Here is a 132873-nt window from a genome sequence, read left to right as displayed (position 1 = left end):
TCATCCAGACTCTATTAAACTTCAAAGCTGCAGAACTCTCCCCTCTTACTGTATTTCCTCTCCAGATACTCTTTGTCTAAACACATAGGTCTCCTCCGGTCTGCGTCTCCTCTCTGTGTTTTCTTAGAGGGGCCCAGAGCTAAGGGTCAGTGTTTGGGCTGTCAGAGGCCTCTCCTTTAGGGGGGAACGTCTAGATTTCAGTTCACCACAGATGCATGAATCATTCCTTTAGCAGAAGAAACTGTACAGAGCAGAATGTTTCATTTCCTTTCTTCCCAAACTTTTTCACTATCTTGAGACTGAAATATAATAGGGAAAATGCATTTATTCTCTTTTAGTTAAATTTCATTTTTATTTTTAATCCAATGATCCAATAGCATAGATCTTGCAGTAAGTGAGTCATATGATGATTCAGTAGCCATACTGATTCGGTGAATGCTATTCAGTGAATTGTTTGTTAGATTGATTCAAACCATTAACTAAGTTCAGAAAGCCGAATGGCAGATTCTGCCAGTTTATTCAGTGAAGGCTTCGTCATAAGGATTCGTCAGACTTATTCAGAGTTTGTGAGGATAATTCAATAACTCATAAGAGTCATTTGTTTGAGTCATTTAGGGACCCACCTATATATAAAATTTGATGAAATGCAGAGACGTGATGGAAGATTCAAGTGAGATATTTCAGATTCATGGATTCAGGAAAGGATTCAGCAAATTAATTACAATTTGTTTGTGAATTGGGTGCCACATATTTGTTCCCACATGGCCCACAGCTTAAAACCTGCTGCACTAAACTGTTAATAACGGATTTTTTTTATTATAGAATTCTGTTGTCTGATATAAATGCATTATAAGATAAGAATATCTCATAAGGCAAAATAAGACTGCTCTTCCTGTGAGGTTTGCACGGCTTCAGGGGCATTCCTTAGATAAAGTCAAAGCATCGACAGACAGCTTTTACAGGACACCTCACACTTTCCAGACAGGGAACACCTGTAGTGCTCAGGTCATTTGCAGTCTAAACAGTTAAAGCGTTCACGATACTAAAAGCCAACTGTCTGTTTGTGAACCAGACTGTGGATATCTGGGACAAGATTCATCTATGATATCACAAGATTTATCAACAGCCCGACGGTTAAGTCCGGACAATGTGGTGATAAATATTTTGTTTAAAAAAAAGAGTAAGATCAACATGCCTAAGAGGAGATGGAACAGACAAGCTAGTTTCCTTAAAAAGTCTGGAGGACTCCTCGCAGGATCGACCCACAAAGCCTCCCTCTGCATGAGATCACACTGCTCATAACATCACAAAATACACTGTGTCCATAATTTATGCCTGAAGAATCCTGCGCAGCAGCCAAACATGACTCGACCATGATTTAGGAGAGCAAAGTTTATATTTTGGCAATAATGTCCTTGGAGAATTGCCTTATCTCAGCTATTTGACTGCTACATTTTTTCACCCCTATCAACCTCTGCTGTTCTGTATTTTGAAGATGTTACTGTTTGAAGTGACTTCAGTAGACTATTTATCAACATATTCAAAACAACTGGGTCGAGCCGATTTGGGATGAATTTGAAATCTCTGTTTCATCTTAAAAACAGTTGCACAATGATTGGTGTGTTTCTCAAGACAGCATTGTAGTCTTCGTCTAGGTCTTTTCCCCTACATTTTTATTTCTCTGTACTGTGATGAAACTTTTATTTTGCCTGCACATGTCCCAAAAGAGTTCATAACTTTTTTATTTACGAGGTTCTAGCAGTTTTATTTGTCTGCTACCATAGACACTTAAATTGGTGGTTCTTTAAAAGAAATCCCAAAATAAAAGCTTCAATGGTCATTTTGTACCAGAAAAAAACATTAACCATACGTGTGTTGAAATGAACTTTTTTTATATAGAAATAAACATAGTATTTATTTTTAAAATGTTTATCTACATAATCAAAACCCACTGAGTAGACATATGTTACTAAAGGTTTAGCCCTCCATAGTATCTTCAAATTTCCAAATGTTGTGTGTGTACAGCACATTGCTGTTATTTGGGCCAATTTGACCCCAAAAGAACATTGGAAGAAAATAAAAACACAACACCTAATACTATATACAGTGGGGCAAAAAAAATATTTAGTCAACCACCAATTGTGCACGTTCTCCCACTTAAAAAGATGAGAGAGGCCTGTCATTTTCATCATAGGTGCACTTCAACTGTGAGAGACAGGATATGAAAAAAAAAAAAAAAATCCTAGGCTGGGAAGACCGAATCTGCAATGGGTAAGCACCTTGGTGTGAAGAAATCAACTGTGGGAACAATTATTAGAAAATGGAAGCCATATCAGACAACTGATAATCTCCCTCCCTCCCATGCAAGATCTCACCCTGTGGGGTCAAAATTATCACAAGAATGGTGAGCAAAAATCCCAGAACCACACAGGGGGACTTAGTGAATGACCTGCAGAGACCTGCAGAGACCAAAGTAACAAAGACTACCATCAGTAACACACTACGCCGCCAGGGACTCAAATCCTGCAGTGCTAGACATGATATCCAAAAAGTCAGCGAGTTCCTTTAAATAATATCCTGGCTCTTCCAGACTTTAAAGTGGCAGGGAATAGTGGACATGATTTTGAAGCCCAAAAAGTGCAAGTCCCTTTAACTCACACTGCTTGCAATCATATCATTCTCTATAGGGCCCAACTGATTGGTTACTGCTATATCGGTAACCAATGATCTTGCATGTTCAATCTTTGGTTAGCATTTGCCTTAGCAGTACAGCAAACTTTCATAAACCCTCAACCTTCCCCAGCTCCACCTGTATGAATCTGCTATATAATTCATGAATGCTATATTGTACAGCACCAGCATGTCTTACTTGCTCAAAGCAGCGTGTTGTGTATGTATTAAAGGTCCCGTTCTTCGCGTGTTTTCGAAGCTTCGATTATGTTTACAGTGTGCAATATAACATGAGTTCATGTTTCGCATGTAAAAAAACAGCGCTGTTTCCTCTGTCATAAAAACGGCCTGATGATTTCCTTGTTCTGTGAAGTCCCGCCTTCAGAAACACGTAACGAGTTCTGATTGGGCCAGCGCTTCCCGTGTTGTGATTGGACAGCAGCTTAGCGCACTTTGCCCGGAAAGGTCCCGCCTCTTACCATAAAGGTGAGATGTAAGCGCTGAATGCGCGCTCTTCTCCACGTGAGAGAGCAACAAGACCACGCCCCCTATTTTGCGTGTTCTTGTGGGCGGAGGGCTAGTCAACAAACGGTTCTAGTGATGTCATTCAAGCAAGGAAGTGCAGGGCTGTAGTCCAAACCGGCCGTTCGCTGTAGGCTTTGAAAGGGAACTTCTGTTAAATAACATATCTCGCTTGGCATTGAACTTTGAGCTTTATAATTTTACAGGTATTATTTATGCTCTAACAGCAACATTTCACACTAACTAAAGTTTGAAAGATGGAATCGTGAAGAACAGGACCTTTAACAGTAGCAAGCCTATTTGCTCTGCAGCAGCAATAACAGCAGCAGCGTAGCAGATCTATTCCGCCAAGACAGTATATCAACATTTTCATTCACATTAATATGTCAAACACTCAGAGATGTCATGACAGTAATATATATATCTATAGGCTATATATATTTCCTCTCTCTCTCTCTCTCTCTCTCTCTCTCTCTCTCTCTCTCTCTCTCTCTCTCTCTCTCTCTCTCGCTCACACACACGCACACACACACACACACACACACACACACGCACACATGCACGTCTGGTGTCTCTTCGCTGTGTTTGTGGGGATTCTCCATAAACGTAATGTTTTTTACACAGTAAAAACTATATATTCTATACCTTTACACTAGCCATACCCCTAAAACCCAACACACAAAACTTTCTATATATATATATATATATATATATATATATATATATATATATATATATATATATATATATATATATATATATATATATATATATATATAATATATATATTTTTTTTTTTTTAAATATAAAAACTGCTCATTGGGACTTCAATTTAGGTCCCCCACGGTGACACGAGTCCCCATAAGTCAGTGTGCATTCAGGTCGAAAGCCAATTAGATACCCAAATCTTAAGTGTGGTTTTACTAATATTTGTATTTAACGTGTCTTGGGACCCCAAGCAGAACTTGAGGGTTAAAAAATGAAAAACTCAAGTTGTCTGGGAGAGATTGGGCCAGATGTGTTTACATCTCCCCATTCTGCATTTATCTCCAGCAGGCATCTTGATTGCAGTTTGGCAGCAGATCAACAGCTGTATGTTGACTTCGCTTTAAGACAGCACATAGGGCTGCGATTATCCCCGCCTACTCTGAACATATGCTGATTATTAACCCTGACACTCTAACTACAAGAAGTCCAAGAGCCATTGCATCCAAACACACACCGTACAGGTCTTTATTCTGCACATCGTTATCACCTGGGCTTCAGTTTATTCTTTATTGCTAGGTAATAAAAAATAAGTGTGGAAACAGAGGGTTGCAGACTACAATCACCCACAGTAAAATAGTATGGAGAGAAATGGAAAATCGGTGTGATTTTCCAAAGGGGCATTTGCCAGGACTGTTGCAACCTAACATGGAAATGCCGTACTTTTTCCATGTATTAAATAAAATGCATCTTCTCTTGCCACAAATAGCCAGGGGTCTTATGTCTCCAAAGGATTCAACAGCACCTGATCATCACCCATGATCCTGCAGCGCCCAAACCGCACCACTGGAAGAATTTTCCGAGGAATACATGGCAAATTGATGGTTGCAGCAATGACTTCACATGCCGCAGATGACTATTTCTTCAAACTCAGCAGGGAGCTCTTATTTATAACCAGAGTGTCAGTAGATATAATCATTTACAGACCGACGTGATAGAGCGCCAGCCAGATGTGTGTGCACAGGCATGCGACATCCAGTTCTGTAATTATGAAAAGACGAAGTCTCACTCATGGTATTGTAAAGACAGGCTTGGAGTGCAGCACCAGCCATTCCATTATGCAGTTTAAATGTGGATATTCTTTCATCTTTCATTTCGGTCTGAGGTTCCTAATGCTTTCCTAGGATGAGCCCAAACATGTTTGTTTGTTTTGTCATCTAAAGACCCTCTTCTTGCTTCCCACACTTTGGGAATTTCCACAAAGAAGACTGTGTGGAAAGATAGTTTCCACTAAGCAGGAGGGGAGTTAAATAATCACGCTAGCCGCTCGAATGCTTTCTCCTCAAACAAGCTTTGTAACGTAACACAGGTTTTGCTGGAATAGTCCCATCTGGAAGCCACTCGTTTGGGTCAAGAGACAAATGAGAGCTGGGGGAGGGACCTGTCACGTAGGTGAAATTTTGAGGTGTCCAAACAGACTAATGAATTCACTGCTTTGTTGGTTTGATGGCTGAGTTTGTATAATTGAAATGTTTCATTAAATGTTATTGTTCATTTACAGCTGTTATGCTGTTAAATGTATATAAAATACAAAAATGTCTTGATGATTTGTATGAGTAAAAATAACATACATAAAGGACATGCTGCTGCAAGAATATATTAAAACTCTCTTAGCAGGTGGTGCTGGGGAGGAGGAAGGGTAGCAGAAGTTTTCATCATCACACAGCAGGGTGATTGCAGGCAGTTACGAAATATATGGTTATGTGGACTAGGAAGTACATCTGTGTGCAATGGTGTTAGAGTTTCATGACTCAACTGTGTATTTATGTATAAAAATGGTTCAAAATGTTGGGTCAGTTAGAATTTTTTTATTAGAAATATTTTATTGTTATGCTTACCAAGGCTGCATTTATTTGATCAAAAATATTGTATAAACTGTAATATTGTGAAATATTATTACAATTTAAAATAACTGATTTCTATTTAAATGCATTTTAGTGTCATTTATTCCTGTAATAGCAACGCTGAATTTTTTAGCATCATCCAGTCTTCAGTGTTCAGTGTTCAGTCTTCATCTATCTATCTATCTATCTATCTATCTATCTATCTATCTATCTATCTATCTATCTATCTATCTATCTATCTATCTATCTATCTATCTATCTATCTATCTATCTATCTATCTATCTATCTATCTATCTATCTATCTATCTATCTATCTATCTATCTATCTATCTATCTATCTATCTATCTATCTATCATCTTGATTTATTTATTTTGTCCCAGTGCAAACTGTGAGACTTCAGCTGCAGCTACAGTATTACTTATCTTCAAGGTTCATGAGCTTTGAAAGCCAGGAAAAATACTTAGGATAGAGTTTCATCTCTGTTTTGAAGGTCTAACACAGTTGTCACGGTTTGCTGAAACAGGGAATGTGATGTGCATGTGCAGTGCAGATGTTGGGTTATTGGTGGAGATGAAAGTGATGTGGCATTGGATTGGCATTCTGTGCCCACTCAGACCTCCCTGGGCTGTTTACTCACACACCCACGCAACGGATCCAATCCTCATTACAGTATGACACAATGAGTCTGCAGACATTGCTTATGGTCTGGATTGAGTCCTGTTCTCCATTTGTGCTTTTACTCCAGGGGGTGAAGTGCTCTCACAGAAGCACACATGTAAGGGGATACTCCTCCATCCAGGATCCACAGACCAAAGCTGTGCAGACAGATATTTCCACCATGTGGAAGTGACTCAAACCAAGCCAAAATGACAGTATGTATATAAATCCCTCTTTGTGCTGCTCTGAAATAATGATCAAGCTCCAGAATTTAAATCTCATCCATATTGCATGCAGCTTGTGAAATGGGCCGTCATAGACATTCTTTTTCAGTTTTTCTGCCAAGTTCTGTAAACGGACTTCGTGACTCATGTTAATTCAGTGATTTCACATAATCCCATGAAAAGTTATTCAAAGACCATGATTTATCATCAGGGGACATCTTTTCCTTTTTATCTAAAACAGATTTGCTGATGTTTGAATAGGAGTTGAAAGCTGAAGAGGTGTTCCTTGTGTAGCTCTATCTCCCTCAATGTACTTTCATTGTAAATCTTACCAGCACCAGGGAGAGTATTTGAATGACTAATTGAGAATTAATCAATAAAGTTTAAAGCACAATTCAGTGTGACAGTTGTAGTCATTTGAAAACAGGGCTCAAGCAAGGCCAAACATTTTTGATCCTGTACAATTCAGAAGAAATTCTTACTGTTGAGCATTACTAAATAATTATATTAAAGCCTATGACACAATTTGCTCTCAGTGTGGCACTTGCTAACCTTAAACCTTCCCGAAGCAGTGCAAAATCTCCTTTGTGGCGTAAATCCTCTGTGAGGAATTCTGCAATTGAAATTTTTCAGACACGAGTACACGTTAAACCCAAATACCACACAAACATTCTTGCCAAGCATCACGTAGGAAACCTTTCTTAAGACAAACATTTCTTTGTTGCTGCTTTGAAAGAAGAGGAAATAGGTGGCAGAATGCTTTATTTTTATATTGTTTGCTAAGTTGTATCATTGCAACACCTCATTGTGAATGTTTAGAGGACTTCGGTTTGAATGAATGCACCTGCAGACCTTTCATTCTTCACAGGCTCATTAGACAGAGCATATCCGTTAAGACACAGCGTGGGTGAAAACATACAAGATGTCTGTGAAAACATACAATATATGAACTATGCCTACACAGACCTTTATACATTTATGTGTCTGTGAGCTCTAAATCTTTGAATGGGGATGAATGCACACAGATGATTCTAAGGTGGCATAGATGACGATTACAATGGAACAAAAACAGTGGCTAGACTCGTCTGTGCATGCCCTAGTCATCGTATTTCTGTCATTGCTCTATGTATTGAGACAACAAACCTCACACTCACGATCAAACACGCCAAACGCCTGGCAAGTGAAACCATTGGTAGGGACAATGTTGGGGAATGACATCAAAATTACAGTTTTTTCAGTTATAAGCATAACTCAAAGTAGCTTGAAAAGTAGCACAATATCTTGAAATCAGAAATAACTCAAAATAAAAACTCTCAATCAGAGTACCATTTGTCTGGTACATATCAATTATGTTTACTCCATTAAACTTTAATTGAAAAACTAAATACAACTAATAAAACTAAAAACACCCTAATCTAAATAACTACAGTGGAAACATGAGCATATAAATTAAGCTAAATATAATTTTTCACAAAAAAGGTGCCACACAGGGCTTTTGTTTAGGGACTCAAATGAATCTGGGAATCGTTTTTAAACGATTCGATTCTGTAAAATGAACTGTACTTCCCACCGATGATGAAACAATAATCTGTTTATGAACTGAACTAACCTGGCTGTAAGTTTCAGTCAAATGTACTTTTGTACAGCAAAATTCTACATGCAAAACGCAGCCATCTCAATAGGAATCTATTGAGAATTGACAGTAAGTTTCAAAAGTGGGTTGTGCGCATGAGGCGAATCATTTCCCATGCACTGATTTCAAATCAGATTCAATTTTGTTGAACTCTGAACACACAAATTCACCATGTTACAGTATAAAGGTGTTTAGTTTGGAAATGTGACTGTGACTGCTGAAAAATGTGTTCAAAAATTTGAACAAGAGTTTGTAATGTTTTCCCCCCGTATGTTAGCGGCACCAATATACCTATTCAAAGGCCTGTTCAAGTGTATGCAGTGCTGTGTGTGTGTGTGTGGGTAAGAGTCTGATAACTAACTTAGTGAATGTGAATGTCTAGTTAATGATTTACATATAAACTATAACCTTACCACAGGACACCAAATGACACTTTGTACAACAAAACTTGGAAAAATTGTATGGTGCCTTCTTAAAATATATAAAATATATATATTTAACGCTCTGGTGTTAGAAACTGCTACAAATATGTTAGGATCATTCTAATACATTTAAATTGCATCCAAAGTTGGTGCGAACATACGAAACAAAGCAAAGTAACAGCTGGTCAAACGGCAGTGACTATCCATTCTCTCTGTCTCTTTAAGCTGTAAATGCTTCAGTTTAGCCCTTTTACAAAAGGACATGTTTACCTGAACTTCACTCCAATGTATCACCTGTATTGACCAGTGTCCTGACCCAGCTGACAGTGTTTACTCAATACCACAGGCTGCCTATTTGCTTTCTCCTCCAGTGAAGCTCTCCAGCAGCACATGTGGCCAGTGGTGATCTGCTCCCTGAGGAGGTCACACAGTTGGGCCACCCAGGCAGAAACACATCACCTGGAAATAAGAGCCACAGCTGGAGGATCTTCTCGTCAAGAGGTAATTCACTGTGTAATGCCACTTCATAGCACCGTAAACATTTCCAGGTCTGGTGTATGGAAAGCATTACTCTAGTTTTGCTTCGCTTCAGATCATCAGCTGCGTGACATACAAATTCGCTACACTTCAATCTGGTGACGTACGCAGGACCTGCAGGGACATTTAGTCCTCTTAAACCCCTCCCCTGAAAGTTCACGTTCATTGACTCAACTTTTAAATGCGATTTCCACATCTCTAAATCCAAGTAATATTTCAAGATGAACATTTACTGGACTTAAGCAACTTGATTACTTAATTATCCATACTTTTTTTACAATCATGTAAAAATGTAAAGACCGGTTTGATAAAACAGGCTTTTGAGGAACATTTATGTGTACATCTCCCAATGTTGTATTGCATTGCATTACTGTATTTGACTTCCACACCTCCCAAACTAAAACGACAACGTTTAAGTATATATATTTAGACATATTATTAGAACATATAGAGTGAGAACTGATATTTAGGTAGTCATACCATCAGAATATAATCTTACATTTTAAAACATCTGCTCTAATTTCCATATTTTTGCTTGGTTTGGGCCTCTAATAAAAATTTTATTGAATAAAAAGTGTTTTTTCCTCCCTAAGTAGATGCTCCATATTCTTACAATGGGCCATAAAAGCTTGAATATATAAATATAAAACACATATATGCCAACTTTTTTTGAGATTTTGTATAAACTTAAACTTTTTTATTACTGACAATGATTTTATATGTCAAACATCACAGTATTTAATACGCAGAAGGAGCTGGAACCCCATTGTATTTGTACTGATCTTCTTCTTCCTTATTGTGTTCTTTACAATACTTTTCTTTTATGGGTGTAAAATTAAATTATTAAATATATAAATATAAATATAAATTAAATATATATATCCACCAACAGCCAATCAAATTCCAGCAGCTAACAAATCTAAATGGCCTACTGTGTAAAAAATGTACATATTTGTGAAAGAATCAGCCTCAAGGTGGTGCTATAATAAGCACCGTCACATTTTAGCTATTAACTCTGCAATTGTGTGACAGAATCGCAATTCTTTTCCTGAATTCTTGCTTGACGCTGATTGATTTTTGAACTGTTTAGCATGGTGCAATTTCATGTTTCCGGTATGACTCATTATGACTGTGTCTAACTTTGTAAATATGGATGCCTGGGAGGCTAACAGCTAATTATAAAGTGACCTTCATATAACAACCATGCAAAATTAGCCTTTTTGAAATCCCTCAGACAGGCTAGCCTATCCAAAGTTTAATAAATCTAAATAATCTACCATTAATATTGACTCATGGTCTAACACTCTTGTAATTATATTATTCAATAACAGATTAAGAAACATGTGAAACCTTTGAGTGTGATTCTAATTTTTGTTGTTTATAAGCCTTATAGCCTGGCTAGCCTATATCACAGGCTAAAATATATCATGTAGAGGCTAAATGAAGTCTACATAAATATACAAGTATTTTCTGCTTTTTAAATGAATATGATACATAAATAACACGTGTTACATAGTTTGGTGCTAGAAAATACTACATCTGAGAAGTTGGGTATTAATCAGACGGTTATTTGAGAGGGCGCTACGCCTTTAAGAGTTTTCGAGCGCTGCCTGCGAAACTTTGGGAGCCCGTTGGACTGCTGCACTTTGGATAATGAAGGAAGTGACGAATCCGCAAGACTAGGAGAGAGAGAGAGAGAGAGAGAGAGAGAGAGAGAGAGAGAGGAGAAACTCCAGAGGAGAAAAACAGAAACTAAGAAAGTCAACGTGAAGCGCAGTGTTCTGAATGAACGCAAGAGCACGAGTCGGCAAGAGCTCACGAATCAAAGTTCCCTCAATGAGAGGCGCGAGACGAGTGCAAACACCAGATTGATCCGTGTGTGACGCGGCTCTCTTAAATGTTTATTTACCAAACGTGAAAAGTCTCTAGACCCGTTTTAAAGGACTTTATGAATTCATTTGTATATCCAGCCTCCAAAAAATATGGATGAAGTTGTGAAAGTGGAGCGGCTGTGATGTTTTGAGGAGATAGCGTTCTCTATGTGAAGAGTCTTGGAATGAGTCGAACCGCATCTGCGACTGTTATTCCAGTGGATTTTCCTTCTGAGCTCGGAGTTTGAGTTTTAGGATTATCTGGAATGTTTGCGAGGTGGACTTCACCGGGTTCAGTTCAGTTTACTGTGTTAGTTTGTCTGCTCACGTTGTCAGTAACTCTCGGGTCTGCTTCTGAGCTGAAGGTGAGGGTTCGTTTGGCCGATGGACAGATCACAGATGAACTTCTGGAAGCGGACAGTGAGAAAGACTCCATCACTGTGGAGTTTAAACAAGGAGATGGGACTCTTATAACTTTTGTGGCCGATTTCAAACAGGTAAGTTGAAAACTGTGGCCAGGATAAATGTGTGTGTTTAAAACGATTGTCACACAATGTCACAGAAGTGTGCTGGAATGCAGTATATTGCTTGACTTTTTTTCATGATTTTCCCCTCAATTTACACTGGCTGAATTATTTTTTGCATATGTAGGAATGCCTATTCCTACATATAACTTTTACATTTGAGGACTTTAACAGGCCTAAGTCTTATATTACATATTAAGAAAAACTGAAGGAAATTCTGAACATGCTATCAAAAAGCAGAAGTTGTTAAATGTGGTTTTGGCGTTGCATAAAACGTGTTTTTAGTTACATATTTGATTGATTGATATTTAATTGACTTGCACTGTAATCCAAAGCAATTTGCAGTGCATTTAACCTATCTGCTTTGGATGATTTTACGTACATTTCTACCATTACTAGAAACATTTTATTAAACAGTTACATTTATTTAGTTGGCTGGCACTTTAATACAAAGCTAATTAGAGTGCCTCCAAAGTATCTCCTCAAAATCCATGAGATTTGGTTCATGTTTAGCTTTTCTTACATTTATTAATTTACCAGATCATATAGGGATAAAGCTTAAAATACTGGTAATTAGACTTGTTATTTGAGAAATGGTTACTTTTCCTTCCTCGTGCCATTCAAATCTGTGTCTCTGTGTTAAATCATCCACATTAGTGATGAACTTCTGACCTGAGGTCAGATTCTTTCACTAGTGATCATACCATCAGGATTAGCAGTGGCACTGTCACTGCCCTCATCCGCCTCAGTTCAGTCATGTCAGCAGCCCTCTGCCCCTCACGTCCCCTGATCCTGCACAGACGTGGTCAGCGTGGGGGGTTGGATCAAATTTGGGAAGGCTTGAACTTTTCCTTTCCTCCTTTTATCAGTTCCACTGGCGGGCTTGCCTCCATTCTTCTCACATGTGGTTCTCATCTCGTGTTTCCCCTGTATCTCAGGGATTTATGGAAAGTTGAATGAACGATGACTTCCAGCTGCCTTACTGGATTTACTGCACTGAAAGGGCTTTAACAGGGATGGAGGAAGACAAATATTCATTCATTAAGAATATCACTGAATAAAGTAGGGTTATTCTGGCTCCTGCTTAATCAGGTGCTAAGTGAACCCTCTGGATTTGATTTCCAAAGCTGTAGTGTTTTTTCTTTTATTATCTTTTTGGTACATAGGCATTTAATGACAGCACATTTCTTTCATTTATCAGAGTGAATGCTGCTTTGGTTTAGTTTTCTGTTGTTGTGGAATTTACATGGATGAAATTCCAACCGTGGCATATTTTAGATCAGAATCAGCAAATGAGTGTTTTATTATTGTTGGTTGATTTATTTATTTATTTCTTACTTGGTTATACACTATAATAATAATAAAAATGTTCCATTTGTCAACAGTAGTTTGCTTCATGTTAAAAATTAAATGCGTCTAAGGCCTTTCCTTTTCTTAATGTTAATTTCAACAATTACTAATGCATAATTAATATTAAGTTATATCTAATATTATTTGATATTTACTAATATTATCTAATATAAGATGTTATATGTGAAATTCAGAAACTCTTGTTATTAGCGTTAAGTGAACTGCAGGCGGAAATGTATTGTCCAGGAAATGTATTGTCCAGAAAATATAATAATATTTTCTTATTATCCGATAAGAAAACATGGAAACACATACAGAATAAACTTCGATGCAAATAAAAAAAGATGTAACTTTGTGATGGGATGATATTCAGACCCTTTTTTTTTTCCACAATTCTCACTTTTTATTAAGAACGGCAAGTTTATATCCTGCAAGTGTGATTATAATATGCAATTTTAACTTAAAAAAAGTTTTTAATTGTAAGTTTATATCACACAATTCTGAGGAAAAAAGTTAGAATTGTGAGATAAAAAGATAAAAAGGATTTTTTTCTTTTTATTCAGTGGCGGAAGCAAGTTATATAACAACGTGTTGTTTTGTTACTGTTCAATTCCAGTTTCAATTTCAATGGAAATCAGATGAGATGGGAATATCACGCATATCTAGAAGAAAAAAATGTCAGTGGTTGTGGTCATTTTTTTTAAGCATACATTTTCATAATATAAAAAACATATCTGAGTAACAGACTGGCCTTTTGTCTCATTTGTGTTGAAAAAGTGTGGGCTGTATGAGGTTCTTTAACCATTTGGCCTACTTCAACTATTTCATGCTGCAGGAATTAGAGTAAAACACATCACAATCCAGCGGCAATTGTTTGGTGGAAGATATGCTGTGTGTGATCACATAAATCTTTCATCACTAACTCAAGCTTTTCTCTTAAACTGTTCCGTTGTCTTTCTAGTTGTATTATGTTTCTCAGCGCTCTGCCTCTGCCCATCGGCAGCATAAGCAGTGATGAAGATGAATTCATCTCTGCTCGCATCTGCTGCCAACCGAGGAGCAGAGCGGTCTGCTTTTATGCTCATCTCTCCATTGGGATATCTGTGACCTGCTTGGATGCAAGCCAACCCTCCTCTTTACTTTGAAATGTTATCAGCCCATAACGTTTGAGCTGGAAACTTTATTGCATTACGTTAAACTTTAGGGCAGTCATTTATTGTTGCTTGTGGCTAGGACGTGTTGCGTTGACTCATCTTAAGTTCAGTGGAATTTTAAAGTTGTTTCGCTTTTGAATTTGTCGTTTTGTCACTTGTGGAACTTGTCTCTCTTTTATGTCCCAGCTTTTCAATCATTGTGTTGTGTGTTTGGATGCCATCCAGGTGTCTAAACCTGCCCACTTAAATCTGGCAAGTCCAACCTGTTTCAAAATGTCCCACTAATTCTGACACACGTGACATGGATGTGACCTTAACCACACACCGCATAGGTTTGAACAACAGCTCTTATTAGGACAATATATGTTTAAAAGATTAATGTCAATATGAATGACAGACCACACCCGTTGTGTAGACTTTGCTGTTTTACTGCTGTTTTACATGATAATAAAATAACTAATACATTGCATGACTGGTGCAGTATAAATATTGCATTACAATGTGCTGGATTTAGAGGTGAAATGCAGGAACAGCTAGCCTAGAAATCTAGACGCACCCTAGCGGCAGCAAATTTAATCTGCCCGCGAGTGTCGTCTAGCAACTCTCAATACCCTTCTGAGCTGTATTCGCCTAACTCTTGCCGGGCCAATCACATCGTGTATAGAGTCAGTGGGCGGGGCCATAATGACGACGTGCTTCTAGTAAACACAGAAACTGGCGAACGGCGGTCTTTCGAATCAGCTCTGACCGCGGAAGTTAAGCTTTTCTCTGAGAAAAGAACAAAGAACGGCTCTGAAGTCATTCTTAAACGGGGAAGATGTGTTCTGAGTTTTGCCGACCAGATACAGCGAATGTTTAATCTATCTAGGAGCTCTGTTTCACCTTCGTTGCTCTGGTTGGTGGTAGCGCTATCCTATCGCGTGAGGAGGGAGTTTGAAAGACAACCGTTTATCCCGCTCCTTGGATTGAGCCCTGTCTATGGTGATTTCCCAGACCAAACATCTTGATGTGGGTCTGGCTGGTCAGGCTAAGGAACAGCACATTTCACCTTTAAAATCCCTTGTAAAGTGGGTTTTTCACCACACAAAAGAGGCTGAGTACAATACAGTGAGCTGTGTGTGGTGTCTCTGATAACTAGATACAGGCAGGTCCCATTTTCATGTTCAAGTGTGTCGGCAACAGGCAGGACTTCTCTGGCAGCCCCTCGGCTACAAGTTGATGTCTTTATTCAAGCTAGAATAAGGCAGATGTTGACCCTTGGAATGGTGCTGAGAAAGAATGGGCCTCGTTTACCCATAGATGCTGTTATGCAAACTGCTGAACTGTTCAAGTCACTTGATCCAGAACACATTCGAGCAGTGTCAGTGTTAAAATATTTTGAGCCCTGACAAACTGAATATGCTGATTTTTAAACCTAAATGTTCTTGTACCTTCAAGTCTTCTTTTAGCACAGCAGTCTTTACTGTTGCAATTTTGTAAAACTCTTGATTGCAGAGCACAGATTGCATTAAAAAATCCCTGTGTGAACTCAAATGGACTGTCTTCGTGTTTCATAAATTGTCACAAGCATATTGCATATCATCAGTTTGATTGCTGAAGATTGTTTTCTTTGTGCCTTAGCAGCATATAGTGTACGTAATCAACGTGGTAATTTCTTCCTCAGTCACTGGTTTGAATGATACACAGGTTTACAAGTTTTTAAATGGTGGCACGTTTTTCACTGAGGAAAAAGCGAGAACTTGGTCTGGCTCGCAGTCATCGCTCTAATTCATCCCAAAGGTGTTCTATCAGGTTAAAGTCAGGACTCTGTTCAGGCCAGTCAAGTTCCTCTACACCAAACTTGCTCATCCATGTCTTTATGGACCTTGCTTTGTGCACTGGTGCGCAGTGATGTTGGAACAGGAAGGGGCCATCCCCATACTGTTCCATCAAAGTTGAGAGCATGAATTTGTCCAAAATGTCTTGGTACGCTAAAGCATTAAGAGTAACTTTTACTGGAACTAAGGGGCCATGCCCAACCCCTGAAAACCAACCCTACAACACAATCCCCTCTCCACAAAACTTTACACTTGGCACAATGTAGTTAGGCAAGTACCGTTCTCCTGGCAATCGGCAAACCCAGACTTTTTTTATTTTCATGTGGCCTACCACTTCGTGGCTGAGTTGCTGTTGTTCCCGATTGCTTTCACTTTGCTATAATATCACTAACAGTTGACAGCTGAGTATTTAATAACAAGAACATTTCATGAATAGACTTATTGCACAGATGGCTGGGAACCTATCACGGTACCACACTTGAATTCGCTGAGCTTCTGAGAGCGACCCATTCTTTCACAAATGTTTGTATAGGCAGTCTGCATGCCTAGGTGCCTGATTATATCCCTGTGGCCATGGAAGTGATTCTAACAACTGAATTCAATAATTTAGAGAGGTGTCCCAATGCTTACAGAACCACTTATATGTGCTATTTGCACATGCTATTGAAGCATCAATCATTCTATAATCATGTAATGTTGTTGAAGTTCCTAGTAGTTACTGGGCATCTGTTACCAAACCATTTTGTATTTGCACTAGGCGCTCGATGAGTTATCTTAGACCTGAAGGGGGATGAAGAACATTTACTACTCCTAATTAATTTACTATAATACTGGAAATAGTTTAGTATAGTTTAGCACATGCCTTTTATCATTCAGGATTAGCTGTTTCCTTAAAGCCCCTTCAAAGTGACATGTCTTAACAGACACAAGAGAATAAATAACCTATGATCTGTTTGATTCATTGCTTTATGAATCAAGCCTTGGGTTACATACATTTTGCTAAGTCCAACTTCCCGGTATAAGAAACCATATAACCTAGGGTTGCATTATTGTTTTCTTGATGAGGCATATCTCCATGGAAATGAGATGTACTTCCCCTTATAGATTACAGGAGCAGTATGAATCCTCCCTGCTGTGTTTGGGTCTTGTCTTTTCTTCTCCCACGCTCTGACGTCTCCCTTTAGGTCTTGTGCAATATCTTTCGCTTGGTATGGGGTGTTGAAATATTGGCGTAACTGTTGTAAAGAGGCATCAGCATTAAGATCCTGATTGATTATTGAACGCATATAGTTTTGTACCAAATCCGGATGTTTTGTTAGTTTTAAGATGATTGTGGAAGAAGTTAACAGCCCAGTGAGCCCATAGGAGTTAACACCATGATCTTGACTGGAGCAGATGAGCATATATCAGTGAGTGTGAAGCACAATCAGACAGCTGAAACAGGGTAAAGACGTCCCTGCTGTCCCGTAGGAGCTCAAGTTAGCCACATGCCAAATAGGAGTCAAAGGTCACACAGAGACAACCCTGTGGAAGCGATGGTCTTCCATTACCGTAATAGCTAAGTGCCTCTATTTCTGCCATGCTGTTTGGTTTTTGGTGTCATATTCAAAGTAAATCTAGTTAAAGAGGTTACCCAAGCAATTGCTTGGTTCCTTCTTCGTTGGCTTTTATGTACTGCAGTGCATGTTGTGTTTTTGTTCTTAAATGTGTAAGACCTTAAATTCCTCTTGAATTTAACCACCACAACTCAGGCATTTCTCCCACGCTCTGTCTTTTGTCCGAGGTTGCTGTTCATCAGAGCGAAAGGTTAAATGCTGGCATGCACCTGTGCCTTTTCACCAGCCTTCTTAGAAAACCAATTAAACATCTCTGCCGTGACATAAGGTGCCTTAATCCAGTTAAACTGAAATTCTAGTCAATAGCATTTCTCCTTGAAGAGGAATCACATTTTCCATTTTCCATTCTGCATATCTGTTTCTTCTGGGTCATATCTGCGTGCCTTGTTACTTGTTTGCATTAATCTTGAATCTTTCCCCCAGCTACCTTTAACTGCTCGGGGTGTTTGGTTATATGTAATGCTTCGTAACCGTTGAATCTTGCCAATCTGGAATTTTTTTCACGAAGGAAATTTCAAAGCATGCATACCTGCATTCTGACTCAGCCTTGATTACTTCAGTCTAGTCTACTCACTTGACTTAAGGGAAATGTCACCAAAAATTACAATTGCCACCATTTGTCTCATCCCTTGTGTTGTTCCAAACCTTTATGACTTACTTTCTTTTGTGGAACAACAAAGAAGATATTTTGAAGAATCTTTCAACTTGTTTTGTCTGTACAATGAAAGATAATGGGGTCCAAAACAACTTCTCTTTTGTGTTCTACATAAAAAGTCAAGTAAGGCAAAGCAGACGCACATCTTTTTGAGGTGAATTAAAAGAGAACAACTGCACACTCTCTTAAGCGTAGCATGGCATTTATTTACCAACATTTCGGCTAGTAGCCTTTGTCAAGGTTTCATACATTAAAAGTCAAACAGGTTTGGAATGACATAAGCAAATGACTACGGTCAGGAAGGCCGGAAACATAATTTACACACATCAATGCTTGGCATTCATGCGGTTTGTACGTACTTGTGTGCTAGTAAAAAGTTATCAAGGGAGCTATAAAGTTACCATAAAATGCCTTTTCCATTAATACAGATGTGTTGTGACTCAGGTAGCAGCTATAAACATGTCAACAGTTGAATGTGTGCTATTGTATTCACTAAACTATTGCTCCTCTAAAATAAACAACAGACTGTTGAAAAGAAGAGTGTTTATCACTCACTATTATAGAACATTATGTTTTGCGTCAGGATAGCTTTTTAAATATATGATGTGTGAAATCTTGCATTCACGAACACTTGTATGTTTTGGGGGTTATGGGAATGGTTGTGGAATTTGGAGGAGGATCTCTGTATCTTTCATCTAATCCATAGATCTGTCTGTAGTTTATCCTCATTTTTTTTAATACAAGTCAAAATCTGCTGAGGGTAATTGTAAACAAATCATGTAAAAATGCATCTTATTTTATTTTTTATAAAACTTTGGTAATAGCCTTAATCTTTTAAACTGAGAAGATATTTATCAAAATACATGTTATAACAATCACTTGTCAAGTTGATATATTACATTAATGTAGAGAGTCAAATTGGATGACTACATGGACTCATCTCAAGATCACTTATTTAGCAATTAATCTATTGCTGCAATTATTAAAAAAAGATCTGTAAAGAATAGAAAATTATTGGAAATATTCAAATCAGGAATGTCAAAATCAGTATGCGTAGTTTGTACACTGTAAAAAAGGCAAATTTTGAACTTTTGCAGTACAATCGACTTGGATGTTTAAGTTATTTCAACTTAAATTATGTTAAACTGACTTTAAAAAATGAGTTACATCTTGTATAACTAATAAAAAACAAGTTTAACATTTCTTAACTTATTTTGATGAGTTAAAACAATGTAAAAACAAACCTTCACGATGTTCACTAATCCGGCAAAGTTTTTATTTTATTTTTAATTTGATTGCGTGTATTCTGTTTTGCATGCAGTGTGAATGTTTCAGTCAGTTCCCTAATCATTCCTATTGAATTTCCAATGAAGAATAAAAACAAATTAATATTTGCGTGCGTTATCTTATCTGACAGACAGCACTTTGGAGCCGCTCAGGCTGCCATTTTTTCCCCTCTTCTCAGATAGTAATGACACATTCAAAACCATACGGTAGTGTGGGTTTTCCAGAAAATGCGTGTACTTGCTGGACATCTGCTTCTCGTAAGTAGTACAGTGTATTGTGCAGGTTATTTTCTGACAGACATCGATGTGGTGATATTCAAATGATGTGGATTTGAAAATCGATGGAACTTTTTTTAGCTGGCAAGTATTCAGTGAAGTGATACTCATGAGGTTAGTATGTCAAATGTTTTTTGGTTTTTTTAAGTTTCAATATTCCAACCAACAACCCATTTTTGACAGACCGCAAAGTTTTTGACATGTGATAACATGCCTGAGGGGTGAACGGAGACTTTTTCTAAATGCTTTTTGGCATAGTTCATTATAATTATTTCACGGACTTAAGTTTATTTTCATGGTTTAAATGACACGTTACGTAGAGACTTGATAAGAAATTTACATTTAGCTTTCGTAAGTTTGTTGACTTTAAAATCAAGTTCATTTTTACCAGGAAAGGAGTAGTTTTGATGCACAATTGTTTTAGTCTCTTATAACAAAAATCTTTATTTGAAACCCATTACAATACAGATCATGTTGTAAATTAAATAAAATAGTCAAACATCACTTTTATATTGTTGTTCCATTATTTAGCAGATTTCGACTTGAGTAATGCATATGTTAATAATGCTCTGTGAAACCTTGAAGTAGATGCCCTATTGTTTTACATTCCCTTGTGTGATTCGTGTTTGTGTTTTGTGCAGTAAAAGTTTTTTTAATGACAACATGTGCATTATATTGTAAACAGATCATAAGCAATTCCACTTAAAGCCTCTTGGGTAGACATTATTCATGCCAGTTGTTACAATAGAAAGCACTTGAAAACATCTTTATTGTGGCAAAACAAAAAGCTTTTCATTGACATGGTTTTTAAAATCATTCATCAATGTCACTGCATATTAGTGTGGCGGAATTAACAAACATTCATTAGATTTTTTTCTGTCAAAGCTGCTCATCTCTGGAGAGGATTTTAGGAGGTGTTTTATGTATGAGAGACGCAAACAAACAAAGTTAGAAAGCTAGTTTTATATAAGCTACCACAAATTCAGATCCAAGCAGTGATCGCTTAAGCTTCTGACGATTCTTTTAGTGTCCACTTGGCTTTAATTATATTAAAGGAACAGTTCACCCAGTTGCATAAATTCATTATGTACTCCAATACTTTTTGACTTCATTCTGTGGAACACAAAGGAAGTTCAGCCAATCTTTCATCTTTGACTTTCTTAACATTGCATGTCTGACGTAAATTTTATGGCATAAACAACATTTGGAGATGACTTTAAAAAGCAGTGCCAAACTTTGTGGTGATGCCACTGTCAGACGTCAACAGCATAGTCCAAACAAACACGCCGTGATCCTGCAGCAGGAAGCGGGACCAGGAGCAGAAGCTAATATTTGCTTTGACTTCAGAGATGTATTTCTTCAGGCCTGTCAAAATAAACTCTTCTGCACCACGGTTTATGTTTAGTCTCTAATCTGGTCATTTGGCGGACCTGCGCAAGGTTGGAGGGTAACGAATGAAGAAGTGAGCTGAGGATCTACCAGACTGAAGTGTTTACTCACTAACCCAGCTTAGACATGTTCCTGCATGGAGGAGGTCATACAGAGAATTGTAACATGACCCTGAAGGAAAGCAAAAGAGATACTCGCCTCAGATAAGAAAAGAGGAAATTGCAGAGCAAGGAAGATAAAGGATAGTTGTAAAGAGATCAATGATTGAGCTACTGATATCGGGTCAGCTTGCATTAGCAGATGTGAGTGGTTTACCTGTGCCGTTTCAGTTCGCAGGATTTCTCCCTGTTGGCATCAAGGTGTTTGCAAAAGCAGTGACGCTAACACTTCCCTGTAATTAAACTGAGTGCCTAGAGCAGTCCCCCCTCCCTCACCCCGTTGCTTAAACCAAACCACCTTTCTGCTGGCTGGGAGGTCCTTCTAGTGCCCGATCTTAAAATAACAACTGCCTGCTCACTCACCCCCAATTGTTTTTGCTGATTGTTCTGTCACCCATGCGGTAATTCCACCAGGTCTGCCTCCTCCCTCAGTTTAATTGAGTTCCTGCTGCTTCATCCTCTGAAGGGCCTCCATGCTGAACAGTTCTTTGCAATATAGTTTTAAGTTACATTTATTGGATGTCTTTTATTACTTACGGATTCATAGTTATAGGATCTGTGTAGTTATTACTTTTTCATTTTGTGTAGTGTCTATGTAAATGTAATGTTTGTACTTGAACCACTTACTTTTCATAAAGTCTTAATCCATTTTTGTCAAAGGGCAAAATAAATGAGGCGAAGCATTAGGAAAAAATAGTTAAAACGGTAATATTGTGTAAAACTTACATGGTCCCAGGTGCACCATGTAGTATTTTTGCAGTAAAATATCCAACAACCGTCATATCTGCGTTACCCACGGTTTACTCGGTTTGCTGAAGCGCTTTACTCTTATGCCTGGTTCAGACTACAAGATATTTTTGTCTGTTACGATAGTTACTGTGTCAGATTACGCGATTTTTACTCCTAAAATCATGTTGTGTCCTGGACTAGAAACATGTCAGACTACACGTTGCTACTCAACCAATCATCGCTTGTTGTCACGACGTGCGTGATGTCATTGACTTTAAGAAACAAGAGCGATAACAAACGATGTCTGAAGCAGTGTGTTTTGGCTGTTTTATGTTTAGAAAAGCGCAAAAATAGAAAGAAAACCCAACAAAAAACATGTTCCTGGCTTGCTGGAAGAGGACATTATGGGCTGTCAATCCTCCAAAGAGAACTTGAGGTAAAAATTGTTCTTTTTATATTAAATATTTAGTTATTAGCCAGAAGTAAAAGCTTGCCACCACAACGTATTTGTAAAACATCTTTTAAGCTTACATTCCAGTAACGTTACTCACCGGGTTCCTGAAGGGCTTCCGCTATCGTTCGCCAGCATTTTTCTTATTTGGTTGTGGTAGTCCGTCAATGACACATCATACAGGCAGGAATACTATTGCCACAACTCCATGAACCTTTCCTCCATTTTAAAATTTCACCTAAAGTTAGCCGCTCCGTCATCTCTCATGAGTTTCGCCGTGTTTGAAATCTGTGTACAAAAACTGTCTGTGCTCCGGTTGGTCAGTGTCACACGTGACAGAACCCGTCGTGAAGGACTGCAAAAAAAATTAAACATGCTAGTCTTTCTGTCATGACGTCGTGAACTATCGCAGACGCGGATTCGGTTGTCGTATACTATGACACACTATACGAGATGAAACGATCGATTCTTGCGTCCCGACGTCCATTATCGTTTACGAATCCCTACGACACCTTACATCACACAGATCGTGCCAAATTCGGGCTAATATCGTGTAGTCTGAACCAGGCATTAGCAGTGTGAACAAGTATCACAGCAGCCGCTGAGCGAACGCACAGAGTAACGGCATAACATCATTTTAAACACACTTAAATGTATCTAATATGATAAACAGAGCTGCATTACCTCATACTCATGACCGGAAAAGCAGAAATGGCACCGTCAACTGTGTCTCGTCATAATAAAAGTCCCGCTGTTTGTTTGTGTAACAATCGCTCCAGCGACCTTGCTCAGCTCCCTCAACACTCGGCCCTGCTCTGCTTCATACTACAGTAACGTTAATAACCGCATCCATGAACATGTTTTCTGCCTGAGTCATATTCCGATTCTTTTACACCGGCTGTGAGCACACGTCCCAAGATGCTGAGCTCAAACTTGCTGTCATCAAACTACACTTATGTTTTTAATAGGCATCCTCTAGCAGACGGAAAGTTGCATAGTGCACCTTTAATTTGTCAATTTGTAAAGTGATTTATTTATACTTTTTTATATTCTATTGGTAATTTGTCTTTATTATATTTTTATATTTTAATTATTTATAATTTTATCCTCCACTACAAAAACATGTAAATGTTCTCAAAAGTTTACGTATGTTTATGCAAGAAAAAACAAATATATTTCATTTGGATTGGAAGGAAATCGCGAAGGATAAGTCTACATTTGAAAACAGCATTTTCTTTTTTAAAACATTCTCAGTTTTCCAAAATTTTACTCAGAACCATTGGTAAAAACGCTAAATTCACTTTACTGCGCATGAGTAGTCAAGTTAGTAAATGCATAGAATCAAGTTCTCACACGATTCTCCTGGCAGGATGATTTATAGCTAAATGTCTATAATTATCGAACCATTGATACTGATGCTCTCAGCCAGGTCACATTCAAATCCCCATTATATTTGGTCTAAAACGCTACTGCCCTGTGTTACCACAGAACAGCAATTGGACAAAAGGACTGTGATATGAAGTGTGTAGAAAGTAACATCTTTAGCAGCTGTATGGAAGTGAATAGCACATAACAGGCTCAATACTGGTAATAAACAAATATCTAATCTATTGGTACAATATGCATCACATGATTAAATGTCATAGTTTTCAAACGCTTCTGTTTTCACAGTTTACACACTCCAATGAGAACTACATTTTTCAAATCTATGGGAAAGCCATCTCGGTGTGGACAGAAGGCCAAAATGGGGAGAAAGATTATGCTTGCCTTTTTCAAAAGAAAAAGTATTAGGTGGTCAAGGCCAAGGGTTGTCTGCGGAGCTGAATTTACCTCCTCAGGGAAAATACAAATAAGAGAGCATTGCCATTCAAATAGAATATTAGAGGAGGTGAATGATTCTTGGAATGTAAATGAATCTGTCTCAGGCTCAGTGAGACCACAGCTCCATGAGTTTGGGGGTCGACCAACTCTGCAAACCAGATGGAAGGTTCTAGAAAGAATGAGACGAGTGCTCCAGAGCAAACAAAGACAGCCTTGGCTTGTTTATTTTGATTGTCTGAGAAAACCTCCTACTTTGCGAATGAAACCCTGAAAGCTTGCTCCCTTCTGTCGACTTGGTGCTCGAGACCTTACTGTGAAAAACAAGAGGAGGGAGTGAGGAGAATGTGTGTCGTCTGCTGGCAGAGTCATGAGGATGCCAGAGCAAGGAGAAGCTGATGAATGGGTACACAGGTCTGTGGCCTTGCGCTTCTCTCTGGGGTTTCCCATAATGCCTTTACATGGAAGTCTTTATGGGCACGGTGGTGCTGCCAGATATTTGGTCTGGTTGCTAACAGCAACTCAGTGATGTGCTGAAATATACCGTGTCTCTCTGTTGTTCTGGGCTGACACACTATAAAATGTTGTAATAAGGATCTGACTGTAAGCTTGAAGGTCAACGGCTGACTTTCAAATGCTAAAAAGCTCAGATTTAGGGGCCAAAATGACTAAATGGATGGGTATTTGATAGGGCTGCACAATAATGGTTAAAGTTGGCATGTAATGGTAGTTGCAATAATTTTCTTCCCTATTGTAATGGATATCCGAGGGAAACAGCTTTTTGGACAAGAAAAAATATAAGGCAGCACTTGATTTTGTGACGGGGAGTTGAATGGATGGTTGTGGTTTGCTATTGCTGTGATCTCATGTGAGTGACAGGTTGTCCCGCCCTCACGCCAGTTAATGCGTCATCAGAGAAGAGACGTCACATATAAGAGGAGAGAGACATTTTATTTTAAATAATTATGTGCACAGACAAATAGTTTATAATAAACAGTGCAGTTTATTATATTGTCATTAATCACAATTGTTTTCATTAGAGAAATGTATTTTTATTAGTTCTTATTTTTTATAAGTACACTGTAAAAAGAATACTGTGAAAAATACAGCAACTTGCTGGCAGCAATTAGCTAGTAAGTTGCTGTATTTCATTTCACAGTATTCCTACTGTAAATATAATCGTAGTAACTTTTAAATTACTGTAAAAAAAATAAAAATACATAATAATCACAGTACTGTATTTTATAACTATAATGTAATCGGGATTACTGCATTAATTTTGTGTACTGTAAAATAAAGACAGTCACAAATGGCATTTATTTTATCACTTTTAATTTCAAAAATTCATAAAATAAAAATAGTATAGCATAATTTTTTCAATGTTACAATTTTTCTGTACATTTTTAATTTTATCACTTTTCTGAACATTAAAAAAAAAACCTTTTCTGAACAAACAAAATCAATATTTATTAAAATGTTTGGATAAAATTACAAATGTATAAAAAATGTAATGATTTAAAAACAGCAAGATTTCAAACCTATATATTTTCTGAACATATAATTTTTTTTTCAATAAGTTAACATTTCTCTGTGAACAATTTATTTCATTTCAGCACTTTTCTGAGCAAACAAAACAATCAATATGTATTCAAATGTTTGGGTAAAATTACAGTACATCTCTAATAATTAGAACTGTTGCACTTTCCTATAAGCTCAAAGAAAACGGTAAACCATATGCAAAGTTATTTTTGCATATCTCGCTACATAATCAAATTCCTAATTTTAATTACAGTAATTCCAAATTATGTCAGTGTTTTTAATATTAAAACAATAAAAAATTGTATTGTAGAACAGAGTGTTCTACATTGTAAGTGCATTTATTCAACAACCACAATCACTAACAATACAGTCGAGATTTATGTTTGGATCTATCACAAATAATGCAGACAATTATATGCTTAAATAATAATTGAGAGATGCAGAAATTTTGATCACAATTGATTATACAATTAATCGTGCAGCCCTAGTATTTGATGCCATACAAGTTTTCAACTCAAAGACTTCAGTATTTGTATTTATTATAATATAACATATGTCTTAATGAGTGGCACAATTTAATGATGACTGCATGTTTTTCCTTCTCAGAATGTGAAGATCTTCCGGGCGCTGATCCTGGGAGAACTGGAGAGAGGGCAGAGCCAGTACCAGGCTCTCTGCTTCATCACACGGCTCAACCACAATGAGATCATCCCCAGCGAGTCCATGGCCAGACTGCGACAGGTCAGTCTGTTGCTCTTAGGCTAACTCTGATGACGGGGCAGGGAGAAGTCATTGGGGTGGAAATGTTGGGAGTTAGGCAATAGATCCGGGGTGTTAGAGTTGAGCTCATGAACTGTTTTGCGTAGGAGTGTGATGTTTTAAATTTGAGATCTCAGAGGAAAAGGCTGTAAAAGGCCTTTGATGAGTAGTTCCTGGGAGGGCATCCAAGGTCCTAAATGTTTGAAATGTGTGATAAAAGAACATCAAGCTTTAAAGAATAACAGTAGTAGTAATACAAATCTTTTTTAAATTTTGCAGAAAAATCCCCAGGCCATTCGCATAGCAGAAGAGAAGAGGAGCACGGAGATGCTGAGCATGAACGTAGGGGTCAATTTGACACGGACGTGGCAACTCAGCGCCCACCTCCAGAACATGTGCAGTGTGGCCCGGGAGGCCGTGTACACGCGTGAGGCTGATGTCAGACACTGGCTGGACAGAGGCAAGCATGCTTACTGGGACCTTTAATTGCACCCTACCAAACCCAGCACTCTTAAATATAACACTGACATTGTGTCTTTACATATTAACCCCCTAAAGCCTGATGTATTAAATAATATACATCATACAACATGTATATGTATATAGATAGATATATACATTTTGTCTAAATGTATATATTTTAACTAACAATAAAAAATACATTTGTTACAGTTTGCAGTTATTATACATTTATTAATCTTAACCCGTTTAATCCCAATTTTTTTTCTTGCAATTTTAGTACATGCAATTTACTCCTTAGACCTCCCTAACACACAAATTGTATGCCTTCTTTAATTTTATGGTGGTTAAGTTAGTGAAATATTAGGTTTTATATTTTTTCACAATAGTGACTGGTGGGAAACAGCATAGTCAGAATTCATACAGATTCTTCAATTAGACCTATTTACACATTTAGAACTTAAAATAACAGTAGCATATCCAAAATATAAGAATTAGATCTCAAAACTCTATTTATATTGCTCATGATAAACAATGTTTAATGTTAATGTTAGTTAATAAAAACACAACTTTCATTGTTAGTTCATGTTAGCTTGAGTCAATTAAAGCTTAGTTTTAACAAAGGTACAACTTTACACACACACACACACACACACACACACACACACACACACACACACACACACTATTTAAAAAAAAATGTAGTTTGACCTAGAACATATGCATTACTTTTTTAACTGGAACACATCACTGCAACACCTCACTGACCTACATAGCTTGAACTCTAATGACCGTTAACTCTAATAAAGGATTTTCTCAATTTTTCTTCAGGTGCCGAGGGCTCTATGTTCGAGCCTCAAGCAGGGGAGGTGCCAGGTCTGCAGAGCTGCGGGACAGTGAAGGACCTGTGGCAGCCTTGCTCCTGTAGCTACAACCTCAGACTGGAATGGTACCCCTGCCTGCTGAAGTACTGTCGCAACAGGGACGTCTCCAGCAGGGGCAACCCGTATAAATGTGGCATCAAAAGCTGCAGCAAAGGCTACCAATTTACTTACTATGTTCCACACAAACAGCTGTGCCTGTGGGAGGAAGAGACCTAGAAACACACATGCTTTTACTAAAACATATTTAATGTGACCTTGACCACAGGTTTCGTTCACCTCTGAGCCTTCAGACTCGTGCCTACTGCACAAAGCAGTTTGACAAAGAAGTTATGCTGGAGGTTTTTTTCTGGAGCAGTTGGCCACATCTTTGAGCTGTCGACTGTGCGTTGAAGCTGGTCAGTAGTTTTAAAGCTCTTACCAGCACTGTGGAATGAGTATTTTCTGAGTCTTGACATGCAGACCCAAGTAAGCAACCTGTGAATTAGTCAGTGCATAATGAGATGTAATTCTAAAATTAACTGGATCTCATCAGGTTGCCACTTTAATTTTTTTCAAATTTTTCTCAAGCTGGTATTATTTATTTTGCAGTGGGAAATGATTGAAGACACTTAAGCACAGCGCACATGTTCAAAGAAAATGCCTTTTTTCTTTAAGTTGTTTTAAGTTCTGTACGTTCTGCAAGTTCTTGACTTTGATTTATAAAGCACTGTATTAAGTTTATGGTGGATGTAGACATGCCTTAATGTTGTTACAGACACAAACCGCTATTGAGTCATTCACCAATTGATTCAAACAGATTCAATCGTGAATTCTCACCTCAAGTCTTATTACTGGGATTCAACTTGGGATTCTTTGGGAGTGTTTTCATCTTCATAAGGATGGACTTGTCTTCATCGCATTGCACAACAGTATCATTTAAGGTCCAGTCGGATCAATATTAACTTATAGTTTGAAGTATGGACTTAAGTTGGGAGCAGTCAATGCTGCAAAAGTAACCTGGGAAACCAAAGTAAGTGTATGTTTGATAAAACAGAGAGAAAGACGAGAAGATCCTGCTTAGATAGTTGCTGCTGTGCATCCAACACTGCCATCTTCTGGTTATGCAACATTACTGTCACTCAGGCGCCTTCCTATCAGTATGACCTCAGTACATCAGTAGAGCTGTGAAACCATCACAAATATGGATTTGTACTCTTTTGTGTGGTATTAATTGTCCTAGAAGATTTCTACGCTTCAGAAATGACTAAAGCATTCAACAGGACCAAATCCACAGACTAGGCTCTAATCATGAAGAAATTAAACGGTTATTGTTTCACATTTCAACATTCATCGACTCGCCTCTCTTACTATGCGGATGTTCACATATAACATACACATTTGACTCCTTTGTAGTTTATGGTACTAAAATGTGTATACTGATTTATTTAATTGTTTTTTTTTTTAAAGAGTTTAAGTGTTGTTAAAAGTGTTTGTTTGAGATTACACCTCCCCAACCGACAGCTATTGTCTGGGATACAAGTGCCTTGGTGATTTCAGTGTTTACTGATTCTTTTTGAGGATAAAGCTGTTATGAATAAAGTATCAAAACTATTTTCCTATGAAAATGAACATGGACATAATATGAAGTAATTTTAAATAAAAGCTCCTTCAGAAAAGTGTCCCTTTTTTATTGTTAGAAAAACAAAATTGTTTTTAAATGCATGATTCGCAGAGCTGCCTGCAACGTCCTCTCATTTCTGAAGTCATGTGTTGCTTGAGACTGGAGTTATGACTGCTAATTATATTAACATAATATTTAACAATATTGCTGTTTATACTATTTTTTTTAAATGCAGCTTTGGTTAGCATAAGAAAAAACGTACCAATTTAAAAATATATTAAGCATTTTTTAGGCCCAATGGAGATAGTGTTATTGAATAGTGTTATTCATTTGTTCCCTGACACAATGAAAGGAGACACCATACAGATTAAAGTGATTGTGTTCAACCTTTCTTATAAACGAGAGAACAAAATAAACTTGTAACCAATGTTTTTCTGATGCCACAGACATTTGTTGCTACTCACTTTGGTCAACTAGCCTATTTTACTACAAAAAATAAATAGCAACTGATATATATGTTTTAGATCATTTGTCAGTTTTGTTTTACTTTATTTCTTGATTTAGAACTAGAATTATTATGCACTCACTGATCTGTAGCCTATATTATCTGTAAATAATCTCTATATATGATACTATATTGTACTATATATTAACTATATAAATTACCAATATACAATGTAATGTATTATAAGTAATTAAGATATTTTGTATTCCCTTCGAAAGTGATAACTGAGGCCCTCTAGTGTTTAAAGAGATAGTTCACCCAAACATGAATGTCATTATTTTATTCACCCTTAAGTTGTTCCAAACCTGTATTAGTTTCTTTCTTCTGTTGAACAAATAAGAAGATATTTTGAATAACATTGTTTTTAATGTTATCAGTTGACAGCATCCAGTGACTTAGTATAACGTTAGGAAAGAAATACTATGGAAATTAAAGGGTGCCGTGAACTGCCTGGTTAATTTACAATTGTTGACGACATTTTCATTTTTGGGTAAACTATCCCTTAATTACCGCAAAATACTTCTACTACAGCCATTATTATATATAGTTATTATAATATCTGGAAATTTGGTCTTAGCGGCAGCCGCTTCATAAAAATGATAGCACGCAGAAACACGGTTTGAATCAAATCCAATGCTGTTTTTCAACGGCTCTGATATTTGCGACGGCGTAAGTTATTGTTTCGAGGTTTTGTGCGGACCTGACAACGGCAGTTTCATCCAGTTTTCCCCCTACATTTGTCATAAAAACTATTATTTCGTAGTCACCCGGTTTCAAATGTCGACTGTCTTGTGTGTCTACAAACAAGGAGGAGGTTGTTTCCGTCGTCAACAACTCTGGTTGTGAGGGACGCTCATGCTTCGCTTTCGCGTTCCATACCAACAGAGGTCGCCCTGCTGTAAGGATGCGCCTTTTTCTTTGTTGTCGTCCTCGCTGTTGTCCAGTCGCTGAGTGACTGGGTGGCTGAAATGTGCCTTTTGTTTATGTGGTGATTTGCGTACCATCTCCAAGACGATGCCGGAGCTGAACACAGAGATCCCTCAAGGCCTCGTGTCGGGTCCGCCGCTGCTCTTCTGTACGTGATGCTGATGAGGGAGGCACGGAAGAAGACAGCATCCACGCTGAGCTCTCAATTACTGTCCGGCCTGTCAATGAACATGCATTGAGGTGACTATTTTAGGAGGTATATATATTTTTCCTTTTTTTAAGAACAAATGTAATTCCGTGGCTACACGTTTAACCCGCTCGTCTTAATTTAATTAACATCAAGTTAATGTCCCCAACCCACAGCTCAGAAGATTAGCTTAAGACTGGATCCAGAAGATCTCACTGTGATTATTCTATTTTACTTTTATAAATTATTACCTTTATTAGTAACACTTTATTTTACATTGTCATTGTTACATATGTTACATGTTACTATAATATGCATATAAATTATGCATAATTTCATGCAACTAACCCTAACCCTAATCCTAACCTTAGTAAGTATATATAGTTACTTAAATAATACAGTGTAACAAAGAAGAAGGAATTTAACTATTCTGTTAACAAAAAGAAAAAGTAAAAGTATGTTGCTAAATTGTCATTTTATATTCCAACACAAAACAGGGGGAGGCCAGGGAGTGTTGTAACATGGGGCCAGTTGTAACACTCTCAGTTTAACAAGATAGAAAAGAGCTGTGGTGATGCCATCAATATCACTCCCGCCACCATTTGCGCTCAAAGGAGAAGTGAGCTTTAACTGGGAGCCTTATTGTAGACTTTATGACAAAAAAAGTAACAGATTTTGTTTGGAAAGTACTTTTTTTTAAATCAAGATTATTTTTTTATTTTTTTTGTCCAGCAAACATTGTTTTGTAGATACACTTAACCTGCATAACCAAGTAGGTTCTTGTTTTAGTTTAATTTGATGTTTTGCATTCATGCTAACTTCAATCCCAATTGCTAAAACAGCTGTTGTGGCAAATGTTATTGCTGTTTGGGGTGGGGATAGTTGTAACAGTTCATTAAAAATGTTACTACCAACCCTTTATGATTCCAAATCCATCAGGTATCAATCCATCTGGAGTCCAAGTATCAATCTGTTAAGGCAAAGTTGTGTGAGTTTGTTGTTGTGCATCAACAGATTAATGTGGTTATTGTGTTTTCATTGTAGTTTATGTGCATGTCTTCCTACCAGATAAAAACATTATCTACCTCAATTGTGTACATTTTTAGAAATGATGCGCATCTTGGCGTTTCCATCCAGAATGTAAAAATAAGTGGATGGCAACACTGAATGTGACAGGAATACAGTACACACACAATATTGATTTTGTGCTAAATTTAAAGTCCTAAATTAAACACAATATAATGTTTTGGTCACACTTTAGATCAGGGTCTAGTTCTCACTATTAACTCCTAATCGCTGCTTATTAATTTAGTTAGTTAGCTGAACAATTAGTTAGTTATAGTAAGGTAGTTGTTAAGTGAAGTATTGGGTAGGATTAAATGATGCAGAATAAGGCATTAATATGTGTTTTATTTATAAATAAACAGCCAATATCACAGTAATGTATGCTAATAAGCTAATAACTTGTTAATAGTGACTCTTGGACCCTAAACTAAAGTGTTTTATTCACTTTATTGTGTTTTCACCATGTTTTTTTTTATTCAAACTTTTTTCTTCATTAAAGCTCTTGCATAAATTAGATAGTGTGGATCCTATTTCAGCAAATCTCCTCTCAGTGTTACATCTATCCCCAGCTAGTGTTACAAATGGAGTAGGTTGTAACAATGGAACTCTTTGTATTTGACATTAACTCACATAATCTGTGATTGTGCAGTTCACATCCAAGTGAGTAGACAAATCTGGCTATACCATGTATCAAAGTTTGAGAGATAGCACAAACAACAACCACAAGTTACTGGTGCTCAAACAAAAAGTGTTACTACCATCCCTGGACTCCCCCCTATAAAACATCAGAAATACTTTTTATTTGACTTTTTTATTTAGAAGCGTTATAAATGCTATATAATATTTATTCCGAATTATCATATAAAAAAAGAAACACAAAATCGGTAACATATTTCATTCGTTCTTTTATTTAGTTTGATCTATTTTTATGTTTTTAAATCACTAAAAGTAACCAGCTCATGTGATTAAATAAAAATGAGAATCTTTTATTTTGCCTGGAGCAAGGAGCATTTTTAAAATTCTTAATGTCTTAAATTGGAGCAGAAAATTATAAATTCAGTATCATGGCATTAAAATTAGAGCCCTATGATTACCACCATGCATAAAACATAGACGGAATCTTAGAATCCATTCATAAAAATTCAGAATAAATTACAAAATAATTAAACAAATAAAACAGAACCCTACATTGGGCATATTTAATGTAGAGCATTATTAAATTGCACTGCATAAAACTTCCTTAGGACTTTTGTTTTCCAGTACAAACATCTAAACATCCTTAAATCAAGATACATACTTCAGATGCTAAATGAAAAAAACATTAAGTCTTGTTTTCAGATAAAATGTTAAAAAGTGTGTTTATGCTTGAACCAAATATCTGTCAATAGGTATGAGAATGACTCACATTTGAATTAAGTTGATTTTTATGAACCCATTGGCAGATATGTGTTCTTGTTTTAATCATAAAAACACTTAGCTATTTTTTTTTTGTAAAATTAAAAAAATTATGGAGAGTGTTGCTAATACAAGTTATTGTGTGATCCCTAGATATTTACATTTAGAGAACATATTGACGTGTTATGTTCCCTTCAATTTATTCCTTAAATTTTCTTTAAATGGTCTTAAAAAGGTCTTACATTTATCGTCATAAACCTTCAGAAACCCTGAATTTTTTTTGTTCACAACAATGATGATAACTAATGATAACGATAAAGATATAGTTCTAAAAATCATTCTAAATATAAAAGAATCCATACCACAACTATCGATTATGGCACAGAGAAACTATATCATTGGAATCACTTTCAGAATATTTTTTTTCCCAGCTGAATAAAATATTGACTGACAATCAGAATCCATCCTGCATTAAAGCTACACTTTGTGATACTTCCCCCCATCTAGAAGTATATGACAATCCAGGGAATAATAGTTTCTGTTCCTCTCAATTCCGATTTCGTTTTAACTCCTACGGTGGCCGATTTAGTCCAAGATTAATATGGCTTCCAGTTCAACCTCGTCAATGAGTGCCATCGAGTGTTAAAACCCGAAAGGCGAAGCTTGAATTTACGAGCATATCCCTCTTTGGCTAATGTACCCCTCACCCGTATGTATTTTCAATGGCATATTATAAACTTATGAGAATACTTTATTACTTGAAAGAAGTAAATATACATTAATGAGCACATATATTTTTGAAAGAAGTAAGTGTTTTTAGCTAAGAATAAACTAAAAAAGTTACACAGTGTAGCTTTAAAGAGCTCAAGACTTTAAAGCGGCAGACGACAAAACTGCTTGAAACAGAATTTTATCGTGCATTGATGTGGATTCTAATATAGTTATCTTTGTACTTATCTTTATAGTTATCGTTTCTTGGTGTGAACGGGGCTTAAGAACCCTTTCTCATTTCTCAAACCTTTACAGACATATCAATATCCTGATAAAATAATCCAATATTGACAGTTCAACTGCATCACATCCGAGATTTGGGCAACATTAGGATAAAGAGCTGTGGATAAGGTTGCCACAGTTACTTTTGGTCTAGTTTTGACACACCCAGATACAAGCCAGACATAAGTATTTCTCAACTGTTAAGTGAAATCCACTGAGGCCCCTTCAGACATACTCGAGTGGTTTTAGCGCTTATTCCACATCACAATCAAAGGGAAAGTGTCATTCTTTTATACAGTCACTTAAGCGTCGTGGTGCTTCAAGTAAGTACTTTCTTGAATGCATGCATCAGCCTTACATGATAAAGTGTTTTCTGAATGTGACAGCTCATTGTATTTGATTAGGTTCACAGAATAAAGATGTCACCGTTGGTGCTGGCAGTCGGAGTATGCTTAGCTGGGTGGATTGCTCTTTATGCTTTGCTGTGCTACACAAATGGCACTTGTGGCTATGAATGGAACTGTCGGCTAGTTACACTATTCCATGGCATCCTTGCAGTCTGTATAACTGCTTACATTGGATACATAGATGGACCGTGGCCTTTCACCAACCCAGGCAAGATGTACCAAATTTTATTGTATTATATATATATATATATATATATATATATATATATATATATATATATATATATATATATATATATATATATATATATATATATATATATATATATATATATATATATATAGGGGTGTGTGACTGTTTAATGCGGGTCAGATGTGGCATAAATCCATTTAATAATAATTTTGAATATTAAAATATATGGTTAAAATGGTAACACTTTAGTATGGGGAATGGTCTTTACTATGCAGAAAAAGGCATTAATACGGTATGTGCTTCATAAATTATAATAAACAGCCAATATTCTATAGTAATATGCATGCTAATAAGCAACTATTTAATAGCAAGAATTGAACCCTAAAATAAAGTGGTAACATTTTATTTTTAGGTTCAGTTATTCACTATTAACTAGTTGCTTATTATTAGCATGCACATTACTAGGATATTGGCTGTTTATTAGTACTTTTATAGCACATATTAATGCCTTATTCTGCATGTACCTAAACTTAAATGCTACCTTACTAACTATTAATAAGCAGTAAATTAGGAGTGTATTGAGGCAAAAGGCATAGTTATAGTGAATGTGTTCCCCATTCTAAAGTGTTACCAATAAAGTATTACCAAAAAAATATTTATACTTTAAGTATGAAACTAAACTAAAACCATCAACATGCTGGCAAGTCACTCGCTGCATCTGAAATTGCATACTAAGTAGATACTGAATTTGATTAATTTATTAAGGCCATTTAAATCAGCATTAAATGGAAGTTGCAGTGATGTTCTCTTCCCTATTGTGATGTATATCCAAGTGAAACAGCTTTTCTAACAAGAAAAAATAATGTAAGGCAGCACTTAATTTTGTCCATGGAGAATTAATTGGATGGTTGTGGTTTGATATTGCTGTGATCTCATGTACACCAGTAAAAACGCCATCAGAGAAGAGATTAGATGTAACAGGACGAGGGAGTTATTTTGACTAAAGATTACTTCATTTAAAAAGAACAATGTCAGTTGTGCACTTTATAATCTTAGTGGAAGTCATTCTGGTACTTTGCCTCTACTGTTTTTATCAATATTATGAATTTGGACATAATACTTTTTTCGCACGTGGTTTTTTTAGACTAGGGAGGTATATTCGTCATAAAAGGGATAATTCACCCAAAAATTCAGTTTCTCCCATGATTTGCTCACCCTTAAGCTAACCTACACTCTAAAAAAATCTGAGTAAAAAACAACCCTATTTTGGGTCAAATATGGACTAACCCAGCAGTTGGGTTGTTTTAACCCAGTGATTGGGTTGTCTTGAGCAAAAATTTAACCCAACCGCAGGATTAAAACAACCCAATTGCTGGGTTAGTCCATATTTGACCCAACATTGGGTTAAAACAACCCATAATCTTTTAGAGTGTAGGTGTATATGACTTTCTTCTTTCAGATGAACACGCATGGAGTTATATTAAAAAATATCCTGGCTAGCTCTTCAAAGCTTTATAATGGCAGTGAACAGTAAATTAGATTTTGAAGGTCAAAAATGTGCATCCATCCATTTTAAAAGTACTCCACACGGCTCTGGGGGGTTAACAAGTGCCTTCTGAAGTGAAGTGTTTTTGTAAGACCTAAGAGTGACCTATGACGCAATGCATGACGCATTGACGAACGTGGTAGCACAGCGGATAAAGCAAAACAAAACATCAGTAACAAGTTAGAAGTCTAAAAGGAGATTTTTTTAAGAGAAATGTCGGAGGAAGTGGAGGAGAAGAGGAGCTTGAGTTTGTTGCCCAGCCCTATTTGTTTCAACCGGGAGAGGCATCAAAGCTTACGCTACTCCTACAGCCATACATCGCATCACGAGTTACTCATTTGACAACTTGCATATGGTCGTCTGCCAGAAGGTAGATATTTTAGGCTATTCAAATTTGAATATGGATATTTTTCTTACAAAAACGCATCGCTTCGCTTCAGAAGGCTTTTATTAATAACACCCTAGGCCATGTGGAGCACTTTGGATGTGCTTTTTTGACCTTCTAAATCTCTTTTACCATTCACTGCCATTATAAAGCTTGGAAGAGCCAGGGCATTTTTTATTAAAACTCTGACTGTGTTTGTCTGAAAAAAGAAAGTCATATACACCAAGGATGGCTTGAGGGTGAGTAAATTATGGAATTTTTTGGGTGAACTATCCCTTTAATGTGTGAGCCATTGAATCATTCATTCAACCAATTTGTTCAATTGATTCGGCTGATTCATTACAAAACAAAGCAAGTGACTGTTGGATGAATGGATCATTGAATCATATACTCAACCGATTTGTTCAAAAACACAGATTCAGTAACAAAACTGCTTGGAGATACGCAAGGCTTGTTTGAAACTTTTCGTTGGTGAATTAGAACAAAAACAGCCAATCAATATCCTGTATAAAAATGTAACTTAATAGCTTAATATTAATATCTAGTTAGTATTAGTTTATTGAATAGTTAATAAAATCAATATCACATGCAATTGTGCTGATATCTGGCCTGTTTTTGTTTCATTGAAGTTTGTGACATACTTAATGTTAGCTCACATTGTTAAAACAATAATTACAATATTATCAATACATATTGCACACCCCTAATATATAATGTTTTTATTAACAGTGACAAATTGTCTTTTTTCATGAAAAATTCTCATATTATACTATATATCATCTGCAGGTACAAAGAACACCCCTCTTCAGATCACAGCCATGGTGGTCAGTCTGGGCTACTTTATCTTTGACATGGCCTGGTGTGTGTACTTCCGCACCGAGGGCTTGGTGATGCTTGCTCACCACACCATGAGCATCCTGGGTATTTTGCTCACTCTGTGGCTGGGGGAGTCGGGCATCGAGTCTTGTGCAGTGCTGTTTGGCAGCGAGATCACAAACCCTCTCCTCCAGACGCGCTGGTTCTTGAAACACTCTGGCCGCTACAACAGCTTCCTGGGAGACGTGGTGGACGTTCTGTTCGTTCTGCTATTTGTATTCATGCGCATTTTCGTCGGCGGCAACATGCTGTACTGTGAGCTGATTTCTCCTAAACCCATGTTCATCATTAAATGTGGTGGTGTGGCCATGTATGCGCTGTCCTGGGTGTTCATGGCTGACATCGGCCGTTTCGCATACCGCAAATCCCAGGTCAAATACCAGCGCTGGATGAATCGTCACAAGATGGCTGAGGTCAACGGGCAGGACGTGAAGAGAGACTGAAAGATCTTTTAGAGGCAGCCAGCAGATTGACCTTTAGTTTCTAACACTGCAGAGAAGAATGAGAATCAGCGTTACAGCTAATAGCTCTGCCGCTAATAGATGTTTACATATTTTTAAAAAGGATATCAGCCATTTTTGGCTGGTAATGTACACATGGGAAAACATCCATGCTGTATCAGAGCCCTTAAAACGTCTTGATGGTTTTTTTTAAATCATTTGCTTATATGATTAACTCAATTCTTACAATCAAATCTAATGTGATATATTTGTACTCATAGGAATGATGTGTTTAAACTGTTAAGTACTGGAATATTTGATATTTTTGTAATTAGGAACACTACTTGTGATACATTCTTTCCCATTAAACTTTTAGTATGTTCAATATTCTGAAATGATCATGAAACTTTACTAAATGTTTCTGGAAGATTACTGAATGCTTTGTGTGTGATTAATGACTTGAATGAAAAAGTAAATCTAGTCTTGTCATTGAAATGTAACCATTTTCAAATTGTGGAGTTGAGTGACGACATATGGTGAATCGATCAAACCAGTTGATAAAATCAATAAACATCATCACCATTGCTATAAATCAGTTTTAGTTATTAATGTACTAAGGTTTTTGTCTCATTACGTATGTCAGATTGAACATAACTAAACTATTTAATCATGTGTCTAATAGTAATACATTTTGGTAATACAATACAATTCAGTAATACAATTCAGACTGTTGGATAGTTTTAGCACTGTAATAGACCTTAGTGGCAAAAAAAATCTGTTATTCTGACTGACAAGAGGTTTCTTTTTGTGCATATCTACTAAATGATTGAAAAATACATTAAGAAGTCATACAGAAATTCAAGTAAAGTCAGAGGTGTATTCAAGTTTATTTACTTGACTTGAATACACCTCTTCTAATTAATGTGTTTAATTCTAAAATGAATGAAAAGGGAGTAATTAAAATGCTAAAAAAAAACATGATAAAAAGCATGATTATTAATTTTAAAAAACAGTGAATCTGTTTTTTAAAAATTATATATATATATATATATATATATATATATATATATATATATATATATATATATATATATATATATATATATATATATATATATAAACCTTTTTATTAAAGTGGTTTTATTTAGGCAGACATCTTAGTAATTTTAAGAAATCGGCTTGAGATTCATTACTTTATTATTATTACTAGTGTATTTAACGGTGTCTTCTTCAACTTCTTATATCTCACGAGTAATTACTAAACAAATAACATCGATAGTTGCAGTTTTGTGAACGTCCACCATGTGGCAAAGTAACATAATGTTTGAGCAATTTCGCACTCTTGGGTTTGCTTGAAGTTAATTTAATTTAACCAGTGACTGGCTCACATTTTCCAACGGAATAATAAACTCATTTAGCCAGCTGCAAGTCTGAAAATTCCAGACTTTCACTAAAAACCGATAATATCACGGAAAATGGACGAAAAGTGCACTGAACGAATCACACGAATGTTCAAAATACGTACGTTTTAGCGACTTTATAAACAACATACTAAAACGTGTACACTCAAAATGTATTTATTTGTCACAGACGTTTTTTTAAACATGTCCTAATAATTTATTTTGAGTTTAAGTAAATTTCCGCGAAAAAAACAAGCAACTTTAAATCACCACCATCACGCCATAACCCAAATCACCGACTGTTTCTTAACTTCTAGTTAGACTGCTACTTATACATTTTTGTGCGTTCGAATCAGCTCAGCAGAGTGAGCGCGCGCGAGCTCAGTTGAATCGGAAATGCTGTCCATGCAGGCGGCTCACTAGTTTTTGAGACGCAGCCCCGCGGGAGACACGGCAGCAGTCCGGCGCATCTCAATTTCCCCCATATTCATGGACTGGAACCTACACACAACCTCTAAACTGATTTTAGCCTGGACCGTCGCTTTCATACGAGTTCGGTGTCATTTTTAAAAGCATTCGGGTATACCCATGCGAACTTTCTCGGGTGGTTTTGTTTATTTTGATGCTGAAGAGGTTTCGTCGCCTCTCCATAGAAACTCCGCGGGGTGACACGTGTATGAGCGCGTGCATTTTCCCCCTGTCTGGGTGACTGTGGGATTGGCGTGGATGCACCCGGCTGTTTATTATTGTTGTTGGGGAAAATAGCGCGTCTCAGTTTTGGAGTGTACGCTATTAGGCTGCTGTTAGCTTTAGCATAGCAAAGGCCTTGTCTGCAGTCTCGTTTGCGGTATCAAACTGCTGCTGCTGTGTTGGCTGTGGACAGACACACACATTCGGCATTAGGAAACTCAAAAGTGTTTAAATTGCCAAAGGAGTACAACTTCGAGGAGTAGGAAGTGTTTCGACTTCACCTGGGAGTTGCTGTTGAATACGAAGGTACATTTACAGCTGCACAATAACGAAAAATCACCAATTTTAGTTGTTTTGGTTAAAGTAACTTATTGACCTGATCTGTTCAAGCCTTCTTCCTTGCTATAGCCTACTTTTGAACTTAACAAAAAATAAATTTTGTGTACAGAACATATTTTGTTCATGTTATATCATGTTCATTGCATGTTTTTTAAAATTCATTTTATAAATAGTAGTGTTGTTCATTTGTAAACAGCACCACTTCTGGATGAACCAAATGTTATTTGGGTTACTTCAGGATACTTGGCTTAAAAAAAACATTGATGATGGAAAATATCATGCATAAGTGAATAATGTCTTGTTTTTTTGTTGTTGTTGTTTTTACTTTTAAAGTTTTTAAAACACAAAATGTTTTTATGTTATCTTATATAATCAGCACATGCACTTTGTGTGTGTTTTTGAATAAATGATTGCCTGGAATCACTTGCATAAAAATGGTTTTATAATACATTTTCTGTTTTTTTTCTGATTAAGGAACCTCCTGGTCAACACAAAAGAATACGGATGCAACAGCCTCATGCAACATCAGAAACCGATGCTTCTCCTGATGCATCTGAAAATGACTATACGATATAGGACTAATAAGAGCTAAAAACAAAAGCCCAATGAGTGACACACGGTCCACAGTCACTGACAGGTATGTAGGAGTTACGTTCGTGTTAAGTGTACAAACTTGCTTTTGGTCTGATCCTGCAATATACTCAAGGGGACAATAATGATAATCTAAATAATGAACTGTTGGTCAGCATTGAGCTTTTATTTGTGTGTAATGTTGGTTTACGGCCATCAAGTCCGTTTCTTGGCCAGTTTTGTGCTTTGCTTCCAATTTTAAGAAGTTAGTTTGGCAAGTCAATGGATATATGAGAATTTGGAAGCTTTCAAACATGTTGTTTAGGTTTGCTGGTGTGTTGTATGAATGTATTCATGGAAATGTTGCATCGGCGTGCTGCAGCTATCGATTCTTTTTGTAATCGATTAATCTAGCACTTAATCGGTCGGATAATTAATCGGATAGTAATTACTTTTTTCTTTATTAAAGAGAATGAAAATCTATTTCAAATTACTTTAAAAAGGTAAACAGTTCAATCTAAAACTAAACCTGCAACCAATGAACCAAAATAATAGTAATATAAATAACAATAATGCCTAAAACTTTTGTATTTATGTTGTGCAACTTAACTTTCATGCTTCAGCTCAGGCATGACATAAGCCTTTACTGTCTTCTGAAAACTTTGTGGCTTTTGTAAGAAGCACAAAATATTGGACAGACTAACTTGAAATAAGAACAAGAGATGCGCGGATCAGCTCTAACATCACCGAATCAGCTGAACAAACCATCCACCCGCACCCTATCGTCACAATTTCAATCCTCAGTGTTAAGCGCGATGATATCGTCACATATTAGCTACACTGAAGTAGTTTGCTTTAAAAAAAATTTTTTTGGGCGAAATTACATTTCTTAACCTAAACAACCTATACATCACATGGAGGAGTAACCGCTGGAGCATGACCAAACGCGAGAGATGAGTTTGTATTTAATTCAGATAAAGTAGGCTACATCACACACAGGCTACAAATCTACATTTTGAGCTAATCATTCATCATTGTAACACATCTTGTTTTAAGTAAGGAGCTTATAAATATGATTAAAGTGTGATATTTAAATTACACAAATCAATGAAAGCATGCAGCTCTGAAAGCACGAGCGCTGCTCATCACAAACACACACACACATTACAGCTTCTGATATTTGTTGCGCCTAGCATTGAGAACATTTTAATGGTGTATTTCAAAGATATTATTAAGTATATAAAGTCTCATTAAAGATTTCACACACATCACAATGACAGTGATCCATATGCAAAGCTGCAAACTCCATCGCGTTCATGTGTTTGGAGTTCAGCTGATGCGTGAACTGCCGCAAATGAAACTTAAATGTTCAGCGTCGCATCCTGAAGCTCAACACACAGTTGTCTTCATTTAAAAATAGCGAGACTACATGATATTACCAGTACTGATGCCGCTCTCTCTCGCATTGCGGTCTTTGACCTCGACATGAGCTGAAACTGAAAGTTAAAGAACGACACGCATTCATTGCGTTTTACCGTGAAATGAGAGTTCTGCGTCTTTATTCAACACTGTTTTCTCTCATCCACCCGCAATTTTTGGGATGTTTACCCACCTGAACCGTGGATATAACTGCAATCCGCGCATACTTAGTCCTTACACAAAAAAATGTCTTACTGCAAGATCCCTGTGTAGTTAAATGGACTAAACGAAGCGTCGAGGTAGATGATTTTGCCTCGAGGATTTTTTAAATTCGATTATCTCGAGTTACTCGATGAATCGTTTCAGCCCTAGCTTTTACATTCAAAAACATCATAACTAATAAGTAATAGGCTATTTTCTACACTGGTTTTGAGGCTCTCTCTAAAATGCTCGGTTTTGATTGGCATGCTGCACTGGAGCCATGGAAGTAAATGCCCACGGCTAGGATTGGATGAGATTTGCATATTTAATGAGCAACCGGAATGATTCTATTGATCACAGGGCTCGTAAACATCTTTATCAAACAAACACAATGATTTATCTCTTATCCACCCATGATTGATTGGAATATTATTTCTGTATTACATGGCCAGCACGATCATTCACACACACACACACACACACACACACACACACACACACACACACACACACACACACACACACGTGCACGCGCACCCAGATCAAGAAAGGAATATTATTTCACTATTTGAGATTCAAATCTAACTATTTGAGATTTACGTTTTGGTAGCCCGTCGTAAAAAGACGTTTTACTCAAATAATATTTTTTGCACCATTCCTATCGGATCCAATATAGAAGGCACAACATTGTGTCTGCAAATCCAAAAATGTAATGCAAAAATAAATGAAGTATCACACATTCCTAATATTAGGATCCGAAGAAATCATATGCAGCGACTGTGTTCTTCCACAATATCTTGCAATCTTCTTATTGCTGCTGGCTAGCGTGATCTGATGAGTTGGTGGCCGGGACTACTGAATTACACATGCTTATTATTCTGTAGAGGCGGTGTTTCGGTGCGCGATGACGTAAGGATGATGCAAACGATCATTTTCTGGGACTGGTGTCTATAAAAGCTTTTCTTTGTCTAACAGTCTAACGGAAGTTTTCAGCTTTGAAACGTACAGGATATTCTTAAATTACCATGACCTTTTATATATATATCAAAAGCTCCCATTGATTCATTAATTTATGTAATCTCATCCTGTCTGCAAATCTCTTGTTTATAAACGGATCTGTGACCAGAAATGAAGGAACAGATGCACAATGTCTTCCCCACATGAGCTGGATATTCATTAAAAATAAAGTTCATCCATGTATTCATAATATTGAAATCTGAATGCAGCTTATGCTGTATGTTTATTGCTTAGAAGTTTGATCCGGTTCATCTCTATGTAGGCCTCTGTCATGTCAGTGGCACGAGTCGGTGGGCATGGCTACAGAATCAGGCGTTGTTCATCTTATGTAGAGGCGTTGTTTCACCATAACTGACATCACAGCCTGGCATATTCTGAGATTTATCGTTTTCTGGGCCTGGTGTCAATAAAAGCTTTCCTTTGACTAACAAGGAAGTTTTCAGCTCAGAAACTTACAGGATATTCTTATATTTCCACTCCACAACCTTTTGTATATCAAAAGCTCAAAGGAAATTTGATTTCTCAATTCATGACCCCTTTAATATATATATATATATATATATATATATATATATATATATATATATATATATATATATATATAAATATTTGTTTTGTTTCAGCCTTATTTCAATTACAATTTTTAATTTTTAATTTATTACAATTTTATTTGTAACAGACCTGAACTGCTTTTTTGTGGATGTTATTGTTCTCTACTTTTTAGAGTACTACCTTTTTTGTTGTTGATATACTGTCATTGTTGGTTTGTATGCTTGTTGAGCTATGCTGCCATCTTGAATTCTCCATCAACCAATAACATGCTTATGTTTGGTATCATGTCATGTTGTTGCTCACAGCTTATTTTGCAATTCTTATCTCAAATGTAATCCAAACGGCCTCTGATCTCATTATAGAGGCCAAATGGCCACTCAACAATAAGCCTAAAACATTTTCAGTTAGTGGCAGGGTTGATCATATAGACAAGAGGTTTAGGAGAAAAACACATCATAACATTGTATTTCCTTCGATCATTTCATTATTGCAAATCTCACAACTGTTTCACAGCATTATTCGTTACTTGATTGCTTTTTAGACCATAACACAAATCAAGCTAGAAGTCTTTTCTAACTCCATCATACTGTTATTTGCTATTGATTATATTCAGACTTTTTCATAACAAGTGATTAGTGGAAACAAAGCCATGGGAAAGTTCAATAAATGTATCAACAACCTCTATTTGTTCAGTACCCGCATACTATTCGCTCACCATAGCTGAAAATTGTCAGAGTGTTTTTTATGGCCATTGAAGCAGCTCTCACTGGTCTTTGCCACTGACGTCACTGTGGAACAGCCGACTGGTTGTCTGTCTGGTCATTTCCATGATGACAGATGTGCTTTCAGTGTTGCAGGGATTCAAACACAAGCAATAAGTTAACTCTGAGGGAGAGTTAGGGAGAGTTGAGGCTCTCTTGTATGGTTTGTTGATATACCTTTCCATCTAGTACCAATATCAGGATTGAAGATGAATGTTTTTCCTCTCAACTGTTGTCTCTGCAAGTGATTCATTGTACATGGCAAATGTATGCGCCTAATAGTGCATTATGGTGGCAGAAAACTGGTGGTAACAAGTGGAGGGAAATGGGCAAGATCCATGAATAAAAGGAAAAATATAATCTTGTGCCTCTCAGAATGTTAAAAAACATGATCTTCAATATGGGATACGATATATTGGCCACCATATTGGTATCGGCTGATTTATGTTAATTTTTTATGTTATCATTATCGGCCCAACAAGAATATTTGTCTGATATATTAAAGCCAATAACAGATTTTTTCCTTTAGATGTGCACTATTTGCCATGAAGGTTTTGAATCGCTAGAAATATGATTGGAATTTCAAAATGAAAAAATGAACATGGTTTAGTGTAACATGCAATGTCAGATAGGCTACGTAACATTTTACTGTGAGCATTATCATTGTGTGCTTGGGACATGGCTTTGAAGGCCATCCTTAAAAATATTCTTGTTTGCCGTAACCCGACCGACCCTGTCAATTTAGGGCCGACTCAAGTCCGACCGACTTGCCGGTTGTAAATTTGCTTTAAGACCGACCAATTTCTTTTTTTACACTTCAAACAACTAATACAAAAGTAATAAAATAATATGAATTATATTTTAGTAAGTATTATAAATATATAAATTGCCTAGGCCTACATACAAACGAAGGCTACCTTCTTTCTTTTATAGAAAAACCTGTGACGTCATCTTTGTTTACACTATGGTTAACGGATGTCACACTATGGCCTGTGCGTTCGTTTCGGCTCATACTCTCATTCACTGTAACGTTAGACTATTAAAGCCCTGTCTGAGATTTCGCTGGAAGACTTGGAGTTCTTTTCTTTCTTTTTTGAGAAAAGAACAAAGAACGGCACTGGCGTCATTCTTAAGAAGGGAAGATGTGTTCTGAGTTTTGCCGACCAGATACGGCGAAAGTTTAATCTATCAGCTAGCTCCGCTTCACATTGCTCTGGTTGGTTGTAGCGCTATCCAATTGCGTTCAGAGGGAATTTGAAAGACAACCGTTTATCCCGCCCCTCGAATTGAGCCGTCAATGGTGAGTTCCCAGACCAAACATCTTGATGTGGGTCTGGCTTGTCAGGCTACAGAATTGTGGGACATCACCTTAATTCTGTTGGGAAAATAACATTATATTTAGTTTATATCTTGCTATTCTGATTTCTCTTATCAAAATTACCTTTTACCTACAAAAAATATACTTTTGTTTCATAGCTTCCATAGACTGCTACTGTAGAACTGTCACTTTCTGCCACCAGGTAGGCCCTGCCCAAAAAAAAAAATGTCATCACTGTTTGCAAACAACTAAATGGTCTATGCATCTTTTGTTACCTTCATCCTTGTGCTGTTCTGTTTTTATCCTGATGTTATGCCAGTTTAAAGTCATTTGTTGTTCTTTTGTATCTTGGCATCATTCACTTTCACCCATACACTGCACAATGCCATGCAAGCCATAACAGGATATCCTGTCAGCAGATTGGTTAACAGCTTTGTCAAGTCTCTAAAGAGATTGTTTTACCTAGACATTGTCTCGTATTGCATTTAGAATTGAAGCAACAGTTTATTGTAAATCAGCTTGTCATAGTAAAGCATTACACCTCATTGAAAGCTTTTGTTTAATATAAAATAAAATCAACCAATTAAAATTATTATCATTCATTAATTTGGAATAGCAATCTTGACAACATTTCATAATAGGTAAAAATTGGATATTTCTTATCATGATTTTCTGTAGATGGCAGTGCTTATTTTAAAATCAAGTAAATTACATTTTTGGAGACAAATAAACCCCTCAGTAAATTGTGTGTAAATAGCCAAAGGTATTGGGTCACCCCTCCAAATCATTGAGTTCAGCTGTTTTAATCACTTCCATAACCACAGGTGTATAAAATCAGGCACCTAGACATGCAGACTGCTTCTACAAACATTTGTGAAAGAATGGGTCGCTCTCAGGAGCGCAGTGAATTCAAGCGTGGTACCGTGATAGGTTTTCACCTGTGCAATAAGTCACTTACACTTTCTGCAGTCAAGCTACAGATCTCCAAACTTCATGTGGCCTTCAGATTAGCTTAAGAACAGTGCATAGAGAGCTTCATGGAATGGGTTTTAATGGCCGAGCAGCTGCATACAAACCTTACATTAAGTGCAATGCAAAGCGTCGGATGCAGTGGTATAAAGCACGCCACCACTGGACTCGAGCAGTGCAGACGTGTTCTCTGAAGTGGCGAATCATGCTTTTCTGTCTTGCAATCTGATGGATAAGTCTGGGTTTGGCATTTGCCAAGAGAACGGTACTTGCCTGACTGCATTGTGCCAAGTGTGAAGTTTGAAGCAAGAATCATTTTGGACAATACATTTTGGACAATTTCATGCTCCCAGCTTTGTGTGAACAGTTTAGGGGTGGCCCATTCCTGTTCCAACGTGACACCACATCAGTGCATAAAGCAAGGTCCATAAAGACATGAATGAGCGAGTTTGGTGTGGAGTAACATGACTGGCCTACACAGAGTCCTGACTTCAGAATTAGAGTGGAAACTGTGAGCCAAGCCTTCTCTTCCAACATCAGTGCCTGACCTCGAAAATCTGCGTCAAGAAGAATGGTAAAAAAAATCCCATAAACACTCCTAAACCTTGTGAAAATTCTTCCTAGAATAGTTGAAGCTGTTATAGCTGCAAAGGGTGGGCCAACTCCATATTAAAGGAGTGGTTGATACACTTTTTTTCAAAGGCTTGATTCTGTTTATGGGGTGCACTGTAACATGGGTTCATGCTTTGTTTTTATAAAAAAAATGATTATTTTTCACATTTTACCTTTATTCTACACCACTGTGTCCCATCTCTGGTCCATTGAATTCCTGGTTCTATGAAGCCCCCGCTTCAGAAATACGCAATGGGCTCAGATTGGTTAGCGATTCATGATTCTAATATTACGATACGATTTTCTCGCGTTTATTTATTTATTTATTTATTTTTTAACAAAATTAGATTTAATACAATTATAAAATGAAATTGTCCTTTTATTTTTAGACAAAATTCTGCATATTTGTTTGTAAAATTTAAATATATTTTCTGTGTCAAATAATAACTCCATTACATTTTTAAAGAATCCTCAAAAAGTCCCTTCAAGGAGAGTCCCTTCTGATGGTGTGTTCTGGTTATTTCAGCTTCTTCACCCTCATCCTGCACTGTGGAACAGCAGAAATAAAAGACTAGGTTAAGTTGGGGTTTCATATTGTTATAAAGGCAAGATTTTAATTATAATTTGTATCATCATTACACTTGCAAGAGTTAAAAAACCAACACATTTAGATAAATATATGCCATAATCAACAAATTATTGACAAAAAAATTCTATGTACACATTTAGAGAAAGAGATGGTAAAATAAACACAACGTCTGGTTCTGCAACAGGACAGATTTCTCTTTTCAATCTGGAATACATCCGTGAGCTGATTTTTTTCTTCATGAGGAAGAGCCTTGAATCTTTGGCTGTGAAAACACTGATGCACCATTGTAATCTCCATTGTAATCGCCCTCATCACCGCGAATGGGGCTGCAGGTCTGCCGGTCAGTGATTTGGCCTGTTATCTTTTACATGCAGACAGTGATTGGTTGTCAGAAAATCCAAATTCCTTACCTCCGATTTGTCAACATAAACAAGAACAACGCACTTTCCATTGACATGCTTCTGTTTGACGGCTCATGCACACGACTGCGTCCGTGCCTAACTTCCATATGAATGAACTGAAAACATTTGTTTATTTCACTCTCTTTCGAGCCAGTGTGCACGCACCGTCTGTAACGCTAGCTTCAACTTGTTTGTTGCTTGTAAAGCCAGGTGACAGTATATGATTTCACTGTCCCTGCTGTTTAAAACGTGAATCGCGATTCGTTTAACATCACAACCTACTTGAATCGTCACACATTTGTATCGATTTTCAACCGGCTGCGAATGAATCATTACATCCCTACTTAAACGCCAACAAACACCAACATTTGAAGTTCGCTAGTGAGATTAAAACAAAGTTTGTTGGATATTTTTGAATTGGCAATAAGTTAACTGACTAGCAGGGCCAAACAGCGTTTGCCTTTGTTAAAATTCTTGCTACAGCATGAAAATAACAATAGAAACTATTCAGGTTGTGGCAACAAGCTTTTTTTGCAAATCTGGCATTGAACTTGCACTGATTGAGGAAGGTGTCCTCTGTAAAATGTGCTGCACAGAGAGCTATATTTGGATTATAATGTTCAGGAACTGATAAAAATATAAAAATATATTTAAACTATTGTTCCCAAAGTCCAGCATAGGCCGAACAAAGAGGACCTGCAATTGAGTGAAAATGACCGTTTCGACAGCATTGTAACAATACTACATAACTCTTGCTCTTTTCAACCTGGCCTTTGTTGTGTGTTCCCGGAGGTGGGGTTTATGTAAATTTTAGTGTTAGTGATGTCACTAACCCATGAGAAGCTTGTTGTAGTCCCTACCAACTGAGTCATTAAAGTAATTTCTTTAAAAGTAAATATATTTGCAGATGTTGTTTATGCTCAAACAGCAACATTACACACTAACTAAAGTTTAAAACGTGAAATCAATCAACCACTCCTTTAAATCCTATGGATTAAGAATGAGATGTCATTAAAGTTCATGTGCATGTAAAGGCAATACAGTGTGCATCATATATAATACAAGTTTTACAGTCCCCAGTCATTAGTCAGTACAAATGATTATATGGAATTAAACACTGCAGACACTTGTGTGACAGAATAAATTTGATGTTCCTCTTTCACACACACACACACATGCACAGAGGGATTATCATTGAAATGTGTTTCCTGTTCATCAGTGATAAGCAGAGAGCAGCTTTATTTCATGTTGCTTAAAATAGCTGCTGCCGAGCTGTGATGCATTGCTTCACTAAAGATATTTTGACACTCTAATATTTGAAACTACTATCATTAATACATTCTGAAATTAAATGTATGAAATTATATGGTAATGTAAACTTATTGTCAGTTACCATTGATACAGTAACATTTGCCATGACGAGCAGCTTTCTTTGTACCTAAAGCACGTTTTCCTCTTAAATTACTGTTACGGTAATGTGAAAAGAATCTCATTCCCATTACTGAAATACAGTAGTGTTTCCTGCACCGCTGCTCAGGATTGATGCTGCACTACTGGTTAATAAGCATTATGAACAAATAAAGCTGTGAATTAATTAATTATTTGCATTGAGAGAAAGAAAGACTTGGGCAATGTAAAATTATCTTTGGGCAATAAACAATCAGACCAGTTTTCAGTTGTATTGTGCTTGCAGCAGTAATCATACAACAGAACATGCTGTTCAGTTCCCTAAATGAACCGCTTGATTGAGACGGTTCTTTTTAATGAACAAGGGGAACCAATCAGACTAATTGAACACAGGTCTCATCAGTCTGAATCATCAACTAAATTTGTCACTAGGGTTGTCACCGTACCACAATTTCAGTATCATCACTAAAATTTCACAGTTCTCTGTACCAATTTTGGTACCATATCAAAACTGTTGGAATTATTGTACTATTTTATTTAACTTTTGAATTTTTCTACAAAAAATTGTTTATTATTTATGGTAATTATAAGTAAATAATACATTTAAACAGCATGTAAACCTTTAAATGTAAACATTGTTTAATTACATTACTAAAACTAAGGACACACAGGAGCATTTGAAAGCAATTTTTGGCCACTACCACCCTTCGCTATTGGTCACACAACATGCTTCCTCGCTTCGTTCTCTCCACCCATGGTTTGTATATTTTATAAAAATTGCAAATTGGTTTGTTGAAAATACACATAAAATAGAAACAGCGAAAAGCCTCAGAAAGCTAGACAGTGCACAAGTATTGTGCTTGAACGGACAAATTACCACACAAATGGTCAACATGCCCGTCTTGGCAAGTATCCTAGCAAACATAGTAGGTTATGTCTTAAGTGAACGTAAACAGTCGAGAAAGACAACTTATGTGTATCTGTTTACTGGCTCCATGCATTCTTAAAGCGACAGCAGCCTAATATTCCTGCTGACTGTGTTTTTAAAGTTAAAATCAAACAACAGACAAGGAAATCACTCACTGCTCTTGATGGAAAAACTTTTGTAACTTTTACTAGCTTATGTATTATAATACTTTTGTGCTATATGTTCTTGTTCTGCCCTATCTATAATATGTTGCTGCCCCATTTAAAAAGCTGCACTATACATTTAAAATGAATGTAATTTCTTATTATATAATTTAGAATAGTATGTAATTTCCGCAAATACCCTATTTCTATAAATATATTTACTTGTTTTTCATTAAAGCAATTTACAATGTGTAACATTTTACAAGATTTAGAGCAGCACTTATTCACTTTTATTATTTTCCTTATTTTTTTCCCCACTAAATGTTTTTTTGTCTGATTTTATACAATTATTGTGCACTCGTGATTTTAGAGCAAATTTTCTGCTGAATTATCTAATCTGAAAAAATGGTATCGGTGCATCCCTAGTTAAAACAAGACTATTAAGGGTGACATAATAATGTATATTCACTGTACACTTATTACACCACATCTAAATCATGTGGCATATTGAATTGAGATAAATTTTTTAAATTTTACCCATTTATAAATCCATTTTGTAGTGCATACAAAACAATTGTCCAGACAAGATGGGCAATAATAGTATAGCAGTATTAATAGTAAAGTCCTTTCATTTTCAATACAATCAAAAACAGACGCAAAACGGCAAGTTTCATTTGAATAAAAGAGAGAGGGCTTCCGTTCTGATACATGGAAGTGCGTTATAATGCGTTGCTATTAACGGCGGTCATATAAGGAAGGAAATGCCACAAAAGAATCTTGCTTTAAAAAAGTGCACAGAGCTGCTTGTTTTGTTTGCTTATTGATTTTCAAATATAAAACTTGTGGAAATGTTTTCAGTGTATGCACCAGTTGTTTTTTGAACACTTATCTCATTTAACATTTATGCATTTGGCAGACGCTTTTATCCAAAGCGACTTACAATGCATTCAAGGTACACATTTTACATTTTGGTCAATTCTTGCTTTCCCTGGGAATCAAACCCATGACCTTGGCGTTGCTAGTGCCATGCTCTACTGTTAACTTAACTATGATAATATTGATAATCAGGATCATTTTGGTCACTTTAATTAGTGACCAAATAACCGTCCCATTCCTAAATTAGCAATATCATTTTATTTTTGTTTACTTTATACAGTTTCTGTACCGGAAAATTACTGTTACATACCTGAAAAACCTAAAAGCAATTTCAATTATTAAAATCTGCGGTTAAAGCCGAACCGTGAGTACTTCGAACCATTACGCCCCTTGTGTGTGTGTAATCAAAGTATTTTAAATTGACAGGTTTTACAGAGCTCCCTGAAATCTCAGATTTTCAGTCCATTGTGTCCAAGCGCAGAACCGGTTGGCCCACTTTAGGTTTAGATCATAGTGTCAACACGAGGGTTATGTTCTCCTGACACACGCCCAGTTCTTTCTGCTTTCTGCAATACATTCACATTCAGCTTTTCTGAAGCAATTTGCTGATGTTTTGAGCATGATATTGTTGTGTGCTCATCCTTGTGGCCTGAGTGGCTGACAGATGCTCTCACTGGAGTGTAAATGAAGAGTGGAGTGGGCCGGCCTCACACCCTGCTGCCACTTTGGCATGCATACAACAGACACTCCTCCTCCTCGCCGGTGCTCTTTCTGCACCAGATCTGTCTCAGTAAAGATCAGCAGCCCCTGCTGAGTCACAACAATGTCTGACACCCCCCCCCCCCCTCCTTCTGTTCTCCCCTGCCCCCCTCTAGCTCCAGACAAATGGGCCTTTCACTACATCACCGGGCCACACCTATGCTCACCTTTACCTTGGGTGAAGCAGCTGAAAGTCTCAGAAACACACCTAGTTACTCCGTTGTCAGACGTAAATATGAGCATGTAAGCTTAGCAGCAGGTGAGTCATCTGTCTTGTCAAAGCACTCATTGTAATTTTGGCTTTGCTGCCTCGTGTCTTACACCCTTCTAAGCTGAAATAGGGAAATTGTTTTTTTTTTAGTCTTGATGGATTGCATGGTAATCCTGAAGTTTGCATATCGACAAAGATGTTTGAATGCTATACCAGTTTTTCCCAATGGAAACCCATAAAAAATGCACAAAATCATAGTTGGGAGGAAAGCTAGTCTGTGCAGGGCAGATATTCTGGTTTCTCTGGCAGAAAATCTCATTTGACAGTCATGAAGCCCAGACCGCACTGTGAAATCAACTGAAAGTCTATGAATAGAAGTAACTCAGAACACAGTCTCACAGCATGAGGATAGCCATGAATGCACATTTTGTGTTACAAAATGAGTCCCCTTGAAAGTAACATAGATTGCGTCAACTGACAAGTAATGCATTTCGCTTGACCATTAAACCAATTATTAATAAGTATGGGCAAATTATTCCCAAAGTTCAGGTATGGTGTTTTTTATTTGTTTTCAACACCCAATTACAGCCAACACCCTTAAATTTAAGTCGGGTTTTTTTTTTTTTTAGCTTAAAACCACGTAAGGTTGTTGTTGTCTTCAGTTAATGATCATATGCCAGCTGTATGATGACAGGAATAGACTGATAATAGGTGTTATTTCGAATTAGCTGTTAGCATATAGATTAGCATAACTGCTTTGACAGTGATATAATTTGCTGCAAATACTTTGCAACCCACAAGGCTCAATCAACATGAAAGAAACCAAATATTTGGTCACTTTAGGCAGACTTTTATAGGGTTTGCACAATTATTGAGCAGACATATAAATGAAAAAGTGTGATAAGTGGTGCTGTTTTGGCAGCTTTTGCTAACTTTTTTTGTAGTATACGCAATACTTTGGATAGTCCAAATGAATTGTGATTAGTTTTTTAAAATACGTATAGTTTTATCTAAAAATAATCTTTTAATTCTTCATCATTACCCAATTATCTTTTAAGTTAATACGTATTAATACGTATTAAGTTAATACGTATTTAATACGTATTTGCTGTGTATCTTTCTACAGAGCTACTCCTTGCCATTACCACTTTGTCTTGCACACTTTGGGTTTGTAAGCAAGATTGCCAGCAACAAATGTTTCTCTTGAGATTTAACAATCTTCTATAGAATGTAATAATGCAATTTTAAAAACAGTACATATTTTCCAGATGAATTGAGATTTTTTTATGGATTTACTACAATATAACGTTTTTTGTGTGTGCAAACATGTCTTTATAATAAAGTTCTTTTCACACAGTTTATATAGTACAGTGTATAGTTAAATATAGTATATTGTTGCCATTGCCACAGTATTTTAGGAAGGGCTCATTTACACAGGAAGTGGCTGTCTGTCTTATTTCAAACAAACAACCAAAGGTTTTTTTTGTAATGTTTTGTAATACGTAACTAAAATGAATGCTACCACAATAATAGTCCACTGTGCAAAAATGGTCTTCACACAGTCTTCCATTGTTGACATACAGATACTTTAAACAGTGCTTATTTCACAAGCAAACATGCTGCCTTGGTTATGGCTTCAGAATATGTCAATTTATTTGAAAGATTTAGTGTTATTAACTGTAAACTTTGTCAAATCAATTCTGATAACTGGCAAACAAACTTAGTTTCCTGACAGATTGATTCCAACTTATTAATTAAACTATACATCCTGAAAGATCTGAACTGGCCAGCTTTACAGATGAATGCGTTTTTACAGTACAACATGCTTTAGATGTTCCAGGAACGGGAGACTGACACTATATTTGGGTTTTTGTAACCTTAACGGATGTCAATACGGAGTTTTAAAATTTGTCTTTCCGAGCAGTGCAGCAAATGGCAGCAGAGTTTGGAGAGCTCTTTTCACAGGGTTTGTTTGAACATAGATTCCCCTATACGACAGTGAGTGGGAAATGTGGAGCTGCGGCCAAAAGCCCTCTGGCTGCTGAGAAGGGGAGGGACATTGACCGGGGGTTGCAGTGTTGGGATGTTCATGTTAATGCTTACGAACACACGCCAAAACCAGAATGTAGTAAAAGTGCAAGTCTATACCAATGGTATGATGCAAGAGGAGATATGTGGATGTTCACATGACATTGCATCCTGCTAGTGTTATTTTCAACATAATGACCCTCTAGTATTCTCTATTCCCTGTGCCATATTGTTAAGTCTGATATATTCCTTTTCCCTTTGCAGTCTTCTTGGCTTATGCAATCCCTGGCCTTCTGTGCCAAGTGGAGACCAGACTGTGCTGTATTTTCTGCGGTGCATTAAGCTGTGACTGAAAAGTGTGGGGAGAGAGAGGCGAGTGCCTCTCTGCAGAAGGCGATTGGATATGATTTATTCGCCTGTCCTTTTCTCCCTCACGCTGTGTGGATGCTTAAATCTTATGTAGTTTCTGGGGCAGCGTGGAAAAGCGGGCACACTGGGCCGAGATTAATCCTGTGTGCTGCGTGCTTCACTGCTGTGAGATGGTATGACAGTTGGCTGCAGGATTAACATGGCTCTGGTACGCTAAAATATGAATTTTCTATATGGAAATAAATCGGACATTCAAGAGTATTAAAGGAAAATACAGGCTAAATGCAAATGAAATGGTTTGTCCACCCAAAAATTTAATTTACTCACCCTCATTTTGTTCCAAACCTAATTACATTTTCTGTTGAATAAAATGAAGATATTTAGAAAATGCATTTCATTTTTACTTTTTATTGAGTGATACAGGTTGCCTTAACAAGGACAGTTTGGTTTTGAACTGATTTATTTTGAGTAAAAAAAAAAAAATGATTTGGTGGTAGTTTTCATAATCTTGCCTGGAGCAAAGACCATTTTTAAAATGAATTTGTTTAAAATATATATATATATTTCTTTCTGGAAAGGTCTGTTTTTAGTTCAGTACTACTTCTTGAGCTTAACTCATTAAATCACTATTGCCCACTAACTGTTTACAGCTAAAATTAAGTTTGAACTATAATCTGTTTGAACTATAAAGTCAGTGGCTTGAGAAAATTAATGCTACATAATGGTGTCTGCAATGTCTTGTTTGGGGCACTTAGCATAAACGTTGCCAAATCGTAAGTAGCAGAGCATGAAGCTTCTTTATCGGTTTCTTCTAATTAGCAGGCTGTCTATCTTTAGGTTTTGACAGAGTAGGACCTGTGTCGATTGTGATCTTTTGTTTTGGGAGGTATGGATAGTTACAAGTTCTGACTGTCTTTCGGCGTCAGCTTGTCCTCTTGACCTTGGTGGCTACAAAGTGTGTTGTGAACTTGGCTAACTCTCTGCTTTCCCACCTCCTCCTGCAATATCAAAGAATTTAAACGGACAATCTAGCGTGAAGAAATGCACATCCTCCAGCCCTGTCAGGACGGGTGATTGAGTTTATTGGAGCAGAAAAGGAAAATCTCCCCAGGCCGCTGCCGCTCCCCCTCACCCCCCCACCCCCCATTCCTCATTGTGATGTCACCTGGGGGAGGGGCCGGTCATTTCAGAGGCCCAACTCAACCCGTGTCATCTGACATTACCCTAAATGACACTTCCACATCCACTTACCTTTTCATTTATTTTCTCTTGTGCCCTCGCTTCCCATTATTACTCTGACTGTAACTGTGTGTGCACTGTGCTCTTGTTTGATCATGTCATTACTCAGTCATCACTGTTTAATGGGTTTTAACAGCTGATGTTTGGAGCAAATGCAGGCTCCTGTTAGAGCCAGTTGGTGTGCTTGGGGCCATAAAGTCTCTGCCTCTTCTATGCATCCACAAAGCATTTGTCCTCTTCTTATTTGCTTAGACACTTTCTGGATTGGCTTATTCATTTTGGTTCATAATGGCCATAGATGCAGCCATTATTTATTAAATGACTTTATTGTTGAAGAGACATCTGCAATGTTTATTTTTCTGTTTGCTTCCACTTTATTTATTTCCACTGACTCGAGCAGCCAAAATATGACAGATCTGCAAATGAGACCTCATCCTCCTGCAGTGGGTGGTTTTATCCCTTATAGTCTAAAGGCAAGTTCCCTATTTGGTTTTGTAAGGAGAAGTGAAAGGCTATAGTGTACATTTACTAGGGTACTATGTGTGCCCATGTGATTTTGTGTAGACTTTCTTATAACAAAGCATGCAAATCAGGAAACTTCCCCTTTTTTTCTATTTTTCTTTTTTTTCTTCTTTTTTTTAAATAAATGTATTTCTCCAAACAGCACTTGTGGCATGACGTTAATTTAACACTAGAATGGTAGTCTGATAAGAATTTTTTTGTTGTTGTTAGAAAAACTAAATCTGCTGGATTGCTCAGCCTAGTGGTTTTTACCCATAACAGAAAATAGTTACAAGGTATCCCACATGTCCTAGAAATCTAGGAAAAATAATTACCAATTTTCTTGTCCACACATGGAAAATGAGAGAAAATTAAAAATGTCCTGGAAAAATTGTTCTTTTAAAAAAATGTTATCGTTCGATGAAGAACAAACAGTTTGCAAATGCTTCTACATACAACTTAATAATAATAATAATAATAATAATAATAATAATAATAATAATAATAATAATTAATTAATTACATTTATATAGCGCTTTTCTAGGCACTCAAAGCACTTTACACATAGAAGGGGGAATCTTCTCAACCACCACTAATGTGCAGCATCCACCTGGATGATGCGATGGCAGCCATATTGTGCCACCACACACCAGCTGATTGGTGGAGAGGAGACAGAGTGATGAAGCCAATCTCCCAATCAGGAGAGGGGGATGATAAAGAGACTATGATGGACAGGGGCCAATGGGCAAACTTGGCCAGGATGCTAGGGTTACACCCCTACTCTTTATCGAAGGACATCCTGGGATTTTTAATGTCCACAGAGAGTCAGGACCTCGGTTTATCGGTCTCATCTGAAGGACGGTGCTCTTTGACAGTATTGTGTCCCCATCACTATACTGGGGCATTAGGACCCACACAGACCACAGGGTGAGCGCCCCCTGCTGGCCTCACTAACACCTCTACCAGCAGCTCCTAGTTTTCCCAGTTTGTCTCCAGTAGTGACCAGGCTCAGCCCTGCTTAGCTTCAGTGGGAAACCAGTCTTGGGCTACAGGGTGATATGGCTGCTGGCAACTTCTTGCATCTCCATGACCAATTGTTTTTGATAGTAATTCCTCTAGATCTGAGCGATATTGGAAGTCATAATGAGATGCTGATGTGATGCGCCTTGAATCACACATTCAGGGATTTAATTGCACTCATTACTAGTGCAGCACTGACTAGTGTAATGAACAGGAGGCGCAGGCAAGTGTGATTCTGATGATATATATCTATTCATAAAGATCGTCATTTGCTTCATTCGTAAAGAAGCATTTTGAACAAATCATTTGAAAGATTGCTGCTACTGACGGTGTTAGTTTAATTTGAAAAGTATCTTTCATTTTTTTACCATTTCAATATTTTTTTTAACTTTTTTTCTTAAACATTAAATTTCTCTTTTACATTTGTTATAAAAAGTTATCATTATATAATATGACATCCTTTAATTTGTGTGTATATTTTGTGACCCAGGTAACTTATAGTTAAAAAGTAAGGATAAATGATATGATTAAAATTGCATAAATGAGCAATTAATACACTCTACAATGTTAACATAAGATGCTTATATTAATGTATAAAATGTGTACTTAAGTTGCAAATCAAGAAGAAAAAAAAATCTTCTTTGATAAATAAAATCATTACATGTATTTAATTTTTTATCATACCCAAACTAGGGCTGTCAACGAATATTCTAAATTTGAATATATATATTTGAATCGTTTAAAAAAAATGAATTTCGAAGGTGAAAATTAATTTTCGAAAAAGAAAAAAAAAATGTGAAAAAAAAACTTTGCGAGGGGGCACGCTCATGGGGTTCAGGGAACAGAGTCGCACTGTCAATGCTGAAAGTTGACGCGTCTTGCATGAAAGATGGCAGAAAGTGCAGAGCCCAACTCGTCCGCAGCAGAGAAAGCGATTTTAACCCTCCAAAATCTTAAAAGCCATGTCTGGAAGTACTTTGGATTTTGATCGGTAGGAGGTAAAATTGTTGAGCCGTGAGAAAAAGTTGTATGCAAGCTATGTAAGATACAGTTAGCATACCATGCCTCATTTTATTTAACGTTAAACAGAAACGTTACTAAAGTTTAGGCTACTGTACTAACTGAATAGATATTGCATGAATAAAGGATAAATGCACTTCTTCCACTGGTTTGATTATTTACTATTTCATATCAAGGAAAAGTTCCATGTTTACCACAGCACAGCTCGCTCGGAGCGTTCAATATGCTGTAAAACCTAAATTAATATTAATAATATTTGTTTTAATGACTGAATGAAGCCTGCTATATTCGGGACAAGAATCTCAGCCTTTTGTGTAAGTAATACGTTTTCAAATATGTTTAAACTTAAATAGACAACCTATACAATGTAGTTATGTCTCTTTGTATTAATTTGTCCTTTTATTGACGTAATGCGTAACCAGATGTTTGAATAGTTCAAATATTCATGTATTTGTTTTTTTTTGTTTTTTAGGGAATATTCAAACGTCATTTTTGAGCAATTTTGACAGGCCTAACCCAAACATTACTTTTTTACAAAGCTATATTGTGAGGCCTAGTCTTGTCAGGTCACTCGTCTGACACACCGACTTCTGCTGAAGCAAATACACAACCATTTTGGAGGAGTGCGGTCATATTCATGGTGGTGATGTCATGAGTTGGAGCACAGAGGTCCTCTGGACGGACCGCACTGGATACACACAGCATGTGCTTTTTCTTCTGCTCAGTCACTGTTCCTTCCTTCTCTCGCTCTGGCAGCCCAGTCTTTTCCTCCAGTGCTCTAGCCAGCGCTGATTTCATCCTCCAGCTCTCTTCACCTTCCTGCCAGCCTACCCACTACGACCTGAGCATGACACCATCACATGCATGCACATTATGCATGCACTCAAGAAATCTGGGAGCTAAAAAGTGCGGAAAAGAAGGGACGACATGGCAAAAGAGCCATGTTGTTTTCCACCCCACTACTCCTTCAAGTGGTTTCTGACAAACACGCCTTTTCAGAGTCGAGTAATTGGGGTGTCCCTCATCCAGGCCTTTCTGGCTTCTTTTAGATCGTTTTTCCATTATTACACAAAAACTCATTTGAGTAGAGAACCCCCTCCACCCCTCCAAACCCCTCTTCCCCTGCCATTCATGCACTTCCTTTACCCTTCCAACTCGCCTCCATTGCCACCTCCTCCTCCAGGAGTGAAGATGCCCTCCCTTGCATTAGACAGTGCTGTGACTCCTACATTTAGCCTACTTTGCCTGACTACAGAGGCTAGACAAGCTGAAAAATATCTGCGTTAAAATTTTTATGCATAAGCATTACTGCAACAGATGCGGTCGTAAGCACAAATAGCAGTGTTCTTATGTGTACCATCAGCATGCTTGATGCATTATGGAGAGAATAACATGTAAAATGTACGACTATTGGCTGCTTTGGTTGTTTGGATTTACTTTTCCATTCCTCCTCTTTAGTGGGAGGTTTTTAGCTGAGCGGACCATGGAACATTTTATAGGCACTTTCATAAATGGCCCATTCAGTTCCCTCAAACTGCTCTCAAAAGGATCCTGTGTCGCTGCACTGAGCTCTGATACAAGCAATAACAGTGTGCTACATCACAGCCTCTGCTCGAAGACTTAAGAACTATACGATTGTTTTGACAATTTTCATTTGGAAAATTCACTTGGAAATTAAAATTCTGTCACTTACTCACATTCATGTTGCTCTAAAGGGTTTTCCAGGGTCAAAAATGGTATTTGTACTGCGTGTTGATGACCTCCAAAGTACCCTACCCATGTGAACTGCGAGCCCAGTAGTGACAATAAATCCGAAGAAACATACATTTTTAATATGTTCTTATTCTATTTATCCATGCAATAAATAAAAAACACTGTCAGGACAGATCATAAAACAAAGTGCTTAGAACTATTTTATATTTAAAATCTCTAAGGGTTAGTTGCACCAGCAAGGGTTGAATTAAAGGTGCCACGTGTAAAAACTGAGGTAAAAATATCCAAAAAATGACCTACACATCAAAAGAATGAGAAGAAATAACGGCGATGATGTCATTAAAAAAATGTCAAGTTAAAGTGCTGCAGAGATATCAACCTTAATTAGCAGTAGCATTACTAGCCCCGGCCCGACAGGTGACGTAATACCAGTCTCGGCCATGGGAGGCGGTATGCGGGCAACATGCAATACACGAATAACTCGAACGGCTTGTCGGCGTACTTGAACCTGATGTCAATCGTGTGGAAAGTACAGCCCACTACTTAATTTCAGTTCAGGGAAGAGAGCGGAAGTGTGGCTGAAGCCCTTGTCAAGAGACATACCACCACCACCCCGCTACAGGGAAACAACAGCGATCGGAATCAAAATATGATATCTAATTGTTTCGAATATGATAAACAGAGCTCCATTACCTCATAATCATAACCGGAAGAGCGGATCAGTGCAGGCGCCCGGCGAATGTGTCCCATACCGTCATAATAAAAGTCCCAGTATTTGCGAGGGGGTATTTGTTTAACAATCGGTCCAGCAGTTGTGCTCCGGTCCATAACACTCGGTCATGCTCTGCTTTACACTATAGTAACGTTAATAACCGCATGCATGAACGTGATTTCTGCCCGAGTCCTATTTTCCACCGGCTGTGATGTGAAGACCACATGTCCCAAGATACTTCGCGCAAAAACTATTCTTGTTTTGATTAGGCGCCCTCCAGTGGACGGAAAGTTGCATAGTGCACCTTTAAGATAGCCTGACAAGCCAGACCCACATCAAGATGTTTGGTCTGGAAACTCACCATAGCCAGGGCTCAATCCGAGGGGCGGGATAAACGGTTGTCTTTCAAACTCCCTCTGCACGCGATAGGATAGCACTACACCAACCAGAGCAACGAAGGTGAAACAGAGCTCCTTGATAGATTAAACATTCGCCGTATCCGGTCGGCAAAACTCAGAACACATCTTCCCTTCTTAAGAATGACTTCAGTGCCGTTCTTTGTTCTTTTCTCAGAGAAAAGCTCAACTCCAAGTCTTCCAGAGTCACGGTCAAAGCTGATTCGAAAGACCGCCGTTCGCCAGTTTCTGTGTTTACTAGAAGCACGCAAACGCAACTCGGCCGTCGTCATTATGGCCCCGCCCACCGACTCTATACACGATGTGATTGGCCCGGCAAGAGTTAGGGGAATACAGCTCAGAAGGGTATTGAGAGTTGCTAGACGACACTCGTGGGCAGATTAAATTTCCTGCCCCAAGGGTGCGTCTAGATTTCTAGGCTACCTTTAAGATCAGTTTAGAGGTAATGTAGGATTTGTTAATCTAGGCTTTATTTTAAATCAAGTTGTGTTGCACCAAATATTTTTAAACCCAGATTAACAAATCTGGAATTAGAATTTAATCTGCGATTAAAACTTCCATATACGATTCATTTTCGCCACCATGATGGATTCGCCAGTTACCGCAACAATACTAATATTTAATTTCCTTCTTTATTGACCACCAGAAACTCTGACAAGTCGATCTTGTCGATAAAGGAAATTTAACTTTTAAAATATCAACTCTCTTTATAAAGCGCTACATAGATGAAAGACTGTTACTGATCCAATAGGCAATGAAAACATTGCGGCAGCTCGTGTATATATATATATATATATATATATATATATATATATATATATAATATATAAAGGCTATCAGTTAATGAAGTATTTTTTTTTTGCGTAATTTATGACAAACAACTGACATGATTGGTGGCATGATTATCTCTGCTCTAGACAGCGGGGCCCGTTTGATCGAGTGGAGCGGGCATGAGAACCGCGAGGTGCTGACGCAATCACTGGCGCTCACCTCATCATTCCTGCTGCCGACCAGTAAATGCTAACTATAGCCTATACTCCTCTTCTTTTCTTTGTCCGACACCAAGGTGCACCAAGATGAGTGACGAATCTGCATCCCGGACCGTCTCGATAGCCGGCGTAAACTCACAGGCTGCCACAACCCTTGCACTCTGCTGGCTCAATTTGCTTTATTTATTTATTTTTTATTAGTAATAAACACCTCTCTGAGACCTAACGAAACGCCAACTGTTTCTATCTCTTTTCAATCATCTGCATAGTTTAATTGTAGGTGCACTTTATTTTATTTAAACCTCCTCACATGTAAATTTAAAATTAATCCATAATTGAGATTTAAATCTGAGTTTAAAGTTATGGAGCCACAGGATTAAAGTTAATATATCTTAAAAATAAATTAAATCCAAGATCAAAATTATGGTTAAAATGTAAACCTGCTTACATTTAAACAAGTTTTAAAGTTTGGTGCAACAGAATTATAAGATAAATCAAAAATTTTGATTAAATCTAGATTTAAGATTAATCCTTGTTGGTGTAACCCACACTAAATGTATATGTGAAACGTCACTGAAAAAGCAAATGTAAAACTTATTGTAGGGGTGGGCGATATCTCGATATTTAAAATATATCGAGATATTTTTTCAGCTCGATATGGATTTGGACATATCGTATATATCGATATATTGTTTATATTTAATTCTGATTCCGCTTCCACTTCGCTTGTTTGCCTTCTCTGTGTTGTGCTCGCGGAGCCTCGCGCGCCTCCCGCCTCTTGCTTTGTTCCCCCTCCCCTCGCGTGTTGTCTCATTGAACACGGCTGCTTCCACAACCAGGTGAGGATTAGTTATCATGTTGACAAGCGCGCACGTTGTTCAGGACTCACTTTAGAGACCATGTTTTTCTTCTAACACAACTGCTTGCTAAAATTCATAAAGAAATATTAATGTTCATCATAGTTCAAATCGCACGTTTCACCCACAGTCAGGTGATTGACACTATGGTGAGACGCGGTCGCAATCATGCCAGTTTATGATCTGTGTCTAACTGATCGCATAGTTTTCGGTTAAAATGTCAATATGATCGCATATCATTTGAAAACATTTAAAAAGTATTGCAATATCATTACTATTATTATTTTGTCAGCTTTATCACGGGATTATGATGAATAGGTCTATTCACGTTTTAACCAAGAGGGAAAAACGCGACATCCCGGGTGTCCTGAGACACGCGGTGCTCTTCTGTAAGTTGTACTGTATCATATTATCATATAGCCTACCTTCTGACATTCATATTTCGTTCTGTAACTGGAAAAGAAGTGAAATTCAGCTCATGTGTAGCCTACATGATCCGCATGATGAGTTTGAATTTTGTCAAACTCAAGACAAACATCACTGTTTGAATTTTGATACAAATTTAACAGGAAATGATGTTATGACAAAATCAGTTTATTTATATCTCAGTCATCCCCCCATCCTTCTGCAAAATGCTTACTGTTTACTTTAACTGTAAAAAAGGGAGTCTTTGATTCATCTTTTGAAAGCATGAAATAAATGAAAAGAAGGCAATATTATTTATTTTCTTTTACAGTTAAATTATTATTATTTATGTAATCAGGGAGTTTTTTTTTTTTAAATGTCGCAAAAGCACTTGACTACCTCTTTGCACTTCAATTTAAAAAAAAGAAGTTTTGTGGTATTTGGCATATTTGTTTTTGCTGTAGTTTTTAGGGGGTTATTTTTCCTGTGAAGATATCGAGATATATATCGTATATCGAGATATAGCAAAATATATCGAGATATATTTTTTGCTCCATATCGCCCAGCCCTAACTTATTGCATAGAAAAAGTGGCAGGTCCATTATTTTGCATTTACACTCTAATGCTTAATGCACAGATAATTTGACATGCAGATTGTTTTGTTCCGTTTGTTATGATTATCACTGTCAATTGCGCATTTAAATACAGTTGTCTATCCAGTCACTTTGCAATGTGTAATTAGCTGCATGAAATATATATATATATATTATATACAGAAAGCAAGCAAAGATCGCTGCAATAATTATTACCAAAACTGTCAATTACTTCAGTGTAGCGCAAGGTACACAAAGTTGCACTCTTGCGAACACTTGATTATAGGTGTGTCTTTGTGCTGGGCGGTATATCGGTTCATTGAATACCGGTGTTTATTTTTCTTGTGATATAAATTTGTATTATATTGCAATACCCTGGTGTATGTAGCATGACACTTTTTGAGAGGAGTCCCTTTTCCCTGTTGCACTGTAGTGAGGGTACAGCTAAGATCGCATTACAGCGGAGAATTCATACAACATGTGCTGCGGAAGAGAGAGTTAAACAACACTCACCACATGGATCATATAAAATCAAATACAGACTGGAGTCGAGTGAGCAGGTTTTTTTATGAACATATTTTTTAAAGGTGTCTTGAACTGGCTTTTTAATTTTTTCTTTTATACTGTTCTCTGAGATCAACTAATGATGTTTATGTGTTTTTTACGATCAAAAACATCATAACTAATAAGTAATAGGCTATTTTCTGCACTGGTTTTGAGGCTCTCTCCGAAACGCTGGGTTTTGATGGGCGTGCCGCACTGGAGACATGGAAGTAAATGCCTACGGCTAGGATTGGATAAGATTTGCATATTTAATGAGCTGAAGCTCCCCTGTCAGTTCACATGAGGGAGAGAAGAGATTGAGGGAGAAGTCAACCGGAATGATTTTCTTGATCACAGGGCTCGTAAACAACTTTATCAAACAAACACAATTATTTATTTCTCATCGACCCAAGATAGATTGGACTATTATTTTTGTATTACACATATCGTGCAGGATCTGTCGACACACATGTGCGCGCGCGCTGCCCTTCCAATGTCAAGTCAAGAGAGACAACAGCACAGATCAAGAACGGAATATAATGTTATTCATCGTAATGCCGGGCTTTGCTAGCCCTGACCCATACGTGTCTGAGTCCAGCGTGCTAAAGGTATGCTCTGTTAGACACATACACATAAGCAAAACGATCTATAACAATGCAATACTTACATATAAAAACACGTTTTACTCACATAAGTGTGTTGCACCATTCCTGTCGGATCCAAATCCAGCATAGACCGGAGATTTGTTTACAAACGATTCCGCAGTGAACTGAAGTGAACATGTCTTCCCCATGTGAGCTGGAACTTCATTAAAAATAAAGTTCAACCACGCATTCTTATATTAGGATCCGAAGGAAGCTTATGCAGCAACTGTTCTTCCACAACCAGGAATAGCGCAATATCTTGCTATCTTCCTCGGCATGTTTATTGTTGTTGGCCAGCACGAGCCGAACAGCTCCATGAGTCGGTGGGCAAGGCTACTGGATTAGACGCGCTGTAGAGGTGTGTGTTTCGTCACACACTGACGTCAGTATGAAGCACAGGACCGTTTGCTGGGCCTGGTGTCTATAAAAGATTTTCTTTGACTAACAAGGAAGTTTTCAGCTCTTAAACATAGAGGATATTCTTATATTGCCATGACATTTTATATATTAAAAGCTCAAGGGAAAGTTGCGGAATGTGTTGCGTTCTTTCATGGTCCGCTTGGAAACAAATGGCATTTCGTTAAACTCCCTTGTTTAAGATGAACTCCATCGTGTTTACAGCTAAGAAAATGTGCGCTTGTCAGGATCGACTAAATACTGGATTTTCAAAAGTATGTGAATTTTGCTCTATTGTTGCAGTAAACTTACACAACTTTTTTTGAATGAATAATTTATAGATACATGACGAGGAACAAAACAAACTGTGATTGGTTGTGTTACATGTCAGTCAAATGTTGTTTTGGGCAGTCCTTGACCAATGAAAGCTGCAATAAAGTCTTCTTCCGTCAGTCTGAAGGTCTGGCTACGCGAGACTAGTCCCTATGGGCAGTGGGAACAGGATTGCTTATGTTGGCCTGTGCCGGCATTGAAGTTTAATTTTCTTAATTGAGTTTGAATTGAAAAAGTCAGTGATTGACGGCTGTTCTCTCATTAGACTTATCTAGTTTACCAGCAGTGACAAATTGCCTTGCGTAATCTACCGTCCTGGGTATTTAAAAGGTGGGCTAATCCCAGCGAGTCCTTTCCATTACTTGGCTGTGGTGTTAATTTCACAGTTAGCTGACCTCTGAAGCAATCTTAGAAAAGTTTATGCATTCATACTATTATTGCTAGTGTTAAGATCAACATTGCAAATGTCTTACACTTCACTTTAAGGGTATAGATTGGACTCTTTGATACTGTCCTGTAATTAATCGGCTGTTTGGCTGACCCGTGGAATGAGTTCAAAATCGATGAGCTGACAGACAAATGTGATTTTTGGCTGACCCTCCATCGTTTAAAATGCTGAAACGATTGTTTTGTGTGGCTGTTTCTCATTGAGCACATTATTTTCAGTCAGTTTGGTGGTCTGCAGGGTCCACAGGTCAAAAGTGTGATCCCAGGTGAAGGAAATGGCAGCGGCCTGTTAGTACAGTGGCTCTCAGTTAGACGCAGTCAGACAGGCCTACAAAGGGCTTCTTCAGCACTGTGTCCCATCACTGGCTGGTCTAGAGAACAGAGGTTTCTCACACAGCCTGTGAGCGGGAAGCAGAGCACTGTTAAACGCACTCAACCCCACCTCTGAGGACCTTACTGCCGAGGCTACTTTTAGACCTGTATTCATACTGCTGTACGCAGGCTTTTCCACATACTCTTCTGATAAAGAACCAACAGGACTTATGTGGAGCCTCTTAATTGATGTGTGTAATGAATTAGCTACATTAGCGCGGTGGGGCACATCTGTTTTCCTAGCTCTAAGTTAACAAACCAAAAGCATACAGCAGGATGAAACTACTCAAAACTACACAATACACTGTGCCACCAGTCAGTGCACTTGAAGCCTTGTCTTTATTAATGGTTGACGATGTAAGTTCTCTGTTGTTGCTGATATCTGGAGAGCAGGGTGGCCAATATAACAAGTGGTGCTCACTGCAGAGCCAAATGACTTCGTCTATGTCCTCTCTCTGGACCTGATGGGTGGAGTTATGTTTAGCGATAGGGTAATGGGTAGGGTTAGGGTGTGGTTGGACCGTATAGCTCCACCAATTATGTCCAGGGATGATGGCATATGAGACATGCATAATCCCTAAAATTAAATAAGCACTTGTTTTACAACTGGTGTATTGTTATATTTGTTTTGCAGTGTGTTAATATGCCCCTATTATGCTATTCCTAATTGTGTTTTGGAGGTCTCTTACAACAGGTTTAGATGCATCAAAGGTTAAAGAGCATAATGGGGGCACTTTAATGCATTTCATTGACCTTTAATTGTTTCATTGCTTTCACATTGCTTTCTCCTTTTTGTGTTTGCAGAACCAGTAGCATTCTCAACAGAGACCACCCTCCCGACAAGAGGCCCAAAAGCGATAAGCTGCCCGGTACCCCTACACACGAGTTTGACCCTACAGGCAAGTGATGATGGGCACTTTCTTTAGTACTTGTCTTTCACTCTCACACTTTCGTTATCTACTCTTATAGAATAGTAGTGTTTAGCTGTACTTAAGAGTGTCCTGACTGCTGTGCATGTGGTGTGGACCGACACACACTGCTCCTCTCAGACTCTAAAATGGAAACAGTTTCCTTCACACACAGCACAGATGGAAGGCTGTGCCTGTCCATTAACTGCAGTGGAACGGCTTTAAACAGCGGCATGATTCATACTTGCTGACCATAAACGATGCACATGTTCCTGGCCCCGGTTTTGGCAGTTGAAAGACATTGTCAGTGTGTTTTTCTTTCAAGTTTTGCCTCTGTTTTTCCTCTCAGCTGCTGGTGAGAGTAGAAAAGGAAAAGCAGTCCTGTGAATGGCCGTTAATGTGAAGTTTATGGTGAAGAACAATGTGATAATTGTATCGATTAAAATACGATTCACATCGTTTGGCATGAGAGATGTTTTTTGTTCGATTGGAAGTCGGTTGTGTGTCTTAATGAGATAATGGCCTCAGTAGTCTTTTCAAAGATTTCTGAGCTGTCCTGAAGCAGTTTTCACATGTGCGTAGTAGGGATGTCACAAGTACCGGTACTTCAGTACCAAGTCGGTACTGAAATTTGTATAAAATGTGACTATACCAGCGTTTCTGTAGTACAGATTATATTCGGTACACACTAATAGGCAAACATAGAAAAACATGGATAAACATGGAAGCTTTCATTAGCTTTAATGAATATTAAACTGCGAAATCCTCCATGTTCTGCACCTCTGTGTTAATGAATAGTGCAGACGCTCGGTTTTATTTGTGGATCGCGCACACCGCTCGTCGTCTTTTTAGCCTCTGCCGTGTCACTATATGAGTTGTGAACGAAAACACAAAAACTTCACACGTCACTTCATGAGCATTTACCGTTTCATTTGAGAAAACATATATTGAACACAGCCACTCAAATATCTTCATGGCAACCCATCAAAATAAAAGTTTGGATTAACTTAAAAAAACTGATCACTGGTCACTGTTGTACAGTAGATTTAGCTAAGTCTCAATCTACTACTACTAAAAAAAATGAAATAGTTAAATAAAATATAAAATTATTTTTAGTACAGAAATTGGTACCAAGAACTAGAAAAGATTTATGGTATTGATACCGACTACTGGAATTTTGGTATTGTGACATTCCTAGTGCGTAGTTTTATTGATTGTGTGTTGACCTGAGGTAAATGTCTCACTTTCACATATGAGTTAAAGGGAAGTGTGGTGAATAGAGGATGTGATGCATGTTTAATTTGGATGTGCTTCTGGTGTTGGACCTGCCTCATCTGATGCATGACTAAACCACCTTTAACCAGTGTGTCCTCTAGGGCTGGGCGATATAGCTAAAATATGAAATATGTTTTTCATTATTTTGACAATAGCTGATATTGTATGAATCATATTTTTTTCCAGTAAGTGGAACCATAATTTCGACCAAACTGCCATTGTTGTCAAGTAAGATCAGTGTGAAGTGATCAGTATGAGGTGTTTAATGCAAAAAAGTAATATATATAATTATATAACATAAAATAATAAACAGTAATATTTACATGCATATATTTTTATTAAAACATTTTACTACATGCTGACCAACGTTAAATTAGAGATTTAAATATCCCTGTCCATATATTATTATGCTCATTAATGTCAAATTTAGAGGCCAAACTAAAATATTTATTTAGTAAATCAAATTTGCATTAAAATGATTATACTATCCACATTTAAAATTTCCAGGAAAAAAAAAAAATTTAAAGACATATTATGATATATCGCCCAACCGATCTTTTCATTATTGCTTTAGAAGTGTGGCTCTTTTGTGTGATATATTTCAGCCCCAAGTTATTAAGCCTTTCTTAAAGGAAACTACTGTTATAAATATTGTATTTCATGTTGAACAATATCATTGATTACATCTTTGTGAGAAATGTATTTAGCTATGGCTAATCAGATTCACAATTTGCGTTCTTATGTTATGAGTAACTGTGTTTAACCATATTTTAAGATGCGTCATTGCGCAGCCACTTAAGAGAATGTTAGCTATAGTTAAAATACTTTTCACCCCAAACTTTGTTGGTTATACCTGCACTTGTGCCGATCATTGATCTCTGGGTTAACACCTGGGGACCTGACTACACACAGGTAAACCTTATTAATCATTTCAGGGGGAGACACTTTGTTAATATGTAAGACCTTGGAGCAGGGGCGTAGCACCAAATTTTGGGCCCTGGGTACAAACCATCTTGCTGGGCCCCCGTACCATTTATGTGTATGTATAGAAAACGGACTTCCCTGCCTTGGGCCCTGGTTACTCAGTACCCTTTATCCCCCCAGTCCCACGCCCCTGCCTTGGAGAATTCACCGCTCATCAATTGACAATGATCCACTCCAAAACAGCCACACTTTGTATATTTGTGTCATTGGTCACTTTTTCATTTGAGTCCTCTCTCTGTGTCCTCTATGATGTGTGCGTGTGTGTCCTGTGTTGTATCATGATGTTGTGTTGCTCAGACGTGCTGGTGCAGAAGAGTGGATTTGTAGTGGCTGACAGGAGACCTGAGTCTTGTGGTAAGATGATCGCACTGTTGCTGTGTTTCTAGCTCTCTTTCCTCCTGATAGGGGGATTCTCCTCTCCCGCACTGTGATGTTCAAGTGTTATCAGCATTTATTTAACTTCAGCTTTTCTGCCGAGTTGATTTTGGGCTTGTGTGTATTTTTGGACAATAACAGAGAGAGTGTCTAAATGCTCTGTTTAAAGACAGTGTTGAAAATAGTTGTTACTTAATATTTTTTAACCATGATGCTTTTTTTATGATTCTCATGAAATAGAATCTTTTGTAACGTTATGTCACTTTTGATCAATTTAATGCTTCCTTGCTGAATAAAAGTATTACTTTCTTTAATAAAATCGTACTGACACCAAACTTTTGAATGGTAGATACACTCCTGAACAAAATCTTAAGACCTTGAAGCACTTGTGGATCATAACCGGGTTGTAAGTGCTGCTTCAAAATGCCAAAAGAAGTAACACGAGCAAGAGACAAAAAATAGAGAGCAGGCAATTTATTGAAAACTGCATTTAAACTGAAACAGGCCATTCATCAGCTGATCAAAAATTTAAGACCATAGCCCAAAAATAAACGCACAACAGTACTAAAAGTGTCAAAAAAGGACTCCGTAGTGAGTAGCCCCACTGTTCTTGTTGATCACTTCAAAAACTTGTTTCGGCATGCTTGATGCGACTGTTTGCAGGAGGCTGGTGGGAACGTTGCTCCATGTGGTGAAGATGGCTTCACGAAGGGCATCCACGGTCTGGAATTGATGTCCATTTTTGTAAACTTCCCTTGCCATCCATCCACAAATGTGCTCAATGGGATTTAGATCGGGGGAACACGCAAGATGGTCCAAAAGAGCAACGTTATTCTCCTGGAAGAAGTCCTTCGTCAGGCGGGCTTTGTGAATTGCAGCGTTGCATTTTGAAGCAGCACTTACAACCCGGTTATGATCCGCTAGGGCGAAATATGTAAAACTTGCAATGAATCCCCTGGTCTTAAGATTTTGTTCAGGAGTATATTATAACAATACATAAAATCTAATTGTGTAAAGTAAGTGAACAGTTAGGTTTACAATTGAAACCATTATTTTAAACTTTTGGACAGGGTGTAGTTTTGTTTAATTTAATTCTAATTAAAGAAGAAACGGTTTTAACTGAATTGAGAAAAATCTGAATTTTTCATTAACTGCAGATAATATTTCATATATTTTGTTAATTTTTTTGATATATCATTTATTTATTTTATTTATTTATAGCTCCATGGAATTTTGGAACAGATAGCCAAAAGACAAACTTACCAAGCCAAAATAACTTTAACTTGTAGAAAACATGTTTACATTTATTGCTATTGCAACATTACATTGGTTAGTATGTAAAAGGATCACTTATCACTGAAGTCATGTCCATGTAAATACGTAACTTTCAGACATGCAAGGATACCAGGAAGATGTGTGGTATAATGTCACATAAAGCACAGTTTATAAGGAGCAAACTCGGCCAACGTGGCAAGTTTATCTAGAATAACTATTTGTACTGAATAATTTGTGAAAAGCTTTATATTTCTGCGTAAACCCTTCAGTTGTCTCATAGACATTACTAAACTGTAGCCTATTTACAAATCAGGGACTACACTTTTTTTTTCCTGTGATAACCGACAGCCTACTGCAGATGCGGATGTGGAGCTCAAGTCATATTTATCCTGAACATTTTATTGAATGTATTTTACAGAGGACATCTTGCAGACATAGATGTAGATTTTTCTCTCTGTGACTTTTTAATCTGTTTACATCGTGGTTCATTTCTGTGATTTGAGTACTGAGGATTTTGTATTAAAATCTGATTGGATGGATGAGCTATCGGTGTTGAAAGCAGGTCCATCACTCTGTGATAACTCACACCCTCACAGCGCTCTAATTTCCTTTCTCTTTCCATTATTCTGGGAAGCTGGCTAGATTTTCACTGTCATTTCAATCAGTTATTGGAGTCATTGTTACTGTAATATGCTTTGTTAGGCCTCTCCTAGTGAATTCTTAAAAAAGGCATTTGACAATCCAGTAAAATCAGTTTCGTAGCTCCCTTCTAAATACTTTCTCTCTTGTTCTCTCCCTCCCTCCCAGGGCTGGTTCAGAGATGTGTGATCATTCAGAAAGATGAGAACGGTTTTGGGCTGACCGTCAGTGGGGACAACCCTGTTTTCGTACAACTCGTCAAACAGGGTAAGACGCCCGTCGACTATATTTCTTTCTCCGCCCCCATCAGCTCCTGTTGGGCGTCTGTCACGGAGACTCTCCACAGGCTGATATGACTTGGCTGCAGGTCAGAAATGGAGCTGATGTGGTCTGACCAGGGCCAATTAGAGGACACATAAAGCATTGTAAAGGAGGCTGCATACACAATGAATAAAGTAGAACGAACTATAAACAATCCTATTTAAAATAAAAATGTTCTCTTTGAATAAACTTTCAAATGTATTTGATGACACAGCTGAATTTTCAGCATCATTTCTCCAGTCTTTAATGTCACATGATCCTTCAGAAGTCTTTCTAATATGGCAATTTGCTGCTCAAGAAACATTTATTATTATCAATTATGAAAACATTTGTGTGCAATTTTTTTCCTGGATTATTTAATTAATATAAAGTTCAAACAAGCAGCATTTATCTGAAATATAAACCTTTTGCAACATTTAAATCTGTATACTGTCTGCTCCCCCCCCCCCCCTTTCTATGTTTAAATAGCTTTTAGTGTTTACATGTTTGTGTTCATTTTATTTTGGTTAATTCTTAAAGGACAACTCTGGTGAGAAATGACCCTAGGGGTAATTAACAGATGGTTACAGAGTAGATCGTTCTCTGGGATGCGTTTTCATAAAAATCGAAAGATTTTTATCTCTAAAAATAGATTAGCTTATAACGCCTGTCTATGGGCCACAGGGTAGTAAAATTAAATCGCTAGTTAATACCGAAGCATTGAGAACATTGTAAGTGTACAAACAGTTTAATAAGAAGATACTTTATAAACACAGTACTTTACGCGTTTACAGACAGATGCCATCTTGGAAAACAGATGAGTCAAGACACGAGCGTTGTGCTAAGTGATGAATTGTGACTTGGAATCTCTTATGGTCCATTGTTTCCGGAAGAAAGCATTGAACGTGACAAAGAAATTAAATAAAAATAAAAATGTCCTTGTAATTAGATTTCACAAACTTAATTTCTATCGACCAGCTCACTTAGCACAGCGCTCGTGGCTCGACTAGTCAAGACTGTTTTCCAAGATGGCGTCTGTCCGTGAACGCGTAATGCACTGTGTTTATAAAGTATCTTCTTATTAAACTGTTTGTACACTCACAAAGTTCTCAATGCTTCGGTTTGCATGTAGGGACCCTCATTATGCTACCGTGTTAGTGTGAGGCTATTTTGAGCCTTGTTAGTGGTATTAACTAGTGATTTAATTTCACTACCCTGTGGCCCATAGACAAGCGTTATAAGCTAATCTGTTTTTAGAGATAAAACTCTTAACATTCGATTTTAATGAAAACGCATCCCAGAGAACGATCTACTCTGTAACCATCTGTTAATTACCCCTAGGGTCATTTCTCACCGGAGTTGTCCTTTGATTGCTCTAACTGCGTTTTTATTTCTCCTCTTTGTAGCACTTTGAGAATTTCTTGTTCAAATGTAAAGTGCTTTATAAATAAAATATATTATTATTTTTTTCTGAAGGATCATGTGACACTGAAGACTGGAGTAATGAAACTCAAAACTCAGCTTTGCATCGCAGAGCAATTTTGTATTTTTAACAACAACCATGTTGAGACTTCTTCTGAAAACATTTTAAAATCTTACCGTTCTCAAACTTTTGACTAATAGTGGACTTTTCAATATGTTGCCTTGATTGAATAAGGTATAAGCTTTCCCTGTTAAATTTTAAAAACAAAACGGCAACATTTTATAAAAATCTTACTTTAGGATGCAATGCACAACGTATCAACGTACAGTGTACAACAGTTTCTGGAACTGTGTCCTAATACACTCATAATTGCTCAGTTTTATGAGTGAACAAGTTATTTTAAGTCTGTCATAGACTAACTGCATGAATGCACAAAATTGAGGTTTCATCATTTGCAAAATGACAGTAAAACCAATTTGTGTGCAGCGTAAATGGAGCACAAAAACCACATAGCAACCCCTTTAGCAACCTGGTAGCAGCACTCTGGCAGCCACCCACCACACTAGATAATACTTTCAATTCGGAAAACTTCATAATCATCTTCTGTCATTTGGTAGATGGCGCTGCCATGCGTGCAGGTGTTCAGACAGGGGACAGGATCATTAAGGTGAGACACTTACAGATACAAGATTACTATATGGAGCTGCGCACCCCTTCTCTCTCATCACCTCTGCATTTCTACATCTGTCTATTCTGCCACCTGCTGGTCAGAAAGTTACCTCATGTTGGCTGCTGTGTAGAAGTAGAATTTGCATATAGGTCTTTATGGCTGGAGTTTAATACATTTTGAATGTTTTTCTTCTCTGCTTTAGGTGAACGGGACCTTGGTGACACAATCGAACCATGTGGAAGTGGTGAATTTAATCAAATGTAAGTATAAACAATGTGCTTAGTTAAAAATGTGGACACTTCATGTTTCCACTCCTGACCCAAATTCATTTGTTCTTCACAGCTGGATCTTATGTGGCCCTCACAGTATTAGGCAGACCTCCCGGGTTGCCCCAGATCCCCCTCTCTGAGGTAAACATAGGTCTCGGGTCACCGGGGTGTTTCGGGGACCCTTTTATTACATCTCCCAATTCTTACAATGCAGTGGAACGCACCTCCTCTCCCCTTGTACCATGGGTAAGCACCCATTTAAAATGTTTTAAAATCTGGTTTTGTTGTTTTCATTTGTGTGTGTTTATTTGTTGTCAGTTTACTTCCTCATATCTCTCCTCCAATTAAATTACGTACTCAATATTTATCATTTGCTCCTCCTTGTCGTTTCTCAACCCAACCCTACATAGGAAGAGAACAGTGCTTCACACAACCAAAGAATGGACTACAAGAGGATGGTGTCCAAGGAGCAACAGGACATACAGGTCAGAATCTAAATGTCAGACTCAAACCTACTAGTTTAAAGTAGACACAGGCTACTTTCAATGTCACAAAGTGTGTCTGTCAGTAAAGTGTTGAGTTACAGAGCTATATTGTCGCAGTATGACTTAAGTTGATAAGAATGAGGCCTTTCCTGTTAGGAGGTAATTTAGGCTCCAGTACAGCTGATAAGTGAGAGGGCAGACCTAAGCCCCTCCCACTATGTTTCGACACAGTGCAGTTTTACCACCTTAGTAGTGCTTGTAAACAAAGATCTGTCATTCTGATTTTCTTGGAGAGTGATAGAAGTAGACCTTTATAATATAGAAAAATATAAGTGTTGAGTGCAGAGTAACAGAGTATTTTGCTTTTTGACTGGAGTGTAAGAGGACTGATTATATAGTAATGAAAATTCCTCATTCTTTAGGGACTAAGGGAGGACTACAGCAGAACTCCTACAGCCAAACCACTACGGGACATCCAGGAAGCCAAGAAGCACATTCCACATCAGCAGGGCCAGCTCAACAAGGCTACACATGTATGATATTTCAGAACAGTTTCAATGATTTTCACATTCAAAGCATCACTAATACACTGTTTGGCGTTGTGGTTGACCAATATGAATTTAGATACATATTCATATTTAAACATAATAAAAAGTCTTATTCTGCTTTTTTACATTTTCTTTAATGTGTAAAGTTGCTGTTTGAGCATGAAAAAGGTCTGCAAAGTTACAAAGCACAAAGTCCACTACAAAGGGGAGTTTTCCATATCAGTATTTTCCATATCAGTAAGCAATATTTCTAACTCCCTGAAATGCCTTGATTGTTGTTTTGAGGTATCTTTCTGAAACATACGTGTCGCAATGTCCCTGATTTTAGTAATTGGTTAGTAATGTTGAAATTTCCGGTTATGGTTAAGGGGCGTGACATTTCCAAAACGCGTGGTTGATCAATCACAACACACTGCTCCAGCTGTCCAATCAGAGCACGTTGCACTTTTTGGACGGAGGTGATTCATAGTGACAAGAACTAAACAGAGTGCTATGGATGGACTGGGAAGAGAGGTGTTGTAAATAATAATATACAATGTGGGAAAAAAATGCAAGAAAGCCTTTTCCAGTAGACCCCAAAAACAAAAAGCAACGGCTGGATGTTGATGGTTTGGGGCCAAATGGGAAAAGTTAATTGGCTGATACTAATCTTTAAGTCTGAACGATATATTGCTTGACCACTTTTTAGAAGACTATGATAGTTTAAAAAAATATCATGAATATCATTGAATTATGCCACATGTATTAACTATAAATCTATGCTTTAGGAGAGTCTGTGTCTCAGGAACAGTGAAGATGGCTGTTGGGTGGATGAGGATCAGTATAAGGGAGATTTCAGCCCGGATGGTTTCTGGAGTGGAAGTTCAGTATTACCTGTAAGTGTACTATGTGTACTCTTTCTTTTGAGGTAACTTCGCTGATCTCCGTTAAATAGTGGCACTTATCATGAGTGTACTCAGCTGCCCTTGTTCCGTCCTTCCTTGTGGTGTAATTAATTGTGTATATGCAATGTGCAGGTCCAGCGCCGGTTCTATCCGGGCTCTCCAGAAAGCCAAAGGGACTCCAACTGTTCCAGTCTGAAGAGCACCCCCAGGGACAGTCTCAACTCCTGTCCATCCCCTGAGGTTGAGGACAGCTCTGAACTGGTGAGAACCATTCTTTTGGATAGACCTTACTGTCTGATTTCACACGATTGTCACACCTCTCTGCTTCCTGCCGTAGGATTCTCGTTTCCAATCCTCCATAGGGAGCCCACCCTCCCGCCTGGCTTCCGAGATCATTGCTGCTGAAGATGATGACTTTGACATAGAGCAGGAGCAGGTATTCTCAGTTCCTTTCCCTGGGTGTAGAAGCCTTGATCTTGGTCACCCGACTCTCTAAACTGATCGGATGTGTTCCAGGTTAACGGCCAGTGCAGCTGTTTCCAGAGTATTGAGCTGCTCAAGACTCGCCCCGCTCATCTTGCTGCCTTCCTGCATCATGTGATCTCCCAGTTTGACCCTGCACCTCTGGTGAGTTCCAGTAGTAATTAGCAGTGCTTGCTAAGGCAGGCAGAACTATTGCTATCAGTCATGCTTTTCTGAGCAGGGTTTTTTGTGGGACCTTGAAAATTCTTAAAATCTAAAATATCAAAATAAAAATGTTATGCCTTAAAAAGTCTTAAATTAGCAAATTACTTCAGTCATTTTGATGGAAAAAAAGCTAATAAATAATAATAATAGCAATAGTTATATATAGCGGAATCCTTTGTTCAATTTGTGTAATTAAAAACAAGTAATTTTGTGATTCTGCATTTTCTTTTTACGTTTTTTATTGTGTGATATAGGTCTTGCATTTAATTCATTATGGTCTTAAAGAGGTCTTAAAAAGTCTTACTTTTGACTTGATGAAACCTGCAGAAACCCTACTAAGCAACCATATTTATGGTATCACCGGACTGACAATAAAACTCCCATAGAGTTGTTTTGAAGTGATTCAACCATTCATGTTTTTTAGACCAAATTTTCAAGATACAAGTTATATGTTTTACTAGCACAAAGTCTTGCAAGTCTTCAAGGCTTCAAAGGAAGCAAGTCTTCATGTCACAACCTCTGATTTAAAAAGCTGCACAATAAATGATGAAATAAACCAATCAAAACCACAAATCAAATTCAAACCACCATTGAAGGTTTTTTTCCTATTCGGAATACATCAAAAAAATGTGACGATCAATTTTTGTTATTATCAATATTGAAACCACGATGGTTTGTTTTCAGGATTCTTCGATGAGTGTATTTCAGAAGAACACATTTATTTGAATGAAATATCTTTTCCGAGATCTTTGCTGTCACTTTCGATCATTTGAATGCATCCCTGCTGAATAAAAGTAAAAAGAATCTTACCCACCCCCAAATTTTGAAATGAATTATATATTGGTGACCATATCTTTATTAACTATCAGTAATGTTTTCAGTTTGAATCAGTCATACAAATTCACAAATCTGTCTTGCTAGTTCTCGCTCACTGAATCTCACTTCCCTCCACAGCTCTGCTACTTGTACGCTGACCTCTACAAACAGACCAACTCCAAAGAAATGCGGCGCATCTTCACGGACTTCTTGACGTTCTTCTTAGACCGGGGGGCAGTAAGTGGAGCTTTTCACACCTCATCCCTTCTCGCTCTAACTCGTCATTGTCTGCGCTGTCTTAGTGTCATTTGGTCTGCGGGCATGTTGAGGCAAAAGCCTGGATCCACCCAGATCAACCGTGCCTTTTGTCCCAAGAGGTGTGTGGACGGTTACTCCTTTCCCAGCACCCTCAGGGTCAGGAAGCAAAACCTCTCTCAGACAACCTTTTACCTCCACGGTCATCGCATGTTGTTGTTCTCAAACTCAGTGTGAGTTTGTGAGTGGGTGCTAGTCTTCCCTGCAGCAAACTTTGTTCTCTTTCTGCCAGATGGATGGGTAGTTAATTTGGAAAATTGTGCATATATTTTTTTCTAGAGCTCAGCTGTTTTGTTACCTTGTTATTTTAGTGTTTGTAGTTGTTTTGCAGGCAAAGAAAAAAAATCTTTTGTCAGAAACAATTTTTAATTTATTATTTTCGTTCAACAGAATTTGAAGGTCGCTGTGCCTGAATCCATCTCCACTGAGCTCGGTAAGCACAGTTAATTTTAGAAGCGTCTCAATGGAAGAACAAAACTCATTCTCACCCGCGCAATGTTGTTTCAACAGTCATGCTTCTTTGTTTATTTCAACATCCAGCCACATAATCATTTCTCAGCCCTCGGTGGGAAACCTGCAATTGTTCAGAAGGCACAAATCCTGTTTAACATTCATGTTGACTCTCCATGTAATTATGGATTAAGCATCTGAAGCACTTGGTCACCCTGACCATGTGTCGTGTTGACATTGCTTGAAGAGACAACATGTTTAATGACGTCTATCCTCTGTATGGCCCAAATGAGTTGTTTCCTGTTGTTTACTGATCACAAATGGGTGTGTTCGAATGTGTATTTGTGAGAAATGTTTTTGTGTATGTTCCTAGCTGTAGGTTGGGGACCATTGTTCTTAATTAGGGACATTCAAGGATTTACCTCTATAGGAAAATCTATTTATAATGCAAAAACAGTGTTTTTTTACATTAAACATTTTGAACCAGTTTTCTTTTAGGTTAAGTCTGAACCAATTATATTGAAGTTTTATATTAAAAAAAAAAAAAAAGAATTGAACATGGTCGTCCCCAATTTAGATAGCTTATTAAATGTGTCTGATTTGTCCTTAAAGGACAACTCCGGTGAAATTTTAAGTTTATCTTGATCGTTATATCTTTGTGAGTACAGTCTATAGAAAGAAAAAAAATGAACCGGATTGGGGCTTGCAACACAGAGTTATTAATACGGCAGCTTGGCGGCATAAATGTAAAGGGTGTCTTTGTGCCTCTTAACAGACCCAAAATGCTATTAAAATGTCTGTCTAACATTAACAGGGCCCTTACATGACAACGAGATGCGTTTAGCCACTTAGCCATTGTTTAAATTCATCTAAATAGTGTTTTAGACGGCTAGCTGTATCTCGCGCTGAAGTCCCGTGGTAACTCAGCGGTAGCCAGAAAAAAGGCAGTCCAGTTGAGAGGAATATCGTGTGAAAAGCACGATTATTTTATTACTGCACATCTTTCCTTAAGTCGTGTGTTCCCAAATGGAAGGATAAATAAAGTTTACATTACCTCCACAGTGGTTGTACCTGTCTTTAACCACGGAATGACATTTTTCTTCAACCGGCCCGGCTGTGTTGTGTCTGTGTAAGTTAGTCTAGTGTTCGCTGCAAATTTTCACAATTCGGAAAGGCACAAATGCGAACCATTTCTTCTTCACTTGTGAGCCCGATCGGATCATCACTCTAGTGATGTCCAGTTAATGAACGAATCGTTCTTTTGAACCGGTTCTTTTTAGTGAACCGGGCGAACCAGTTCACCAAATCGGCCTGAATCGTTCTAAACTGTTCGCGTCTCAAATCAGCGCTGATCACAAAGTTACTTTAGTTATTCACTTTCTGACATGAGTGACAGTCCCTCCGAATATAAATAAACTAATGTCTTGAATGATATGTTGTAACTCCAACCGTTCACTGAACCGAGTCATGTTTTGCTGAGAGATCTGATGAACTCACGAGCCGCTAATACGGAGCATGCGTGAGTAACTGAACGAGCAGCAGTCCACGGATGAGCAGGACAGAATCAAAAAACATTTCTCTCGGACACGTTCAATACTGAGAACAGACGAGCTGATGAGCAAAGCCTCTTCATACAAACAATGCTCTTCTCGACTGGACTATTTTTCCGCCTACAACGGAGTTCCCACAGGACTTTAGCACGAGACACAGTTAACCGCCTAAAACAGGTTAATTTAAAAAATGGCTAAGTGGCTAAACGCATCTCGTTGTCATGTAAGGACCCTGTTCATGTTGAACAGTCATTTTAATTGCATTTTGTGTCTGTTAAGAGGCACAAAGACACCCTTTACGTGTATGCCCCCAAGCTGCCGTTTTAGCTGAGGGGGGGCTCTGGGCATTAACTGTAATAGCTCCGTGTTGCAAGCATCAATCTGGTTCGTTTTTTTTTCTATAGACTGTACTTACAAAGATATAACGATCAAGATAAACTTAAATTCGTCGAAGTTGTCCTTTAAAAAAACCTGGCTAAAAACCTAGAATGTTAAAGGGTAGGCTTAACCAAAAATTAAAATGATGCCATTAATGACTCACCCTAATGTCGTTCCACATCTGTAAGACCGCCATTTATCTTTGGAACACAGTTTAAGATATTTTATTTTTAGTCCATATTGAATCATGAATCAGTACACTGATTCATAACTGTTCGGATCTTTATTTGTGGATTGAAAACAAACACGGAAGAGAAGACAATGCTGAATAAAGTCGTAGTTTTTGTTATTTTTGGATTAACTAAATTAACTAATTAACTAAATGATGTCACATATGGACTACCTTGATGATTACTCCTTATTTTTGTGTATATGTTGTCAGAGCGGCGGAGACCAGAGCTGATTCCTGAGGAATTACACAGGCAGTATATACAGACAATGCAGGAAATGCTCCTTCCTGATGTTCAGAGAAACTTGGAGGACTTCAGGTCAGGAATATAGACTTTTCACCATCATAGCTAACCTGTGATGCCACAATGTTCTCATTCATATTGAAAGTAACGCATTGACGGTAACACCTACAAAACATCTGCATCCACTCTTACAGGCAGAAGCGCAATATGGGTTTGACCCTGGCTGATGTAGAGCTGTCTCGCCTGGACTCTGAACAGCTGGTTCTAGAGAGAGAAAGATCGTGTGCTGAAAACATCCTCTCCAAGATAGATGACATTCTGTGAGAATCTCACTCACTCTGTTAATCACTCCACATTAGGACTGCCTCCATATTTCCAGTGATTTTTCAAGATTTAACAAGTAACTTTATTTGGCCATTTACATTTTCTTAAGATCATGACTCTAGACTAGTTTTGTGATCCTTCATAGTATTGATAAGCATCTATTAATATTGCTTTCAATTTAATCTTCATAAGCAAAAACTTTACAATTTGAATCACCAATAACATTTATTTATACATGTTAAAATAGCAAATAAAATATTAATGTCAAATTAATATTTTGTTCAATTATTTACATATCTAGCAAGTAACCATAATTTTGCAGTGTGGTCTTATAATCAACCTGAAGAAGTTTATTTTTTATATATCAATCTGCTGATTGTACTCTTTCTTATAGCCTTGCTGCATCCTTGCTGCAACTCCAGACCTCCCATTCTGCTTTAGCGCTTTCAGAGCAAATACATAAATGTCAAAATATATATTGAATATATTATCTATCCCTGCTCCACATACTCAAGATTACCTCCTCAATGGCTGTCCTCCATCTTACACATGTGTCTCTTTCAGGTTGACTTCACAACCAACAGAAGAGGAGAAATGGTGAGATTTGTCATGTTTTCCTCCGGCAAACCTCATCCATAATGATTCACAATAAAGACATTAAGGACGAGGTTTATTTGATCGTGCATAAAGATGTTGCGTTGAATTTGTTTGTAAATTGTCAGCCTGGGGTGCCAGCGCATTGACACTCGACACAAATGCAAGATGCTGCAGAACAGAGCGACTTAATGAGATTTCTGATCTTCATGCATTTTCTGGTCCTCATTTACCATAATGTAGGCAAACATATTTGAGATGCCATATGGAAACACCACAAGCTTGTATGATTTATGAATATACAGGACATATGCGAGAAGATAGATGGGGAACTTGTGCGTGTGTGCATGAGTTTTGTGACATATGGCAGAAGGCACAATAAGATAGGAGTCATGTGGAACAGAAGGAGTTGGCCAAATGGAGCCAACAGCACTCAACAGGCACAACACAACCCTCAGAGACTGAAATCTAAATTAGGAATTTAAAGACTGATGCTCAACATTAAATTAAATTCTTAAATGTAATGCTTAAATTCAACCCTAAAACTGAGTTTTGTCTCCTCCAGCACCACCATACAGTATGTGATCTTCATGTACATGAAGCATCTGGGAGTTCGGGTGAAAGAGCAACGAAACCTGGAGTCCAAACGAGTTCGAATTAATTTCCTTCCTTCCAAACTGAGGGTATATGCTCATACCATTTCCACCCACCTCAAGTCTTTTTTTTTATATTTCAACCACGTTAACTTTGTTCCAAAACCTAGTAAGCTACCTTGTTATCTACATACGTAAATACCTTCTAAGGGAGTTTCCTAACAGAAACTCATTTGACTATTTTGGAACGCACTACGTACAATAGTTTGACACGCACACATTAGGTCTAAAAATTGTTGTAAAAAAAATCTCATATTACCAATGTACTGTGAAAATAGAATTAAAAATGTAAATCGAAAGTATTATGATCCTGCTGCACAGGAAGATTTTGTCTAGCCAATATAATTACTTTTTACTTTTATCCATGAAAACGATCTTCTCAATCTATATATAATGAAAATTTTCTCATCTTGGATGTATTGTTTAATTAAGCTTGTTCTGAAAATGATATATGCAGTGCTGTCTTAGAAATCGATTAAAAGATGTCTTAGAAGGCGGCATAATTAGGTTGCCTTCGTGTCCGGAGCACGCTTGAAATGCTGCCCCTGTAGGCAGTTTTTGAGGTTTTAGAACAGAGCAATTATCTTCTCAGTCTTTCCATGGCAAAGCCCTTACCCTGAGGATTGTTGTTTTACCCTTCCTGTTCCTGAACAGAAAAGCAAAACAGAAAAGGAGGAGGAGAAACTGAAAAAGCCTCGCTTCCCCATCCGGGTTCCTCCACGGTGGCCCAGTCGTGTCGATTCCGTACCATGTAAGTCTAACAAAAATGTCTTCAACCCGCATTAATTAAAGACACTTTTATTTTGGGCCATTAACTAATGGTTGGTTTGATAAACATGTACTGGACACTGGACCAGGCACAAAATTGTCCTTTATATTATTTATGGAAAAACAGGCATCATAGTTTCGTTGATATGTTAAATCTGTCTACATTTGTTTGTTTTAAAGGGGTGATGAATTGAGAAATCAACTTTCCCTTGAGCTTTTGATATATAAAAGGTCATGGCAATATAAGAATATCCTGTACGTTTCAGAGCTGAAAACTTCCTTGCTAGTCAAAGAAAAGCTTTTATAGACACCAGGCCCAGCAGACGATCGTGTTCGCATCTTGACATCATCGACTGACAAACCACTGCATAGCCAGCAGCAATAAACATGCCGAAGAAGATAGCAAGATATTGCGCTATGCCTGGTTGTGGAAGAACACAGTCGCTGCATAAGCTTTCTTTGGATTCTATTATTAGGAATGTGTGATACTACATCATTTATTTTTCATGAAGTTCCAGCTCACGTGTGGAAGATATTGTATGCGTGTTCGCAATCGCTTCATTTAACTGCATAATCTTAGTCTTAGGTCGCGCTGGATTTGCAAACACAATGTTGTGCCTTCTATATTGGATCTGACAGGAATGGTGCAACACACTTATGTGAGTAAAAGTAATAGTAGTCCTGGGGCTGTGTGTTTTCCAGACGGGCTACCAAAATGTAAGCACGTCAGCAGGCCGGTGAATCTCAAGTAGTGAAATATTCCATTCTTGATCTGGGCACACACACACATTCACGCTTGTATCCCCCGATAGGGCGGGCCAAGCAATACAAAAATAATATTTCAAACAATTACGGGTGGATGAGAAATACTCATTGTGTTTGTTTAATAAAGACGTTCACGAGCCCTGTGATCGAGAGTATCATTCTTGTTGCCACTTTCAAAACAATCCCTCCCTCATGTGAACTGAACTGACAGGGGAGCTTGAAGCTCATTAAATATGCAAATCTTATCCAATCTTAGCCGGGGGCATTTACTTCCAAACTCCAGTGCGGCACGCCCATCAAAACCCAGTGTTCAGAAGACAGCCTCAAAACCAGTGTTGAAAATAGCCTATTACTTATTAGTTATGATGTTTTTAAATTAACGTCATTAGTTGACCTCAGGAAACAGTATAAAAAAAACAGTTCATGACACCTTTAATATTTTCAAGTTACACGGATAAATTAAATTAAACTAAAATGAGAACACAGAAATGTTTGTATCATATTTGTTGGGACTCTACATTTACAATGTCATAATACTTAAATTCACTTACTGCGTTTAAAGCATTTTTAGTTTTTAGCGTATTTACACCAAGTTGGCAAACTTGAATTTTAATATAATAATTGTAATACATGCTGTTTTTTTAAAAACTTTAACTTAAGCAGCACAACTTTTTTAACATTGATAATATATAAAATATATTTTTTGAGCACTAAATCAGCATATTAGATTTATTCCTGTGATACTGAAGCATGGCGTAATGGCTGATGGAAATTGAGCTTTGCCATCATTTTTTTTTTTTAAATCAAATAAAGGCAGGCTTGTCGAGCATAAGTGATTTAAAAAAAAAAAAAAAAAAAAATCTAAACGCAGAAGACCTGTCCTCATTTTGCTTTCCTTCCTCTGGGTGCTAAAGGATTCTTATTGATGCTGAATCTTGTTTGGTGTGTGTTTTGAGCAGCTGGGAGGGCCGGGGACATCATCAAGCAAAGGCCTCAAAAGCAGATGTCTCAGCCAGCGATGGGCGGCTCAGACCTAATAGAGGGTGGACGTCTGCGGGGCAGTCAGTCGAGTGAGGGCTCAGACCTCCTACAGAGCCCGGGGTTGATCACCTCTCCTCCCTTCAGCGCCCCTTACGGCTCACCGATAGACCCTTCTGTCAGGGACTCAGAGTTTAGTGAGTACAGCTTCTCAATCTCATTCATCTGAGTGATCGTTTGTTTCATATCCTGGGCAGGCTGTCTGAGACTGCCTCTTCTGTGTCCTCAGTTATGAGCCCGTCTGCGGTGGTTCCCCGGCTCAGTGATGGGGTGCAGTCTGGAGATGTGCTGGACAGCATCTACCCACCCTGTGACTACCTCCCATACAACATGGACCAGCTAGAAGAAGACCGAGATGGAGACAGGTACATACTTAAAAGCTTCTGCAGCAACTAATATCTTTTTCTTCATTATTTCAGATTTATTTCAACCATCCCTAATATAGTCATCACAACCCACTGGTACAGCTGTCCAATCTGAACACGATTACTTGTATAATAACATGTTTTAGATTTGAATATCAGAGCTGTCACTGTCATTGAAGTGGGCATGTGTGTGTAATGTTTTCCAGACTCCTTGATGTGGGCACACCTAAACTGAGTAGAAGGTACTGGTCACTGGCTGCTGTCACCCCTATCACTCTATACACTGTATCCTAACCAGAAGAACCGTGATAAAGCGACAATTAATAAAGGCTATTAAAGACTAACATTTTCTCTACCTGGATTCTATTTTGTGCTAGGTTGTGAAATCTTATTCGTTCAAAGTATCTCCTGACATATAGCCTATACTGATTGATTGAGTTTATTCCACATTGCATAGTATTTTCAGTTTTTCCCCTGAACTTTTTTCCATAGTAGCTGGATAGAATATAGTTTTATCCAGGGCTCGATTTGAGGGGGAAAGGGGGTGCAGGGCGATAGCATCCCCCTTGTTAAAAAAATTACTAAAAGCATCCCCTTTACACTAATAATGTTGTTTATTATGTTAAACTTATTGTGCATGTAAAATATTAAAATTCTCTACATATTATAGTTTAAGAAATATTAATAATGGCGATTAGTCAACCAGAACTCAGTATTGTAATTAGCTGCGCACAAGCTCAAATTACGCTGTTTAATTATGCTGCAAAAGTAAGGATACGTTCATATTCGTCTTTGCCGTCAAACAAAAATGTAATGTTATTGATAAAAATGAATAGGATCGGAGCCCATCACCTCATTGACAGTGACAAGACATGCATCGTGGTTCATCTTGGGGATACCCGAGACCAATTTGGAGGCCTTTTCCGATCCTTTATATTCGTTTTTCTCGATTGCGAACACTTCAATTTAAAACACTTAACTCTTATTGGGATTCAGGAATTATTTACAGTCTTTCAGTATGCAACAATGTATAAATGCACAAGGTTTTCTTTGAGGGTTATGTTTTAGGAAGAGCCTGAGAGGAAATAGAAAATATGATTGTGGTGCTTAGACATACAATTGAGAATTGCATGTTTAAATGCATGTGTGTTTGTTTTGATGGCTCCAAGGTAATGTAATAAAGCTTATATTTTGTAAAAATAAATAAAAATATTTGTAAATATTTTGCAATTAATTATTATATATATTTTTTTACAATTCCACCACTAGTGTGTTATCCCTCTTCCTTTCTTCTCTTATCGTGCACCAACTTCACATTTAGATAGAGATACACACTGTGCTTAATGAGAGAGTAAATCTATGTACCATCTCCTCCCTCTCAGGTTTGAGGAGCTGCAGAGTGAGGATGATCAGGGGAGTGACGTTTACTCTGATGTAGATCCTCCAAACTGGCAGCAGCTGGTTGGGCGTGATGTTTTAGCTGGCCTGACACCCCACGAGATCAAGAGACAAGAAGTCATTAATGGTACGATCTTGTTCGTTTTTCACTACATGAATCAGGCAGGTGCACTTTAGATCTGTAGGTTTAATATGCACAAAGTATTCTGTTAGAGGTGGTCATAGTCTTTGTGGTGTTTAAGCTTTTTGAAGTAACCCTCTGATGCTCTCAGAACTGTTCTACACGGAGCGAGCCCATGTGCGCATGCTGAAGGTTCTAGACAGTGTCTTCTACCAGAAACTCACACGAGAAAACATACTGCCCCCTGCTGACATCAAGAACATATTCACCAACTTGGAAGAAATCATCCAATTGCACAGTATGTCATATTCCGATATTTTCTTCAGATAAATCACCACGTGTGTCTCATCGTGGTATCTGCTCTTTTAAATTTCAGTGAGGATAGCAGATCAAATGACAGCGATACGCAAGAAGAATGAGTCTTCGGTCATCGACCATATAGGAGACGAGTTGCTGTCTTGGGTAAGGGCTTGTGTTTTGCTTGTCAGTTGTAGTAGATCTTCTCTGTGAGATAAGACTCCCACCTATAAGTCCTCTGGCTTGTTGTTTTCTAGTTCAGTGGGGGAGAGGAGGAGAAGATCAAGCAAGCAGTGGGCACTTTCTGCAGTAACCAGCCCTTTGCCCTGGAGCTCATCAAATCCCGACAAAAGAAGGACCAGCGTTTCACCTCCTTCATGCAGGTGGGTCAAGACTCCTTACCGGCCGCAGGGCTACAAGAGCTGCGAATCATGCAAATGTTTAGAGCATTTCATGCATACATGAGTGTTGTTTATATATACATTTATATATACACATACACACACTCACACACACACACACAAACACACACACACACACACCGATCAGGCATAATATTATGACCACTGAGAGGTAAAGTGAATAACACTGATTATCTCTTCATCATGGCACCTGTTTGTTGTAGGGATATAATAAATAGCAAGTAAAAATGTTGTCCTTAAAGTTGATGTGTAAGAAGCAGGAATATGGGCAAGCTTAAGGATTTAAGCGGGTTTGACAAGGACCAAATTGTGATGGCTAGACAAGTTGGTTAGAGCATCTCCAAAACTGCAGCTCTTGTGGGGTGTTCCCGGTCTGCAGTGGTCAGTATCTATCAAAAGTGGTCCAGGGAAGAAACTGTTGTGAGGCCAAGGCTCATTGATGCACGTGGGGAGTGAAGACTGGCCTATGTTGTCCGCTTAAACAAACAAACTAAGGTAGCTCAGATTGCTCAAGAAGTTAATGCTGGTTCTGATAGAAAGGTGTCAGAATGCACAATGCAACACAGTTTGTTGCGTATGGGGCTGCATAGGCGCAGACCAGTCAGGGTGCCCATGTTGGCACATGAGCAATGGAAAAAGGTGGCCTCAGAATTTGGCGTGAACAGAATGAGAACAGGATCCATCATGCCTTGTTACCACTGTGCAGGCTGGTGGTGGTGGTGTAATGGTGTGGGGGATGTTTTCTTGGCACACTTTAGGCCCATTAGTGCCAATTGGGCATCGTTTAAATGCCACGATCTACCTGAGCATTGTTTCTGACCATGTCCATCCCTTTATGAACACCATGTACCCATCCTCTGATGACTGCTTCCAGCAGGATAATACACCATGTCACAAAGCTTGAATAATTTTAAATTGGTTTCTTGAACATGACATTGAACTAAACTGTACTAAAATGGCCCCCACAGTCACCAGATCTCAACCCAATAGAGCATCTTTGGGATGTGGTTGAACGGGTACTTCGTGCCCTGGATGTTCATCCCACAAATCTCCATCAACTGCAAGATGTCATCCTATCAATTTGGGCCAACATTTCTAAAGAATGTTTTCAGCACCTTGTTGAATTAATGCCACATAGAATTAAGGCAGTTCTGAAGGCGAAAGGGGGTCAAACACAGTATAAGTATGGTGTTTCTAATAATCCTTTAGAGGTGTGTGTGTGTATAAAATAACTGTTTAAAAACAAATACCAACAAATGGTAATTTTTATCATATAATATGAATACAATTAATGTTAATATGAATTATATATTTTTATCATGTTTGAGGAACAGAATGCATTAAGTGAAATAAACTTTTTGACAGCCCTACTCATTTTACAATAAATAGCAGGTTTGCTCGTTTGATGCAGTGTCACAGCAGTAGAGATGCTTTATTTATATAAGTAATCTCTGAATTGTTAAATAGTATCAGCTTTGCCTGGCAGCCAAACAACAGAGAAACGGAAGACAAAAGACATTTTATTTAATTGGAGCTACATTTGTAGGATATGCTGTAGGATTTGCTTATCTTGAAGATAAGAGTTTATTAACCTTAGGCAAATGTGGCTGTTAGGAGTCTTGAGAGTGTTGAGAGCTTGTGTTTTTCTCTGCACTGTTTAGAAGTGGATGTAGAGAACAAAGAATAAGACTTGAAATTTAACAACCTTTATATTGTTTTTTCTGAAATCAACTGCACTAATCTCTCCATTGAGAAAACTAGTGTGTAAGCACTAGAACATAAAGGTATAATAAAAATGTAAAATCCATTGTTTTGCTCTGTGCTTTTGAAGTGTATATTAGAGAAAATACAGCTTTTGCCATTTTAAAGTAGCAGTTCTCCCAATATCATCATCATGTGATACATCATGTTTTTTGTTGTTTTTTTCTTTTTTCTTTTTTAGTTGAAACTATTTTTAATAGCCTTAGTTAATTATAACAACACTGTTATGGAAAACAGCAGCATGAACATTTTGCCTAACGTCTCCTCTTGTCATTTACAGAAGAAAGTAAGGTTTGAAAAAACATGAGATAGAATAAACAATGACAGTATATTCATTTTTGATGCCTCTGATGGAGGACATGAAGATGTGATATGAAGATGCCGGCGTATTCAGAGATGGTTTTGTGCTTTACAAAAACATCTGTGATTCAAGTTATATACCTTGCTGATAGATCACAGGTATTGTGACTTGCAGAGGATTACTTGGGCGAAATCCACACTGAAGTCTATTATTTGTGAGGTTGGAGACAATTGATAACAGGGAAATATGCAAAAGATTAGGCAGGATTTTGTTGTGGATTTGCATGTACCGTTGTCCTCAATTTCTTGTTTGATCATCTCTGCTCCGTTTGCAGGAGGCTGAAAGCAATCGCCTGTGTCGACGGCTACAGCTAAAGGACATCATCCCTGCAGAGATGCAGAGGTTCACCAAGTACCCCTTACTGATGGACAACATAGCCAAGTACACAGGTATCCTCTTCCTTCAAGCAGCCACATCTCCATTAGTCTCCAATAATCTATTATTTCATATAAATTTAAATTTAATGAACACTTATTTTACACAATACAAAATTAACAAAGCTAGTTTATCAATTAATATGAGATTGAAACTCATGTTTACCTGTGCACTTTACAGGTGTTTTCTCTTGTTCTAAAACTTGTTTTCTTCATATTCCATAACTTGTGAGAGGTTGTCAGCCCTAACAGCAGTGATTGACAGCAAAAATTATTCATGACGGTTTAACCTCATGCCATATATCAGTGATGTGACAAGCAGTTAGTTGTCGACTGGATCAACCACACCCACTCAAAATGCAGTTGTCAGTCCTTAAAATTTAAAGGAAGTCACTTCTTTATTAAATGCAGTTGACCATCTCTTTCATAGCTCTCTACAGGACCTCAAGACAACTACTATTATAACTATTATAACATTGATGATTATAAGAAATCATGTGACACTAAAGACTGGATGGATGGCTTCTGAAAATGCAGCCTTAAAGTGCACACAAATTAATTATGAACATATATTTGCGATAAGGAGCCAGTTTTTTGTTGTTGTTTTTAAAACTATGTACAGATTAGAGCTGTACAATTCTGCATAAATTGAGAAATTCTATTTTTATTTTTTCAGATAAAGATAACGATTGTTATCGACTTCTGAGCAGACATCTAAACAATAACATGAAACTTACTAGAGTTTCTGACAAAATATTAATTGCTGCAGTCTATTTAAAAAATCGTTGAATTAATTTGAATGAATTGTTAAAAAAAATAGACCCAAACCATTATTAAATTAGAGCTATGCCACCTCTTAAATCCCTATTATTATTCCGAAATGTTCTGGAGGGGGAAGCGCACACTTTCAAAGAGTCTCTCACATTATTTGGCAGATGTGTTAAATTGTGGCTCTCTTGGCATTGTCAGAGGAAGGCAATAAATGTAAAGTATAACTAGCGATTAAGGAGGAGGTGATTCCTCTTATATTCATCTGAGCTTGGCAATAGTCTCAGTGGTGGGCACTAGAGGAAATAGAGGGCACTTGGCTGGCCGGGATGTTCTTAAAGAGTTGATTAGTCTCTTCTTGAAATGTGTGTGCACGTACATTATGTATCTTTCTTACCGACAGATGAGTCAGAGGAGAAAGACAAAGTGAGACGAGCGGCCGAATGCTGTCGACAGATTCTCAACCACGTCAACCAGTCTGTAAAGGAGTCCGAGAATAAACAGGTAAGCAGTGCAGCTCGATCGAGCTGCCACTCTGGCAGGTTTTATAGCCTGAGGTTAGCTCAAAGGAAGGACTGGAAAACCAAAACTTAATGAATGTCAATACTCATCTATAGGTTGAAAGTGTCTGAGCCCTCTTACATAAGCCTTGAAACTTCTCGTAGAGTAGAAAGAGAATTATTCAACCTTCAGTATACTGCTGGAAATTATTAATAAGCATTTTTTTTTAAGAGGCTACCTTTAGCTAATCTTTTTCCAAAGTTTACTGTGTATTTCTAAAAGATTGCAGCCCCAAAGTTTTTGTTGTTGTTGTGTTAAATCTGTATCATAAAAGGTCATCCATTGTCAATGAATTCTGCTGCATAAATATACATGTATTGTTTATGTCTTAAAGAGACTGGAAGACTACCAGAGACGGCTGGACCTCTCTTCCCTCAAGCAGAGCGAGAACCCCATGATCTCTGAGTTTAAGGTTAGTACTAATCATACAAATTATTCTAAGAGCTTTCCTGGAGAACTGTATTTGAGGAGCAGATAATAGTAGGTTATCCCTTCTGTTTTAGTTGTCATGCGGATCAGCAACAGTCACATTTCATTTTTAGTAAGATTACTGTGATTAACAGCATCTTGAAAAGCTGAAATACAATATTTATTCAGGCAGACAAATAAATACATTTCTTGGCATTTCTTATCCATTTAGTAGCACACCATTTTTTTTTACAAATTAAATCCAAACCCTATTCATATATCATTTGAAATAATGACTGTGACAATGTAATTTACTACTACTATTATAATGTTTAATACTATTTAGAATTAGCATTTTTTTTTGTATTTTCAGTTTTAATTCTAACTATTATTCTAATCCACAGTGTAGTAACTAATCTAGATATGGGGGACATTTACTACCCTGTCTGAAAATATGGATCCAGTTTTAAAATGAATATCAATGTAAACAATAGGGGTGGGAGATTATTCCTCAAAATGATATCACAATATTTCAAGAATATTCGCAATAACGATATTTATGACGATATAGAAAGAAAAAAAAATGGAACAAAGTTTTATCGGTGATTGCAGCTGGTAAGCAGCAGCATTTATAAGTGCAAACAAAGTGAAGGGCATTGTCCATCCTTTTCCAATGAGCTACTGTCATTGATGAGAGAATATTTAATTCAAAGTGTAAATCTATTGTCATAAGGTGGCAGCAGCAGCTTTATAGTCACACACAGCAAATGAAAATGAAAGCAAAGTAGCTTTGGTACAAGTTATTAGTGTTTTCACTGGAAATCTTAAGTAAAAATATAATATAACATTTTAGTTTAAACGATAACTTAAGCAATGTATGCCATGGTCTGTCTGAATATTCGATTTTGAACGATAAACGATAAAATCGTTTAATGCACAGCCAGGTAGTTCCAAGTAAGATGAATCACCATTCTATATTAATGCACTGTTTTCATTATGAAGTGTGCTATATCATTGATATATTTTTTATCATTTAAATTTTTTACCGGTATTATCGTGGACGGTATGATATGGCACACCCCTAGTAAACAATCATTCAGCAAATCTAAATTCAGGTGCTGTGTAAACAAAACTAGTGAGTCCTTTCAAGTAACAACTAGGATTGTAAGGATGCAAGTTACTCATTCATTTATTTTCTCACAGAACCTGGATCTCACTAAAAGAAAGATGGTCCATGAGGGCCCTCTGTCCTGGAAGATTAACAAAGACAAAACTATTGGTAAGCCACGAGTCTCAAACTTCCCAAGGGCTGGCTTCTGATGATTGTATAATAACACTGGTGTCTGTTTTTGTGTCAGAGCTGTATACTTTACTCCTGGAAGACATCCTGGTGCTGCTGCAGAAGCAGGACGATCGTCTTATTCTCAGGTGTCACAGTAAGAACCTTGCAGGAACGGCTGACACGAAACACATATTCAGTCCCATCATCAAGCTCAGCACTGTGCTGGTGCGCTCAGTGGCGACAGGTGAGCATCTGCCTTCTAATTTGTCAAACCCTCTTCCCATGTAATTTTTGAAGAATTGATCCTTATAGGTTTCCATTATTTCCCCAAACAGATAACAGATCATTTTTTGTGATCTCCATGTCCAAAAACGGAGCTCAGATCTATGAGCTAATGGCCCAAACAGTGTCGGAGCAGAGAATGTATGTTTTGGCCACTTCTTCCCTTCTGACATTTCTGCAAACCACAGCTTCTCATATATAGAGATACGTTTACTCTTGATGTCTTTTATATCAGGTGGCAAGAGCAGATCGCTCAGAGGGCAGAAGTTATAAATGGCAAACCCCGCAGCGTCATTCCTTTGCCTCAGCACGAGTGAGTCCTTCATTACTTTCTACTGATCTCAGATTAGTTAACATTATTAAAGTGTTTGTTCTTACTGGCCTGTGGCCTATGCCGTTCACAACTCTGTGGCGTCACAGGCTTGTAAAGTGTCCATTGGAACTAGGGTCGTGCTGATAGATATCATCACGAATCGACGATAGCCATAGATATAGTCCAAAGCATCATCTACCTGCGATATCAAGAGGATTTGGCATTTCCAATTATTGTATTTATAATTATTATTAAACTTTACAATTCTTTTGCCCCGGCATAATTTCATAGCATATCAACGCATAAATGATAAAATATTAGATAGATTAACTTACTCCTAAAGGTCTATTGTACAATGAATTATGTAATTAAAATCACTGAAATATTTTGCGTACATCGTTTCCAATGATAACAAAAGTAAATAATTAAATAAATGCGTAAATAAACAAGCACATTAACAATCCCAACAATTTTGTGTAGCGGCACTTCACATGTTGACGAGTATCGCCCAACACTACATTGGACGTGCACTTCAAATTCTTAGCAGAAGATATTTTTTGCCTACTGTTTTATGAATACCTTGAATTTAAGCGTACTATTTTCAGGCACTGTTTTAGCACTCTTACTATATTGTAGGGAAGTATTCAGCTCTTCACTGACACAGTGTCACCTTTAGGGATGCATCGATATGAACATTTTGGCCAATACAGATAAACAATATTTCTTTATATTTGGAATCTGTTAACTGATATATTGGCCGATAAGTCTAAATCCAAATTTGTACATAATTTGAGAGCCTAATAACAAAAACAAAAGTCTCACCATTAAAAGCCATGTCCCAAGCACATAATTATAATGATCTCATTATTAGTTTATGTAGCCAATCTTACAGACTTGTGCTGAAGTGATTCCAATCATATTTCAAGCAATTCAAAACCATCTTGGTGAATAGTTTGCATCTGAAATGTTTCAGCTGAAAGAAATAATCCATTATTTTTTGGGCTTTAAAATATTGGATACATTTTCTTATTGGGCCAATAACGATATCATTAAAAATGAACATATCGTCCTATACCGATTCGGTGGACGATATATTGTGCATCTCTGGTCACCTTGATAAACAAGTAGACTATTCTTTGAGAGAACTTTCTTGGGGGCAAAACTGTTCGGTATTGTGGAAATTGCATTGCAACGTGACTTCTTCTTCTTTTTTTTTCACATGGTTCATGATAATGCTTGATAATTCTTTGTTTAGATTAGCATAGTTATATACATAGAATGATGTACATTTTTATGTTGGATTTTCAGTTTGGAGTCTAGAACTGGGACAAGAGTAACAATAAAATCTATACATACAAGGCATTCTAAAAAAGTAGCAAAAATAAATGATAGACATGTACATAACCATTCAACTGTGTTCTAGTGGCGACAGAGACGGCGTCGAGTTAAGCAAGTTCAGCAAAGGCTCTGAACGAATCTCCACAGGAAGCGTCCAGTCCGCAGGTAGCTGTGCATGTACAAACGCTTCTCTGATTGTAAAAGTGTTGATTGCCCCCATACTCAACTCGAGCCTTCATCATCTGTCCTCAGAGAAAGACAGTGAATTTTCACCCTCAGCAGCCCTGCGGGACTGTGTCCCAGACGCCAACCCTGGGGAAGAGGACCAGGTCCCAAGAGCTGGCAGGAATGGCTCGTATCTGGACTCTGAACTCTTGAACGGCAGGGACGCAGACTCTCTATCTTGTTCATCTAAAGCAGATGAGGCTCTTAAAACCTGTAAGACTCCATTTGAACTGCATTAGCTCTCATATCGTTTTATCTTTGGTAACATAAATTAAACATGAAATAATTTGCATAATAATAAACTGTGCTTGCCAAACATCTTAACAATGGCAGATACCATGAGTTAAGGCTGCTGTGACCATTTGTTTTGGCTTCTTCTCAGCATTGGGAGGCAGTTGTCTATATGCCTGCCAACTCAGGAAAACGACAATTCAGCCTATATTGATTAAAACAACTCCAGAAAAGGCTTATTTATTTTCCAAGTGTCTTTTAATTAGTTTAGTATCTAACAATGAAAGATTTTTGGTACTTGTGCTTCCTAATGGGAATCACTTCTGCTGAAAACAACAAATATGTGAACTTAGAGCAGTTTGGACTAACAATAAGCAATACATTCTTACAGCATACATTCAGTTTTGATCATGTTAGTTCACAGTGCATTACCTAATGTTAACCGATAGAACTTTTGATTTTAAAAATGTATGGGTAAATGTTTAGATTATCTAAGATTAATAAATGCTTTTAGAGCATTGTTCATTGTTGTTTCATGTTAACAATTGAAACCTTATTGTAAAGTTTTGCCCGGTGTGGCATATTACATGCTCTAATATTTTACAATAAAGCCACAGATAGGTGCATATTGATGTTTATTACTTATTGTTTGTTGTTGTTGTTGTTAAAGAGAGAGTCCACTCCAAAATGTTAATAACCAAACAGTTTCTGTTTCCATTATCTTCTATTGTATTGCCAAAAATACAGTGAAAGTGAATGGGAACCGAAATCATTTAGTGAAAAACATTGTGCATTTTCTTAGCTGAACTATGCCTTTAATAATCATATTTGTTTCCTATTGTAGAAACAAGTTCTCCATTTTGGATTAGAACAAATTTAACCAAGCACCTTTGGTGATGTGGATGATTAAGTTACTGTTTATCATCTGTCCATCATCGTCTAAAGCCTGCCCTGACAATTCCATTGGTCTGAACAGTGTCTGTTCGGGCAAAATTACTCCTCAATGGATCAAGTCTAGACCGAACTGCCCAAGCTCAAATGTTGTGGGCAGGGCTGAGTTCGGCTGGCATCCAGGCTAACAGTTAGTTACAGCACAGATTCAAAAAAAAAAAAAAAACTTTTATTTTAGTTTCACAGTGTTGTAGCTGATTTTGCCATAGTAATAACAGTAAATGATGCATAATTACATTTACATAGCCCTCAACCAAACCCTAATCCTACCTTAACCTTATAGTAATTACATGTTAATTAATATTACTCAAATGCTTAAATATATAATTACACTGTAACAATGACACCTTAAGATAAAGTGTAATCATCAAATATCTTTTCTGATTCAGTCAGATTCATGAACAAATAATTTAAGACTGTTTTTGTGACGCATTTAAAACTGATTTGTTAATGAATGAGACATTTCAGTGTTCTAGTTAACATCAGTTATAAATGGGCCCTCAATATCGCTCTCATCTTGTATGTTGTGTTAGCGTCTTCATTTCAGGTTGTGTTGTAGTGGTGTATCATTTATTAAGGTCTGTGTCCATGTGATCATGTTTTTCAGTGGCGGCCCTGAAGCAGGTGCTGGTGACTCAGCTGATGGCTCAGGATGAGGGCGAGCGATTGGGCCGATCGGCCGGCAGTCGTCTCCTCAGGACCACCTCTCTACGCACACCGGTGGAGCACAGCTCTGCTCGTACTCCTACTCGAGCTCAGGACTACACTTCTGGAGATACGGGCTTCTATGAGTGCCCAGAAGACTACGGTGAGTGTTTTGAAATTCTGGCTTGTACTGAGGGTTGTTATGCATGTACCAAGAACATCATTAAATGAAGAAACAAACAAACAAAAAAGTAAATTAGTGTAGTAGTGATCCTGCTCTGACATCCAGGTGACTTGACTAATTGTTGCTGTGGTTTTTAGCAGCCTATCTGGTTCTGGAGGGGTACGGCGGCTCAGGCGAGAGCAGTACAGATGATGATATTCAGGTCGGGAGAAAAGAGCCGAGTTTGGCCCACAGCTGTGCTGCCGACTCGGGCATCAGCCTCAAGTTCTCCTCGCCCTCCTCAGGCAGCACGTCTCGCCTCAGCAGACAGGTCCTCTCGCATCTTCGCTGCCTGCAGGCCAACCTCAACCACCTCAAGGTCTGTCTCAACAGCATGATATATCAAATATTCACAATTATTGTTTTGCGAAATAAAACATTGTGATCTTGGTTATATTAATGTGTTTTAATGCACTGTTAAGGCTATTAAGTTTCTTAAAGTCTGGCTTATTAGACTAGTTTTGTGATCCTTGTCATTCAACTTGCTAGTATGTGAGTGTATTTTACTGTATATATTGTATGTTTCTTTACATATTATATATAATATATAAAAATCTTTGATTGTAGTCTTTTAAAGTGCAGTGTAGTGTCAGAAATATAGATTTTTCAATACATATCGATACTGAAATATCTGAAATACTTCCAATACTCATTTTCCACAGAGTAGATACGCAATGATACGATAAACTCGGCCGTGTTTTCTCGCTCCCTGTTCTCTCCAATGGCGAGTTGACACAAACCTGCCTCCCCTCACTCACTCGTTTAATTTGCCCCGGGGTAAATATTGTTAGTGTTACAAGGCTTGAACTTCAGCGTGGGATTCCACGTACACCTCTCAGTACAAAATTGAGTTTGTTTAAGAGCAATAAGCAGTGAAAACTGTCAAATAAACACAAAATAATGACAAAATAAATGTCAGTCTTATCGTTTTGTTTTTCTAAAGACAGCTGTATTGCCTGGCCTAGAGAAGACTTTAGTGTGGCTGAGTAGGTAACAATTTGACTAATGTCTTGGTAATGTTTTTTACAGGAGATGGAAACAAAGTATTATAATCTACTTCGCCAAAGGCCTGTTGGGTCAGGCGCAGATGCCGACGAGAGCAGAGGTACCATTAACACGTTGACTGCTAAACATTTTTTTAAATCAAACAGTCATTGGCATTGCGTTCCTGTTCCATCATTCCTCTCTGACTTATTCCTCCCACAGATAAGAAATAGAGTGGCAGAAGTTCCCGGCTCCTGTGATGACAGGGGCATCGCTTCTCTCCGTAACATGCTCCACACAAGCCTGTCTTCCTCACTGCTGAACACCTCCATCCAAAAACGAGGGGAATATTCTAACAAGGCCTCTTGCTTCTGTCAGCACTCGTCAATTAAGGAAGACGGACTGTCTCCTCTCAGCCTTACCTGTCCCAAGTACATGTCCTCATTCCCGCAAACGTGGGCAGCCTAGTCCTCTTCTTCCCCTGCAGACATAGCTAGAGAAAGAAGAACTTTACCAAATTGTACAAAGCTGTGTGTTTAAAATATATATGTAAGAAACACAAGTTGAAAGAGGATTTTTTTTTAAACTAATGTATTAAGGTTTTTTTCCTTTTTTAAAGCCCAAGATGTATTTATTTTTCCTTTTAGTGTTTTCCTCGTTTCTCGCATGCTTTTGGCTGTTGAAACTCATAAGCCGTCTGTCGCTGTAGACTTCAGTATGACTGAACAGGGCGAGTGCTTCAGAATTCAGACTATTTTCTCCCCCACCATTTTTTTTTGCGCGGAAGCCTATGCAGTACTTGAAGAGGAGTTTTAGTTCAAGGCCTCTCTCAGTTCCTCCAGCCAGCTGACATTCCTCCCAGAGCCCTGGACTCATTCATTTGCCCCTGAGACCCTCCTGCCGAGATAAAGAGTTGATGGAGCTCAGGCTCTCCTGGTCTGCAGCTAAATTTTGATGACTGAAAAATGAGAAGAATTACCATCAAAATGGAAAGTGATGCAAAACCTGGAAATAAAGATGCAATGACAACCTCTGTACTGATCAATTTGGCTTCATTTTTTTTTTTAAACACAGGCACTAGAGTATAATGAGAACAGGTGCTGGAATGCTCGTGATCCAGAATGGTAATTCTAGTAGCTTGTCAATCAAAACTACATAAGCATAATTGTTTGAAACTGAAAAACCCTGCACTCCTAAAAATAATAGTTACAAAAGTGCCATAGAGAAACCTTTTTGGGTTCCCCAGTAAACATTTTCGTGAACAGATCTTAAAAGAACCATGTCTTTTTAAGCAGTCATATTAGTGAAAGTATGCACAATTTTGTGGACAAAAAACATCCTTTGTTCATTACCAGTTGTGTAGATGCATAAAATACGGATTACTCCAGTCACATACGAAAGAAGTTGCTTTCTGTTGGTCAACATAATGAATTTGTGTGCTTAAGGTTTATCAAACTTTAATCCGATGCTAAATGTGGGCTGCTTATGCAAAATTCCAGATTGCGTGAATTCCTGTTGCCAATTTGCTGAAAAGCTGTAAATGTGACTACACTTGTGTGATTTTATTTTAACATGGACAAATGCATCTGGAAAGTTTCTTTTTACTAGTTAAGAGATTTTTGGTAATTTCAATTAGGTAATTTTATTTATTTATTTATTTTTAAGACAGGGAGCTTTTTAGCATTAGTGCTACTTAAAGGGTTAGTTCACCCAAAAATGAAAATTATTTCATTAATTAGTCACCCTCATGTTGTTGGACACCCGTAAGACCTTCGTTCATCTTCGGAACACAAATGAAGATATTTTTGTTGAAAGCTGATGGCTGAGAAAGGCCTCCATTGGCTTTCAGTACATTCCCACTCACAAGACCCATAAAGGCACTAAACACATGGATACAAAGTCCATCTCACTACAGTGGCTCTACAATAATGCTACAATGTGACGAAAGTAGTTTTTGTGCGCAAAAAAAATCAAAATAATGACTTTATCCGACAAGTTATTGTCTTTTGTGTAGGTCTCGGAGGTGAACTCATGCGATAGTGGCACTCATTTTTCGCTTCCGGGTCATGTATCTGAACGGCGGAGATGCGTCATATTCTCGTGCATTCGTCGAGTTCACGTCAATAACTTGGTGGATAAAGTCGTTATTTTGATTTTTGTGCACACAACTATTTATGCCGCATTGTAACATTATTGTACAGCCACTGTAGTGAGATGGACTTTGTATCGATGTGTTTAGTGCCTTTATGGGTCTTGTGAGTGGGAATGTACTGAATGCCAATGGAGGCCTCTCTGAAGCCTTTCTCAGCCATCAGCTTTCAACAAAAATATCTTCATTTGTGTTCCGAAGATGAACAGGTGTCCATCAACATGAGGGTGAGTAATTAATGAAATAATTTTCAGTTTTGGATGAACTAACCCTTTAAATGGATAGCAAAGAAGTTCAACATAATTAATGCTCTAATTATGTTTTGCCGTAGAGAATGATTGGAAATTTTGTTTGCTTTTGAAGTTGTGCAAGCCTGTCTCATAAACCAGCTAAATGAGTTGTGTTTCCTGCCAAGCTTTATTTTTATTCCTTACCAAGTGTACATAAAATGGGTACACAAATTGTACAGGCATCATTCATACTTACAAAGTTTTATGATCAATACCAATTTGCTTCCGTCGTGATTCTTTGCTTGACACGCCCAGTGTGTAAATTATACACAGACTTTAACTGTGGTGAAACTTTTTAAAGGACTTTCTGTGAGTGTTTCTGGAGTAATTTAGCCTGAGTGTGTTTGTCTTGTACAAGTTGTTGTTTTGCCTTCCATAGAACGATATAGCTATTTTGTATAAATATGTTTTTGTGTAGTCATATAAGGATTGGTTAAATCCTATGGTTAAATTATTTAACCAATGGTAAATAAGCATGGTTAAAATATCTTTTTTTCTTGTTCTTTTTAATGATTTGCAGCAAGTATCGTGATAGAGCAATGCCTAAGCAATCGCCTGAAGTTACATCTTCAGGTGATTGCTTGCATAAAATACTTGGGGAGAAAATCAGATGTTTCCTCACGATACGATCTGGCATATTGATTAAGATATTTGGTGCGATACGAATACGTTTTTTATTATATTCAGGGCCGGGTCCTGCATTCAGTATTCCGATATTAGCCATTTGTCTCTTTTCAACCAGTTACAAATACAACCAAAATAGCTTTCTGAAATCCTGTATTCCACTTGGAACATCGACAACAAAAGTATACTTTTATTTAATTATACTAGCCTACCTTTTATAATGTAGCTAGAAAAGTTTTTCAGTGTTTTGTGCTCTTTAAAATGTGCAAATCTATCATACCGACTGGAACATACACATCAAAATCAGTTACTGTATACTAATTGTAATTTGATGCATAATACAAAATGAAATGCTAGAAATGTACATTAAAAAATTTAAATATAAAAAACTTGAAGGATATATGATGACTATTTTCGCGTAAAAATGTTTTCTACTAGGCTGTTTCTTACATCATTAAATCGTTCTCCACCAGCGGCCTAAAAACGACATTGGGTGGTGTTCATGCGTTCTTATTTCATAAATAGGCCTACGTTATTGTGCTGTAAATATCAAGAATTACAGCAGAAACCATAGACTACGTTTATTCTGTTCTTTGATTGAGACATCCAGTATAAATAACCAAGTATGCACCAAATTCTTGTTTATTATGCAGTGACAGGCCAGTAGAGGGCAGATCGTGCTTGTTGTCTGTCTGGAGACTCTATGAATGCCCATAGGGCTGCAATGACATCAATGCTGAGTTTAACTGGCTTCTAGGCTTCTACAGGTTATAGCCGAGATACAGAGCAGAACAAGAGTCTAAAACTCCTGTTAAGCTCAGTCAGTCCTCCTAGGCATTGCTCTTTATCACGATACTTGTTGCAAATCATTAAAAAGAACAAGAAAAAAGCTCTTTTAACCATGCTCTTGCATACATCAGTAGCACTCATTCAAATGAATCACAGAGCTCCCTTAGACTCGGTCAAGTTTCCCCTAAGCACTTTTAGAGAGGAACGCTGTTCCTTTGAAGGAAAGCAGTTGCTTTTTTGCACTGAATGTGTCCTCTGTGGTACAGTGTCCTCGGTGTCTCACCCTTAAGACACAGTGAAGTTAAGTGCAGAGCAACAGACAGTCAGCAGGATAATTGATTGTCTCAGTCTCGGCATGCACCTGTCAATTATCTAATTGAAGTGCTGAGGGGGCGAGAAGAAGGGCAAACTGTGGTGTCACATCACATCTCTCGCAGTCTCTTGGGTCACCTAGACCAATCCAAGAGCATTCCTGTTTCCATAATCTCTTTTCCACACACTTGAGGGCAGTGTGCTTTATTGCAATCTAAAAACTAAAAATATTCAAATTGATCATTTTGCTCAGGTTGTATGATAGTACGGTATGAAGTATCAAGATATTTGAGGTTCAAAAGTATGAGAGCATTTGTGAAAACCATCAAAATGGAAAGTGATGCATGACCTGGACATAAAGATGCAATGACAACCTCTATCAATGTGGCTTCATTTTTGGCATTTAAAAAAAATAATTACTGGCTCCTTTAAAAAAAAATGCTCCTTTTTGCATTCTAATTTTTTTTTTAATTTATTAGACTAGACTTAAATTTAATTTATTGAAAATTTTATATTATATTATCAGAATAATAATTTTGTGAGCATTAAAGGTACAATATGTAAGATTTTTTTTTGGATTAAAATATCAAAAATTACACTAGAACAATGTTATAAAATTTGTTGACGTGTCCCACGATTCTAAGAATGTTTAAAGTCCCAGTAAAGGAAATTCTTATTGTTTAAATGAACTGTATGTAAGAAATGTTTCAATTGATCATAAAATGTCCCTGATATGTCACTAGACTTTAAGAAATCAAGTTCATTTCAAATACTTATATCACTGACAGCAGTAGTCCGGCCAGGATATTGTCCTTTAAAAGTTGTTGTTGCAGCCCTCAACTGATGTTGATGTTGACATGTTGTGTTTTGGCCTGAAGCTCCACCCTCCACCTATCGACCAATCACAAAGTCAGTAGTGTTTCGAATCCGGGTCTAATCGAATTGCCAGATCTGCTCTATTTAGCATAGGTGCAGCTACAAATGGATCCTGCAGCCTATCTGGCAACCTCGAGTCAGGGGGAGGGGGAGAGGGGATACACCGCTCTGCAGCAATTTGAAGGTGATTGCAGTACCAGTTTTGGCCACAAACTTACATACACTTCTTTTAAATCTCATTTTCTCGATTTCCCGCTAGTACCATGTTTTAACATGCCTAATATCGATCTCTTATTGCAGTGTGCATCAATTTAAAGATCAACAGTCTGTCATTAGTCTTTAGTCTGCCACAAAAAACAATACATTAAAATCATGAACTCAAATGTCATTGTGAAAAGAAAAAAAGCATTATGACTGTTGTAAGTAACATTGCGTGAATCAGACCTTTCTGTATAGCCTAACGCTAATAAGCTTAAACGAAAATAAAGAAATAATTGTATAGTGAAGTATTCAAATTTAATAAATGTATAGAAACAATAAAACTTTAAATTCACACAACTATAGCCTGACTAGGTTGTAGAGGCCGACACATCAGCACATACCGCCTACACTATTTTTTTTAGAGCAGAAAAAAGATGCTGCAGCCGGCGAGGGCTGGTTGCAGGACGCCACAACCTCCGCAGACAGTTTTTAATGTTTACCAGGCAATAAATACTCAATATTTTGCTTTAGTATAATTTTTGGGACAATAAGGGCCAGATCCAGGATTTGGGACAACAGTTTAGATTTTGGGACTGTCCCGAATTTTTCGGGATGTCTGGTCACCCTACCACCGAGTGAACACACAGAGAAGCATTATAACATAACTTTTAAAACACTTGATAAAACAGTGCTGCTCACAAGGATTTCATCCCCACCCTGATTTATTATATCGTAATATTCATCCATGAATATGATGTGTGCTAGCCTAGAAATCTAGACGCAACCTAGCGGCAGCAAATCTAATCTGCCGCGAGTGTCGTCTAGCAACTCTCAATACCCTTCTGAGCTGTAAAAGTCACTTTTACTCAGGACATGCTAGCTGGCAACACATGATTCCATTCCTTATGCTAAGCTAAGTTAACGGCTACCCTGCCAAACTAAAACAATGCATGCACTGTACCCTACCTTTTGGTAGGGTAGGCCATTTTTTTGTTATATGGTTAAAAGTCTCTTCACATCCTGATAGCAATAAAAAATAGAAGTGGACTAAATATTAAAACATGTACATGTATCTTCTGTGGAATTCTCGGGACCAAAACATTTTTGTACAATCATTGAATTCGGTCCTATGTCCTACCTGCCTGTCAGCGTATGTATTTCCATACATTCACACAGACATCACACGTCATCAGCGCGTTCCATGAGGAAAGCTGCAGAGTTGTAGACAGTCATTGAGCAGTTCCTCCTCAACCAAAACAAAGACCTTATGCTGCGTTCACGCCATGTCGTAACCGTAATTTAGAGGCCACCGTAACCTGTGATGTTCTACCTGGGGCTGTTCATTCGAGAATCGATTTTATGTTTGTCTGTGTCAGCTCTATCAATGCTGAAATGAACGTGCAGCTGTAAGATGGTACAAGTAAGAGCACTAAGTTATTTACCTTAATATTATTATAATATAATATGTGCTTTAAGAAGTGAAGTAATTTAACGTTGACTCTCATGGCGCTTTACAGATTCAGCAGTGTGTGTTCATGTGTTTTGGAGGAGGTGTGGCTTTGGAGATGCTCCGAGCTAGCTTGCTATTGCTTGCTTCTCTGAAATTGTCTAGCAGGGGTTTCTTAATCTGGGGTCCTCCAGAAGGTTCTAAGGGTTCCCCAGAAAAATTTCAGATAATTAAAAGACAAAGCCTTTCAGAATTGTATATGTTTGCTTTGTATCTTGCTAGTGAATTTTTCTCACTATAGTCCCCTTTATCATGCTCACTGGCTTCGTAGAGCAGAATTCTTAATGCGGTATGTAAGCTGCTTACCGGTACACACATTTATTGTGAAAGTTGCTTATACAAATAATTTTTAATTGAACAACTTCTTCAGGTTTATGCGTCCAAAATTAAGTATATCCTATTTAAATTTGGAAACAATGTTGTATTTAAAATGTCACACTTACTATTTATCTAACAGTTTTTTCATTCATAAAAATATAAAGATGGGTTTAAGGGGTTCCCCTATAAAGATGCATTATATTTGGGGGTCCTTGGCATCGTGAAGTTTGAAAACCCCTGGTCTATAGTATACAGTATACACCCTACATTTAAAGCAAAACGGAAAGCAAAAACACCTGACCTTTTATCAAACCTTTTCAGTTAACATGATAAATGTCTCCGATGTGATTGTATTTGATTGGTGAACAGTGACTAGAGCAGAATCTTAACATTTAACATGAACATTTCCAAGTTTCAGTAGCTGCATTTTCAGTGTGGTCTCAGACTCCCTCTGTGATTATTCCCAATATTAATTATTCCCACTGTCTTTCTGAAGACCTGCCTAAATAAGAGCTATTTTCGTTGTGACAACACGCAGAAAAGATTATAATTACATAAGCTGTTGTTCAAATATTATGGAGGACCAAATTACTAAAAAATAAAATAAGTAAATAAATAATGAATTCAATAAAACAGCAATTAAATGTACCAGTTTGTTCTGAAATAATGAAATAATGGCACCGCCCACTGCCAGTTGATTGGCATTAGTGAAATATCCTCTATTATTATGAAGAAAAAAAATCTTTGGAAAATCGTGCTTTGGAAATGCATGATTCATCAAATAGGAATCATTTGTATATGCAGCATATTATTATGAAAAACGGCTTTTTGAAAAAGCACATTTAATAATAGAAAAAATAGATTTTTAAACATGACAATAGTGTGTGTGGAAGAGGTAACTGAAATATATTAAACAATAAATGTTGTTTTCATGTAATTTTACAAAATAAATAGATAGATTTATTTATTTAATTATTTAATTAATATTTAATTTAATTATTTCAGAATAAACTGGTACATTTAAATCGTTGTTTTATTGAAATCTTTATTTTAATTATTTGATTTTGAGTAATTTGGTCCTCCATTAAATACAGCCATTATATTATTGTGGTCTTTACGCTGGTTTGGGATTTTGACAGGCCAAGGCCGAATCGTATTATTCTGCTGAATGAATTTAAACAAGGTAAAATGTGTCAATGCAGCTGACATTGCTAGTACCATGGTTTTTATCGTAGTTGTTCTGCAGACACATGTTCCGCGTGGGCTTGATTAGCTCATTCATTAGCCTACCCATGTTTTAACACCCATATTAAGGTACATAATCATAGTTATTTTCCACTTGACATGATGTGATACCCATATTTTAATATTAAAAGTAACTCATCCTAACAAAAAGCACATTTTGTTGTTAGGCAAGCACGACAGTTTAAAATCACCCTGTGTTTTTCAGAGTAGCAGGCCGCGGCACGAATAAATATGCATGCTTTGGATAAACCTGGATATTTTTATACTAAAACAACAGTGCTAAATGTGCTTAATTCCTCAAGTTAATATGAATTGGCTATTTAGACATCTTTGTTTGACAGAGATTGTTTTTTCATAGTAAAGTGAAGTCAGTAAGCTATAAACCTCTTAAGCTTATTATCCCGCAACGTGGCAGCGAAGAGAGAAGCAAGGAGAGGTTACGAGTCCCCTGTAGGATGTAGTGTTTGATTATGACCTCACTTCCACCCCTCGATGAGTAATGAACCTCTCCGCTCATATTGACTCGTCTAAATGGAACGGTACCCCTCGGCATTTAGTCTCACTGGAACAGCACTCAGCTGCTTTTAATTACATAGGTGAACAAACCTGGCTTAATATAGAACGAATTAACACGCCCCCTCCAAATTATTATTCAAACCACTCAGAGACAAACACGAATTAGTGTGAATGACATCCGTGCTACATTAGAATTGAATAAGTGAATTCAATTGAAATGCAATAATGTTTTCCACGAGACATCAGAAATAAGTCAAATTGGGCCACGATTTAGAAGTTTAATGTTGATGATGGGAAATACTATTGCATTGATATGCAAATAGTTGTCATTGAAACATTGAAAGACATTCACACAGTGAATGGTGACAAACATAGCCTACAGTATTATTTTACAACAGGTGACTGATTTGCAAAATAACTTTTTTTTTCTTTTCTTTTTTTACAGCTACTGTATGAACGAGTGATCAATGTCAATCATGGAGAAGAGGGTTTTCTTCCAGGGTGAAAGGTTCTGACTGGTACACGAAATACATTTTGTGAAAAAATATTAATTTCAAGAATATAAATAGGCTACAAAATGGAAGTTAGCCTATAAAACATTTCTTGAACAAAATATGCATTTTGGTATAGCTACAGTATACAATATACAATCCCACCCTCCCTGCAAATCGTTGTCCAAAGCCACGCCTCCAGAAGGAAACCCTATGCATTAAGAGCCGGGGGTGAAATATTTTTGAATTTGAAGATCAAGGTAAATTGTACTTAATTTGTCTTCCAGGAAAAATGTAAGCATCTTCTGTTGCTTCCGAATGGAAGTACTAAATTAGAAAACTTGGCAATTGGACATCTTCGTCCTGTTCAAAAGTTTTCACCCCACAAGGTTTAAATGCAGCATGTTCCCTTCTGGAGTATCATTGAAAGTTTGAACCTTTTTTTAATAGGCTTAGTTGTGTCTGAGTCCCTCGATTGTCCTCAGTGTGAAAAGATGCATCTCCAAATAATGATGGTGGAAAACTGAAAACTGAGGACCTTAAGGATTTTTTTAAAGAACATGGGGCAGTTTAACTGCTCAGGACAAACAAGGGCCTTATAAACGACCATCACAAAACAAAATGTTGTGGATAATCCATGTAACAACACAGTATTGAGAATCAAGGGTACATTAACTTTTGAATGGGATCATTTTCATAAATTTGACCTACTGTAGTTTGTCTGTTTGATCGGACCAGATGGCCAAGCCTTCATTTCTAAAGTCACGTGCATCAAGGAGCCTTGGCAGCCCATGACCTTGTCGCCAGTTCACGACTGCTCCTTACTTGGACTTCTTTTAATAGATACTGACCACTACAGACTGGGAACACCAAACAAGAATATGCAGGACCTGAAGGATTTGTCCACAAACAAGAGACTCATAAACAATCATTAAAAAAATAAAAAAACTTGGATCATCCAGGTAACACACACTATAATAATCAAGGTAGGCTACATTCACTTTTGAACGAGATCATTTTCATAAACGTAAGCATCTTTTATGTAAAGTATCTTAGTCAGGACAGTACTAAATAAAAATAAATAACATGCATTTTGTATGCTCCATCTTATTTTGTTAAAATTATTATAATTTTGATTGCTGATTGCTATCAGGATATGAAGAGACTGACTAAACCAGCATAACAAAAAATGTTTCTGTAGAGAGTTAGCTATTAGCCTGACAAGCCAGACCCACATCAAGATGTTTGCTCTGGAAACTCACCATTGACGGCTCAATCCGAGGGGCGGGATAAACGGTTGTCTTTCAAATTCCCTCTGCACGCGATAGGATAGCTCTACAACCAACCAGAGCAACGAAGGTGAAGCGGAGCTAGATGATAGATTAAACTTTCGCAATATCTGGTCGGTGCCTTCTTTCATTCTTAAGAATGACTTCAGTGCTGTTCTTTTCTCAGAGAAAAGCTTAACTCCAAGTCTTCCAGAGTCGTGGTCAAAGCTGATTCGAAAGACCGCCATTCGCCAGTTTCTGTGTTTACTAGTAACACGCAAGCGCATCTCTGCCGTCATTAGGTTAAGCCCTGCCCACCGACTCTATACACGATGTGATTGGCCTGACCAGAGTTTGGTTTTTACAGCTCAGAAGTGTTTTGAGAGTTGATAGACAACACTCGTGGCAGATTAGATTTGCTGCAGCTAGGGTGCGTCTAGATTTCTAGGCTAGTCAGCTATTGCACCTAATTCAGAATTGCAGGATATTAACTATATATAGAGAGAAATAAAGTCAGAATTGTTAAAAGCTGGCAACTCTGAGAAAGTCACTCTGTAATGATGTAATTTACAATTCTGAAAAAAGAATTACAAGAAATATTCAGAATTTTGAGCAAACATTTCAGTTACAGTTTTTTTTATTCCTAATGTAAGCAGGCTTCCAAAAATGTGCTTGTGAGTCCTAATGATTTAATGAATTTACGAGTTTGGAAGAGTGCGGTTGTCACTGTCATAAATAACCAAACTATCTGTAAACGTAACAGTATAAGCACTCAAAAACAACAATGACAGCCATATTCTGCTGCTGTGTGCACATAGCCTCCCATCCAGAAATATGGCAAATGTTCAAAGCAATCGATCAGTGTTGACAACAGACTACCACCGAGCAAAGACTGTTGGAGTCTCTGTGTGATGTGCTTCATGGCCCTTCTCCTCCCACTCTAATTGTGTTCGTATCTCCGTGTCCTGTCCACAGGGAGCGCTCGGCTCAGCTCAAGTTCATACGGATGGTGCCCCATAAATTTCAGCAGCTTTTTCTCCTGTAGGGTGTCAACAACATTGATGTACTTATCGAGCTGTTGGTTGAGATGGAGTTGAAGGCGGGAGGGGGTTTAACCACCGTCTCATTACCATGGTGAGCATACAATCTGATACGTCTGCTTCATCCTGGGTCTCCTGTGTGGATTGTTCCTCTGAGACGGGGGTGCTAGGAATGACACCGGTATGTTCAGGGGCCCGTTGGCATTTCTTTGGCCTAAAAAGTAATGAGAGAAATGAAAGACACTTTCATCTCCTTTTGTGACACTATCGGATACCTTAAGCCCTGTTTAATTATGATAGAGACGGAGCCTGGGTGCTTTGAGTGTGACATCAGAGGAGATGAAGTTAGTCATTCTAACTTTAGTCTTGGTAGGGTCCCATGCAGTAAGGGACGCTTCAGGAACATTATGGTTATGATTTAGCACTTTGGTCGTCTCTGGATTGCTACAGTCCATTCACTGACCGCTGACATAAAATTAGTGAAAATCGTAAGCTTCATTCAGAATCGTAAGTTTCCAGGAGTTGGGGTACACAATGTTTTATTACTTTGCCAACTAAATGTACAAGCTTGTCGAGTTGCTATTATGATCTCTTGTCTAAACGTTGTCTAATTTGCCAAAGTTTGCCATGTTGGTGGCATCAAATCATTGAAATACATTTTGTTTGAGGCAAGTAACTATATACTCAACAAAAAAAGAAACATCACTTTTTCAGGATACTGTATTTTAGAGCAAATAAGCTTTACAAATCTTTATTTGTGTAGGGCTTAAACAATGTTTTTCATGCTTGTTCAAAAATGGAGTCCACTAGACCCCTGAAGGAGTACTGTGGTATCTGGCACCAAGATGTTAACAGTAGATCCTTTAAGTCCTGAAATTTGTGAGTTGGGGTCTCCATGGATAGGACTTGTTTGTTAACATATCCCACAGATGCTCGATTGGATTGAGATCTGGGGAATTTGGAGGCCAATTCAACACCTCAATTCATTATTGTGCTCCTCATTCCCGAACCATTTTAACTTTGTGGCAGGGTGCATTCCTCCTGAAAGCGGTCATAGCCACCAGGGAAAACAGTTTCCATGAAAGGGTGTACATGGTCTGCGGCAATGCTTAGGTAGGTGGTATATGTGTAAATGAAACATGAATGGCAGGACTCAAGGTTTTCCAGCAGAACATTGCCCAAAGCATCACACTACCACTGCTGGCTTGCCTTCTTTCCATAGTGCATCCTGATGCCATGTGTTCCCCAGATAAGCAACGCACACGCACCCGAACATCCATGGGATGTAAAAGAAAATGTGATTTATCAGACCAGGCTTCTTCCATTGCTCCATGGTCCAGTTCTAATGCTCATGTGCTTTGTAGCCAACAACAAACTACAATGCACTGTGTATTCTGACACCTTTCTATCAGAACCAGCATTCATTTCTTGAGCAATCTGAGCTACAGTAGCTCGTCTGTTTGATTGGACCACACAGGCCAGCCTTCGCTCCCCACATGCGTCAATGAGCCTTGGCCACCCATGACCCTGTTGCCAGTTCACCACTGCTCCTTTCTTGGACAACTTTTGATATATACTGACAACTGTAGACTGGGAAAACTGACAAGAGCTGCGTTTTTGGAAATGCTCTGACCCAGTCCTCCAGCCAACACAATTTGGCCCTTGTCAAACTTACTCAAATCCTTATGCTTGCGTATTTTTCCTGCTTCGAACACATCAACTTTAAGGATGAAATGTTCACTTGCTGCCTAATATATCCCACTCACTAACAGGTATATCCCAACTCGCAACATATTAGCATATACAGTATTATATATTATATGATGGAGAAAGCTCTCTCTGATTATGCTATTTTAGCCAATTAAAAAAACAATGTTGTCTCTGAGGCATGTAAAAACATGGTGTGTGTTAAATTAAGAAAACATACAATACTAACGGATAAATTAGTAATTTAAAAAATAAGACTAGAATTAAAATTTATTCTTATAAGGAATTTATTTATTAATATAAGGAATCTAAAATTTAGCTAATCATTTATTTGGATTTAAACATTTTTGGAAAAGTTTGGGATAATGTAAGTACACAGGTCAACAAAATATATAAAATATATTGTTCTTGTAAGAGATTATTCAAATGAGAAATGTTGACATGGCAACTAGCTGTAAAAAAAAGATTTAAGTGTTTTGTATCGGAAATGGCTCATAAAAGCGAAGCAAATTACAATGGGTTATTTCCCATGTCATTTAGACAGTCTGTAGTGAGCAGAATACGCTGCAGTGTGTGTCGACCAAACTATATGCCATATGTGTGAACATTAGTGTTATCAAAAATGCGATTGTTATTCATATAGCCTGGCCAAAAGGTGAGGTTTTCGATATGACTGGCTTGCTAACAAATGATACATATGTTCCTGCCACTCTTTATCCATTTGAAAAGCGTGCTCAGCAGTGAGATAAGACGAGTTGGAATGCCTGTTTGGGAACGTTGAATTGTTTGTAGGTGACAAAAAAAGGTCAGGTGATTTAATCTATCTGAAACCCTGTCACAGCATTCTGATCAATACGCTCCCATGCTAATGTCAGCGTGAGGAGACAGTCATCACTACAAGTAGCAGGTGGATAACAAAAGCCTGACTGGAATTAAAATGACTTTTGTGCTGTTGTCCGTTACCTTCGCAGGTCAAACTCAATACAGAGCCCTTCTAAAGAGGCATTCAGACATCCTGCTGTCCTCTTTAATGTATCTGATAGCCTCTTGGCTTCTTGAGGAAAAGGGCACCTGTTCGCCAGAAATGCCGTTCTTCCAACGGAAAAGTTCATTGTGGCTTTCAAGTCCAATTATAAAAGGGTTAAGAGACACAAAAACACATGCTCAGTGAAAAATGAACAGATTCATTTGTTCCTCTGCGCATTGTAGACAAATGACACTGAAGTTCAACATAAGGTCCTATTTTGGTAATGGATGTAGTTTTATTTTTAACTCTGCTAGTTTAAAAAGAGATAAATTGAAGGCTACCTCATTCAAAATTTCTCATTACAAATGCTCTCAAAGTAAATTAAATACTCTTGAGGGGAAAAAAGTGAATGTTTACTCTGGTTAACCCTTTAATAAAGTCTAAGCTTTTGGCTGACACTAAAGCTAATCTTGTAGACCTTGAGTACATTGCAATAAATGGAAAACCAGTTCCACTGTTTCAATGGTTCCAATGAGTGAAAATAATCATAAAATAGGGGTTGTCGATCAAATAAAGATTGTAATCAAATTAATTACACCATATGGTGATTCATTAATTACATTAACCACATGCTGCCACACTGGTTTGGTGAGGTGAGTCATGATTAAATGTGGAACATGCTAAAAAGAAATATTAGATATAATTAATTATGTATTAAATCAAGTTCAATTGACAGCTCTAAAAATGCATAAAAAATATGGCTCCTGAGATGCAAACTGTAGTTTTTTTTTGTTTTGTTTTTTAGATATGTGGACAGATGGATGGGTTTTTGTTTATGCTCATTTTATTTTCTTCAACATATCACCCATGAGGTTCAGTTATTGTCAGTAAAGCTTGGCATATGTAAACAGATATGGTCTGCGCATACAATATTAACATTTGTCTTAACTGTTTTTCTGCGGTTTAAAGAAGGGTGAATTTGCTATCAAAGACCAGATAGGTTCATGTGATGACATTGTCATTGAACAGAATCATATATCGGGGTGCTGGTCATATAATTAGACAATCATCAAAAAGTTGATTTATTTCACTAATTCCATTCAAAAAATGAAACTTGTATATTATATTTATTTATTAAACAGACTGATATATTTCACATGTATATTTCTTTTAATTTTGATGATTATAACTGACAACTTAGGAAAATCCCAAATCCAGTATCAGAAAATTAGAATATAACTTAAGACCAATACAAAGAAAGGTATTTTTAGAAATCTTGGGTTCCATGTTTACTCTGTGGCCTGGATAGTGAAGGGAAAGGGGGCTTCTATATTAGACTACGTAGCCTTACTAGCCTATAATAAAAGATAATGAATTTCAAACCTGAACCAAACATATTTTTATTCAAAGATCAACAGTCTGTTTAGTCTTTATAGTCTGCCACAAAAAACACTAGGCTACATTAAAATCATGAACTCAAACGTTATTGTGAAAAGAAAAAACACAATGACTGTTGTAAGTAACAGTGTGTGAATCAGACCTTTCTGTATAGCCTAAAGCTAATAAGCTTAAACGAAAATAAAGAAATATTTGTTTAGTGAAATATTTTTTTGTACACAGTGCGCTCTCTTCATCAAGGATTAAAACAAAATGGGAACAAAAGGGTCGTATTGTCTTTGTGCATATAGATTAATTAGATGTATAAACAATAAAACTTTAAAATCACACAGCTATAGCCTACCTAGGTTGTGGAGGCCTGACGTCAGCACATGCCGCCTACATTTTTTTTTAAGAGCTTAGAAATGCTGCAGCCAATGAGCAGCCGACGGGGGCTGGTTGCAGGACGCCTCAAACTCTGCAGACAGTTTGGAATGTTTATCAGACAACAACTAGGCTACTCAAGATTTTGCTTTAGTATAATTTTCAGGACAATTAGGGCCAGATTCTGGACAACAGTGTAGATTTCGGAACTGTCCCGAATTTTTCGGGACGTCTGGTCACCCTAATTACAATACATACTATAATACCCCATAGATTTTCTATGGGGTTAAGGTCAGGTGAGTTTGCTGGCCAATTAAAAACAGGGATACCATGGTCCTTAATGGTTGCTTTGGCACTGTGTACAGGTAACAAGTCCTTTTGGAAATTGAAATCTGCATCTCCATAAAGTTGGTCAGTAGCAGAAAGCATGAAGTGCTCTAAAACTTCCTAGCGTTGACCTTGGACCTCAGAAAACACAGTGGACCAACACAGTGGAAAGCAAAATTTACTTTCATTAGAGAACATAACTTCGGACCACTCAGCAGTCCTTTTTGTCTTTAGCCCAGGCGAGACGCTTCTGACGCTGTCTGTTGTTGAAGAGTGGCTTGACACAAGGAATGCAACAGCTGAAACCCATGTCTTGCATACGTCTGTGCGGTTCTTAAAGCACTATCTCCAGCTGCAGTCCACTCTTTGTGAATCTCCTCCACGTTTGAATGGTTTTTGAATCCTCTCCAGGGTGCGGTTATTCCTATTTCTTGTGCACTTTTTTCTACCACATCTTTTCCTTTCCTTTGCCTCTCTTTTAATTTGCTTGGACACAGAGCTCTGTGAACAGCCAGACTTTTGCAATGACCTGTGTCTTGCCCTCCTTGTGCAAGGTGTCAATGGTCGTCTTTTGGGCAACTGTCAAGTCAGCAGTCTTTCCCATGATTGTGTAGCCTACAGAACTAGACTGAGAGACCATTTAAAGGCCTTTGCAGGTGTTTTGAGTTAATTTGCTGATTAGAGGAGCCCGATCTCGCGAAAATGTGTATAAATAGTACGAGTGTGCAATCTCGTGGAGTGTATACACCAAAATGAGTTTTGGCGTGCCTATGATAGTTTTTCGCATGCATATGATACGCACTTTGTGGCGTTTTATACGCACAAACTGCCCACCCCACCACCCCTATCCTACCCAAAAGCCATAAAGCGGTATCATATGCTTGCGGAAAAACTGTGTACCATAGACACGCCAAAACTCAATTTGCATATACATTCCACATGCAACATGACATCATGACTTTGCGTAAACATACACGCCACTTTCCAAAGGCAAGTAGCGTGTTATCTATACGCATTGAGCTATCCGCGTGTATGTGTACGGCGTGTGATTCCACGTGTATGTCCACGCCTAAACGAACCATCATCTCTGCGTGTATGTCTACGCCGTGTGATTCTGCGTGTAACAGGCAAATAAACGTACAGTCACATGTATTTATTGCAAATACGGACCAAAAATAGTATAAAAGTATTAACTGCATTCCAAGTCTTCTGAAGTCAGATGATGTGAAGAACAGAGTTGATATTAATGTTTTAGTTGTTGAAATGATGATCGCGCCCCTTCGTGAACAGAACACACACGCACTCGTTAATATTTCTGATTCAAATGATACACGAGACGACAATGATGAGAATGATGCGATCGGTCACGAGACACACGAGAGCCAATGGCATTTTACAATCAAAGCTAACGTAATGACGCAATTGGTCAAGAGACACACGACAGCCAATGCTGTCAAAAGCTGACATGACGTTTCTTCCGGCGGCAATATTTAAAATGTATTAATCTTTGGCGGATGGACTCGACGTTACTGATCGCTTTTGGGGATTTTCTTCACACAAATCAATTGTTTGGCCTCGGAACACTTGGAGTATTTGTACTTTCTGTATAAATTGTGCCTGCAGTCGTATCTGTTTTTTTAACAGTTATCCTGTTTTTTATAATACACAAATGGGTTTAGGGAAGCGTTTGAGTTACGCGTTCAAAATGTGTCTGAATATGTGTGTCCACAAGGTAAATGGATTTATAAACATACTAAATTATGTTTTTTTGAAAATGTAAAAATGCAGAATGTTTCTTGTGTAGGTTTAGGGGCTGTGTGTGTGATGTGTAGGTTTAGGGGCTGTGTGTGTGATGGGTAGGTTTAGGGGCTGTGTGTGTGTGATAGGTAGGTTTAGGGGCTGTGTGTGTGTGATAGGTAGGTTTAGGGGTAGAGGCAGTGTAGGGGGGTAGAAAGAAACGGCGTTGATAAACACGCTAAAAAGTGATTATGCGTCTTTATAGCACGCCAAAATGGCATACGAATTGGCGTGTCATACATACGCCATTTCATGAGATCAGTCTGCCACATGATTGCACACTCGTACTATCTATACATATTACCATGGGATCGTGTTGGATTAGAGTGTGGCACCAGTTGTCCTCAATATTGAACTGAAAATACATACAAATCTGAAATATAGCAGTCTGTGTGTAATGAATGAATATAATATACAAGTTTCAATTTTTGAATGTATTGTGTATTTATGCTTAGTCACTTTATTCATCTTAGTTTAATTTAATTAACTGTTATGTTTATTTATTATTATATTAAATTATACATCTGTTTTTAAGCTGATGACAAAATAAAAATAGAACAAACTATTTTTTAAAAAAATCAGTTTTCCTATTGTCATCATCTGATTGCATAATAGCGTGAATGGCATATTTGTTAAATTACCATGGGTTTTAGCTTCATGGCTTCAGAACACTAAGCTTTCTGTGGTGGATATTGGGAGAATGCCAGAGCCGTTACACAGCTGTCTGTCTGAGAGAGGAGCGGAGTCTATACTTCTGGCTGACACAAACACAACAGCACAGCAGTGCATTCAGACCCAGGAGATTGACTGATTCATAACTAATGAATATTTTCCAAGCCTGCTCAGGTCGCACATTACTTCAGCAGCCACTGAACCAGTTCTGGTTTGCCCCACATGAAATATACACACGTTCTTTGTTGACAATTTATTCACTGATTGCAATGAAAATATGCAGACTATATTTAAATATTGTAAACTGTGTTAAGCTGAGCTAAGAGTTCTACAATCTAATTGGCAGCTAAAAGGCTTATTGCCAAATCACAAAGGCTGACAATACTAAGCACAGAAGTCTGCTCACAGCAAATGGTCTCTTGTCAAATGTGCATGTGGTGGAAAATCCCTGGCCAGTGAAATATAATATCAACTAAATGTCTAGGAATAATAAACTAGGACATCTGCCAATAACCTGACATCTGTACATCCAGATGTTCTCAGAGGTGATTGAAATGGCATACTATCATTAGGGGCGTAGCTATCTTTTCAGGAGTGAGGGGGACAGAAATGTCGTAATACCAATTTTTTAATTTTTTGGACCGATATAATTTATCGCATCTCTTGCTTTTAATCTGGTAAGTTATCAAATACACTGCTGAACAATAACCTCTAATATCTATAATATTTTTCTCTTATATTTTTTGCCAATTTTATGATTGGTTTACTACTACAAACACTTGTGCATTAAGTCTCCATAGATTTTATGCAAAGTAATATATATATATATATATATATATATATATATATATATATATATATATATATATATATATATATATATATATATATATATATATATATATATGATGTAAACCAGCTGTTCTCTATGTGAATATATAGTAAAGTGTAATTCCTGAATTTATCATCATTACTCCAGTCTTCAGTGTCACATCATCCTTCACTGATCATTCTCATTTGAGGATTTCATAATCAAGAAACATTTATGATTATTATCAGTTGTGCTGCTCATGGTGATGCTTAATTTTTGTGGAAACCATCTAAACATTTGTGGTAAAATTAAAAAATTAAGAATCAGACATGATCTTTTATTGATCAGACATGCATTAAATTGATCACAAGTGATATTTTTAATATTATAAAAGAGATAATTTATTTAATAAATGCAAATAAAAGCTGTCCATTGAAATTTCTATTCATCAAAGAATCCTGAAAAATAAAATTAATCTTGGTTTCCACAACATTTTTAAGCAGCACAGCTGTTTTCAACACAGATAATAATCAAAAATGTTTCTTGATTATGAAATCCTCATATGAGAGTGATTAGTGAATGATCATGTGACACTGAAGACTGGAGTAATGATGATAAATTCAGCTTTGATCACAGGAATAAATTACTATATATTTACATAGGAAAAAGGCAGTTTTAATTTGTAATAATATTTCACAATATTACTGTTTAACTATTTTTAAATTAAATTAAATTAAATTGTTTTCCTTCAGCTGCAGTCATACTTATCTATTTCTGCAGTTACTATCTTGAGGCAGCTAAAAACGACTGCACCATTGACCAACAAAAACCTGGTCTAAAGTCAATAGCGCAGTATTTTTTGTGTTATTTAAAAGGTGGGTTAGTAATATGCACCAGGTCCACAACGCACGTACATTGCTTATTATTACACACACAGGGATGCGCAGCAGCACACTAACATTTTTGAATGTTAAAGATTCCACTCTGGGGAAGCATTCAGTCTTTCCACTAGCAAATTCTGCCATGTAAATAACGAATCCACCACGGTGCAAGTGCATCTGGCTTTTAAAGGGAATGGGAGATGAGACTCTGACGCCCAAAACACGCCCATGACGTATTAAAGGATTAGATACCCTATGGACCATGCCAACCGTTTTTTTTCGCCGTTAAACTAGCAAAAGTGGAATCGGACATCTAAGTGCACCTGCGCCATGGGTTTCAGAACATGCGCTGAGATCATTAAAATGGGGCCCAAGAGCACCGAAATCAGTATGGAAGCTGTGTTTGGAATGGCATGCTACCATACAACTCCTTCTGTGTACAGTGTGTGATTTTTCTTTATGTGTGGAATTATCTACACTTGCTGAAATATGATGTATTCATCTGAGGACACTGCATGGGATAGATACTGTTTCCTACAATACAACACGTGTGAACTGGGGGCAAGGAATAATTGTAAATATAATAGGGGAGAGCAGGGGCGAAAGTCCCATTTTTCAGAAAAACTTAATTTTAAAAGAAAATGTTTTAGGCAGAGATATATATTTGCTCTGGTCAATAACTCACAAGTGTGGTCTATCAATAGCTGGTGGTATTTTGTACAAATGCAGAACGACTACAGTATAATTTTACTTTGAACATAAGATGCAGATTGTTACTTTTGACCCCAGCAGTTGGGACGAAAGTAACAGAACAATATAAGCTAGATTGTTTTGTGTTACTCTTGTTTTTATTAAATATACCTGACTATGACCTTGTTAATATGTAACTGCAAACATATTTTGTAGCTACTTTATCTTTGCAAAACAAATATTAAATTACATTTTCATTTTAAATATTAAGTTTAATAAAATGTTTCAAATTTAACCTGACAATACAAACTTGTAGGTTTAGAATATTTTTTTTGTGCAATGTCAATCTATTTAAAAAAAAATTTCTTCAACAATATGAACAATATGAAAATTAAATTAGCATGATATGCATTATATATATAAAAGTGGGACAAAAGTAACAAGTGTTACTTTCGTCCCGACAGGAAGTCCTGACATTTAAACACGATTTACTTTTATACTGAAAAACTCTGAAAAGACAAACCTTCAGGATGTGTAACAGCAATAAATAAACTGTAGAGTGATCATTACTGTGACACATGAAACGAGAAACACAACTTGTAATTAGAAAAAAAAGTAAACTATATTTCGGACCCAACCGCGGGAAACGATGACGATGCTGGAATGCAAATGTATTCAGGGCTCTGAGAAAATTGCTTTGTTACTTTCGTCCCGCGGTACTTTCACCCAGTTCTCCCTACTTTTATAAGTAAATGTTACTGTAAAGTACAAACTAGCTACGTTTCTGAAAACACTATCATTAGTAGCACAAATTACTTCAAATTCTACGGCACATATCCAGTTAAGTCAAATCAAGTCATTTTAATTTATATAGCACTTTATACAATACAGATTTCAAAGCAGCTTTACAGTGATAGACAGGGAAATAATGATTTAGTGCTGCAATGCTTCAACAGAGCTCTAAAAAAGACCAAACTAGTGTTAAACTAAATCTGTTTATATATATTCAAATCTGTTCAATAACTGAAGTTCATCAATTATGAGATGAGTTAAATTCAGCTAAAACATTGTTGTTTAATAGTAAGATCAATTGATTCCTTTGTAAATTAACGAGACCCTTTCGACCACTTTTTATTTAGACCATTACGTTCAATATAAACAAATCTTTCTCATTTTTGTGTTCTTATCCAGAGTTAACAAAACAAAACAAAAATAAATAAAAAAAAAAACTATATGGTTTATGATCTATGCAGCAAGTGTATCGGTATAGTTCATAGCCATACATTTTAAGATGCACAGATATTGGCTTGGAACAGAACTTTATAATGATACATTCACAATTACAGGTCTCATATACAATGACCAATCTGTTTAGGGAAAACGTGCGCTTTATAGTGTATCTGCTTTATCTAAAACTGAGTCAGTCCTATAAAATATATTGAGTCAGTCATAGGAATTATTCTCTTGATAAATACAACTATTTTTTAGTATTTCATGAGTTTTGTGCCTAAAAAATTGCCTATTTAGCTAATGGCATATTCTACCATAGCTCTTAAGAGAATAATTTGTGATGTTTTGTTATTTTTACCTATGTATAAAAGTATTCTACACAGTACAGAGTGTGCGGTGTTCCTGTAAGGATCTGTATTTTTACCTGATCCCTTACAATTAGCTAACCTAATGTAGTCAATTTGATTCAAACACTAATCAATAATACATTTAAATAATATTTGTGTTGTAACTGTGCTTATATAGTGTTTGTGCTTTTTTTGTAGCACATGTCGGAATGTATGCAGTTGTAACACTATATGACTTGCCACCCTGGAGACGTTTCTGTTCTGAACATTTGCTTCACCAGGCATTGTTGTCAACATTAACAAGAATATGGCGTTCCATAAGGTACACCAAGGACCCTGAACAAAAGCTCCACAGCCATGATCAGTTCTCTCTATCAATAGGAGCAGTAAACATACAGACGTAGATAAAGAACTCATTCTTATGTTAGATGGGCTGCAAAAGCAGCCCTGGTAAAGGCTTTTATGAGTGCAAACATCATAATACAGTGTCAAAACGGTTGCTCCGACAAGGACGACCATGACTGATTTCCAACTCTAGAGATCCTTTTCAGTACCAGAAGTGTCACCTCTGTTTTGTCCAATTCATTTCTCATCTCAGCCACATTTGCGCGTGCTGCACTGCATCTTGTCTACTGACGGTAGAATATTGTTTGAAATGCGGGGATCATTTACGACTAATGCTCTGCAGCCTAATGTGCGTCTGCATTTTGCCCCAATGCATCATTTCTTCAAATGGAGCTCTTGATTGATAGCCGGCGCCATTCCAAACGCCATCCTGTAATAATGCATCACCTGTTGCGATATGGTTTGCAGTTTCTATTTGAAATTATTCTGTGATAATGAAGTGCAAATGCTCTTGGTTCTGGCACGAGATTGAACTGCCTCAATGTAACAACCTTTCTACAGGCAAATCATCTCCTTTGTCCCTCATCTCGGAGTTAATAAATCTAGGTGCTATGAAGGGGAAAGGCCATCAACAGATTGTCTTTTGCCATTGTTGATGGATGAAATTTCACAGTGATCCCCAACTCCTCAATGTAACAAGTCAGTGTGTTTGATAAAATAAGAAATATCTGTGCTCCAAAGATGATAACACAGGGAATCGTATTCATCACCCCAGGAACAGACGCACACTACATCTGTTTACCAACACATGGGTTGTCTTAATTTCTTTCAGCATAAATTTGCTTAGCCTGTAATGGAAACACAGTCTTAACTGGTACATTTTACAGTCACATTCTGTTGCTTTGGTTTCAGTGCCAGGCAAATCAAACGATGCCTCAAATATTCATATTTTGCATGACAAGTAAAGTGTATAAAGATGAAATTTGTGGTACAACAAACAAACATGGAAAATGACATTTCAGATTTCTTTTCGATTTAATACAGAACAAATCTGCTGCCTCAGGCTATAAGTGAAATAAAGTTCAAAAGTATTAGATGAGAATTTTCAAACTTGGCTCACTTAGATATGCGTAATGTGAATGTTAAATCATTGGCTCGGATCATGCAGTTACAATTGATTTGGGTCAAAAGTGTCAGTACATCTTTAGAGATTAAATGTCTGTTCTTTCTGTTCTTTTACTGACAAGGTGAGTATGCCTTTATGACAAAAAAGTGGATTTGCAATTGTACATTTCTTTACACTTGCTAGTCCTCTCCTCTCTATAGATGTCATGTTTCACATACAAGGAAGTCTCATGAAGAGTCTCACTGGGAGAAGGCATTTGACAGGATACCTAGAAGTAAGTACGCCAACTCAGAATAATTCTATGGAATTTAAATAACAGTTAAATATTTTATTGGTAGCTGACATCATTTAATGCAAAAAATAAAATTAAATTAAAAATAGGGTGAGACATATTGTGATTTTTTTTTAAATCAAATTCTGCTGATGGGTTAGTGATTTGACATTAATTTGTCCAGAACTATTAATGCAACCAAAAAGATATTATCAATAACTCATGCCAGGTTTATGTTCTGCTTTCTTGGACTCTTAGTTTGGACTTCTCACCTTGTTTTCCTGTGTCCTGCGTTCCTGCTCTTACTTTGTCAGTTGCACACCAGTTTCTAGTTTCCTCCCTAAGGCCTGGTTTCAAAAACAGGGTTTAATTAAGCCAGGATTAGGCATTAGTCAATTAGGACATTTAAGTAGCTTTTATAAACATGCCTTAGAAAGAAAGAAAGAAAGAAAAAAACATTACTGGTGTGCATCTTAAGACAAAACAATGGCACTGACATATTTTAAGATCATGCATTTTAGTCCAGGCTTAAGCATTGTCTGTGAAATAAAATAAAAATTCTTAAAATATCAGATCATTTGACCTTTTTATGACAAGGCAAGGTTAGTTCAAGTTGTGAACTATGTGGTGCAAATCCTCAATCATGTTTTTATTTAAAGGGATAGTTCACTTTAAAATGAAAATTCTGTCATATTGATCCTCAAGTTGTTTCAAACCTGTATGAATTTCTTTCTTCAGCTGAACACAAAGGAAAGTAATTTGGAAGATTGTCAGTAACCAAACCGTTAACTGGAGCCATTGACTTCTATAGTATATCTTTCCCCCACTATAGAAGCCAATGGCTCCAGTTAACTGTTTGGTTACTGACAATCTTCCAAATTACTTTCCTTTGTGTTCAGCTGAAGAAAGAAATTCATACAGGTTTGAAACAACTTGAGGGTCAGTAAAGGATGACAGAATTTTCATTTTAAAGTGAACTATCCCTTTAATAGTTAAAAAAAAATGTTGCCTTTATATTTTCACCTTGAAAAATATATTTTATAACGTAATCTTAAAGGGTCCCTATTATGTGTTTTCAGATATTCCCTTTCATGCAGTGTGTAATATAGCTGTTTGCGAATGTAAAAGGTCTGCAGAATTTTAAAGGTCAAAGTGAACAAAGAAGTTATTTTCTATTAAAAGAAAGAATCGATTCTGAATTGCCTTGTCTCACTTCAATAACATTCATACGTAACAATGTAAAAACAACTCAAAATGCCAGCCAATGGTCTTCATTGGCTGCCCGCTAAAAACCTACTTTGACCCTATACTTTCGTGTTGTGTCATGCACTTTTCTGCTCTGCTCTGCAAAAGCAAATTCTCTTTGTAAATACTTCCAAAGGATGAGCAGTTATTATTACTCACATTATTACTGTTTTACTGAAATACTACTGCAAATCAGCTGTTGCCACTATTACCTAAAACTCTATTAATGCAGATTGCCTGTTCTTACTTATACTAATGATAAAGGATGGAGCAAGATTTTGTTTTACAAACTTTAATGTTGTGATTCATGTTAAAGGTGCACTATGTAGTATTTTTGCAGTAAACTATACAAAAACCACAAGGCCAGTGTTGTATATTTGGTTCAGTTGTGTTCTTAGAAGATCCCAAATGTTTTAAACTATTTGTAAATTGTGAGAATTTACATTTTAACCAAGGAGCCGGGACGTCTGAGGGAGTCGCCTGTCAATTGCGTCATATCTACGTTACCCTCGGTTTTCCAGTTTTATTCTGCAGAAATGCTTTACTCCTAGCAGTGTGAACAGCAGCTGCTGAGCGAACTCACAGAGTAACATCCTAACATCATTTTAAACACACTTAAATGTATTTAAATATGATAAACAGAGCTGCGTTACCTCATACTCATGACAGGAAAAGCGGAAATGGCACCGTCGACTGTGTCCCGTCATAATAAAAGTCGTATTGCTAGTCGTATGTTTGCGTAACAATCGCTCCAGCGGCCTCGCTCAGCTCCCTCAACACTCGGTTCTCAAGAAGGCGAAGCTGAGCTATAACACATTAAACTTTCGCTGTATCCGGTCGGCAAAACTCAGAACACTTCTTCCCTTCTTAAAGGGGGGGTGAAACTCAGTTTCAGTCAATCTTGAGTACCTATAGAGTAGTATTGCATCCTTAATATCTCCGAAAAGTGTTTAGTTTTATTATATTTATAAAAGTCTTTCCGGAAAAAACTAGCAGCTGGAGGCGTATCGTGGGCGGAGCTAAAGAATCACTCGCTCTGGTTGCTTGCGCGTGCACCCTTCCCGGGAGAAGAGCCCGTACGGCCCATACAAGGAAATTCCGCCCTGTTGACGTCAAGCGGACTCATACTCGCAAAAAACCTTTCAGAAATGTGTGAGAAACCGGAAGGTGTATTTTTTACACAGAAATACTCCATCAAACTTATTTTTTTTAAACTGTGTCCATGTTTAGAATGGGAATCCAAGTCTTTAACAGTGTAAAAAGCTCAGTATTGATGAAACAGCATTCTCCCCCCCCCCCCCCCCCGATTCGAAAGACCACCGTTTGCCAGCTTTTTTATTTTCAAGTAGCACGCAGCTCTACAATCATTATGTTAAGCCCCGCCCACCGACTATATACACGGTGATTAGCCTGACCAGATTTTTTTTTTACAGCTCAGACGTGTATTGAGAGTTGCTAGACACTCGCGGCAGATTAGATTCTGCGCTCAAACATGGCACCATCAAATTACACCTTTGTTTTGAATAGGCGCCCTCTAGTGGACGGAAAAGTTACATAGTTTAGCTTTAATGCTCTGTTATTGATAAAGTTCCAGAATGTGCCCTGCAATAAATTAGAAATATATAAATTGGCTTGTTCATGTACATTGTTAATGCTGATGGTGAGGAATTACAGTTGCAAAATCTCAATGTACGACAAACTGTAGAAATGTCCTGTTTAAGTCGTTCTTGCGATGGTGGTTCGGGTTGAATAAATAGTTTCATCATCGGACTTGTGAACGGATTGATATGGTAAAATTGATGCTATTGCTGTGGTCTTCACAATGTGTACGATCGCTGGGCTTAAAGGGTTAGTTCACCCAAAAATGAAATTTATGTCATTAATGACACCCTAATGTTGTTCCTCACCCGTAAGACCTCCGTTCATCTTCAGAACACAGTTTAAGATATTTTATATTTAGTACGAGAGCGTATCTAAATGTATGCACACTATACTGTCCATGTCCAGAAAGGGAATAAAAACATCATCAGAGTAGTCCATATGTGACATCAGTTAGTTAATTAGAATCTCTTGAAGCATCGGAAATACATTTTGGTCCAAAAATAACAAAAACTACGATTTTATTCAGGATTGTCTTCTCTTCCGTGTTCCTCAAATAAACGGTCATGAATCAGTGAATTGCCAATGTCACGTGATTTCAGCAGTTTGACACATGATAGAAACTGCTGAAATCAGTTTTTGTCCTTTGTAAACCTCCAAAACAAAATTAGGAACCTTTAAAATAGCATAATAGGACACTAATCTTTATTGTGGCATGGCTTATTTGACATGAATCCAGAAATCTGTGGAGATTTGAAGTCAGTTTAGCAGAGCTTTCCGCTGCCCCTTTCCTCACCCCTCTCTGGGAGTTCAAAGTGTGCGACTCGACTGGAATGACAGGTTGCGTGATTGGTGTGTGTTTGAGGGAAAAGGTCACATAGCTTGACATCTATTCTTATTATCCAGCAGCGTAAATCGACTCCGGACCCCATGTCAAGAAAACGTGGATTAGATCTTGCTAAGATAGTAAAGGGCTCTGTAAGAACTTGGTCTTCTCTAAGGCTACATCATAAAATCTGCCGTGTCTCTCTTTGCACAGAATCACAGATGCATATCTCCTAAGTACAATTATGCGTCCGTTTAGCCTAAATCTAGCTTTCAGTCCGTGGAGATTTGTCCTCACTTAGCAGAGCTACAGCCTTGCTGATTCATAGGCAGTTCTAAAGGGATGCTGACACACAAGCTATTGAACACCTGCACTGCTCACTGACTCAAGGTTTAGAAAATGCATTAAATCTTAAATACATCATTAAGGGTGGTGAGATGAATGAGAGGCCTCATTAATTATCTGCAAAAACTTGCAGGGTCTGTACATTTTGTTTTTTACGGACAATGATTAATAATTTCTGCAGTGCACGTGAGAGTAAGATTAGGCTGTTATTTATTTGTGTGTAGTGCAGACTATATAACCATTTCAAGTGTTCTGAGAGCTGTTGATGTGACGAGAAAGAGTGTCTTTGATCTCATGTTAATGTGTGAATTTCCTTTTTGGGCAGTCTAAATTAAACAGCTCTCATCTACTGCACCCCTCATCTGGTGTGTGTATGAGTTTCCTGATGCTGACAACCTGTTTCCTGAAATATGAATTTCTACTGACAATCATGTGTTTCGTTTTGGTAAACTCTTATTCAAGCGTGATGATTCTCGGGCAGAGTAAAATTTGCAGAATGTTCAAAAATCCATGTGGAGTATGGGGAGTAGGCTATATGTGATTCATGAATTACTCATTGGCACCAAACAGAGAGCACTTATGCCTAATGCAAATGATCAATGCGCGTTATGTAGGCTACACCTGATGAGAAGTACGGGGGATCCTTGGCTCACAAGTTACAACATGATGTAGCAAGAAAGAGTAGGCTAGTCTTGTGAGTGGGCTGCTTTGTTGCTTGTATCATCGCTGGGAATTCAATTTAACAATATACAAACCGATATATTTAGGCTGCATGACGTTAGGTCGAACGTGCTTGAACGCTGCAACATTTTCCTGCACTATTAATAGCCTATACTCAACACGGCTACAAAAGCGCAACCAGTGTAGTTTGATTCCCAAACGAACGACTCATATGAGTCGGTTCTTTTTAGTGAATCAAAAGGACAGCGCGCTATTTCGCGAGCGAATGAAACTTATGAGCGGCGTTGTTATAATTCTAAATTAATTTAAAAAAAAACTACATCACTGCCAGTGTTCTCCAATTTGCAACTCTTTTGAGACAGTTGTTTTTAGTGACTTAGAATCTACCGAACGCAGTGAAGAGGGGGAGAGCCAATTTCCCAAAGAGACTCTTATGAGTCAGATAAATTTATCGAATCAAATGTTGTCTGAATCAATCGGAGCGGTCCCCCAATTTACTTAATAAACGTTTTGTTAATTTCGTCATGTCCGAATCAAAATAGTCCACTTTTGTTTACTGTTGTGTAGGCTATATGTATGCTACTTACAGCAATGATAGAATAGCCTACTGGTAAAGTGTGGGACACTTTCTGATAATTTGTCTTCTGCGTAATATCTATTATGATCATCATCCAAATGACTTAGCCATACTATTTTAAATAGCGTAAGAGCTCTACTAGCCTATACAGAATGATGATGATGATAATAATAATAATAATAATAATAATAATAATAATAATAATAATAATAATAATAATAATAATAATAATTATAATAATAATAGGCTAGCATAATAATACAATTTTAAACACATTTTGGATGACTCTTCCACAAACATACAATGACCACAACCCCCCCCAGGCACTAGGCCTACTGTCAAACTGGGTCAAGCTTTAACCTATTGGCAAACTGGGACACTCAACTCAAACACATTACATTACTATTCAAGTGTAGGCCTAATTAATAAATATACACTGGCCTATTACAATATAACCAACAATAACACTGTAAACAAAAAATTATCACATCTGTCCCAGCAGTTTCACCATCCCTCCCTATCACCTGCACACAATATTTTGCATTGGGTTTAATTTATTTTAAAAATAGGAACGTTCATAGTGAATGCATCCACATATAAAACTAACAACAACAACAAAACGTAACTGTCCCACTTTACCCAGTGTTCCACTTTACCAGTATCCACCCTAATCACAAGGCTTATATAAAATTGTCTATTGTAGGCTACAATAGACTATTTTATAAAGGCCTACTCAAAATGAATAATTAATTAAATTTGACTGTCTATTTATGATTGTTTAATTCTTTTATTTAGAAAACAATATTAGAAATATGTCGAGCAAAGTAACACGTTTTGAAATAAGTTTAGACCTGTTTGTTAATGTTAACATAATAATTTATCACTATTTCTAACAGACTGCTGAGGGCAGTAAACGCGGTACGAATTTTCCTGATATTTCCGAAGAATTTTGGAAAATAATCCTAGGCTACTTTAATGGAATCGCCAAGTTATGAATTGAGAGGATATTGAATCGCAAGCATAGTCAATCGAATGTTTTCGATTCCCATCCTTATATTTGACAGTCTAACTTGCATTTTGATGATTGCTAAAGGAATCATCCAAAAGCAGAGATGCTTTGAGCTGAGCTCGTGTGTGTAGAGAAGAGAGCATGCAGGAGCGCGAGCTGTATCAGTGCGGGTCCTGAAGCAGAAGAGAGAAGAGAGCTTACCGGGCTCTTATCGCACTCGTTTAAAACCTGTGTTTAAAGCTACTCGTCTCTGGAAAGAGGAAGGAGGAAAGTGAAGGGAACAGAGCAAAAGAAGACCACCAACCGATGTTTGACTTAATTTGACAAGAGAGAGGATACCCGTTTCATTTCTCACTGGGATGCGGATTTTCCCCCTTCTTTTCTTGACAGCGTGCGTTCGTCCCGCATCGCTCGTATCACACGGATGTACGGAGAAAACAATTAAGATGAAGTGGCCTTCGAAAGTAGTTTTTGACGGCGTACCGCTGGCTAAGGTTTTATTTTTTCTTTAATCGTGTTCACCAGCGTTGCACCGGGCACTAGGGAACGGTGGGAACTGACAGGGCACGCGCGCAGTGCTTATAAAACAACAGCTGATCATTGAAGATCACATCAAGCCAAATAAAACACTACCAGAAGAATAAGCACCAGTGATATTGTTATACATAAATCGCGGAGGCATAAAAACGACGAGCTTTTAAACAGGTAAGACGATTCGCATCATTGCCAATGCATTCTGCATTATAGTTTATTCAACATGTGATGGATTGGATTGCACGGGAAATTGCTATAGATCGTAAGACTTTAATGTGTTGTTGGGTTTTAGCCTACATCATTTTAATTCTGTGGACACGCGGCAGAATCATAGATAGCCTCCTCGAAGCAGCATGCCAAATCGGCTATAAATCCGCTAAACTTGAATATCATTGTGTGCAACTGGAAACATTAAGGACTCTTGTCTCAAATGAATTTCAAAGTAAATTAGCACATTTCCCTCCCGATGTTCTGTATTAGTCACAGCAACAATTGATAGTCAATGAATGAACACGGCATGATTTGCATGACAATTAGATCATTCTTTTGAAATAATTTATTATAGCCTATAAGTGGTGCTTGTTTAATCACACTGAGCACGGGCGAGTTACTATAACAAATGCTGGTGTAGCTACTGTTGCATATGCATCCAGCTTTATGAAAAAATCGCCATGCATACAGAGATTGAAAGAGGTGAAGAATACGCCTGTGACGCAAGAAACTTAGCCTAATTGTTGTGCTCTGTAGTGGTTCCAAACAGAACATTCAAAGTAAGATATTGAATCCTACTCTATTTAAGTTAAACTCAGATATATGGACTGAAACGGTTGGTGGTTATCTGTTTGTGTGTGCACAAGTCACACGTTACATTGCATTAGGTTGTGCAACACGTGTGCCCTAAACTTTGCAGCATATGGTTCACCTTTTACACAGAATGACAGATTCTCTGAATGAATTGAAATCCTCCTTAATAGTCCTGAAATAATATATTTGAGATATTCGTCGGGTTGTGTTGAGGGCTTTTTGGCTGAAGATGAGAGGGTGGAATGGGTGT

At 37.5% G+C, this 132873-nt stretch overlaps 4 protein-coding genes across 8 annotated transcripts in view; all 4 read left to right on the top strand.

Moving 5' to 3' along the window:
• The first annotated feature begins 10934 nt into the window (after nt 1-10934).
• On the top strand, nt 10935-29898 carry oafa (OAF homolog a (Drosophila)). Its single transcript, XM_067450760.1, has 4 exons — nt 10935-11644; nt 26516-26650; nt 26948-27128; nt 27959-29898. Exons 1-4 carry the CDS (start codon nt 11414-11416, stop codon nt 28225-28227), a joined length of 816 nt encoding a protein of 271 aa, XP_067306861.1. The 5' UTR covers nt 10935-11413; the 3' UTR covers nt 28228-29898.
• Nucleotides 29899-30893: 995 nt separating this feature from the next.
• On the top strand, nt 30894-39122 carry tlcd5a (TLC domain containing 5a). 2 transcript variants are annotated; one of them, XM_067450752.1, is made up of 3 exons: nt 30894-31283; nt 35088-35298; nt 38001-39122. In XM_067450752.1, exons 2-3 carry the CDS (start codon nt 35103-35105, stop codon nt 38531-38533), a joined length of 729 nt encoding a protein of 242 aa, XP_067306853.1. In that variant the 5' UTR covers nt 30894-31283; nt 35088-35102; the 3' UTR covers nt 38534-39122. The 2 variants fall into 2 exon arrangements, with proteins under 2 accessions (XP_067306853.1, XP_067306852.1); XM_067450751.1 differs by having other exon boundaries at nt 30894-31299.
• Nucleotides 39123-40292: 1170 nt separating this feature from the next.
• On the top strand, nt 40293-101478 carry arhgef12a (Rho guanine nucleotide exchange factor (GEF) 12a). Of its 3 annotated transcripts, none has more exons than XM_067450748.1 (41): nt 40293-40926; nt 41434-41596; nt 69094-69188; nt 71754-71810; nt 73914-74012; nt 76086-76135; nt 76341-76398; nt 76481-76653; nt 76818-76892; nt 77315-77425; nt 78208-78315; nt 78457-78585; nt 78662-78760; nt 78841-78951; nt 79966-80064; nt 80533-80575; nt 82963-83068; nt 83188-83313; nt 83882-83914; nt 84477-84594; nt 85219-85315; nt 87057-87272; nt 87365-87500; nt 87707-87742; nt 88883-89025; nt 89171-89317; nt 89396-89481; nt 89574-89699; nt 92135-92249; nt 93406-93506; nt 93898-93975; nt 95175-95250; nt 95330-95497; nt 95589-95676; nt 95771-95848; nt 97272-97351; nt 97439-97624; nt 99201-99401; nt 99563-99780; nt 100491-100566; nt 100668-101478. In XM_067450748.1, exons 2-41 carry the CDS (start codon nt 41565-41567, stop codon nt 100676-100678), a joined length of 4185 nt encoding a protein of 1394 aa, XP_067306849.1. In that variant the 5' UTR covers nt 40293-40926; nt 41434-41564; the 3' UTR covers nt 100679-101478. The 3 variants fall into 3 exon arrangements, with proteins under 3 accessions (XP_067306849.1, XP_067306848.1, XP_067306850.1); XM_067450747.1 differs by having other exon boundaries at nt 99560-99780; XM_067450749.1 differs by lacking the exon at nt 71754-71810 and having other exon boundaries at nt 99560-99780.
• Nucleotides 101479-131276: 29798 nt separating this feature from the next.
• Nucleotides 131277-132873, top strand: part of grik4 (glutamate receptor, ionotropic, kainate 4) — a 464566-nt gene continuing 462969 nt past the window's right edge. The window contains exon 1 of one of the 2 annotated variants that reach the window (XM_067450733.1): nt 131277-131990. The gene's annotated coding sequence lies outside the window, so the exon portion shown is untranslated. The remainder of the gene's footprint in view (nt 131991-132873) is intronic. The other variant, XM_067450732.1, reaches the window with a different exon arrangement.

Source organism: Pseudorasbora parva, chromosome 8 (assembly GCF_024679245.1).
Source record: "Pseudorasbora parva isolate DD20220531a chromosome 8, ASM2467924v1, whole genome shotgun sequence".
Classification (NCBI taxonomy): domain Eukaryota; kingdom Metazoa; phylum Chordata; class Actinopteri; order Cypriniformes; family Gobionidae; genus Pseudorasbora; species Pseudorasbora parva.
Note: the sequence above shows the minus strand (reverse complement) of the source record. Positions and strands in the feature narration are given on the sequence as shown.

Excerpts from the sequence above, each read along its gene's own strand:
- arhgef12a (XM_067450747.1), top strand. The coding sequence starts at position 41,565 with ATGAGTGACACACGGTCCACAGTCACTGACAG. Across the intron at positions 74,013-76,085 it reads CGTACAACTCGTCAAACAGG|ATGGCGCTGCCATGCGTGCA; the intron begins GTAAGACGCCCG and ends GTCATTTGGTAG. Across the intron at positions 80,576-82,962 it reads ATCCATCTCCACTGAGCTCG|AGCGGCGGAGACCAGAGCTG; the intron begins GTAAGCACAGTT and ends ATATGTTGTCAG.
- oafa (XM_067450760.1), top strand. The coding sequence starts at position 11,414 with ATGTTTGCGAGGTGGACTTCACCGGGTTCAGTTCAGTTTACTGTGTTA. Across the intron at positions 11,645-26,515 it reads TTGTGGCCGATTTCAAACAG|AATGTGAAGATCTTCCGGGC; the intron begins GTAAGTTGAAAA and ends TTTCCTTCTCAG. Across the intron at positions 26,651-26,947 it reads CCATGGCCAGACTGCGACAG|AAAAATCCCCAGGCCATTCG; the intron begins GTCAGTCTGTTG and ends TAAATTTTGCAG.
- tlcd5a (XM_067450752.1), top strand. The coding sequence starts at position 35,103 with ATGTCACCGTTGGTGCTGGCAGTCGGAGTATGCTTAGCTGGGTGGATT. Across the intron at positions 35,299-38,000 it reads GTGGCCTTTCACCAACCCAG|GTACAAAGAACACCCCTCTT; the intron begins GCAAGATGTACC and ends TATCATCTGCAG.